The sequence below is a fragment of the Oryx dammah genome, unplaced genomic scaffold (assembly GCF_014754425.2).
Source record: "Oryx dammah isolate SB20612 unplaced genomic scaffold, SCBI_Odam_1.1 HiC_scaffold_19, whole genome shotgun sequence".
NCBI lineage: Eukaryota > Metazoa > Chordata > Mammalia > Artiodactyla > Bovidae > Oryx > Oryx dammah.
The window spans coordinates 77,694,025-77,815,876 of NW_024070203.1; the positions used below are offsets into that span (position 1 = coordinate 77,694,025).

At 44.0% G+C, this 121,852-nt stretch overlaps 4 protein-coding genes and 1 non-coding gene across 6 annotated transcripts; 3 read left to right on the top strand and 2 right to left on the bottom strand.

Annotated features, from left to right (window-relative positions):
- Positions 1–29,936: 29,936 nt before the first annotated feature.
- On the bottom strand, positions 29,937–58,358 carry POP1 (POP1 homolog, ribonuclease P/MRP subunit). Its single transcript, XM_040261006.1, has 15 exons — positions 58,220–58,358; positions 56,593–56,760; positions 55,216–55,391; positions 53,770–54,018; positions 50,265–50,352; positions 49,691–49,878; positions 48,732–48,988; positions 48,528–48,621; positions 45,741–45,852; positions 44,870–44,989; positions 39,975–40,090; positions 37,764–37,955; positions 36,308–36,462; positions 31,707–32,048; positions 29,937–30,742 (listed from the first exon to the last, which is right to left on the bottom strand). The coding sequence occupies exons 1-15, from the start codon at positions 58,356–58,358 to the stop codon at positions 30,094–30,096; spliced, it is 3,045 nt and encodes a 1,014-aa protein (XP_040116940.1). The 3' UTR covers positions 29,937–30,093.
- Positions 58,359–64,558: 6,200 nt separating this feature from the next.
- RIDA (reactive intermediate imine deaminase A homolog) lies at positions 64,559–73,454 on the top strand. The gene is made up of 6 exons (XM_040261007.1): positions 64,559–64,750; positions 67,364–67,469; positions 69,102–69,156; positions 70,383–70,451; positions 71,545–71,600; positions 72,799–73,454. Exons 1-6 carry the CDS (start codon positions 64,686–64,688, stop codon positions 72,859–72,861), a joined length of 414 nt encoding a protein of 137 aa, XP_040116941.1. The 5' UTR covers positions 64,559–64,685; the 3' UTR covers positions 72,862–73,454.
- An 8,228-nt stretch (positions 73,455–81,682) lies between these two features.
- On the bottom strand, positions 81,683–105,834 carry ERICH5 (glutamate rich 5). 2 transcript variants are annotated; one of them, XM_040261009.1, is made up of 2 exons: positions 105,777–105,834; positions 81,683–83,349 (listed from the first exon to the last, which is right to left on the bottom strand). In XM_040261009.1, the coding sequence occupies exons 1-2, from the start codon at positions 105,832–105,834 to the stop codon at positions 83,195–83,197; spliced, it is 213 nt and encodes a 70-aa protein (XP_040116943.1). In that variant the 3' UTR covers positions 81,683–83,194. The 2 variants fall into 2 exon arrangements, with proteins under 2 accessions (XP_040116943.1, XP_040116942.1); XM_040261008.1 differs by lacking the exon at positions 105,777–105,834 and adding an exon at positions 85,137–86,311.
- Positions 105,835–116,194: 10,360 nt separating this feature from the next.
- Positions 116,195–120,928, top strand: RPL30 (ribosomal protein L30). Its single transcript, XM_040261010.1, has 5 exons — positions 116,195–117,696; positions 117,804–117,855; positions 118,232–118,377; positions 119,958–120,088; positions 120,822–120,928. The coding sequence occupies exons 2-5, from the start codon at positions 117,835–117,837 to the stop codon at positions 120,869–120,871; spliced, it is 348 nt and encodes a 115-aa protein (XP_040116944.1). The 5' UTR covers positions 116,195–117,696; positions 117,804–117,834; the 3' UTR covers positions 120,872–120,928.
- LOC120879167 lies at positions 120,510–120,642 on the top strand. Its single transcript, XR_005724732.1, has one exon. It is a non-coding gene; the product is annotated as a small nucleolar RNA SNORA72 (small nucleolar RNA).
- Positions 120,929–121,852: the final 924 nt, after the last annotated feature.

Here is a 121,852-nt window from a genome sequence, read left to right on the forward strand (position 1 = left end):
CCGAGGCTCTGGGCTCTACTCCCGCTGTCCAGAGCACCTCACCTAAATCTGCTAAACACTGAATGCGAACAAGGAAATGAATCAGTTCAAGAAGTCTTGATCCAGGCCCTCGGAGCTTGACTTGTCTGCCTGGTGATAGACGCTAACCCAAATTACATGCCTCAGACAGCAAACCCGCATTAATGTACTCACACATAATTGATCACATGCTCCTTTCAGTGTAATGTGTTTAAAGTTATTAGAAACATAAAAACGAATTAGATATGAAGACCTGGGGAGCTTAGGTCAGAGAACAAACAGCCCCCATCTCTGGAGCCCTTACTGTGTGAGTCTTTGACTTCGGCCCTTCATTTACTCCTTATCCTCTCTCTCTCTCAGGGAGGTCGCTATCCCTAGTTTACAGATTAAAAGATCAGGGCAAGAGGCAGGGCAGGGGCAAGGTTAAGAGAAGAGAGACACCTGGGGCACAACGTGTAAGGAGGCTTATGGAAATCTCCCTCCCAGGATAGAGCGCCGACTCTGCACGCGCAGGCCTGCAGAGGAAGGCCCCCTTCAGCCGTGTGCCCCGGGGGCCTCTCTGTGTCCTGGCCCTGGCTAGAGGAAGTTAAACCACTTGACAAGAGCCATTCAGCTGGCAGGTGGCCCAGCTGGGATCTGAACCCAAGACAACTCTGCAACCCACACTCTTACCACTAGTACCAAAGTATCTAAATTGCATAGTAGAATGTCAAAGGGCCTTTGAGATTTTTGAATAAAGGGCTTTGGAACCCAAAAGTGAAAAGGGTCACTTATGGCCAGGCGACAGTCTTCAAGGGAACGGGGGACTGTGGTAGATTAAAGGATGCCCCACACCCTAAAGAGATATGTCCACCTCCTAACTCCTAGAACCTATGAATAGGACCTTATTTGGAAGAAGGGGCCTTTGCAGATGGAATTAAATTAATCTTGAGATGCTATCATTCTGGATTTCCTGGATAGTCCCTAAATCTAATGACATAGATCCTCATAAGAAACAGAAAAGACACAAACACACAGAAGAGAAGGCCCCTTGGAGACAGAGACAGAGAAATGTATAGAGCCTCCAAAAGCCTGAAGTGGTGAGGAATGGTTCTCCCCTGAAGCCTTTGGAGGGAGCACAGCCCTGCAGACACCTTGACTTCAGCTCAGGCCTCCGGAACTGCAAGAGAAGAAAGTTCTGTCATTTTAAGCCGCCAAATTCATGGCAGTTTGTCGCAGCAGCCATAGGAAGGGAACATAGGCATTGAACTAGCTTTTGAGGCACAGGCAGAAAGTGGACTTTACAAGAAGCCCTATAAAAGAAACTAACTCACGGCGAGCTTGGGAAACGTCTGGAACGTGGCTCATGTGAAGAGGAAGATGGCTCCACAGGACTCGAAAGGCAGCTAAGAGAGCCTCTGGTGGCCAGCTCTGACAGAGACCTGAGAATCTGGACTTGATTTGGGAGATACCCCATGGCATTAACCTTCATTCCGGGAGGTGTGGGCTGGACCTGTAGACGTCATTGATGTCTCTTCAGAAACTCACCTATCAGAATTTAAGGACATCTTCCCTGTATCTTTCTTAGTCACTTGTGAGCAATATCAGATGGTATAATTGTGGTACACCAGGTCTTATTCCCTTGTGGCTCAGCTGGTAAAGAATCCGCCTGCAATATGGGAGACCTGGGTTCAATCCCTGGGTTGGGAAGATCCCCTGGAGAAGGGAAAGGCTGCCCACTCCAGTATTCTTGCCTGGAGAATTCCATGGACTATATAGTCCATGGGGTTGCAAAGAGTTGGACATGACTGAGTGACTTTCACTGACTCACTCACTCACTCACTTAGGTCTTATGAGAAAAAACCAAGTGAAGCAGGGCTGTAGGCTGGACAGTGACCACTGAGAGGGCCTGGGGGCAAAGAAAGCTGTACCCAGAGGAGGGTGAACTGGGCCAACCAGAGCCAGGCACTCCAGAAGCTGAACTGGAAATCCTGGAGAGAGGTGAGGAGTCAGGAGTGGGAGCTGAAGCTGGAAGGCTTCCTAGAGTATTGCAGAAACCAACACAATACCATAAAGCAATTATCCTTCAATGAAAAATAAATACATTTTTAAAAAAAGAAAGACTTCCTCGAAAGATATAAAGGTAAAAAGACAGCTAAGGGCCATGAGCAAGCCATGCTTGTTAGCAAATTAAAATTATAGCAGAGAAGGGATCATCAGAGTAAAAGAGCTAAGAGCCAAATCTGTTAGCAGAGGAAGGGCAGTCAAGCGGGTCTGACAAGCGAATCAAAGACTTAGAGGCTGAGAGGCCGACCAGGAAAGAGCCAGGGCCCAGACCTGTGTCGGGAAGGCTCGGGTATGTGAGGCTCACCACCTGTGCTCATGGGCACGCTTACAACACTAGCCAAGCCCTTCACAGCTGGCTGCAGAGAACACGTGTGCCGGCCGCTCCCAGAGCCTGACTTCCCCAGGGCTCGTTGGGTTTCCTTCTGGACATGCATTGGATGCAGCTGCAGCACAGAAAGAGAAAAGGTGAGCCCACTGGAGAAACACTTCATTAAAAGCAAGAGGACATTCTTTCAAATATTCAAATGATAATGCCGACCTGTTCGCCAGGAGTCCATAGCAGGCAGGGTACAATCTTCAAACCGGAGGCGGAAGAAGGTGGGCCCAAGAAAACGACCAGGCTTGATGACATCTTCAGTTCAGTACAGTCGCTCAGTCGTGTCCGACTCTTTGTGACCCCATGAACCGCAGCATGCCAGGCCTCCCGATTCATCACCAACTCCTGGAGTTTGCTCAAAATCATGTCCATCACATCGGTGATGCCAAAAACCATCTCATCCTCTACCGTCCCCTTCTCCTCCTGCCTTCAATCTTTCCCAGCATCAGGGTCTTTTCCAATGAGTCAGTTCTTCACATCAGGTGGCCAAAGTATTGGAGTTTCAGCTTCAACATCAGTCCTTCCAATGAATATTCAGGACTGATTTCCTTTAGGATGGACTGGTTGGATCTCCTTGTAGTCCCAAGGACTCTCAAGAGTCTTCTCCATCATAACCTTGTTCTTTTTTCAAATGTGTAGTAATCCTGAAAGATGGTGACCAAAGGATGGCCAAGACATCTACTGAGTGTGAGAGGGGAAGATGGATGAAAAGAGATGCTGAGGGGAGACGTAGGTGGAGGCTTCTCAATGTAGAGAGAAGTCACACACACAGGAAAAAAGCTGAGGCGCTCGACCACAAAAGAGCCCTTTAACTATCTCATTCCCCGACTCTGTCACCAGGGCATGCGGATCTGAGTAGGTGGGCCTTAGGGCAAAACCGGCCAAGCATCACACACACCCCAGCCCACCCCAGCCCAGCCTCTGGCCGCATCCTTAGGCCAAGTTTGCGGCCTCCAAGAAGGCTTGGGTGTCCTTACAGAGCAGGCGGCCACGGGCATCCTTTCCCCACGGCGCCTCCCACCTCATCCCCCGCTCAGTTGACTGGTGTGGGACCAGGAGCGGAGCTGACCCCCCGTCAGCGGCTGACTGACGGGAAGCAGGCGGCTGCAGAGCACCAATGTCTGCCCCCCTCAGTCTCCCCTAAAGCAAGCCACCTGCTTCCCGCCCGCCCAGCCGGCCAAGGTCTCCCCACACAGGAGAGTTGGCTCCAAAACCACCGCGGAGGAAACACAGCCTTGGCGCTGCTTCCCCGTCTATTTGCTGTTCACTCAGGAGTCTGTGGAATGCAGACTCATTTTCCACTGAAAGGAGGGAAAGTAAAGACTGCCCCAAGTAAAACAGATTCCTGGTGTTTCCTGTTTACTCAGCACCGCTGCTCTGGGCCCCGGGCCAGGAGGCCCGCTAGGACCGATCGGCCGGCGCCCGCCTCAAGAAAGCCCTGGAAAGAGGCGAACTTTCCTGCCGCATTTCTATTCGCCTTCCTCTGGTGGCAGGTGGGTTCTTTTGGCGGGGGGTGGTGTGGGAGGGGTCTGCTGGCTGAAGTCCCAAACCTCCCGTCTCTCTCCCTGTTTAGAGGCATGCCGGTTGCTGGGACGAGATGCTAGGAGGGCATCGCCGACTCAGTGGAAACGCATTTGAGCAAACTCAGAGCTGGTGAAGGACAGGGGAGCCTGGCATGCTGCAGTCCACGGGGTCGCAACGAGCAGGACACGACTGAGCAACTGGACAACAACGAGCTGTTGGGTGTTTGCCTGCCTCTACACCCCATTTTCCTGTTTATAGAGCAGAGCTCGGGTTCCCTGGCCTGCTGGGCCTAGAAGGAAGATGTGGAAGGAAAAGCAGGTGACACATAAACGGATGGCAGAGAAAGTGAAAGTGTCAGTCGCTCAGTCGTGTCCGACTCTTTGCGACCCCATGACTGTAGCCCACCAGGCTTCTCTGTTCATGGGATTCTTCTGGTCCCTTCTCCAGGAGGTCTTCCCTTCTCCAAGGATCGAACCCAAGTCTCCTGATTTGCAGGTGGATTCTTTACTGTCTCAACCAGCAGGGATGCTAAAGGGATGGCAGAAAGAAGGGACTTGAGGCCTGCCACCACCAAGGCCTCATAGCTTCCTTCAGGAAAATGCTCCTGAGAGAGAGTGGAGTGGATGGCAAAGCCTCAGGTGACAAGATGGGAGAAGCTCTTCCAGACAGACTGAGCAGAAGCGCCCAGATGTCGGGTCTAACACATGTGCGACTTGAGTTTTTTCTGGAAACCACGGGGACGTCAAGTACGTGTGGGGAGAAGGTCTGACTGGCGAGGCGGCTGCCCCGGGTGGGCGGGGGTGACAGGTCTCTGCCGCAGACTGGTGTTTGGCCCCTAGACACAGCCCACATGCTGAACATGTTTTCTCAGTCCAAAAGCAACGGAACAACTCCACTTCCTTCATTTCTGCACCACCACAATAAAAATCATGGAAAAATATTTATGCCAGAGACGCTCTGCAAGCAGCACCTTGGCACTCCAACCTATCAACAGAAATTGCTGCGGGCAAACCCGAGCTTGTTAACCAACTTTCGTGAATGATTGAAACAGCAGAGCAGATTTATTTCATTTCCATAATTTAAAAATTGACAATTATACGTTTATCTTCCTAAAACCATCAGAATGAAAATCATCCGCTTCTGGAGAAGTGAATTGAAGTTACAAAAAGCTAAACCAACATGCTATCATCATAGGCTGAATTGTGTCCCCCTACTGCCCCACCAGGGATTCCCTGGTGGCTCAGATGGGAAAGAATCTACCTGCAATGCGTGAGACCTGAGTTCAATCCCTGAGTTGGGAAGATCCCCTGGAGGAGGGCATGGAAACCCACGCTAGTATTCTTGCCTGGAGAATCCCCATGGACAGAGGAGCCTGGCGGGCTACAGTCCATGGGGTGGCAAAGAGTTGGACAGGACTGAGCAACTAACACTAGTCACCCCTGGAAAATGCACTCAAGTCCTACACCCCACTATCTCAGAATGGAACTGTATTTAGAAGTAGGGTCTATTTTTTAATTTATTTGGCCATATTCGGTCTTAGATGTAGCATGAGGGATCTAGTTCCCTAACCAGGGATCGAAACCAGGTCCCCTGCATTGGGAGCACAGAGTCTTAATCCCTGGACCACCAGGGAAGTCCCAGAAATAGGGTCTTGACAGAGGCAGTCAAGTTAAAAATGAAGTCATTAGGGTGGGCCCTGATCTGATATAGACTTCCCTGGTGACCCAGATGGTAAAGTGTCTGCCTACAATGTGGGAGACCCAGGTTTGATTCCCTACCTGGGGAAGATCCCCTGGAGAAGGAAATGGCAACCCACTCCAATACTCTTGCCTGGAAAATCCCATGGACAGAGGAGCCTGGTGGGCTATAATCCATGGGGTCGCAAAGAGTCGGACACGACTGAGCGGCTAAACTTTCACGTTTCTTTCACTGATCTGATATGACCGGTGTTCTTAGAAGAACAGGGGATTTAGACACAAAGAGGGAAGACACACAGAGGAAGACTGTGAAGACACAGATGGGAGAAGATAGCCATCTACATGCCTAGGAGTGAAAGCCTGAAGCCACAAAGAGCTGGGAGAGACGCGAAGACAAGAGCCTTCCTCAGGGCCCTCAGAAGCAGCCAACTCTCCCCACGCCCTGACCTCAGACTCCTAGACCCCAGGACTGTGAGATGATACATTTCTGGTTGTATGCCCCGGGCCTGCGGTCCTTCATTACAGCAGCCCTGGTAAACCAACACGGGGACTTTCATCTCCTTCAGCTTCCAGCACATGCCCTGTGCCCTGTGACTGGAGAATCGACCATGGAGAGAAACTTGCTGGGGAGCAGACCCCTCCCACCCTTCCACTATGGAAGCTGAAAGGCAAGACCCCCTGTCCCCTACCTCTGGCAGTTGACACTTCCTCCAGAACGTTGGGTCTAAAGCAAGGGCCTGTTAAAAATGTCTTTTTTTTTGCCACCAGCAGGGGTGGCATCCAACGTCCAGTTGTGAAGGTGCCAGTGACGCTACCCAGCATTTGCCGGAGGCCTGACCTTGGCCACTTGGTTTCATTTGGATTCTGTCTTTTTCCCGTCCTGACCCTGCAGGCTTTCCACTGACCCTGGGAGCCCCCAGCAGATTAGTGCAAAGCCACCAAGAGCAAAGTGTGGGCACAACTCCTTGACTGGCATTTCAATTGTTGCCTGACCGCTGCCTACTGACATCTTGCTCTCAGTGTGTTCAAAGGCAAAGCCTTTGCCTTTCTCCTCTCCTGTTTTCTGCCAACTACCCATCTTAGTGGTACCCCTGTGCTCCCAACCCCTGGCTGGGCCTCAGGGCGGTCTCCAACTCCAACCTTGGCCGACAGCCAGCATCCCACCTTCCCCATCTCCCAGGCCCCCCAGCTGCAGACCGTTTCACGTCCTCCCGACCTCCCACCTGAAGTACCCCCCGCCTAAGCTTCCCTACTAGTCACCCTACTAGTCAGCCCGGCCCAGCTGTCTCCACTTTTTCTGCTGCCCTGCATGTCTGGTGCACACTGTGGGCTGGGGGAAGACCAAGATGAAGGATAGATGGAGAAGGCCTGATTCTGTCCCTACCTCTCCCACCTTCACGCTTTGCCTGGATGCCATACCTGCCCTCATCACCCTCCCAGCCCTACCCGGCCCTACTCCTGGTTGGAATCTATCCATCCTCCAAAGCCCATCCTGAACACTTGAAGACTTCCATGCTTTCATCAGCCAGATGTGTTCCTTCCCTCTCATCTACATTTTATTTTATTATTTTTTTTTTATTTTTGTGTGTGTGCAACTTGGATTGTTCCACTTTGAGTCACGATCATCTTTGTGCTCATCTGACTTCTGGTATTCAACGTCAGCTTTTTGTGGAATGCGGCTTGCCCTGGACTTGTCTCCAATGCCACCACCATCATCTCCCACTGGATGAGGGCCGCAGACTTGTAACTGGTCACGCAATGGTGGTGGTTTAGTTGCTAAGTCGTGTGCAAATCGTGTGACCCCATGGACTGCAGCCCACCAGGCTCCTCTGTCCATGGGATTTCCCAGACAAGGATACCGGAGTGGCTTGCCATTTCCTTCTCCAGGCGATCTTCCCCACCCAGGGATCGAACCCTCATCTCCTACATTACAGGTGGGTTCTTTACCAACTGAGCTACCAGGGAAGCCCATAAGAGAGCCCAAGTCAGATGACTGGATGTGGTCTGATGCCCCGAGGGCCCCTCCTACCTTCTTCTCTCATCTCCCTGGCCTCACAGCCTCCTCCCTGCTCCTCAGACACACCATGCACACTCTTGCCTCAGGGCCTTTGCACATGCTGCTGTTCTCTCTCTGCCAGGCTAGCTCCGGAAACTTCTCTAAGTCTTGCTCAAATGTTCCCTCCACAAGGAGGCCTCCTCTGACCACATGATTTCCATTGTAACCCACCCCACCTCCACCCAGCTCTCATAGTTCCCATTACCTCTTTCTCTTCATACCATGGCTCACCTCCTAAAACACTGTATAATATATGTGTTGATCACACTTCGTCTTCATTGCCTGCCTCTCCACCCCACCTGCCACGTCGTGAGTGCCTCGGGAACAGGATGTCTGTTATGCTCACCGATACACCCCATGTGCCTGGTATGTGGTAGATGCTGAATAAATATTTGTTTCATAAACGAATCTCTGTATTTTGCACACACAGAGCTATGACAGTCACTAGGATCCCAAACCGTGCTACCTTTTTTTTTTTTTTAAGCATAACTGCCTAGTTGCTTGGCTGCTCTTCCCTGCGCTGCCATGGAAACCAACAGCCCAGGGACAGGTTGCTTCTCATCAAGTCAGGCAACGTGTATCACCCCCGCAGAGAACCCACAGATGTGTGCCCATGCCCTCCACAACTGGGGGCTTGGCTGCTGTAGCCGGTCAGCTGGAGGCCCCCAGGATGGCCCCTGGGACCAGCACCCAACCCGCTCAGCGGGTGGCCTCGGATTTCCCCCGGGGGGTGGGGGGAAGCCCCATGCTGTGAGCAGTGGAGACTCCGGGGAGGACTCACCCCTGCCTAAAGTGTGCCCACGCAGACTACACATTCCAGATGTCCCCACTGCCTTGCCCGGGCATCGTTTGTCTCTATCCCCAATACCAGCAGGCATTTATGGAGCAGCTACTATGGATGAGGCACTTGATGTATATGTTACTTCCAAGCCTCACAGCTTTGCAAAGGACCTGTGATTCCTCTCCCATCACAAATGGCGGGACTGAAGCTCAGGGATTCTAACCAGCCTCGCCTTACTTAGGTCACAGAGCAAATCAGAGGTAGGTGGAATTGAATCCAGGCACCAAACTCTGCAGACTTTTCACACACCCAGCTGCTCCCACCTTCTCTGTCCTCTGCGCTCCATGGCCGCCTCGTCTCAGACCCTGTGCCTGCAGAAGGGGGCAGAGGGGGAGTGCTGGGGACCGAACGGTCGCCGAAACCCTGGCACCAGCACATCGCACACACACACTTGGTTCCACGTGGCCTAGGGAACACTGGATCACTGAGTGGTTCTGAAGTAGGCTGAGCTCTCTCTGGAGGTCTTGAAAAACTAACAACAAATAAAAGATAATGCCTTCTCTCTGGAATGACGTAGGTGTGGTCATGACTTTTAAAAGCAGAGATTAGTTGACCCTAATCATCCCGTTTAGCTTTATGACTATGATGAACCATTACTGGACAGGGGGACTCACTGCTTGAAACATTACTAAATCTGGTTTTAATAATGTAGCCAACCCAGGACCAAACCCTGACCCATTGCTCCAGTAAAGGTCCATGATCGCTGGAGAGAGCGCTGGGTCACAGAGGGTGGGGGCGGGGGAGCGGGGACAGGCTGTTTGTTCCCAAGGATGGGACTTGGTGAGTCATAAACCATCTCAGGGAGGGGTGGAAAGCTTGAAGATTTATCTCAGATGAGGGCCGAGGAATAAAGAAGAAAACAATGGCAACAAGACCAGAGCCACAAAGATAACAGCCCAGCCTGAAAATTGCTCAGCAAAGGGTTGTCATCAGGATCCGTGGATAATGTGCAAACCACAAACACACAAAGAGAACACCCAGTATGTGTAGGCTGATCTGACAAATCTGTCTCGGGCTATGTCAAAAGCGACCAAGCACCTATTCTGTGACTCCGAGATTAAACATTAAATTAAACGTTAAATTGAAGGTCCACCAGGTCCACTGGTAGGAGCTGAGAAACAAGAAGGACCTACAGGGAGAACAGGACCCAGGAGCCACCTTCCAGGAGCGACATAAGCTCATTTCTCAAGTAAGATGTTTAAAACTGAGTCGGCATTTGCAGCCCTGGCCTCCAGATTCCAAGCAGAAAATCCCATTGATCTCAGCCCTTTATTCCAAAACAGCTGTGGCCCATGATGAAAACGCTGAAGGACTCAGGAGGAAAGTCATCTGCTCTCTTGTGGTTTTTGCCCAAACCAGCCAGCCTGGGGCTGGGGTAGAAGGCTGACAGCAAGCAGAGCCAGCGTGCTGGTGGTGCTGAGTGCTGGGGCAGCCGCTGAGGAATGCTGGCGACACCCAGGCAGGGGGATCACAGAGCAACACCGAGGCTGTGAAGGGCAGGGCTGGCGGGGCAGCAACGTGGAGCACATGTGGCCATCGTGCGATTTTAAAATGCTTCCAGGCCACGTGGCAACAGCCTCGCTCCAAGAGTAGGCAGCTCAGTTCTAGAAAGGGTCTTCATGTCTGAAATCCTACCCTTTGAGTCCTGTCTGTGAAAGTGAAAGTCGCCCAGCTGTGTCTGACTCTTTGCGACCCCATGGACTATACAGTCTATGGAATTCTCCAGGCCAGAATACTGGAGTGGGTCACCTTTCCCTTACTCCAAGGGGATCTTCCCAACCCAGGGATTGAACCCAGGTCTCCTGCATTGCAGGCAGATTCTTTACCAGCTGAGCCACAATGGAAGCCCAGTCCTGTCTGTATTGGTTAGTTAATGCTGTGTAACAAATCACTCTAAAACTTAGGCAAACACCAGTAGGACTTCCTTGGTGGTGCAGAGGATAAGAATCAGCCTGCCAGTTCAGGGGACACACCTTCAATCCCTGGTCTGAGAAGATTCCACCTGCTGCTGAGCAACTAATCCTGTGCGTCACAACTGAACCCACACACCCTAGAGCCTGAGCTCTGCAGCAAGAGAAGCCACTGCAACAAGAAGCTCCAGCTCCACAACCAAGAGCAGCCCCACTCGCCACAGCTAGAGAGGGCCCGAGCACAGCACCGGAGACCTAGCATAGGGTGGCCAAAAAGTTAATTATTTATTAAAGAAATAAATACCAGTATCCATCAGTTATCTCTCATCATTTCTGTGCATCGGGAATCTAGGAGCAGCTTGGCTGGACAATTCTGTCTCAGAGTCTCTCATGAAGTTACAAGTGGGTTCCCATTAAGGCAGCAGCTACCTACAGGCTTGGCTGGGAACGGAGGATCCACTTCCAAAGTAGTTCACACACATGGCAAACTGGTGCTGGGCTGTTGGCCTAGGGCCTCTGTTCCTGCCGTGTGGGCCTCTCCACAGGACCACAGGAGTCTCCTCCTGGCACAGAGGCCGGCTTGCTCCAGAGCAAGCTATCCAAGGACCAGAGCAGAAGCTGCAATGCCTTTCTGACATAGCCTTGAAAGTCACCCGTCGTCATTTCCAGTCCTCACCCAGGCCAGCCCTGAGCCAGTGTAGAGGGGCTGGGGCTACACAAGGATACCTGAAGGCGAAGGTCATTGGGAGCTTTCTCGGAAGCCAGTGAGCACACTGCCTTCTGTGACATCAAGTCATCTCCCTGAGTTGAAGTAAATGGGCCTCTGGTTTCAAGACTGAGTTAGAATTGGAGCTGTGTAGCCCACAGGTCATTACTTAAATTTCCTCTGCCTCCGTTTTTCATCTGGAATGTGGGTCTAATGAAGCTGTCATGGGGATTCAAGGATTAGTTTAGGTAACTGTCTTTGTTGGCTTGGGCTGCCATCACAAAATATCATTGCTCAGGTGACTTAAACAACAAATACTTATTTCTCATAGTTGTAGAGGTGGGAAAGTCTGAGATCAGGATGTCAGTGAGGTGGGTTTTATTCTAAGGCTTCTCTTGGCATGTAGGTAGCATCATCCTGCTGGTGCTCTTTGTGTGAGCATGGAGAGAGAGTGTCAAGCAAGCTGTCTGGTGTCTCTCCTTGGAGGGGCACCAATCCCATCATAAGGGCCCCACCCTTGTGACCGCATCTAACCCTAATTAATGCCCAAAGGCCTCATCTCCAAATACTATCACATTTTGGGGGTTAAGGCTTCAACATACTAATGAGAGAGTTGAGGGCAGGAAAAACGCTTTCCGTCCACAGCAGTAACGTACACTGAGGGGTCCCTGAGAGCCAAGTGCTGATCCCTGACCCTCATGACCTCCCTCGACCCTCCTTAAAGCGCAGCTTCCTGGCTAACAGTCCTGCTCAGAAACTACCTGCCTGACATGCAGAGCAGGCCAGCCCGGATTTGCCATCACTTGCTCTACTTTATGGATAACGTGAAGTTGCTCAGTGTCTGACTCTCTGCGACCCCGTGGACTGTAGCCTACCAGGCTCCTCCGTCCACGGCATTTATGGATAAGGTAATTGAAATGAAAGAAGACAAGAAACTTGCCCGAGAGGTGAGCTGGATTCCTCGACTCCAGGGTCCATGCAGAGAGCCCTTGGTGTGACTCCCGGCACGAGGCAGAGAGACGCAGAACGGGACACCCAAGCGAAGTGCTGCCAACGCTGGGGACCACCGTTTCCTTCCCAGGCAGCCACGCAGCCGCTGTTGCAAGGGCACGGAGGGACACCCCCCAGGGACAAGCCCCTGTCTCTGAGCCACACCCACCCCTGCAAACTGTGGCGTCACCTTCTACCTTCCCTCGCTCCCATCAGTCGCAGCCCAATTGCAAGATAAAGCTTCTTCCACTGGTGCTGACGTGGGGACTTCAGGCCACCCAAGGAAGTCAGGGCTCTGGCACGTAGAGTAGCCTTGGCTGTGGCTCCAGCCTCCTCCCCACCTCCTACACAGCTCCAATTCTAATTCTGTGCACTTCCCGTCAGGGGTCGGCCGCTCGGGTGGTGCTGAGCGAGCTCCCGTGTGCCTGAGTCTGTGCTCCTTCCCGGCAGAGCTAAGTGGAACCTCATTCCAAGAGCTGGTGTGAAGACTCCCCAGATCACCCGGTTCCCCCAACACATCCACCACCACCTTCCCCAGGGGGTCTCCACCTTCCTCTTTGTCTACCAGTCACCGGAATCCGTGTGTTCTTTCTCTCACCAAACTGCAAGCTCCCTGCAGGCAGAATCCAAGAGAACATCATGTTCTGAGCATCCAGGGATGCACCAGGCTCCCCCGGCATTCGCTCCAGGAATGTTTATCAAACTGGATTGAGCTGTTGGAGTGAAATCCAAAGCTCTCAGGGAATCTCATTATCGCCTGAGCAGGGCCAGAAATGCCTGGGTGAAGGAAGATTTCTGTGTCCCAAACACTCACTCCAGGCCTCCCCGGAGAGTGGAAAGGAGAGATAAATCAACACTGTGGACTTAAAACCTTGGCTTTTAAAAATTTCCCCTTTAAGCCATGTTTATGGTTATAATCGGCTCCAAAATCTTAATTCCCACAAAGACATGTCACCTCCAGTCTCTATAATATCAAAATGTCATCGGGTAATCTACCCAAGTCACTCTTAACCTTGGCGTCAGCCATCAACACCCGCAGGGCGGGCACAGCCCAAAGCCACTGGGAGGGGGTGGTGTAGTCAGCCTGTCTTCCTGCCTCTGCTGTTTCTATATATACACGAAACAGTTATCAGAAATAAGACCACTGTCTCTGGTGCTCAAGCTAAATCTTGCAAAGATGATGTCCTTCTGCTCCCTCCTTAAGCCACGCAGGAAGGCTTGTCTCCAGAGCTCTGTTATCCTCAAAACACAGAGACCAGCCTCATCTTTCTGCATCCTCCTTGCTTTCATCCACTCATCTGCTGCACTGTAAATTTTCTCCCCAAATTCTTTTTCTTTTCCATCGTAAGTGTAACACTTTGCTAAATAATGGTGATGCGGGTTCCATCACTGGGTCGGGAAGATCCCCTGGAGAAGGTCATGGCAACCCACTCCGGGATTCTTGCCGGGAGAATCCCACGGGCAAGAGGAGAGCTACATTCCAGAGGGTGGCAAAGAGTCTGACATGACGGAAGCAACTGAGCCAGCAAATAATAGTGAGAAAGATGGCTTCTTTAAGAAATGCAGCCCTTTTGGTTTTCCAGCTTGCAGATTCTTTTAAGTCCTTTCTTTGGGGAATGCATGCTGTTCTGCAGGCTCTCTGTGTCTGTAGAGGTGCTCTGCCGGGACTTGAGTCACAGCACAATTCAGAGGTGTGTACATTCCTGTATGCGCATCTAAATGTGGGTACATGTGTAGTCCGGTCTGTGAGCACATACCCAGCTACACAGCGTGGTCTTGTAGCAGTTCAATAGCCTCACCAGATACACATGTGCTCCTCACATTTCTCAGCTCCCCTTGATGTATTTTGGGGTCATATGCTAGTTTTGACCAATGAATTGTGAAGAGGAGTGACTTCTGGGCCAAGGCAGCCCATGTGTCCATGTAGTGGAAGCTGTTACTAATCAAATGTTTGTATTCCCCTCCCCAACTCCTAGTTGAAGCCCTAATCCGGAGTGCGATGGTATTTGGAGGTGGGGCCTTTGGGAGGTGATTACGGTTAGATGAAGTCATGAGAATAGGGCCCCCATGATGGGGTTAGTGTTCTAAGAAGAGGAAGAGAGACTAGAGCATTCTCATTATATCTCTCTCTGCCATAGGAAGACACAAGCAAGAAGGTGGCCGTCTGCAAGTCAGCAGGAGTCCTCACCAGGAACCAAATCTCCTGGCACCTTGATCCTGGGCTTCCCATCCTCCAGAACTGAAAATATAAATGTTTATGGTAAAAGCCACTCAGTCTATGATATTTTGTTACAGCAGCCAGAGCAGCAGTCTTGGGGAGATATATTCTAGACGAAGTAGCTTTGAAGTTGAAGAAGGCTGTAGCTATGATGTGATATTTCTGGTGTGTTAGGCCTTGAGATTTCAGGGCTGACTTGTTGCAGCAAATAGAATCACTTCGTTTCTAAAATAATGCAGAAAAAAGCAAGTTCACAGGGTGTTATTAGGCCTGAACAGGTAGTCATTGTTAAAAAAAATCCTGCCTGCATTCTCTCTCGGGTAACTCAATCAAATTCAGCAAGTGCCTAGGAGCACATTCTACCTGCCTGGCGCTGCGTTGGGTGTAAGGAAGGCAAGCCCAGGGACCCAGCTCTCAGGGACATGTTAGTCCAGCAGCGCAGACCTGTGAACAGACATGCTCAGTCACTTCAGCCCTGCCCGACTCTGGGCGACCCCATGGATTGCAGTCTGCCAGGCTCCTCTGTCTGCTATCATATGGCAAATGTCCAATTATTGGAGGGTATGCAATACCCGGGAAACAGTGCTTAATTCTGGGGGATTCAGGAAAAATGACACCAAAAGGATAGCTGGGTAAAGATTTGAGGAAGAACCAGAGCTTGCCAGGAGAGAGGAGACAGAGGCCCGCCCCAGGTGAGATGGAGACTGACCAGGATGTGCTTAGACAGGAAGGCCATTGACGGGCCTCCAGAAGAGTCATCTAAGCCCAGGAAGCTCAGATTCCACTTCCTATGGGGAGAGGTCACTCCCAGTGAGCAGGCGGGGCTGGTGGGGGGTTCAGGACACATGAAGTTCTCATTCGTTCGTGGGAAAGAAAATTTAAGGCCATGAGAACTGTCCCATTTTCTTTGTGTTCGTATTGAAGGGACCAGTGGCATCTGCGTCTGCCTCCACAGGTAGATTGTGAGCTCCCAGGGGACGAGGACAGGCCTGGTTGCACATACCACTGGATCCCCAAAGCCCAGGGCCTGGTCTGCAGCCAGAGCTCTGCAAAGCCCGGTTGAATCCAAAGGAACTGCAGAGCTGAACAGAAAAATGGGATGCCCCTCAAGGGTCTGCTTTCCTGAATCTCTGTGCAGGGTGGTATTGGTGATGTCAGTTCAGTTCAGTCGCTCAGTCGTGTCTGACTCTTTGCGACCCCATGGACTACAGCACGCCAGGCCTCCATGTCCGTTGCCAACTCCTGGAGTTTACTCAAACTCATGTCCATTGAGTCGGTGATGCCATCCAACCATCTCATCCTCTGTCGTCCCCTTCTCCTCCTGCCCTCAATCTTTGCCAGCATCAGGGTCTTTTCCAATGAGTCAGTTCTTTGCATCAGGTGGCCAAAGTATTGGAATTTCAGCTCCAGCATCAGTGCTTCCAATGAATATTCAGGACTGATTTCCTTTAGGATGGACTGGTGGGATCTCCTTGCAGTCCAACGGACTCTCAAGAGGTGGTGTCAGGACTGAGCTAATAATGTTCCGGAGTCTGTGTCGGTCCACGGCGCCACCCTGCGGCCAGACCTGGGAACTGCATCATTTCGGACCACAGGCGCCCCCCCCTCTCTAATTGGTAGGGTCATCTTCATCCCACACGCCCCCTTCTCTCCCGCCCCAGTTTTGAGGGAAATAGGGTTTCTGAGTTGGTCATCCTCCAGCTCACCTCCTTCACCCTATGAAGTCTCTGAGAATGGACAGGCAGTGTTGACCTGGGTTATTTTGACCCTTGATACCTGAAGTCCCTGTTCACTAAGAGGTGGCTGTGACAACCCCGTTAAGGATGCCAACAGAAGTGGCTTTAATCCCAACTAGCTGTGTGACTTGGGGCACTGCCTCACCTCACCGAGCCTCAGCTTACCTCTCTATCAAATGCAGATTATACAGCTCATAGAACGGCTGGCTGCAAGGACTAAAGACCATATGCCATAAAAAGTGAGCTCAGGCTCTACGACGGGCACGGGCTAGACAAATATAAACACAAAGCACCGCATTTCTATTACTCCACCTCGCTTCGAGGTGGTGAGGTGGACGTTCGTATTTTCTCCATTTTGTTGACAGAAGCACTGAGGGTCCGATCACTTAGGCCGGGGATCCCCGGTCTCCTGGATCTAAGTCCCCTGATGGTCTGCAGGGGAGCTGATGTAATAATAATAGAAATAAAGTGCACAAAAAGTGCAATACACATGAATCATCCCGAAAACCACTCCCAACGCTGCCCTGGTGGGTGGAAAAATCGTCTTCCACGAAACCAGTCCTGGTGCCAAAAAAAGGTTGGGGACCGCTGGCCCAAGGGACCTGCCTGGGGCCTTTCTGGGAGGGAAGTCAGGACTTGAACCCAAGCCTTCTTGTTCTCCCAGCAGCATCCCAGGCTCCTCGAAAGAAGAGATGAGTAGGGCAGAGCTGCTGAAGACAAGTCAGGAGATGGCAGGAGAGGAAGAAAGCAGATAACTCAGAACTGGAGCACAGCGTGGCCCTGCTCCGTCTCCTTCTGGATGCTGCGGTCTGGCCAGAGGAAGTTTTCATTTCAAACCCGGTCCTGAGAAGCACCTGGCCATGTCAGGAGGCCTGGGCTCTGGTCTCGGCCGTTACCTAGCAGCTGTGACTGGGCCACGTTGCAAATTCCCTTCCTTGGCAAGATGAGCCGGGGGGTCGGCCAAGACGCCCCTCAGAGCCTCTCAGCCTGTCCTGAGGCCGCCGGCCCTGCACGTGTCCAGGATGGGGAGGGTCATCACCGATGGCCCTGAGACCTCGGGTGGAAGGAAGAAAGGACACAGCACTCGCCCCGGGGGGGGTGACAGATGGAAAGAATAACTCAAGTCACTCTCGTGAACAGGAGATTAACATTAATCCTCGCCGGGCCCGCAGCGCTGGGCCCGAGGAGGCCCACCCAAGCAGCCAGGGGAGCAGGAGCCTGTGAGGGAGGCGGGCGGGGGGAGCTGGGCCCAGCGACTCAGAGGCAAGATGAAAAGAATTAAATGCGCTGAGGCTTCGAAGACCCACACTGGGCCGAGTGGGAGGAGAAGCCAGCACTTGGAGACCCCCCCATCCCCTGGGTTCAGAAGACAATGCTATGCCGGGTACCCACTGCTTTGTGGGTAGAGGGGTGGCTGTGTGTTTTTTCCTTTTTTTTAATTGCTTTGCCTTTGGCTGGTGTTTCAAATACGAGCGGGCCAACTGGGAGACGTAATCACAGGCCTTTCATACATGCCTATCAATGGCAAGATGAATGGTCTGGGTGGTGCTCGAATCGTAAATAACGGTGGCGTACAGGGCAAAACGAAAGAGAGGAAAGCAAGTGAAATAAATCTATTGGGACTCTGGGGCCACCCTTCTTAGGAAAACATCAGGAGGAGAAAGGCTTGATTCTTGTGCCAGACCGAGGGCCAAAATTCTGAACACTCCTCACGTGGCACCAAAGAAGCAATTCTTTGACCTCAAATGGCTTCATCTGATCCACGTCTGATCCACGCTTGCATCTGACCCCGCCGGTGCCTGCCACAAAACAAACACAACCCTGATGGTCTAAATGAGTGCGGGATGGGGGTCTGCCCAGCCTGGAGTGTGGCTGTGAGTTAGCTGACCCAAATCTGTGTCTTTCCAGCAATGTACTGACCTTATCTAAGCCTCAGTTTCCTGATCTGTAAAATGGAGCCAGTATTAAGAGTGTGTGGAGATGGGCATAGCAAACCCACTCCAGTCTTCTTGCCTGGAGAATCCCATGGACAGAGGAGTGTCTGGCAGGCGACTGTCCTTGGGGTCACAATCGGCCACGGCTTGTGAATGGTGACTGGAATACTGCACACAGAATCTAGTGCACAGCCTGTTGGTGCCCCGATTTGTGGCTGCTAATGACTGAAGGAAATAACTGGAAACTGAAAATCCATCCCACATGCCATGCTGGTGGGATTAATTTTTTTCCCTCTGCAGGGAGACGCAGGCTGAGGAACCAGGGGTGACGGTGATGAGGGAGGCATCAGGCTAGGGTTGGGGGTTCCCTGGCCATCCCTCCTCCCCTCCCTCTTCTCTCCACTCCCCTTCAGGCTTGGGGAGGTGTCCCCTGATTCAGGCTGCGAACGTGGCAGACATGTAGCCCTTGCCACCCTCTCCTCCAGCCTCTGGGAGGGTGGGGTGGGCAGAGCACTCTCTGAAGATGCTGGCCCGGGAGAAACAAACCCGAGACCCCAACCCTCACTCACCCCAGGCTACAAGGCCAGCTCCCCATTAACAGCCACCCACTCCCCTGTCAGGGTACCCCACCCCCCAGTGTGCTCAGCTGAACAAATGGCAAGTTTTGGGGGGGGAGCCAGCCTCTGCCCTTAGGAAAAAAAAAAAAATTCCTACCTTCTCTCCTTTCTGTTCCAAAGGGTTAGCTCTGCCTGCCCCAGAGAGGCAGAAAACCATGAATGGCGCAGAAAGGAAAGGTAATGGGATGAGATATGCGGGCTTCGAATGAGATCCCGAGCTCCAGGAGGACCTTGGAAGGAAATCTTCCTTTGGGTTTGGCGTTTCCTGCTGCCTTGTAGCGTCTCAGCCTGGCTGAGGTACCCCGAGGCCTTCAACCTTCTCCTCCTCGGTGCCCAGAGGGCAGTCAGCTAATGCTGAGTCCCTCTCCACAGGGGGTGCCACCCAGATGCCCCCGCCAGGGTGCCCAGGGAGAGGGACTGCAGCTGCCTGTCAAAGGCCGCTCAGGTTTGCAAGGGCGTGATGTGGGTGGACAGGACCGACTCAGGGCATTCGAGACGAGCCCAAATGCAAACAGACACTCTGACTTCTCTCCGTAGCCGCTCCAGGCTCCATCTCTCAACAGCATCGCCGGGGAGTCAGGACTTGGCATCTCAGACACAGCATCCAGCACTTAACGCCTGGGGAGCTGGGGCAAAATGCCATCCCAGGCACCACTGGGGTGTCCCCAGGGGGAGCTTGCAGGGCCTGGCAAAGTACCTATGAAGGGACCTCTATTAGATGTTGGAAGAAAAATGAGTTCCTGACCAGAATATTCAGAAATTAGAAACCAGGCCTGTTGAAAACATACACACACAAACCAAAAAACCTTAGACCCCATTAATTCATAACACCCAAAAGAGTGATGTTCAAATATGTGATAAGTGAGTGGCGAAAACAGAATCCTGGAAGTGGAAAAGACCCAAAAGATGCCTGTTCTGGTGATTCCCAGACGTGATCCCACAAACTGCCTGTGTTGGAATCACAAAGGGAGCTTGGCAAAAATGACTGATTTTAGGATCACCGATGCTCAGAAATGTGTGCTTTTATCAAAGTGCCCAAATGCTTCTGATGACAACCAGGTTTAGAAACCACTTTGATCCTCCGCTCTTGCAACTTTCCTGTGGACACGAATCCCCTAGTGACCTTGTTCACACGCAGACTTGTTTCAGGAGGTCTGGGGTGTGGCCTGAAACCCTGCATTTCTAATGTTGATGCTGTTGGTCTTATGACCATGTTCTAAGTAGTAAGAGGTCTCTTTGCAACCTCCCCTCTATTAAAACTGGTGGAATACATCTGGGGGCTAGAACACAGGTTCTCCCGTCTTGGTACAGGAAGAATTCAGTGAGAGGCGGAGTGACAGGTAAGGAAAGAGTTTATTAGTATAGGAGAAGCCGGCAGGCAAGAGTTCCGCCCCGAGAACGTCGTGTGCTACAGCTTTGATTTTTATTTGTTGGCTGCCCTGGCTCTTTCTGCGGCACACGGGCTTCTCTAGTCGTAGGTCACAGGCTCAGTAGTTGTGGCATGAGGGCTTAGCCGCCCCTAGGCATGTGGAATCTTAGTTTCTTGATGGGAGAGCAAACCTGCGTCCCTGGTTGGAACCCATGTCCCCTGCATTGGAAGGCAGATTCTTAACAGCTGGACCACCAGGGCAGTCCTGGGCTGCAGTTTTATAATCAGAGGGAAATTGGGAGCAAGAAGAAGACCACCTTCCGCCTCATTCCTGTGTAGACATCACACTTCCATCATCAGTTCCTCCTCCATGTCGGATGGGGGAGTTTTCTTGTCCCCACAGGGTCAAAACGGGACTGTCATGATGCAACAGAAATGAGCTGAAAGGCAGTAACATATACTAAGACCTCAAATCATTTCAGGCCTCCATCAGAGCTCAGCTGGTAAAGAATCCACCTGCAATGCAGGAGACCCTGGTTCAATTCCTGGGTCGGGAAGATCCGCTGGAGAAGGGATAGGCTACCCACTCTGGTATTCTTGGGATTCCCTTGTGGCTCAGCTGGTAAAGAATCCGCCTGCAATGTGGGAGACCTGGGTTTGAAGATCCCCTGGAGAAGGGAAAGGCTACCCACTGCAGTATTCTGGCCTGGAGAAGTCCATGGACCGTATAGTCTGTGGGGTCACAAAGAGTTGGACATGACTGAGTGACTTTCACTTCAGTACAATGCACCTTTCCTTGTATTTTCTTTTTTGTGTGCACAGAGGAGCTTGTCGTAGGAATCCTGGGCTTCCTGATCTCGCTGGGCAGGACGAGGGTCTCATTTTACCATTGTTTTGTTGCTTTGGTGCCTGTTTCACGCTTCTGTTGCATGTTTTGTTGCTAAACAAGCCTGCTTGGTTTGGTTGCTAAGCAAGCCTGCTTCTTGAGTGATCATTCACTTACAGGGTCTCCCATATTTGGCCATCTACTTACCATTCCCTAGCGGGATGAACTATTTAACCACCTACTTTGGCCCTTTTCTCTGTCCCAGAAAAACTGAGCTCTAGGCATAGGGGGAGGCTGAGAGGGGAACCACTGAGTTAGGAGGGAAAAGATGAAGTGGATAGGGATGAAGCAGAGGGAGGCTGGAAGCCCGTTGGGCAAAAATGATGGGAGAGTGGCCCTTGAGCCAGCAGAACACCTCCGCTGGGAGATTTCTTACCAGACAACACTCTTGGGACTTGTTGCCTAATGATGGTTGCAGGCATACGATGGAGAATATTCAGAACCGTGCCAGGCAGGGCTCGAGAAAGGAGAAAGGCTCTTGCAGGAACACCTTTCCCAACGTCTGAGAGCTGGCAGGGCTGGACTGCAGCTGCCCCCACCTTGGCAAGATCAGCTTCACTTATTCCAGAAAGCTCATCCCGCACCCACACCTGCCCCCCCCAAACAAGTATGCGTGTGTGTGCACGCTCACACACACACACAACTGGGCTTCGCAAAAGTGGCAGCACAAGTGAGTCCCCTGTCCTGAGGATTCTACCTCTGGGCTCAGCTTCTGTTCAGTGCTGGTTGCAGCCCTGACTTCTTTGCACCTCTTCTGCCTCCAGGCTTCACGCTGGCCTTCCTGGAGGGCCCACAAACTCGGCCCTTCTAGCCCTTGTGCAAACCTGGAGGCACAAGTAAATGAAGACTCCCTGGGGCAGCCCTTGCCCAGGAGGAATGAGAGCTGGTAAAGAAAATGCCCTCTCCTCGGCCTCCCGTGGGCAGTGCAGAGCACCCTCACTGGGCCCCCCACCCCGTGTGACCAGCTGAATAATGCAAGCTTCTAATGGCTCTCACGCCTTCCCTGTCCCCCATCTCTGTGTTCCTGTTCCCTTAGGTCACTTCCTAAAATAAACTACCTGCATGGAAGCCATCCAGGCTATGCTTTTGAGGAAAACCACGCTCGCACATGCCTCCAGCAGTAGCAACTAAATCCTGCCGGGCAAGGGAGTAGAAGGCTGGAGGCTTCAGAGAGGGCCCAGAGTGACCCAGAACGTTGGAGGTGCTCCCTGAAGCCAGCACCCCTGCCTGAGGCTCATGCAGCTGTTCAGGGGTGTTCTGAGAACAAATTATGTCTTGTTCAAAAAATAAAGTCCTCTGTGAGATATGGTGAACAAGAGCAAAGAAGCTGAAAGAAACGAGGCTTGTTTAGCCTGGAGAAGAAAAAGCAAATCGCGGACTTCCTAAAAATTAAGGCCTGGCTTTCTTGGTGGCTCAGATGGTAAAGAATCTGCCTGCAATGTGTGAGACCCAGGTTCAATCCCCGGGTGGGGAGTATCCCCTGGAGAAGGAAATGGCTACCCACTCCAGTATTCTCGCCTAAAGAATTCCATGGACAGAGTAGCCTGGAGACCTACAGTCCATGGGATCACAAAGAGTTGGACATGACTGAGAGGCTAACATACATACTCCCAGTTTTTAGGTGACAGAAGCAAAGAGGAGGGAAGACAGGCTGAAATGGGGGCTTAGGGGGCAGTCCACCCATCAGCACGTGGTCAGTGGAGAAACGGCATCTCCGGGTGAAGTAATGAACTGCCCGTCATTGAAGGCATTCAGCTCATGGTGGGGGACAAACCTACTGGGGATAATATGGATGGGATTTATTCTTCAGATGAGAGCTTTTAAAGTTGTTTCTTCTCTGAGCTGTGTTGTGCTTAGTCGCTTAGTTGTGTCCCACTCTTTGTGACCTCAAGGACTACAGCCCACCACGCTCCTCTGTCCATGGAGATTCTCCAGGGAAGAATACTGGAGTGGGTAGCCTATCCCTTCTCCAGGGGATCTTCCCGGCCCAGGAACTGAACCGAGGTCTCCTGCATTGCAGGTGGATTCGTTACCAGCTGAGCCACAAGGGAAGCCCCGTTTCTTCTCTAGTCCCCTCTTTAAAAAGCACGAACTTTTCAAACTAGGATCTTGGGAATAGGGGGTCTACCCCAAATGAGGGGATACTAATTGATCTGTTACCTCATAAATTCCCCCAGTCTGACAACACACCACACACGCGAGCGCGCGTACACACAGACACACACAGAAACACAGACACACACACACGACTGAATTGTGTTTTAGTTCTGGGGTTTTCCCAGAGCAGACCTTTTTCTCCTGAGGTCTTGGCACCACCTAGTGGCTCATTCGTCCACTACAACATACATTGAAGATAAAATGTAGCTGAACCTTCTTTGATTCAGGCATCAATTCAATAAAAATATATTAAATACAAGATGTGGATGAGGGACTGTGCTAGAATCTGAGGTGCAACAGTTAGCGAAGAAGACGTGGGCTCTCTTCATGAGGCTCACAGCCTAATGGCATAGACAGCAAACGAGTAAACAGCAAAACGCATAGTTGTACATTATCACCAATGTACATCGGAATGTCATCGGAAAATAAATCCATTGCGTGATCGAAAATCACCCAGGCAGGAGGAGGCCTCCCTGAGAAACCTTCCGAGCTTGGCGGGATGGGGTGAGCGGGTTCGGGGTTCAAGGAGCGTGGGGGAGAGGTGAGAACATCCCAAGGAGACAGAGAGCAGCGCATGCCTGGTGGCATCGCCAGCTCGGCTCCTCAAGAATCCCACGGGTCAGTGTCTTCACTGCGAAGTGAGGCGGACGAAGCGGGGTGCGATGAGGCTGGGGAGAGAACCTAGGAGCGGGGTCCGTGTATAAACGCTTCCCTCCGCGTAAGCACACAGGTGCTTAGGGTGGGTTCTTCCAGAACAGTACCTGGTTGAATTTTAATTCTTAAAAAATTCCCTGGTGGTCCAGTTTGATCGCGGTTCGATCCCTGGTCGGGGACTTAAGATTTATGCTCCGAGTCAGCTAAGCCCCCTTGCCTCAACAAGAGAAGTCTGTGCACCTCATCGGAGACCCAGCACAGCCCCCAAAAATAAAAGAAAGGAAACGCCACCATGTGAACTTGGCCATTTGTTCCAGTGCAGCAGGACAGCTTCCAGGGCCATCAGGGACAGGTGCACACACCTCTCAAGACAGCCTACGACCATCTGCTCCAACCCCGCGTGACAAGCTGAGCAGCTTCTGAGTCCTGGGATAACTGCACTGAACCGCATATTAAAGTCTAGGGCACGGGTCTCAACCCTGGCTGCAAGTCACCTGGAGCTTCTGAGAATCCCAAAGTCAGACCACACCCCTGACTCGGGAAGTTGGCAGGCCTGCGGGTGGGTGCAGGCACCAAGGTTTCGAAAACCTCTGGGTGATTTCAATGCTCAGCCAAGGCTGAGGACAGCTGATCTGATCTCCCCAAGGAAAAAAAAAAAAGAAAGAAAGAAAAATGACTCCCAATTAATGATAGCGGAAGTCACTCAATTGTGTTCGACTCTTTGCAACTCTTAGCCTGCCAGGATCCTCTGTCCATAGATTTCTCCAGGCCAGAATACTGGAGTGGGTAGCTATTCCCTTCTCCAGGGTATCTTCCTGACCCAGGGATCAAACCCAGGTCTCCTGCATTGCAGGTGGATTCCTTACCAGCTGAGCCACCAGGAAAGCCCAAGAATACTGGAGTAGGTAGCCTATCCCTTCTCCAGGAGATCTTCCCAACCCAGGATTTGAACTGGGGTTTCCTGTACTGCAGGCAGATTCTTTACCAGCAGAGCTCCCAGGGAAGCCCCCCAAGCAGTGAAGGTTATATTGATACAAGCAAGCAGGCTGTTTTCTTCCTTGAAAGGAAGCCTCCTCCCCAGGCAGAAGCCCCCTCTCTGGGCCCCCAGCCCTCGCCAGTCTGCTGGGCTTCAGCTCCCATCTGGCTGTTTCACAGGCAGACAGACCTGTGAGCTGGGCCAGTTACAGGCAGGAGAGTTGTAAGGCTTGGTTAACTGAGCAAAGGCTGGTGTGTGCGAGGCGCAGAAACCTGAACTCCGGAGCGGTGGGAGTTTGTTGCGAAGTAAAGAGTTTTGGAGAAGGCAATGGCACTCCACTCTAGTACTCTTGCCTGGAAAATTCCACGGACGGAGGAGTCTGGTAGGCTGCAGTCCATGGGGTCGCGAAGAGTCGGACACGACTGAGCGACTTCCCTTTCACTTTTCACTTTCATGCATTGGGGAAGGAAATGGCAACCCACTCCAGTGTTCTTGCCTGGAGAATCCCAGGGATGGGGGAATCTGGCGGGCTTCAGTCTATGGGGTCGCACAGAGTTGGACACGACTGACGCAACTTAGCAGCAGCAGCAAGTTTTATTTGCACAGCAGCCAAGCAAGGGGGTGGAAGTCAAGCCTCAGACCCACTCCAACGCGGGCTCTGCCGTTAGGGCTATTTTCAAAGGGGAAGAACAAAGAGGCTAGGATTAGTCATTTCTTTCGATGTTTCTCAATTGCAGCCTCAGGGCTCAGGATGTTTCTGGTTTACATTCTCTAGCCAGGTGGCCCATGGCTAGGGGGCCTGTGAGCTCATCTTGACCGGGGGAGACACAGCTGGAGAGTTTGTATGTTAATGACATTATCCATTATGTTATCAACGCAGCAATTGTAGTCATAACAACCTCAGTCATCTGACCAGTTGCTTAGTGTTCAGGACTGAGGTCAGAAGGGTCAAGAAAGGGATTGAGGGGACTTCTCTGGTGGTCCAGCATTTAAGAATCCACCTTCCAATGCAGGGGACAACGGTTTGGTCCCTGGTCTGAGAAGATCCCACATTCCTATGCACTGAATGAAAGACCCAGTGTAGCCAAAAAAAAGAAAGAGAGATTGAAGTCAGAAGAGACAAGCAAGGGAACAAAGTCTAGAGAAAGGAGATTAATCACATGCTTGGTAAGGGAAGTGGGTTTTAGGTTGTCCATTTGCCACAGCCTGGTTACCCAGCCCACAGACCCGTTGCTTCCTCAAGGAGCAGAGGCTCCAGACTCCTGAAGCCAAAGGCTCAACCCAAGTCACATATCAAAATGGCCTGGGAGCTCGTAATGAAGGAGGAAACAGACAGAACAGGCTCCATCTTGAAAGCAGGACTCCATCTTGGGCCGGACTGTGGACTTTGAGCTATGTGCCCAGTATTTATGGAAAAGAAATACCAGCTGAAAAACCAGACCCCTCCCGCCCCCTCCCATGGAAGAGCCCCAGGGCTCGAACCTAGACTCTCCATCACCTAAAAGAATACACTGGTGATCTGTGTAACCAAAGAGAATAATAAATTCTACTATGCTTATTGGGTTATGACCACAGGCCTATTGATAATTGTCCACTGTTAACTACCTAGGCTTAAGGCATATGAATCACGGGTTTAAGGTATATGAATCACGAGTTAACTTTTATTGTATCTTTCTTTTCCTTTGTTCAGACTAGTTTCAGAGAAGTTGGGGAGGAGGGTTTGAACATGTACACTTAGGGTATATAAGGTTTTCACAAAACCTGGTCAGGGTCCTTGGCTAAGAGGAGACTCTGCCTTGGGCCCACTGATGTAATAAACTGCACTCCACTATCTGCATCGTCCTTCTGAGTGAGTTTGTTTCCCAGAACGCGTGGCTACAACAGTAAGAAACGCTGAGGCTTGGGCCCAACCCACAACTGCTTTCTAGGCTTGGTTTGGGTTATCAAGTGGTTCAGACATGCTGCAGGGAATCAAAGCCACTGTTGTCAAAGACGAGACAGAGCCCGGGTCTCCGCGTCCTGGGACCACCAGCTTCGCTGTGTGACTGGGGAGCTGCGGCTACACTGGGCAACCCCAGTGGCTGCCTTTGTTCCCTCCTATCACGGGCCAAGCAGTGCACCCTCGGCCTCAGACTGGCTGCCACAGGCTTCAGAAGGGGTAAGATGACTGTGGAGTCCATCTGGCCATCCGCTGCCCGCCTCACTTCCCACTGGCCGGGAAGAAAGAACTCAACTTGTGCACGTGGCAGCCAAGACAGCAACGTGACACTGAGGACACAATGGCCAGCTCCTATGAACTTCCAATAAAAGGATGAACTTCAGAGTTCACGATAATCAAGCCCCATAAGGAAAGGGCTTCTAATTGTGGCGCTGGAGAGGACTCTTGAGAGTCCCTTGGACAGCAAGATCCAACCAGTCCATCCTAAAGGAAATCAACCCTGAATATTCATTGGAAGGACTGATGCTGAAGCTCCAATACTTTGGCCACCTGATGTGAAGAACCCATTCATTGGAAAAGACCCTGATGCTGGGAAAGACTGAGGGCAGGAGGAGAAGGCCGCTATAAGGAGGATGAGATGGTTGGAGGGCATCACCGACTCAATGGACATGAGTTTGAGCAAACTCCAAGAGATGGTGAAGGACAGGGAAGCCTGGAGTGCTGTAGTCCATGGGGTCTCAAAGAGTCGAACACAACAAAGTAAGGAAATGGCAACATCCACTTAAGAGACACACACATTGCATAGGTTTTTATGTATTATGTGTTGCTGACAATACTTAAAGAAAAACTACGGACACACATCTCAAAGCTTAGAAGTGAACTTGCATGCTCAGTCACTCAGTCATGTCTAACTCTTTGTGACCCCATGAACTGCAGCACTCCAGGCTCTTTTGCCCATAGGACTTTTCAGGCAAGAATACTGGAGTGGGTTGCCATGCCCTCCTCCCAGGGATCTTTCCAACCCAGGGATCGAAGAGAGTCTCTTAGGCCTCCTGTATTGGGAGGCAGACTCTTTACCAGTGGTGTCACTGGGAAAGCCCGTACAGCATGTCCTTCCCTAAACTTATGTAGCCATGAAACATCTCCAGGCACCAGTGCTCCCAGGAGTATATTTTGGGAAACGCTAGTCTGTCCTCTCAGTGCATAGTTCTTTGCCACCAGCAAGCAGAGCAATTAATTGACCCTTGTGATGAGGGGAGGGCAGCAGCGCCCACAAGACGTGCTGTATAGAGTGAGACTCGGTGACACAGCTCGCTCAGAAGTGTCATCAAGCGAGTGAAGCCACAGAAGGAGTGGCTTAGAACCTAGAAAACAAATGAGGACTAGCTCAATAAATACGAATAACTGAGCATCAGGTGACATTTTAAAGTATTCTGCTTACAGCCACCACTAAGCTTTACTGTCTTTTTCAGTCTCATTTGGATGGGGCACAAATACATTCAGAGGCAAGGTGAGAGGGGAAAAAACAGATGTTTCAGCATCGGCTACAGTATCCACTCCTTAGAGAATCACAATGTACCTATCATGTGGAAGGTTCTAGAATTCCTTTAAAAAGAAGTGCTGAACTGTATTTAACCCAGAGTTTCCAAAATCACTCAGTCCTTGGACTCTTTTCCTTGGGTCATATATTTCATAGAGCATGTTTTGAGAAATGCTCCTCTATGGCTGTGAAACACTCTTTGCAAAAACAAAGAGCACAGAAACATTAAGTAACTTCTGGAAACATGTGCTGGTCAACAACACAGAGGATGAAGAGCCACGAAACCACAGACCCCACTCTAATTCCATCTCGACACTTTTGCCGTAAACCAAATCACCGAGCAGCAATACATTTCCCACGATGTCCCTCTTTACGGTGTGAAGTGGCAGGTCTGCTGATTACAGCACGGAAGTGAACGTGGCCCACGGAGGACCCACCAGTCAAGTACAGAGGCCAGACATTTCTAGTCTTTCCCTCTTTGAAAGTGAAAGTTGCTCAGTTGTGTCCCACTCTTGTGACTTCACGGACTGTAGCCCGTCAGGCTCCTCTGTCCGTGGGATTCTCCAGACAAGAATACTGGAGTGGGTTGTCGTGCCCTCCTCCAGGGGATCTTCCCAACCCAGGGATTGAACTCAGGTCTCCCACATTGCAGGTGGATTCTTTACCATGTGAGCTACCCAGCAAGCCCTCTTTTCCTCTTTGGTAACAATCAAATCATTAAACAACAGTCATCGTCACTTATCACATGACTACAAGATTTTTCAAATAGACTTGACAGCCCTTCAGTTCAGTTGCTCAGTCGTGTCCGACTCTTTGCGACCCCATGAATCGCAGCACGCCAGGCCTCCTTGTCCATCACCATCTCCAGGAGTTCACTCAGACTCATGTCCATCGAGTCAGTGATGCCATTCAGCCATCTCATCCTCTGTCGTCCCCTTCTCCTCCTGCCTCCAATCCTTCCCAGCATCAGAGTCTTTTCCCATGAGTCAACTCTTCGCATGAGGTGGCCAAAGTACTGGAGTTTCAGCCTCAGCATCAATCTTTCCAAAGAACACCCAGGACTGATCTCCTTTAGAATGGACTGGTTAGATCTCCTTGCAGTCCAAGGGACTCTCAAGAGTCTTCTCCAACACCCCAGTCCAAAAGCATCAATTCTTCAATGCTCAGCTTTCTTCAGTTCTCACATCCATACATGATCACTGGAAAAACCATAGCCTTGACTAGACAGACCTTTGTTGGCAAAGTAATGTCTCTGCTTTTGAATATGCTATCTAGGTTGGTCATAACTTTCCTTCCAAGGAGTAAGCATCTTTTAATTTCATGGTTGCATTCACCATCTGCAGTGATTTTGGAGTCCCAAAAATTAAGTCTGACACTGTTTCCACTGTTTCTCCATCTATTTCCCATGAAGTGGTGGGACCAGATGCCATGATCTATCTTAGTTTTCTGAATGTTGAGCCTTAAGCCAACTTTTTCACTCTCCTCTTTCACTTTCATCAAGAGGCTTTTTAGTTCCTCTTCACTTTCTGCCAAAAGGGTGGTGTCATATTTCCTGATTGAAAAAAAAAAAGGATGCAAGAAGACAACCAGAGTTTCTAATTATTTTCAGCCAGAATTACACAGGCCAAGAAAGCAAAATACAAACGCTTTTGGCTCTATATGCCAAATAATTTTAAAGTATCACAGGGAGGACGGGGAAAGATGAAAATCAAGGAGATTACTGGAATGATGTAAACATTTCATCTATTTGCATAAATACGTAAGTTTCTTTATTCTCGTTTCCAAGGAATTTCGCATGATGTCTTGAAACAGAAGGTGGGGCAGGGGGAGGGGAACAACTCTCTGGTTGGTTGTGAGACTTGGCAATCACAGTTCTTCTCTGTGCCATGATGCGAACCCACGTTCACACCTCAATCGTGATTCTCGCAAACCGATACTGCAGAGAGGCAGGCGGCCTCAGCAACACAAGGCCCCTGTCCAGCCCTGGCTGCCTGGACAGCATGTCCAGCAAGCCCATCAGGCTAACAAACCCCAGGGCTTCCCCACAGCCAATGGCCATGGAAAAATCTCCCTGTGTGACAAAGCCAAGGAGAACTCTGGAGCAGTGAGAAGTCACAACAGGGAGGGGGCCTGACCACAAGCCCGGGGTCAGGGGCTGGGGCCCGGCTGCAGGGCCATCCTCTGCCAGGCCCTCGGACACGGCACGCCCTCGGTTCAGCCTCTTCTCTAGCTTATTCTTCTTCTGCTCCCGGATCTGGCTCTTGAATGGGTCACTGTGCTTGGGCTCCTGGGGCCCATGGTACAGCCGATCGCGGCCGAGCTGCAGGAGATCCTCCTCGGCCGGGACACAGATCAGGGTGTGTGGGCCAGGGCTGCCCTTCCCCAGCATGGCCAGCCTGACCCACACCAGGGCCCTGGGGAAGCCGTCCAGCACGGCCAGGCAGGCCTCTCTGGTTAGTCCTTGCTGCCCTCTGCCGGCTCGCTGGGTCGCCTGACGGCCCCCAGGCCTGGGCCCGCACCAGGCTGACAGCTGCCTCAGTAATCTTCTACTCCTGCGTGAAGGGGGAGACAAGCTTTATGAAGATATTTTGTTCATGGAGAAAATAAGCAATCAGGAGACTGGGCATTGCTAGAGTTCATTTGCTTTTTTTTCTGTTTAATACTCAATGTGGGAAAAGGATCAAAGCTTCAATTTAAAAAAAATTAAACTACACATTTTTACATTTTTTTAACGATCCGTTTCAGGTGTCTACTATTTGAGACTGAAGGACTAAAGGTTTAAAGCTGAAGGCAGATAAAAATAAGATGGTGGGGTAGAATCTACTGCTTGTATTCACAGTGGGAGGGTTAAAAAGTAACTGATAATTTTGATGGAAAAAGAAAGCCTATGGAAGGGACATTTGTATGAAAAGTCAGAAGGAAAGATACGAAATTACAAGGTATTATACAGAAAAATAAGTATAAAGCAAAGGGATGGCACGCTTTTAAAATCAGAGCACAGAACAAAGGGTAAGTAATAAGCAGAATCCGATAGGCCACAGCAATACCGTGAGCACACATTCCACACAGTCCCCTCGGTGGTACAACAGTATCACAACAAATGAATGGATCACCTCGTCGGCCACAAACGCAGGTTACTCAAAACCAATGAGTAGAAATCTAATTCAGCAATTTAAAGAAAGCTTGCAGAGGTTCTTGATTCCTTAAGACTATAACCATGAGGGTACTGCTTTGTGAGCAAAGACTAAACAAAGTAGGTCATAAATGGCCTTGGTTTAGGTCTACTGAAGAGGTATTTTAAATCATTTCAGCTACATCATGTCCCAAATCAAGTGTGTATGACTTTAGGCTTTTCCCCGGGCCCTTAAGGATCCGCTGACTTTCTCTGCTAGAAGATCTGTAAATTCACTTGGCCTTTGTGTAAAGGCACCATGATAACTTCTACATCCTGTGGCCAGGGTCAGTATCAAAAAACAGACAATCCAAAAAAGGCATCAGGATGGCTTGTGCACTTACCTCAGAACACAAAGGGGGCTGCTGGTGGCACTCTGGCTGGCCACCTCCTCGGTCCCCATCCCAGCTGGACAATCTGTGTCCATGACTCCCTCGGGCTCACTGGAGTCACGCAAGGGTGTGCCCTGGTCATCAGACAGCTGAGCAGTCCTCCCAGGCTCGGGAACATGAGGCACCCCATCTCTGCTCGAGCCACTCTCCCCAACACTTGGAGAGGAAGCTGCAGGCGATTCCTCTGGAGCCTGGACTCTTGACTCCCAGTCTCGAGTTAACTGCTCCCAGGGACAGTAAAAAGGTGCCAGGGTGCCAAGCTTAACGTAGTTGGGCCGTTTTGCAGGAGGACGTCTAATGGGAATCAGAGAGGAAAACCAATTTTGAACAATTTAGGATGGACAATCAAAAGAACCATGGCCACTGAACTCCATCTCTATTTAAAAAACAAACCTGCAGGGACTTCCCTGGTGGTCCAGTGGTTAAGAAGCCACCTGCTGATGCAGGGCACACAGGTTCAGTCCCTGGTCCCGGAAGATTACCGAAGAGCACGCCGAGAGCCCATGCTCCAAAACAAGAGAGGCTACCACGATGAGAAGCCTGCACACCACAGCAAGCAGTAGCCCCTGCTCGCCACAACTGGAGAGAGCCCGGTGCACCCAAACTAAACTAATTAATCAATAAGACCCCAAAATAAATAAAATAATAAACATACAAAAAAGTTTTCAAACAAATATGATTTTTTTTTAAATGATAATAACCAATTCTCCTGGCTGAGCTTTTTTTTTATTGTTTGGTTTTTACTATACTACATAATGTACCCACAAAGTCACCCCATGGGCACCCCTCCATGGAGTACCCCTCCTGAAGGACTGCAGGTAAGGTGTGCTCCTGCAGCTGGGCAGTGACGCCCCTGCACTCTCAACAGGCTTTGAAGTTTCCAAGGTGCAAGATGGGGGATGGTGAAGTTTCTCTCACCCTTGACCTCTGGTGACCCCACTATCCTCCACAGAGTCACTGTCATCATCGGTTTCTCACATATCCTTCTACAGACATTCTTTGAACATACAAGCCGATAATGCACATATTTCTTTCTGTTTTTACCCATGTTGCACAAATAGTGGCACACAGATCCTGTGCTCTTTGCTTAACCTTATTCATTTAACAAAATATCTAGGAGATCACCTTATATTAGCACATCTAGACACCCTCACTCTTCTGCACGAGGCTCATGGCCTCAGTTATCTAGACAGACAGGGCACTATCTCCTGCAGGGCATTTTGCTTATTTTCAAGCTTTTGCTTCCACAAACGCTGCTGCCATGAGCAACCTTGAACATGTTGCACAAGGACAAGTATGTTCACAGGATCAAGTCCTGGGAGTGGAAGTGCTAAGGCAGCAAGTATTATTGGCACTTGCAATTTAGATGATTATCTCCAAACTGCCCTCCATATGAGTGACACCAGCTGACCTTTCCAGCAACAGGTAAGTGAGGGCAAACCTTCAGAAAGCCACAGACGAGTGGGAACCAGGGCCTGCTCTGGTACGTAACGACCCCAAGAGGTAGGGAGCGGCCTGGCTATGGGCCCTTCCGGACGGCGGGACTCTGTGAGAGCCTGCGTCTTCAGACTGACGGTCTCCTCGGGGACAGGCCCAGACCATCCTTCCTGACTTGGCTTCTTACTATGTGCTGCATTCTAAGATCCCAAATGCAAATGACCCTGTACTGGGGGTTCAGTGTGAGCCTATATCCTGGAGATGGAACCAAACGTGTTCTGGCCTCTGAGAGGGGCACCTGGTCAAAAACTCTCCCAGGGTACTGGCCTCACCCAAACACCTTTAAAAAGAGAGATGGACAATTTACAAAAAAGAGATAAAAAATGGTGAAAACACGAAAGGGGAGACAGAAGGCGAGCTGCAATTTCACTCATACCTGATGCTGATGGAACCCATGTTCACATCTTTGAAAGTTGACAACTTGGAGGTTCACATGCAGGGGGCTAACCGCATGTTTACTCTCCTACTTCATCAATGCCCACCACCATGCTCACATCTCTCTCCTGATAAGCCTAGATCCCACAGTTCAGCACCTGCCTGCTAAGTTGCTTCGGTCGTGTCTGACTCTTTGCAATCCCATGGACTGCAGCCCACCAGGCTCTGTCCAAAGGATTCTCCAGGTAAGAACACTAGAGTGGGTTGCCGTGCCCTCTCCATACCCTCAACTCCTTCCCCCCGGCAAAGCCCATCCTGATTACATGCAACCCTCCCCCTTCCCCAGTCCAGGACCAGACGGCAGAACATGGCTGCGGAAGAGCACACAACAGTCCTGAGGGGTCTCACTATCAACACAAAACTCAAGTGGGCTCTTACATCTCTTACAAATCCCCTAGGTTTCTCCTGGTGATTCCATCTTCCACTCTCCAAGAACACCGTTTATATCAATTCCTCGCTCCTTAAATCTCTGACAGCCTCTCTCCCCCTTATTCCTAGACGATATTTCCTTGCCTATTTTTCACTGAGAAGACAGGTACGGTTAGAAGATTACTACCCAACCTCTCCGCAGAGTCTAGCCTACCTAAATCTGTAGCATTTCAGAGTCAGCCTTCCAGCCTATTAAAATGAGAGCGCTGAGCCTGATCCTACGGAACGCCATCCCTTCCCCTGGTGCCCGGATGCCAGCCCTCTTCTCTGCTTGAGTGCTTTGCTCTTGCAAGTTAGCCTCCCTCACCTCTCCTGGATCCCCGCACCAGCCTGGAAACATGCACTTCCAAAGAGAGTAAGCTCCACAAGGGCAGCACTGACTTTGCCTGCCCTGACCGCTGCTGTAGCCACAGGGCCTAGAAAGGCTTTTGACACATGGCAGGTTCTAAATTAACACGTGTTAAATGAATAAATCAAACAAATATGTAGAGATGCATAGAGAAAGCTGTTCATAGAAGCAAAAAAGCAGAAAGAACATAAAGGGCCACTAATAAATCACAGAATAACCACACAGCACCAGCCAAACCTGGCCCACTGCCAGGGGCCAGGTATGACCCATGAGCTAGGAATGGATTTACACTCTTAAATGGCTGAGAAAAACACAAGAGATTAATATCCTACGGCACATGAAAATGATAAGAAATCCACAGAGTGAGGCTGGAACACTGCCAGGCCCACTCGTTTACACATCCTCTGTGGCGGCTTTTGCACCGTGCTGGCAGAGCTGAGCAGTTCCCATGGAGACCACAAGGCCCAGAAAGCCAGAAATAGCTATCATCTGGCCCCTAACAGAATAAGTTTGCCAACACTTGGTGTAGAGCCGTATTTATTGATGTGGGAAAATTTCCTATAATATACAGTTAAATGAAAAAAAGCAGGTTTCAAAATAGTATATGTCATATAATGCTTAAAAAAAAAAATTCCAACTTCCCTGGTGGTCCAGTGGCTACCATGCTCCCAATGCAGGGGGCCCAGGTTCAATCCCTGGTCAGGGAACTAGATCTCACACGCTGCAGCTAAAGTTCCTGCACGCTGCCACTAAGATCAAAGATCCTGCCTGCTGCAACTAAGACCTAATGCAGCCAAATAAACAAGTAATTTAAAAATTAATTAAAATTTTAAAAATTTATGCAGAGAAAAATCTGAAGCATGAGACATAAGCATTTCTGCCCATGACTATTTAACAAGCACGGAGAAGCCCCTGCATACTATGGGAGGCATAGGACGGCTGCCCTCAAACGGCCTGTGAGCCAGAATTCAGGAACCTCTTGCCGCTCACTCGCCCACTGATTCGTCCATCATTCAAACCACAGCTCAACTGTTCATCATTCAAACCTGGGAAGTCAGACAGGGCCTGTCTCTGTGGCTACAGCCATGCATAGGAGGCAACCGTGGAACTCAGAGTCAAGGAAACACAACATTCAATTATTCACCCATTCCTCGGTGAACAAACACAAGTATTCGGGCCCACTGTGCACTGGCTAGACACAGCAGACGCCACAACAAACTAGAGGGTTTCTGTGCTTCCAGGAGCCTACTGTCTCAGCAGGAAATACACGTGCCCAAGGTTTCCTTTCCAGAGCATAAAGGAAATGGAGCCTCTCACTGGCCACTCTTCCAATGGAAAAAGAAAAGAAAACAGTCTAGATGGATAGATAGCAAAATGTAAAAACAGTGCATATCTCTCTGGATAAAAAGAATACACTGATAAAAGGAATACACTAGTTTATGAAGTATTTTTATATGTTTCCATACTTTCTTTAAAACTTCATAAATATATACTCCATTTATAACCATTACAAAAAAAACCACACAATGTCCATTTTGAGAAGCAGGGCTCAGTAGTGGGAATCTGTTAACAAGCGCCTGGAATTCAGGTCCACAGTTCAGGAGTACACTATCGTCACTGAATCAAATAACCAAGAGAAGGGTTTGTAACCTGCATGGACTATAAAATCCAGCGATAGGGCCATCTCCTAACTAAATAATGTCTTCTTAAATTATGTCTGGGGAATGTTGACAAGTCTAGGAACTCCACATTATACAGTCAGGAGTCCCTGAAGCCAGGAAAAACATTGCTGGGCAATGTGTCTTCCCTTTAAGACAGGAAACTAGAGAAGCCAGTTTCTTACCTCTTGTACTTCTCAAGAAGATGTTTCGCTTGCTCTTCAGCAAAGAGAACCCCAGCAGGGCAGTCTGGGAAATCGTCTGGGACATTAGGTGACCTTTTATACTGAGAATGCACTAAGGTTTCTTTTAACCCTCCGACTCTTGCACCTCGATAGATCTAGAAGCAATGCCAGAAAGATTCTGTCATTATACCAACTTATAGGGAAACTGCTGAATTCTTTGTATGGGGAAAGTGGGAAACCTAAATACCCATCAAAAAGAGAATGGATAAATACACTGAGGAATTACTCTACAATGAGTTACCATACAATAGTAAAAATGAATGACTTAGAGCTTTATCAATCATCATGGAAAAAAAAAAATCTCAAATGTTGAGTGAACAGAGCAAGTAAAAACATGTCAAATTTAGCTATTTTTAATTTATTTTTTTATTAAAGGATAATTGCTTTATAGAATTTTGTTGTTTTCTGTCAAACCTCAACCTGAATCAGCCATAGGTATACATATATCCCCTCCCTTTTGAACCTGCCTCCCACCTCACTCCCCATCTCACCCCTCTAGGTTGATACAGAGCCCCTGTTTGAGTTTCTTAGCCATACAGCAAATTCCCGTTGGCTATCTATTTTACATATGGTAATGTAAGTTTCCATGTTACAAATTTAGCTACTTTAGTTTGGGATACATACACACAGAATTAATAAAACTATAAAAACATGCATGATAGCCACAACACCAATAGGGCCAGTGATTCCTTTGGAAGGAGAGAAGGAAATGGGATTGGAGAGGGATACAGAGTGCTTCTAATGACCCTTTTATGTCTTCTTTCTTAAGTTGGACGGTACCCAACTGTCACTTTCTGTATACTTGAAACAGCTCATAAGTTTAAAGTTATCTTTAAAAATAACCCCACTCCTAAATGATTAAATATCTTTTGCACTATGCATAAGGACTAAAATTAATTGCCTGCATGAATCTAACAGTCCTACATGTCCTTTATGTTCTCAAAGTAATTATTTAAAGTAACCAGGAAAACTCAAACACACGTTAGATTTTTAAGAAAATTTTTAGCTGCAGTTAATAAAGAAGAATATATGGATCCACACAAAAAACAACTGTATTATACACATCTATAAAAATTAAATACTTTGTTTTTAAACTATAACAAATTTCAAGTAAAAAAACACAAAAAACTTTGTTTGTTGTCACAACTATTCAAAAATCAGGCCACTTTTAAAACCTCAAAAGTTCACCAAATGTCAGCACAACTCTTACTAATGAACCTGGCTCCAGGGACTTTATGAAATTATCTCATATCCAAGATTAAAGCTCAAAGGGCAGAAAACTAGCACTCAATTTCTAGGCCCTGTATTAAGTCAGGAACATTTTCAGCACTTGGCACTCCCTAAGAATGTACCTCGAATGATGTAACTGTTAGTCAGTATCAAAAGAGTCACTTACAAATGGAATCCAGAACGCCATGCCCCAGCCCTTTGGGAGCAGGACATCCCAGCCGCTTCCCCAGCCTCGTTGGTCATCACCCGTCACTTTTCCTGGTTGTTGAATCAAAAGGATAGGAACTTTGGATTCATGGGGACCTAAAAAAAGTTGTGACCCAGGCACCAGCAATTCACTCCTCTTCCGGTTTAAATCCTGAAGTGAAAGAAAATAATTCAAGACAAACAACTCTAGTCTTCTGGGAGATCCTACTGGGTCTCCCTATAAGCAGCTTTAGAAAGTTAAACACTCTTTTAGGAAGAAAACATTCTCAATAAATAAATATGAGCCATTTTAAGTACAGAGGACTCCTCCCAGGATGGTTTTCCTCCATAGAAGTGCCTTGGTAGAAAATGCCACATTGTCTTAAATTTGGTGTAGAATATCCTAGATGATTCAACGTTCTAAAACAATATACATTCATTCTGCTCGTTTCTTATATCGGGATTACTCTTATATTTTAACACTCTTACATTTACTTTGGTTAAGATTGGTGGTCATGGAGTAAAGGAGGTATGAATAATTAACAACTTCTCAAGGGAAGCAAGTCGGATAATACTCCAGCTCTTTGAGAAAACTTCTCATCAGGTCTTAAAACAGAAGGTGCTACAAATTATCTGTCAGGTGGACTGGAGGGAGTGGGTAACAACATCCTTTCAGATTTTTCTTGCCAGCTGTCAAAGGAGATGAGGAGGTAGGAGAGGCCTGCCCCTCAACTGATAAGACTACACCAGAGACCACCTCCATCAGCTACAGAGTTTCACTCATGAACGCCCTTCATGCATGACCAAGTCTTGGGTCTCCTTTTTTTAACCTTTAGTGATTCCAAAGTATCTATGTCTATAGCCCCAGTGTTTCCTCCTGAGACAGATACCTGTCTCCTGGACATCTGCTCCCGGGACAGCCCAAGGCCTCTCAAACCCAGTTTACCTGAGACCGAGCTCATCTTCCCCACTGTTTCACTCTCTTCCTGAAGGACACACAGCTCTCACAGTTCATTCACTCATCCTTTCAAATATTTACTGTTCATTCATTTACTCGTTCATTCAATATTTCCTGAGCACTTGTGATACACCAGGCACTTTGCTAGCACTTGGGAAGACAGGAGCGACAAGTCAGACCTGGCTCTGGCTCTCTTTCAGCTGAGCTCTTAAATCCAAGCTAGACTGCTGGAAGCTAACCCACAAGGCTTCTCCTTTCTCACGTCCCATGTCACTGAGTCTTGGCAGTTTTACTTCCCAGGTGTATGTTCCAAACGCCAGCGCCTCCACACCAGCTGCACTGCCACACTTCAGGCTCCCACCGTGGCATCTGGACTATTTTAAGGATCTCTTTCAAGGCCATACAACCATGCGTCCTCTCTCCAGCTCCTCGGGCCGCCTTTTCCCATCCCTAGTCTCCCCAACACTGCCAGAGTGAAATCTAATCATGTCACGGCCGAGTTTAAAATCTTCAGTGGCCCCTACGTCTTCAGTCCAAATCCAAAGATGTCTCAAGGTCTTTTACCCTCATCCCCATTTTAATCTCTTCAGTTCCATCTCCTCCCACACCCTGAACTCCAAGATGCTGATCTGCTTAGAGATTCCTGAATAAGTCACCCTGGTTTTGGCCTGGGCCCTTGCCCTTCCTCTCAACTCGGACAATCCTTTCTCCATTGTAGCCTTGGCTCCTGGCCCCTGGCCCTAAGAAGTCTGGTTAATTCCGATCATCCACCTAAGAGTTAGCTCAAATACCTGCTCCTCCATCTGGGAAGCTTTCCCCAATTTCCCTAGTCCAGGCTCAGTACCCATTCTTTGGGCTTCCTTCATACTCTGTACTTCTTCAACCGTATCCTAGGCATTTGCCCCATCACTGAATACAATACCTGGTGCTGGCAGGAGCTCAATCATTTTGAGATTACAGACAGAGAACATATAAGGAGAAAAAAATAATGAATAAAAAACATATTTAAAGCATAGGATTATCATTTTCAAGAAAAAGTCTTTGTATTAATCTTTTCTAGAGATTATTCTTCTCTAAAACAGAAAAAAGAATCATTGTTTATATCACTAAGTAAAGGGATCAAAAGTCTAAAAATAAAAGGAAGTCTATGGGCATCTATAAAGTATGAAATAACTTTCATGGTTTCTAGAGTGATGAAGTTCAACCTGTTTTCATGACTTTACCATTAGTTACCTGATCCGAGATTTTATTCTCTGTGACACTCTTACAGATATCTTGGTTCCAGAGAAAGCTATGTGAACACTCCACGGGCACACCCTCCAGAAGCAGCTGTCTAACTTTCTCATTATCTAAGAGGGAAAAGAAACAGCCTTAAACCACATTCTTTAATTTAGGTCAGTAAGGGTCAAATTCTAAACGATGCTAGGGGACCTTCTGTTAGAGGGAAATATTCTACAGGCATTTACTTCTCTAGAGGAATTTATTTACTTGAATAGAAACTGTTATTCTTACAGTTGGTTTCATAATCTGTGAAACAGCACAGACTCCTAAACTTACTTGACATTTATTTTTAGTGTATAAGATGCAAATATCACATTAAATTGCCTCGAAATAACTGCCTGATTCCACGGGGAAGATAATCATATTCTAGGCATCACTGCAGAGGCAAAGAACCACTTCTTGACCATATGCTCTGATTGCACAAGTTACATTTTAACTACAGCCTTCAGGGCTCTTTATATCATCCCTGACCCAAAAGTCCTGAGCTAATACATACCATCCTTTTTTTCTGTCCTTTTATTTCAAGTCTCTAATGACCCTATTTTTATTGAACTGAGTGAATTCCCTTTCTGTAAAATGTATTGCTCTTATTCCTTTCAAATGAATATATTTTCTGTGAACTATGTTGTTTCACCCCCTTTAAACGAGCCACACCGGCCAAGAAGTACTCCTGCGGGGAAGGGGGGCGGGGATCATTTCAGTTATAAACATGTATATTGATAGAAGAGATACCCTATATGAAATTATTTAAACACCAGGGGGAAAAACATCTTTCAGATTTAATTTTGTTGGACTGAAGAATTAGAAGGAAAAAAAAGGAAAAAAAAAAAAAAAAACCCAGACAATTCATGAGTTTAGGCTAAGGTCCTAAAATGCCAACACAAAAGATCACTCAATAGAACATACCCACATGGGTCTGATGGCTGGGGGAAAAAAAAAAAAGTTGGAAGTGACTCTGCAGTTGTGATACAGTGAGACTGTGAGACTGGTGGTCAAGATGGTTCAGAAGACCCTGAACTCACTTCCTCACGTGGGCACAGCACAATTACAACTGTTTACAGAGCAACTACGTACAAGAACATCTTGAAGACTAGCAGAAAAGACTTCCTATGGCTAAAGAAAATAAGGAACTGGAGAGGAGAGGTAGAAACCTGGTATAGTCAAGCCACACACTCCCAAGGGTAGGCGGATGGGGTAGGCGACCCACAAAATCCAGGAGGAGAATCACAGTTGCAGAGTTTTCCCAAAGGGCCCAAGCTCCACATCAGGTTCCCTGGCCTGGGGGAGCTGTATGGAGAGGACGAGCTCGTAGAACAACTGGCTTTGAAGGCCAGCTGGGCTTGACTACAGGGCAGCTGGAGGACTTCAGGAAACACAGACCCCACTCTGAAAGGGTGCACACAAAATCTACATGCTCCAAGAACCAGAATCAAGGAAGTAGTCTGAAAAGAGGCAGACTACTTGCTGATTTTAAAGTTTACTTGCTGATTTTAAAGTTTCCCAGAAAGGCAGGAGGCAACTGGGAGTCCTCCTGTGGACACCGACCTTGCAAGGATGTGGAGAGAAGGGAATCCTCATACACTGTTGGTAGGAATGTCAACTGGTGCAGCCACTATGTAAAACGGAAGGGAGCTTCCTCAAAAAAACCCAAAATCAAGCTACCACACAATCCAGCAATTCTGTTTTGGGGTACGTTTTCAAAGAAAATAAAAACACTAAATTGAAAAGATATGTGCACCCCTATGCTTGCTGCATCATCATTTACAATAGCCAAGGTGTGGAAGCAACCTGAGGGTCCATCAGCAGATGAACAGCTAAAAGAAGATGCGGTGTATACAATGGAATTCTACTCAGCCATAAAAAAGAATGAAATTTTGCCATTTCCAACAACATGAATGGACCTGGAGGATATTGTCCTAAATGAAACAAGCTAGACAGAGAAAGTCAAATACCAGATGATATCACCAGTAGGCGGAATCTAAAAAACTAAGACAGAAACAGAGTCATAGATTCAGAGAACAAACTGGTGGTTGCCAGAGGGGAGAGCTGTGGAAGGATGAATGAAATAGTTGAGAGAGATTAAAAGACACGAACTTCCAGTTATAAAATAAACAAGTCATGGGGATGCAATGTACAGGACAGAGGATATAGCCAATGATACTGAAATAAATCCGCATGATGACAGATGGTAACTAGACTTATCTTGGTTATCATTTTGTAATGTTTTTTCAAGATAGACTTTAATTTTCTCTGAACTGATTTATATTAAGATCATACCACTCTAATGGCAGAAAGTGAAGAGGAACTAAAGAGCCTCTTGATGAGAGTGAAATAAGAGAGTGAAAAAGCTGGCTCGAAACTCAACATTCAACAAACTAAAGATCATGGCATCCAGTCCCATCACTTCATGGCAAATAGAAGGGGGAAAAAGTGAAAACAGTGACAGATTTTATTTTCTTGGGCTCCAGAATCACTGTGGATGGTGACTGCAGCCAGGAAGTTAAAAGATGCTTGCTCCTTGGAAAAAAAGCTATGACAAACCTAGACAGCATGTTCAAAAACAGAGACATCACTTTGCTGACAAAGGTTTGTATAGTCAAAGCTATGGTTTTTCCTATAGTTGTGTATGGATATGAGAGTTGAACCATAAAGAAGGCTGAGCACTGAAGAACTGATGCTTTTGAACTGTGGTGCTGGAGAAGACTCCTGAGAGTTCCCTAAACAGCAAGGAGATCCAACTAGTCAATCCTAAAGGAAATCAATGCTGAATATTCCTTGGAAGGACTTATGCTGAAGCTGAACCTCCAATACTTTGGCTACCTGATGCCAAGAGCCAACTCATTGGAAAAGACCCTGATGCTGGGAAAGATTGAGGGCAGGAGGAGAAGGGGGCGACAGAGGACGAGATAGTTGGAGGGCATCACTGACTCAATGGACATGAGTTTGAGCAAACTCTGGGAGATGGTGAAGGACAGGGAAGCCTGGAGTGCTGCAGTCCATGGGGTCTCAAAGAGTCGAACACAACTTAGCAAATCAACAATGAAAGCCTTCGAAGGAATTTAATACATAACTGCCTTTTCCCAAAACTGGTATAGACACTATGGAGAAGAGTATGAAGATTCCTTAAAAAACTAAAAATAGAGTGACCATACGATCTGGCAATCCCATTCCTGAGCGTATATCCAAAGAAAATCATAATTCAAACAGATACATGCACCCCAATGTTACTGCAGCACTATTTACAATACCTAAGACATGGAAGCAACCTAAATGTCCATCAACAGAGGAATGGATAAAGATGATTTGGTACATATATAAAGGGAATATTACTCAGCCATCAAAAAGAACAAAATAATGCCATTTACGACAACATGGATTGACCTAGGTACAGTCATACTAAGTGAAGTAAGACAGAAAAAGACAAATATTATATGATATAGCTTATATGTGGAATCTCAAAAAAAAAGGCCACAAAAGAACTTATCTACAAAACAGAAGTAGTTACAAATGTAGAAAATAAATTTATGGTTATGGGATTTGGGGGAAAGAAGGGGGGAATAAATTTGGAGACTGCAATTGTCATATCCACACTACTGTATATAAAATAGATAACTAATATGGAGCTACTGTATAGCAAAGGGTACTCTATGCAATACTCTGTAATGGCCTATATGAGAAAAGAATCTTAAAAACAATGGATATACATATATGTATGTGGCGTGCTGCAGTCCGTGGGGTCGCAAAGAGTCGGACACGATTGAATGACTTAACTGAACTGAATGTATATGAATAACAAATTCACTTTGCCGTACCTGAAACTTATATAACATTGTAAATCTATACCCCATAGGAATTTTTAAAAAATTGTTCCAAAAAAAGGATTCAAGGCAGCAAGACAAACTAAGTAGAGTTTAACTGTGGTTCTGAGATCATTCTGATAGTCAACAATTATCAGTGTAGTAGATGCTGTAACTTTTACGGTTGTACCCAACCATACTGCTATAAAACAAGAAAAGAAAGCCAACAATTCACTGATTAAAGTGTTAGACTCTCTAATTAACTAACTTACCTATATATCTTAAACTCCTCTTTCAGCTAATCCACCTTTCATGTTAAGGTTCTGGCAGAATATTGTACTGCCCCCTTAATAAGCTATCTACCTACTTGTGAAGGTTAAAAAAAAAATAAATCTCAAGTTGTTACTACACACACCAGCATCTTTTCTCCAAAAACTGATAGACTGATTTTAACTATTCTTCCAATTAATTGGGCTTAAATGACAATAAACACAGTGAGGCATTATCACAATTGTGCAGATCAGACTGAGATTTTAGCCAGCCCCCACCCACCCCCAACCACGTCACCCGGAAGAAACCCCCACAGGCCACGCTACTGAGTCTAAGCCGAGACCTCTTACCCTTCAGCACCTGGGATGGCCTTGCCAGGATTCGAACCTGGGTCATCTGTATGGTCAGACAGAGGCTCCCAAAGAGCACAAGGCCAGCTGCGGGTGCGGGACCCTTCCTCACAATTAAAATCCTGAAAAGCCAGGGATTTTCAAAGAAGCCCGTTTGCAGAGGCAGGTTTTTACTAGATATTGAAAATAGAGAACTCAGCGGGAAAAATGAACATGAGGATCAGGCTACACGTTTACAGCTAAAGATACTTCCTGATATACCATTTCCTTTTATCATGATCACCTTGAAAAGGTAGGCAGGTAAAAAGATGGCCTGAAATTTTCTACAGATAAAGTTACTGCAGAAGTTGTCACTGACGGAATTCTTCTACTGGGACTGACTAGTCAGAACAGTTGTTAAGGAAAACGAGGGTTGTCTCAGGAACTTTACCTTGCCATTTTTCTGGATTGGGCAAAACTTTGGACCTCTTTTGAGGCAGATTTACTCGTGGGTCACCAACTGTCAGTCCCAGAATAGTACCTGCTGGAATTTCTGCTGGTGATGTTATTCCTTTAGTAACAAAACAAGACGCAAACAGGAAATTATTCACAAATACATACATATTTTGCTTCCATTTTCAAATGTTTCTAATGATATTTTCATCTTGGGCTGATTTGGTAAAGACACACATTCCCTTTTATCTTCCCAATGATACTTTCAGAGAATAAATTAACATTCATAAAGAGTGAAGTTTCTTACCAAAAACAGTTAACATAACAGGTCATTTTACAACATGAACATGTATGTTCCTATCAATAACTACAGGAGCTTTACACACATGCAATCACATGTGGGTAAGTAAGATTTCAGTTTAGTAGCTGGTATATGCTTTTAACTATAGTAACCGAATACCAGTTATTCATTTAAAATACTAACATCTCATTCGTGCTTCTTGCTGTATTTTAACAGTTTCAAAGTAAAAAGCACCACTACATTGAGGTAGCTCAGCTGCAAGATGCTCTTTTAACCCAGTTCCCACGCCTCCCTTCTTCCCCAGTACAACCCAGTGTTCCCCTCTATGCATGCCTAGTGCTAAGTTACTTCAGTTGTGTCCGATTCTTTGTGACCCTATGGACTGTAGCCCGCCAGGCTCCTCTGTCCAGGGGATTCTCCAGGGAAGAATACTGCAATGGGTTGCCATGCCCTCCTCCAGGGGATCTTCCCGACCCAGGGATCGAACCCGCATCTCTCACGTCTCCTGCGCTGGCGGGCGGGTTCTTTACCACTAGCGCCACCTGGGAAGCCCCATTCCCCCGTATACCTCCCAACAATTCAAAAATGGCTTCTTGTCTGCGATGAAGGGAAACACTATCAGGATTCTTGCAGGTTTCAATCCACCAACGGTGAGGTGTCTTCTCTGTGTTCTCTCCCTCCTACAAAACAACAACTCCTGTTCACCAGACAAACAGTGGACCAGGCTTAATAATTTTGGTTAATACGTTTGTGCCAGTGGCCTCCTTCCTTTCATCCTCGTTTCTTAGAACGAGTGCTTTTGGAGAGGCACCAGGGAAACTGTCACAGCAGACTAACGACTCTTCTAATCAAAGACAAGGCAGCAGGACTATACTTCTCTAAAGATTTCATACACTAACAAGAATATCTGCGGTTTTCTGAGAGACTACCTAACTTACCACACGCCTGTGGTCTCTGGAGCACAGCACCAACACGAGAGACCTTGCTGCTTGCTCCTCTCCCAACACTACCAACCTCATCGCCAGACTAAGCAATAAAACTTTACCCGCTGGAGAAAAACCAAAACAAAACCCCTTTTGAAGAAATCTTCAGCAAAGGAAGACATTACTACTATAGTATTTTTAGAAATTTCAAGAAATACTGTATTTTACTTGCCTATTTTTCTGACCAGAACTAGGAACTGAGGTTTCAAATAGCACTTCGAGTACCATATGCATGCTCGGGAAGAGAACTTTACAGCTGCGGTTCATACCAAAGTGTGCTGAAGGGGGATGTTCCCCTACAGAGTCTAACCTATACTATCAATACATTGAGCCCTTTACCTCACAGAAACTCAGGTAGCACGTGGTTCAAAGTACAGACCCTGGAACCAAACTTGGCAGGTTCGAATCTTCGCTCTGCAAGTTACTAGCTAGCGTGGAGTGCCTAGTCAGCGCCAGGCACTGCCTAAGCCTGGGGCACAGAGTCAAAAAGAGGACTGCCCCGAGCCTGCCAGCATGAAGCTCAGAGTCTTGAGACACGGACATCACAAAGACATGCGAACAAATCTAGATGTAAAAACAGGAACGGCGCAAGATGGAAAGAAAACAACAGCAAGGATTTAACTGAACTTGGAGATCAGGCAAGAATTCTAGAGGAAAATGATATAGATGTTGAAACCTTTAGACTCAGCCAAGAAGAGGGGTAGAGACAGAAAATTCAGACAGTCTCAAAGGGACGTGAGATCTGACATATTCTAGAACCTGGAACCAACAGAAGAAGCCAGTGTGGCTGAAGCGCTGAACGTGAGAAGAGATAAGGCCAGACAGGCATGGAGGCACAAGACTACCAGTCAAATTAAGGGCTTTGGATTTTTTTTCTCACATACAGTGAGAAGCTATCCAAAAACTTTTAATCAGGAAGTAGCACGATGAGCATAAATTATTTAAATGGGACTACCCTGGTGGTCTAGTGGTTAAGAGTCCGCTTGCCAATGCAGGGGACATGGGTTCGATCTCTGGTCTGCGAAGATCCCACATGCCTTGGGGCAACTAAGCCTGTGCACCACAGCTATTGAAGCCTACGTGCTCGAGAGCCCGTGCTCTGCAACGAGAGAAGTCACTGCAATGACAAGCCTTTGCACTGCAACTAGAGAGCAGTCCCTGCTCACTGCAACTAGAGAAAAAGCCCACACAGTAATGAAGACCCAGTGCAGCCAAAAATAAAAAATTAATTAATTTAAAAAAAAAGAAAGAAAGAAAATTACACTTCACTTTCCTTTAAAAAAAAAAAATTGCTAAAATATCACTTTGCCTTCTGTGTGGAGAAAGGAGCAAAAAATGGGAACAATGAAAGAAAGTTGAGAAGCTGCTTCAGGACCCAGGCCAGAGACGACAGTGGTTGAGACCTGTGTGGAAACAGTGAAGAGAGAGAGGTCGCCTTTGGTTTTTAAAGTTCATCTGTCTTCCAACAGCTCAAACTCTGATGGGCTCTACCACCGTATCAGACATGTCCAATCTTCGAGAGGCATGGACATTGAGAGGCGTTGCTACAGGAAAACAGACCAAATCTGAACCCAAAGTGTTCACATGTGAGTCTGATTCCTCATCTACTCTCTACTCTCCAGACCTGCGCAATCAACATGGTGGTCACATGACACAGAGAGCTGTGAATTTACCTGTTAATCCCTAAAATAAGTGAAAGTACCAATTCACTTCCTCGGTCACATGAGCCACTCAGTAGCTACCTGGGGCTGGTGGCTCCCAAACTGGACAGCACAAAGAAACAGCATCCTTGCAGAAAGTTCTACTGAAGAGAGGTGCATTTGACACATTGCTCTCAACCTGCTAGAGACCATCCTGAAGAAGAGTCCCAGAGAATATGCATCACACAAAGACAAACAAAAAAGCCTGGCATATACTTTCAGGGATTTTAGGGGCAGCTCCCTGTTATCTACTTACCTATGGAGCAGAAGTTAAGACCCTTTACAAAATTCAGAAGCTGCAGGAGCAGTCTGTATTTAAATAAGAACCAATCAGTTTACTTGCTACATTCACTTAGATTTGCTATTCTAGGAAAAGTGAAAGATAAAAGTCTTTGATAATAAGCATAACTAGGCAAACAAACACGTATAAGCTATGGCCACAAATGCTGCCAAATTATATGTTGCTGCTGCTACTAAGTCACTTCAGTTGTGTCCGACTCTGTGCGACCCCACAGACGGCAGCCCACTAAGGCTCCTCTGTCCCTGGGATTCTCCAGGCAAGGATACTGGAGTGGGTTGCCATTGCCTTGTCCGAAATTATATGTTAGGTTTTGCAAGTTTGCTAAGGAGGGCCTGACCAGAATAAAGCAATGCAATCAGGTTTACTCTTACGGTGTGGACGGAAGCAGCTTTGAGCGCCTCGGTTAAGATGGAGTGAGAAAGAGGACCGATCAGCCGGAATCTGTTCATCTCCATAGTCAAATCACTGAAAGAAAAGAGAAGGGCTTTATACTGCATTTGTCTGTCTCACTGACAAAAACAAAGCACGGCTTCACTGAAAATGTTCAGTAGGTTCAGAGTAGGTTCAGCCCATACCGGATCACGATGCCTGTGGTTGGAGAGAGCCAAGAAAATGGCTGAAGTGGATCTCTAGTTCCATCACCGATGACTTTTTTAACTGGTTGAGCATTTTCCCCATCATCTTTCCGTTTTCTTTTCTTGCCGACTTTTTCTTCAGGCAGGTCAACCTGGCTTTTCTCTTGAGACGGTGTCAAAAGGGGATCTGGGGTCCGGACAGTTGCCTTGGTAGGTTCCATACACTGGCACACTGCTTTTATCTCCTCTAAGATATCCTAAGGACACAGTCAAACATTTCAAGCTCTGAATTTAAATACAAGTTTAAGTTGGCTTAGTTTATTTTTTCTACCTGTAAAAATTTATATTCTTATCTCACACAAATGAAGCTAAATTTAAAATCGTCAAAAAGCTTTTTTGATTCCTCTGAAAAGCTTTTTTGATTCCTCTGAGTAGTGCTTGACACACAGAACAAAAAAAAGAACTCCTAAATGTCCAAGATTCATGAAAACAACATGACTACTCTGACCAAATTTTTTTTTAAACTAGTCTAAAGATGAATTTGGAGAAAACTTACAATCTACTGTATAAAAGCAATGAGAGTGTTAATAGAAGGAAGCTAAGCTAAACGCAGTATTAAAAAATTGTCAGAATCACTCAAAGCAGATTCTCATCATCAGACTGGCTCCAACCAGCACATGAATACCGATGAACCAGTTAAGGATAATGGAAGCACTAGCCCAGTGCACCATTTCAAGTTATTTGTATAAGACTGGTTTCATCTCTACTCCTACTCAGGGCTTACCAAAAGTCAGGTCAAGATTATTGCTTCACTTATTAATACTAACATAACTATCCTCCCTATATTCCAATACCAAGCAGTCAAACTTTCTCACTATTTAAATTTCTGCAGCACTCATTTCTAACAGTAATCAAGAATACACTGACTGAGTGGTGAGAAATAATGTCAAGGACTATACCTGTTTAAGAGCTGGATGAAGCCAGATCCACAGCTGCCTGCTCTCAGAAGTGTCACCAGGGGTCCCCTGGGCCTTCCACACAAACGTCACAGGGCCCAGCATTTCTAGGGGATACTTGTTTGCCCGGTAAAGCATGACACTCCCTTGGCACTTTCCAGACAAACAGTGGACTGCGGCAAAAGTCAATCCTGATATAAACAAAAACAAAATTCCAAGATCATTTGGTGTCTATCTTCATAACAGATGAGGTTTTAGTTTTGGTCGTTGCTTAGATCAAACGCTGGCACATGATAAGTTCTCAATAAAAGTTTATTGAGAAAATGATTTAATGAATTTTGAGTTTCTTCCTATCTAGATTTACTGCATCAGAATAATGATTCCCTCACTTTATACTTAGTATGTTAGAAATGATTTAAAAGCTACCCCAAGCTTTCCTTACATGAATATACTCGTTAGGAATAAGAACTATCTCTGTAAAGCCTGTTTAAATGCCAAAATGCTTACAGCAGACACTTGTTCATGAAATGAATAAATATACAGACTTAAACAAGACTTAGCTTTGAAACAAGTTTACCTGTGTCTATGCTACACATTGAAGAAAGTGCTTTGAGTATTTCTTCCTCTTTGCCCTCCAACTCCAAACAACAGTAGTAGGATAAATCCTGTAAAAAGAGGGAGATACAATTAAATACTTGAATTTCTATTTAAAATATAAGTGGTAGTGTCTTACTTTTCAGAAAGGAGATATGTGTTTTATCCTATATTCACAGATAAGTTCCAAGTGGTATGTAAAAACTACTGCCTTTAAGGATTATCCCTCCCCAAAATCTACCTAAAGTGAAAAATCAAAGTAGAATAAGCAAGACTGTAATAAATTCAGCAAAATTATGTTAAGGATGCTCACTTTAGTTAGCTAATTTAGGGCTTTAGGAGTATTCAACACTCAGCCTAAAGACACATGAGGCAATTTATCCCACATTTCTCCCCTGCCCAGTCTCTCTCTTTTGTTTGTTTAATATTATTTAGTTGGCTGCTCTGGATCTTAGCAGTTGACATGAAGGATCTAGTTTCCTGACCAGGGATCAAACCCAGGCCCCCTGCACTGGGAGCATGGAGCCTTAGCCACTGGAGCACCAGGGAAGTCCCATCCCCTGCTCAGTATGAACCACGATATCCAACCTTGACTAAGCAATGTACAAGGAAAAATGTGAGTAATGAGAATAAAGCCTTATCAATTTAAACAGGATGAAGAGAGCTCAGACTGAGCTAATAAAATCAATTATGTTAAACACATAATAATGGTTAATAGTCACTGAAAGGTTATTGAGTGCCAGCATGGGGTTAACTCCTTACTGGACTGTCATTTAATCTTCCCAATACCTGATGATCAGACGCCAGCATTAACTTATTTATCAGGTGAGGACATTGAGACAGAGACTGCTACTTGAACAGTCATATTATCAGAAAGTGGAGAAGCTGGCAAGAGTCAGGCTCACTGACCCCCAGGCTAACCCCTCTGCCACAGGTCCTATAAGCAAATCCAGTACACATGGAACCTAAAATGCAAAGTACAGCAAAGGCTCCAACAAACTCATGTTCATCTGTGCTCACAGAAATCTTCCAGCAACAGTGATCCACTCCCAGCTGTCAGTGGCAGAGTGTGTACAACTGGCTGACAGCAGAGAATGATGGTTAAGAGCATGGAACTCTGGAGCCAGACTACCTGGGCTCAAATCCCAGCTTCACCACTCGTTAGTTGTAGGGCTGTGGGTAAACTGCCCAACTTTTCTGTACTTCAGCTTCCTCATTTGTAAAATGGAAATAACAGTAAACATTTACCCCATACTGTTGCTGTAAGGATTAAGTGAGTAAACATGTAAAGTACTAAAACAGACATTAAGTATTCAAAAATATTTATTACTAGCTATTATTTTTATTACTTAGGGCTGATGTAAAGAAAGTATGGGATAACCTCAGCAAAAATTCTGCCCCAAATGAGAAGTAACTATGTCTGCCTTAAAATCTGAGTGATGGTAGTGGAGAAAGCATGGGCCAGGGGAGTCGGCTTCCAAGAGTTAGGTAGGTCGCCAGCAACCTGTGTGGCCCTAGGCAAGTCACTTATCACTCCAAATCCCAGTTCTGCAATGTAAAATGAAGAATTTGACACTAATCCATGATTTCTGCTACTGAGTCTTCAAATCAAAGGCTCTTAAGAGGTCCCTGTGTTTTACTTATATCCATTAGGATGGCAATTATCAAAAAAAAACCCCAAAAACAGCAAACACCAGGTGTTGGTGAGGATGTACAGAAACTGCTGATGGGCATGTAAAATGGTAGAGCCTCTACGGAAAACAGTATGATGGTTCCTCAAAAAATTAAACCAGGAACTACCGCATGATCCAGCAGTTCCACTCCGGGGCATGTACCCAAAAGAACTGAGAGCAAAGAGCTGCAGGGATGTTTGTACACCATGTCCACAGCAGCTTTATTCACGACAGCCAAGAAGTGGAGACCACCCAAGAGTGGATCAGCGTCGATGGATGAATGGATGGATGATGAATGGATAAACACAACGTGGTATAAAATACAACGGAATATCATTCCGCCTTAAAAATGAGGGAAATGCTGACACATGATACAACATGGATGAACCTTGAAGACATCACGCTAAGGGAAATAAGCCAGTCTCAAAAATACAAGGATCGATGGATTCTACTTATGTGAGCCACCTAGAGGGGTCAAATTTATAAAGATGAAAAGTAGAATGGTATGGTAGCTGACAGAGACCGGGGTGAGACAGAGACCGGGGTGAGACAGTGTTTAATGGATGCAGGATTTCAGCTTGAGGAGATGAACAAGTCCTGGAAATGGATGGTAATGTCAGTCACACAACAATGTGAATATACTTAAGACCTAAGTAATAAGTACCACGGAAGTGCAGACTTAAAAATAAAATGGCAAATCTGACATTAGGTCTCTTTTACCACAGATTTTTTTCAGGTTCTTGTATTGATTATTCTGCTATATTGCTCTCAAGAGGTATCAGAGGATGCTAATACTAACAGGTTTCTAAAGTTGGTCAAGGCCATCCTGCCACTGAAAGGCCCTCTGCAAAGAACAGACTGCTAAGTGAAGTCGCTCAGTCCTGTCCGACTCTTTGCGACCCCATGGACTGGGGTCTTTTGCAACTACCAGGATCCTCAGTCCATGGGATTTTCCAGGCAATAATACTGGAGTGGCTTGCCATTTCCATCTCCAGGGGATCTTCCTGACCCAGGGATCGAACCCTGGTCTCCCGCATTGTAGGCAGACGCTCTTCCGTCTGAGCCACCAGGGAAGAGCACAGATTGCTAAACATGTACTGAAAAGGAGAGGAAGCGATTTCATGTGGAGTTGGGGGTACTGGGGCAGGCTGCTGGGGTGGAGGAGCTAGGACAGCCAAGACAGACAAAGACTATTATGCAGCTCTAAAATCAGCTCCAAAATCAACTGTCCTCTCAAAGACTTTAAAACACACTTCCCAGCAGAGACGGTTCTCAAATATCTATGGTGGCCAATGACTGCTAAATGAATCAGTGCTGAATCAACCTGGAGCACGACCAACAAGACCCCGGGGGCTCTGGTTTCTACTTGTTTCTCCAGAACTACTCTCACCCTAATGTTAGCCCTGCTCTCACTCTCTGTCTTTGTCACAGTGCGTTTATTTCAATCCTTTCCTATCTGGCTGCCTTCTGCCTTCCCCACTCTGGCAATTTCTTAGCCCTTAGAGCTCGGCTCAGACATCATTTGTGTGGCGAAGCACTCCTATTCCCGTTATGAATACTCATAGTATTGCACAGTTTTCCCTTACAACAAAACTGAATGTTAAGCTAATTATCTGACTGTCAGTCTCCCCCCAAAACTTTAGGCTGCTTCAACTCCAGCATCTAGCAAAACGGTTCTCGCCCAGTAATTATTTTTAAAATACATCATCTTAGATAGGGCTTTGGCCTACCATGAACTCTTCTAAAAGGGTGGGGAAGAGTCTGAATAGAAACAGAAGGGAGCGCGCTGAGCGGCCGCTGGCTCCGGAAGCCTACCTGGAGGAGGCAGCGGCTCGTCATGGCCCGGTAGCAGGCTCTGTGGCTCTTCACTGTTGGCCTCTCCCCCAGGCAGTAGCCCCACCTCTTGACCATGTGAAACCTCTTCGCGTGCCAGATGTGAGTTTCCAGCCATTTGTTCTTCTTTTGTCTCCGGTTAAACTCCAGTATGCGGTTTATGTGACATCGTCGAGCTTTATGGCACTTATTTTTTGAGTGTTCTTTTTTCTGATGAACTGCTTTCTCTGCCTATAGTTTCAAGAAGACAGGCAGATCCCTGTTTGTGACCATCTCAAAACAAAGTTAAGTGTTAGGAATTCAAAGAGCTAGTTTTAGGTGAAGTGAAATACCTTAGGACTCCATTAGTTTGTGCAATTTTTTAATTTGGTGATTTTTTCCAACGAAAGTAGAAGAGGTCACAGAAAGAATGAAGATTTTAGGAAAAGGCAAACCTAGGAAGGAAGCTCAGTTCTATCACTCACGAACTGGGCAAACTTTGGGGCCTGAGAAGATTAGAATATTTACAAAATGTTCAGCATAGTAAGTCAAACTGATGTGTGGCTATCAATATCAGACAGCAAGAAAGAATAAATCAAATGCTAGCTCTTCGTTGTTCTCTTTCTAGTTTTTTTAACCTCTAAGATCATAATTAAACCCAAAACTAAGGACCAAAAATATAAAAGTGGGAAAAACCTACACAATTCATATCACTTAAGCACTGAAAGACAAATGCTAAATGCTTTCATGAGGAAACAGACTTCTCATAAAATCTAGAAAGTACAAAATTCCTGTTTAGTTTTCACTCTTCCTCTCTTCTATAGCTAAGCTAAAGTTCTGTGGGAAAAACTCTTTTCCATTATTGTGTGGGCCTCTTAAGATTTTACCTTAATGGACTCTAACCCCACCACCAGCGTCATGCTAGTACCTAGAAGGCACTTGATAAAGAAATTCTGAATCAATTAATGAAGACATAAGGTGCTTGGACAATCATAGAATGACCAAACCAAGAATTTTGGTAAAGCCGAAAACAACAGGACTTGAACCAAAATTAAATCCAAGTTCAAGTTTTCAATTTTGAAAAAGACAAAAGGCAATCTTTTAACCTTCCATCTCTAGACTGGTCACATTCCAAAGTGCAGAGCTAAATTACTTATCTGGTAAGAAGGTCAAAATTTATTTTAAATCTGACTAGGGAACACCAACTGTTTAACATCATAAAGAGAGAGAGGTTTCAAATGCTATATTTAAAAGTAGCTATAGTATCCAGCAGCCTGCTAATTTGGGGGGTATGGGGTGAAAGGGGGAAAGATAATGATAAACCAAAAAATATGCAAAATGAGTATGCTGTTTCTTAGTTTTCATTTTAATAAATTCTATTAGACTAATACTTCTCAATTTCTTTAAAGAACCACTAACCTAAACATTTACATTAAGGGACTTTCATACCTCTTTCTGGGCAATCTCCCGTAACCGCCGAGGAAGGCGTTTGACATTGTGGCTCATGGCTCTTCGTCGCATGTGCCGTGGCAGAGTCTGGAAAACCAGCGAATTAGAAGATTTCTGGGTCACTGCTTTCAACATGGCACTGATTTCAGCAGCTCGGGCTTGAGCAAAAGTAGAAGCTGTCGAAGGAAATAAGAATGCCATTTAAAAACTCATCTTGAATCAATACTTTTCCTGGTAGATTTCAGAAAGATGTTTAAATACACGAGCTTACAATTCATCCACTACCCTAACCCCCTAATAGATTAACACCAATAGTAGTTATTTCTGTATTTCATGATTGGGAAACTGTCCTTCAACTTATATTTTTCAAGTTTTCTGCAAGGATTCAGTTCTACTTTCCTAATCAGAAAAAAAAGTTTGAAAAATAAGCTTAAAAGGTTTTCTTTTAAAACAGAGGGCTATATGCAATATAATCACAACCATTCTGAAGTATAATAATCCCATCAGAAAACAAAGAAAAAACAAAATCTTAGTTTTGATTCCAAGGGTTTTCTTCCTTAACAGTTTCTGCTTTTTTACAAATATATAACCATAATTATTTTTAGTTTCCTTTATTGAAAAATAGACTTTTTTTTCCTAAAGAATAAACAAAGTGCTGGAGACACTTAAGTGAATTCCTCCAGGAAGGAATAAAGACCATTAGAATACAGGGTTATGAGGTAGTGGGGGTGAGGGGGAACGAGGGGCATCAGGGAACGAGGCAACAAAGGGCCTGGAGACAGGAACGTACAGGCCTTGGCTGCCCTCAGACTGCGCTAAATTTGGTTTTATCTTTGGAGATGCGTGCTGAAGAGTATGGATGGCATTTTATATTTTTTAACAAGGAGGGGGTGGTGCCAACGACAACTTTAAGACAAAAAAGACAAATCAGGACCTCTAAGAAGATGGCGAGAGAGAAGGGGGTAGAGCACGCAGGCCCAGGCAGTGAGTCCAGGCTGCAGGTGAGACACACCTGAAGTGAAAGTCTCTCAGTCGTGTCCAACTCTGAGACCCCATGGACTACACAGTCCATAGAATTCTCCAGGCCAGAATACTGGAGAGGGTACCCTATCACTCCTCCAGGGGATCTTCCCAACCCACATCTCCAGCACTGTGGGCGGATTCTTTACCAGCTGAGCCACCAGGGAAGCCCAAGAATACTGGAGTGGGTAGCCTATCCCTTCTCCAACAGATCTTCCAGACCCAGGAATCAAACTGGGGTCTCCTGCATTGCAGGCAGATTCCTTACCAACTGAGCTACCAGAAGGCACTAGAAATCTGGCTGCAGGAGGAACAGCTCACAGTCCAATCATGCTTGGCGTCCGTACAAACACCTACCGGTTATATACTTGGGAATCTCCTGAGAAGTGCCCTCGGGACCTGCTTTCCATCCTCCCTTTTTTCTAAAAGTTACCCTGGAGGAAGGCTGCTCCTTTGCATCAGACTCGGGCAGCGGACGGTGAGTCGTTCTGGTCTGCCGCTGTCGGGAAGTTCCAGGATGAGACTCTAGTGTGTTTTCAAAAAGAAAACAAGAAGAAACAGGTCACTTTTATCAGAGATAAGGATGAGAGTGTTGGGTGACAAAACTGATGGGGATTTCAGTCCTGTAACCTCCCTGTAAGGTGGCGATTCCTGTCCTCCTCTGCAGGAGGAGGGCTCCCAGGTGGGGAGGTGAACTGACTTGCCCAAGGTCACACAGCTAGGAGGCGGCATGCTAGCTAACCATGTCCCAGTGACACACAGAAGAACCTTGGCTATAACAGATACAAGGGAAATATCCTCTACATAAATAGTGCAATGTGAATTTTACACCCAAGTTCCCTTAAATACTACAGTTCACTTGATTGTGCATATTTAGTCTTTCACCTCAATTCTCTGGTATACTCCAATAGATAGCCGCTATGCTAAGAAAGAAATAAAGGCAATTTCTATACATATGCCTGGGCATTCAAACCATTCTGACTTCAAGATATCATCAAATCCCTCTCTGTAAACACAGGGAAAGATCAATGAAGAATTTCACTGCATTCCTGCTTATTTCCATTGTGGTGACAATTATTAAGCCCCTATAATCATGAAACATGTTGCAAAGTCTGTCGTTGTGAGATATAAATGAGATATGTGTTAAGGCTTCTCACCCGGCCTATTGGGCATCAGTGTTGCATCTATTTTCTATTTCCTGTTGCTGACTAATAAACAGCTATCCCCTTCACATCACCTTATAAGATTTCTAAAATCAGTACAAAAGTTAAATGCAGACATGATAAAGACACCGTATTTCTTTTAAGAAACATATCAGTGTCATTTAATAAACGGTTAAGGTACAGATAAAATATATCAGCTCTAAAATACGTACAGCCAGTTTTCATTATTCCCAGCCGCTATGTTCTAGAAAGTCACAACCAACAGTGAATGAGTGAACACTGAGCCCTTGCTCCGAGAGAAAACATGTACGTGTCCACGCATGTATGTGTGTTACATGTATCTCAGAGATTACGGTCTTAAATCGTGAGAACAACTCAGCCTTTCCTTTCTTTTCGAAAGAGAAAATGAAGTTCAGGAGTGTTAAGTGACCTGCCTGGGGCCGCTGCACAATCGGCATTCAAACCCCTGTGACAGCTGGAGTTTCTTACACTACACGGCCCTGCCCCATCAGAATCCTTCCTCTGGTAAGAAGGTCAAACAGGACAGCACTGGGAACTCCACTGGAAATACCTGCATCAGGTCAATCAAAAATTTTCCCACCCTTGGCATGACCACCAAAGTGCCATGAGGATTAAGCTTGGGGTTACAAATTTAGCACCTAGGAGAATTTGCAACTACAAAGCTTGCAAATAATGAGGGTCAATTGCATCTATTTTTAATCTAGCTTCTCCATCATTTAGATGAGGATTACCAAAAGGAGCTGACAAAAGCAATCTGATCCATAGGGAAGTGTGTGTAGCGAGTACTATGTGTATCTTACCTTTTTGAGACTGGAAAGGTTTTCCACCTCCATTATGGTGCTTTACACCACTGTCAGCCACAAAGCCAGAGGATAAAGTCACATTGGTGGGCTGGTTTCTCATTTTCTTTGCATGTTTTCTTTCTTTTGCATTTGACATTTCTGGAAAGTAAGTAATAAATTTTGAAATAAATTTCAAAAATAAAAATAAATTTAATGAATAAATGTTCATGTGACTTAGAATTTGAATCTTCAACATTGTACATCTCCATTTATTATAGGTGGATTAATGATACCAAAATGTTATCATAGGGGACTTCCCTGGTGATCCAGTAGTTAAGACTTGGCCTTCCAGTGGAGGAGGCGCAGGTTTGATCCTGGTTGGGGAGCTAAGATGTCACATTGCCAAAAGACCAAAACATAAAACAGAAGCAACACTGTAACACATTCAATAAAGACTTTAAAAATGGTCCACATTTAAAAAAAAAAAAAAAACTTAAAAAAAAAGTTACTATGATACTGATCTACAGCAGGGATTTATAACCAGAGGGACTAGTATTAACACCAAAAATTCTTAATTCAACAGAAAAAAATAACTGTGTTGTACTGTCAAATAACCGAATCACGTACCAGGGTTGACACTGCATAAAGTTTGTTGGCAGGATGAAAAATGAAGATAAGATCCCTATGCCTTTGTAAAAAAAATTTAATTAGCTAAAACAGTTTATCAAAATTAAGTGAAACAAGAGCCACGTAAATCAATGAAAACCGAAATACACTATTCCAATGATACCCTCACCAAAAACTGAACACAAATTACTAACATTTTCATTTCTACTACTGAGATGAGGCCAGCCGTACCTTTAATTTAGAACTGCAAAAGATTTCAATTTAAAGTAAGAAGACAGAGGGACAAAAACTTAGTGGAGCTTGACTCCACAGTGGTTCTCAGCTCTCAAACTCAATGCCCCGTTTCTTTTACTGAAAAGCTTGAAACACCTAATTTCTACTTTTAAATGAAATTCATTAATTACATAACCCACTAGACACATAACTTTTATCAAAACAAGTCCTACAATATGTGCCCTCATTGTGATGCAGGGGAGAACTAAAAGTAATCAGTGAAGTGAAAGTCGCTCAGTCGTGTCCAACTCGTTGCGACCCCATGGATCATACAGTTAATGGAATTCTCCGGGTCAGAATACTGGAGTGGGTAGCCTTTCCCTTCTCTAGGGGATCTTCCCAACCCAGGGATCGAACCCAGGTCTCCACATTGCAGGCAGATTCTTTACCAGCTGAGCCACAAGGGAAGCCCAAAAGTAATTAAAATAATATTTATTTCCTATATTTAAGTATTTCACATAACTAGATGACATTATGAAATAGAGGTATGTTTAACTAAGGGGGATAATCACAGATACAGGCACCAACAGAGGCATGGGCGCGATCTGCAGAGCTGGAGCGGGGTCCCAGAAGCTCCCACACAGCAGTCATTAAACTTTCCTTGCTGACTGTAGGGAGGGAAGGGTCCTGCAGGAAGGAGACACTTGGAGGCTGGGAAGCTCAGTGCAGCCACAACCAAGCTGTTCTCCAAGCATTTAAATGTTTTAATACTAGCCTTTACTCATACCTATATATAGAATTACATGCCCGCAGCAGCTACAAAGGCAGAGATACAGGTGTATACTAGTACCTGTTAGACAGGGCAGTAATGCCACTGGTGACATGGTTCCCTAAATTCGTAAACACTCTTTGGAAAAGTACAAATTTTATTTTTAAAGTTCAATCTTGCCTTTTTATTGTATTCCTAGAAAATTCAGTGCATATTAAATCCATGCAGCCACTACTTTACGCAAAGCAGAGTCAGGTGTCATACACTGCAGGACGGCTAACATCCCTGATCCCCGTCTAGTAAATGGCAGCAGTGTTACCCCAATCACTATGCTGACCACCTGCACAAACTTTCAAAATTCACATCAGGATTTGCACCAAACCCGATGAGTACCATTGGGTTAAATTCACTTTCCAATTCAATACTTCATACAAAATCAAGAGTAATCTATGTGGCAGAGTGTTTAAGAGCCTTTACTTCAGAGTGAGAAAGACCTGGATTCAAATATCTTCCTTAACACTTTTTAGTCATATAATCTTAGGAAAATTATTTTCCCTCTTTGAGCTTCGGTCTCCCTTTCTATAAATGGGAATAATCTACAAATGGTTGTAAGGTAATGTACCCATCACAATGCATGGGGCTCTGCATAAACTAAGGGCTCAGTTAACGGTAACTCTTTCTCTTAAATAAAAAATGAAGTAACAGAAATGTATCTCATTTTACTTTCTCACTCCATTCTGTTTTCACTTACATGAAAAACAACTCCAAAATATTTTCCAAACTTAAAAATACATAGTAAGTAAACGGAGCTCTGCAGAACTTGTTGACTAGTGAAGGTCTTGATTCAGATCAGACTGTATTAAGAACCATTCAAAATTATCCTACAAAACAGTTTAGTCCACATGCTTGAATCAGAACTTACTCAGGAAAACACACCACTACCTGGGAGCCCTGGGCTGGGACACCAAATTTAGGAGCCACAAATCATATCTCTGAGCTTAGGTTCGAGAGTAGAAAATGAGCAGATTGAACTAGCAAGGATTTTCAAACAGTTCTGATGCCAGAAGAGAATGAATATAGAATACATCCTTATGAAGCCTGAGGATTTAGTTTAAAATAGCTTCCAGCAGGAATTTTAACTCTTACCTTTAACATTCATGTGAATTTTACATATATTCCTAACAGTCACAGTTTTTGTTCTCATAGCCACTTTAGTCAAAACTTCAATGAGCACTAAGTATGTGCCAGGCTTTATAAAAGTGTTTTCTCTCAAATATTCACATAAATTGGACATGTCATATTTTCCCATCCAGCATATTATCCCCTGGCTGATCAGATACAACCCTTGGTAGAACAGAATTTGGTTTGAAAACCAGGGAATTAAACAGATGATCTCTGACTTATTTTAACCTAAAAAACTGGTGACTCAGACTTAATAAAATCTGCCTAATGAATACAGGCATGCTGTTTCACAAGAAATATTAATATTTCGAGTTTACTTCAGTTCAGTTGCTCAGTCGTGTCCAACTCTTTGCGACCCCATGGACTATAGCATGCCAGGCTTCCTTGTCCATCACCAATTCCCAGAGCTTGCTCAAACTCATGTCCATCAAGTCAGTGATGCCATCCAACCATCTCATCCTCTGTCATCCCCTTCTCGAGACTTCAATCCCCAGCATCAGGGTCTTTTCCAATGTGTCAGTTCTTCACATCAGGTGGCCAAAGTATTAGAGTTTCAGCTTCAACATCAGTCCTTCCAATGAATATTCAGAACTGATTTCTTTTAGGATTGACTGGTTTGATCTCCTTGTAGTCCAAGGGACTCTCAAGAGTCTTCTCCAATACCACTCAAGTTTAATTATCTGTAATGCTTCAAGAGAGTGCCTATTTAAAAATCATATGATGAAGTGTTTTATAAATTAAATACACCTCCTAATTATCCAGTTTAATCAAATTTAACAAGCTTGGGGGTACCTATATGTGCTTAATAGCTTTGGGTTGTTTATATACCAAAGTAGCACAGGGGTGTGGCCTCTTTCCTTAAAGAATTACTCATCTTCAGCACCAATATTTATTGAGAACTTTGTCAGGCCCTATTCCCCGTGCCTTACTCACCTATTCTTACAATCCTGGGAGGGAAGTACTAGCACTACCCTCATTTCCTAAATGAAAAAACCGAAGCACAGAGAGGTGAAACTAAGCTGGTGATTGTGCGGGGATTCAAACCAGGCAGTTGGGCTCTATTCATCATTCTTAAAAACAATTAAGAGAATAAGATCACATATAGTAAAAGATGAAAGGGCTTCTCTGGTCGCTCAATGGTAAAGAATCCTCCCGCCAATGCAAGAGACCTGGGTTTGATCCCTGATCCAGGAAGATCCCACATGCCGAGGAGCAGCTAAGCCCCTGCACCACAATGCCTGGGCCTGTGCTGAGAGCCCGGGAGCTGCAGCTAGTGAGACCACGCGCCCTAGAGCCTGTGCTCTGCAACAAGAGAAGCGACTGCAGTAGGACGCCTGCGCACCGCAACTGAAGTAGCCGCTACTGCTGCAACGAGAGAAAAGCCCCAGCAGCAACTAACACACAACACAGGGGTCTAAGATGAACCAAAAAAAAAAAAAAATTTTTTTTTAAAGACTAAATTTTGCAGTACAGCACAATAAAAAACAGGATAAGGGAAAGAAAAAAGTGTGAATCTACAGGAAAAGTCAATGAGAACATAAGATTTCATTAGTCAGAACTGAGGGAAGAAAAGTATTCAAGAATCTGCTTCGTGACTTCAGGAATGAGGACTCTGGATAGCTAGAGTGGAAAGAGACAGCAGGAGAGGACAAAACTGAGTAGGCAAGGCTTGGAGGCAAAAACTCTAAACCAATGAAAAAGCTCTGAAGGTTCTCGAGTCAGAGTTGGAAAGCCAAAACCCCACAGTATGTAGAGGTGTATGAGGTGGAAAAAAGAGGATTCTCTTATGTTTCAGAAGCAGGGGAGGACAGGAATTTTTGCCAGTCTTTTTCACTGCCACATCTCCAGGACCTAGCAGAGTGTCTTGCACAAAGCAGGGGCTCAATATATATATCTGTTGAATATACATGTACATGCATAAAATAAGTGAAACATGCCTATAATGCATATTTTAACAGTAAAAAATATTTAGCCAAGTACCACTGCTTCTGATACTGCATGACTGAATATCTGCCAAGGGAACAGCTCTGGGGCCATTTGCTGCACTGAGATCAATAATCTCCTACTTGAAATCAGATGCCAATCACTAGGCTTCTGCAGAGACATCTTGTAAATCTCGAGGGGGTCTCCAGAGGAGGAAGCATGAGGGGGCAGGGAGGAGGTGAACAGTGCCAAGTCTCCTCAAGGTTCTCCGAATGACCCATCTTATTCCTTTAGAGAGTGCAAGCCCAGTCCTAGGAGAACCTCTGCCTGGTGGGGCAATGCAGAGAAATGACAGAGTGGGCTCAAGATCACAAGGGCTGAAGTGTAAACAGATAAAGTAGGGGGTCCCCAGAAAAACAACCAGGCAAGGCTTTCTTGGCATTAGAGAAGCCATTTCTTGCCTAAGCCATTTTGTGATCTAAGCCTGGCCACAAGGCTTGTCCCTGAACAGCATGGCTCAGTAATAATGATCTTAATGGACCTAAAAAAACGATCTTAAGATCCCCTGCAGCAGGAAATGGCAGCCCATGAAGGATTTTTGCCTAGGAAATGCCATGGACAAAGGAGCCTGGTAAGCTACAGTCCATGGGGTCTCAGAGAGAATCGGACACTGACTGAAAGGCACCTAAAAAACAACTATCATCAGGCAGGAGAAGTACCATTAATAAAAATCAGTTGTAAACTCCCATTTCTATTTCCGTGACCAAGATTAGCCTGAAGCATTTTCTCCAGCTGTTTTGCAGAATTTGAACCCCCTCGGGCACTCAATCATCAGATCAACTGGGATGCTGCTGCTGATCCCCTCCCCTCACCCCGTGGCTTCCACTAAAACTAGAACTCTGTTGACCTTTGCCACTAGTCTATGCTGAATTGCCTTCCGCTGGAGCCCCTTCATGAATATGCATGTATCCCTAGCTTAAAACCTGGAGAAGGAAATGGCAACCCACTCCAGTATGCTTGCCTGGAAAATCCCCACGGACGGAGGAGCCTGGCAGGCTACAGTCCAAGGGGTCGCAAAAGAGTCGGACACGACTCAAGCGACTTAACTTATTTTAGCTTAAAAGGTCCCGGATTTTCTGCTGGGGAGACACTGCTTTGGGAAAGATCCCCGGTATTCTACTCACTTGAAGCAAGTAATAAATCCTTCCTTCTTATCTTTGGCTTCATTGGTCTTTTTGTTTCGGTTTTGTTTTTTTGTTTTTTTCTTTTTTTGGCTTGACACCCACCAAGACGTGACCCCAGTTCTCTGGTAAAAGTAGGAGGTGCCAAGCGGAAAGAAGGGCCCCAGCACTGGCAGCAACGGAAGAAGAGCAGGTTATAGTTGGGTGTGAGGACAATCCAAGAGGAGCCCGGCCAATATTGGGCACTCGCAGGGGGCGGCCACACACTCTCTCCCACATTCGCGATCCCTGGAGGACGCCAGCCCCTCACGACCTACCTGCGAGACGCCCGGTGGGAAGAAACCAGGACTCCCCCGCCCCGAGTCCAGATGACAAGGTTCTGCCACAGTCACCGACGCGCCGGGAGCGGAAAGCGAACTGGAGCGCGCATGCGCCAGTGCGACCGCGGCCTCCACGTGGCCCGGAGTCGCACAGAGACTACAACTCCCAGAATGCTGAGCGAACCCCCGGCGATGCTTTAAAGCCGCGATTCTGGCCTCGGCTGGTCAGGCGACGAGCGAGAACGGTCAGCAAAGGAAAAGGGTTAGCCATGTCGTCTTTGGTCAGAAGGATAATCAGCACCGCGAAAGCCCCCGCGGCCATTGGTCCCTACAGGTACAGGAGGGCGGTGGGAGCCGAGAAGGACTCCAGGCGTCTGGGGTCGCGACCCCGGTGCGGGCACTCGGGGCGTGGTGGGTGGGGTTTTGGGCTTGGGCTGCTGCTGCTACTGCTAAGTCGCTTCAATCGTGTCCGACTCTGTGCGACCCCATAGATGGCAGCCGCTAGTCCGGGTCAGAGCTGCTGCGGGCTTCGGGGTTCACTGGGCAACCTACCTGGGAGTTCACTGTGCCCACTGGGACTGAACCATAGCAGGCAACGCACCGAGAGACTCGGTACCAATTGTGTTATAAAATTACCACTTGTATTTAAAGTTATAAAGGAGAAAAGACATGAGGGGAGACGTCATGAAATAAAAGAGGAAAGTTAGGAGCATGTTGAACGAAATACGGAAATAGGACAGAAATGAGAGTATCTTATTTTCTGAACAACTGTGAAATGGCGTAAAACAGATTTTACTTCTGAATTTAAAGTGAAGTTAAGGTTTCTTTATAAAAATTTTTTTAAACATTTAATGCCATTGAAATGTGTACTTTAAAATGGTTAAAATGGTAGATTTTAAGTTTGGAAACAATGGTGGGACTTTTTATCTAAGAGAGAATTAATTGCCTTTAAATACATGAACCGTGAACTTCCAGATGTTCAAGCTGGTTTTAGAAAATGCAGAGGAACCAGAGATCAAATTGCCAACATCTGCTGGATCATGGAAAAAGCGAGAGAGTTCCAGAAAAACATCTATTTCTGCTTTATTGACTATGCCAAAGCCTTTGACTGTGTGGATCATAATAAACTGTGGAAAATTCTGAAAGAAATGGCAATACCAGACCACCTGACCTGCCTCTTGAGAAACCTGTATGCAGGTCAGGAAGCAACAGTTAGAACTGGACATGGAACAACAGACTGGTTCCAAATAGGAAAAGGAGTACGTCAAGGCTGTATATTGTCACCCTGCTTATTTAACTTATATGCAGAGTACATCATGAGAAACGCTGGACTGGAAGAAGTACAGCTGAAATCAAGATTGCAGGGAGAAATATCAATAACCTCAGATATGCAGATGACACCACCCTTATGGCAGAAAGTGAATAGGAACTAAAGAGCCTCTTGATGAAAGTGAAAGAGGAGAGTGAAAAAGTTGGCTTAAAGCTCAACATTCAGGAAACTAAGATCATGGCACCTGTCCCATCACTTCATGGGAAATAGATGGGGAAACAGTGGAAACAGTGTCAGACTTTGTTTTTGGGGGCTCCAAAATCACTGCAGATGGTGATTGCAGCCATGAAATTAAAAGAGGCTTACTCCTTGGAAGAAAAGTTATGACCAACCTAGATAGCATATTCAAAAGCAGAGACATTACTTTGCCAGCAAAGGTCCATCTAGTCAAGGCTGTGGTTTTTCCAGTGGTCATGTATGGATGTGAGAGTTGAACTATAAAGAAAGCTGAGCACCGAAGTGAACTGTGGTGTTGGGGAAGACTCCTGAGAGTTCCTTGGACTGCAAGGAGATCAGTCCTGGGTGTTCATTGGAAGGACTGATGTTGAAGCTGAAACTCCAGTACTTGGCCACCTCATGCGAAGAGTTCACTCATTGGAAAAGACCCTGATGCTGGAAGGGGTTGGGGGCAGGAGGAGAAGGGGACGACAGAGGATGCGATGGCTGGATGGCATCACCAACTTGATGGACAAGAGTTTGAGTGAATTCCGGGAGTTGGTGCTGGACAGGGAGGCCTGGCGTGCTGCAGTTTGTGGGGTCGCAAAGAGTCGGACACGATTGAGCGACTGAACTGAACTGAAAGTTTCTGTGTTTGGCTCTCTTTCAGGTCTCAGTGTAGCTTATGCTCTTCCCTGTGATCTTGTTACTAATTCTGATATTTAGTTTCCTCACTACAAAAATGATTAGTTCGGAAAGTAAGCCGTGTATCCTTCTTGACCCTTCAGCAATGATTAACCTGTCTAGTTACTTATTTTCTTGAGTGCTTGGCAGTGCTTTCTTTTGGTTATGGGATCTTAGTTCCCTGACCAGGAATTGAACCCAGCCGCTGGAGTGAAAGTGCCAAGTCCTAACTACCGGACCCAGAGAATTCCCTGTTTAGTGTTTACGAAACTCCCAACTACTTTCCAAAGTGTGTGTGTACTGTTTTGCATACCCACCAACAAAGTATGAAGATTCCATTTTCTCCACATCCTCATCCTTACTTACCATCAGTCAGCCTTACTGTGTGTAATGGTTGGTAGGGTGCCTTTGGTTTGTATTACTCCTTCACACTGTGTGTCTTCTTTATTGAGGTGTCTGTTCAGATCATTTGCCCAATATTTTGCTGGGTTGTTTGTCTTTATTGAATTATATAAGAGTTCTTTATATATTCTGAATACACATCCATATATTCTGAATACAAATATTTGTGTTTCACAAATATTTTCTCCCAATTTGTGACTTGGGTTTCCATTTTCTTAAAGATGACTTTCAATAAGCAAAAGGTTTTAATTTCCATGGAGTCCGATTACAATTTTTTATTTTATGTTTTTACTTTTTGTATCTTAGCAAAGAAATCTCTTAGCATTGAGTTTTAAATTTTATGTTTTACATATGTTGGATTTCTGTTCTTTGCAGTCAGGCTGTGTTAGTCGACAGGACCATTTACATTTCAGGACAGCTAGGCCTGGACCCTGCAAGTGGACAGCTTGTGCCAGGAGGGGTGGCAGAAGAGGCTAAACAGGTGAGTCATTTTCCACATTTGACGTTCCCTTTTCTACTTCTTTTTCATCATATTGAGGAATATTAAGAATCCATTTGGCTGATTTATTTTATAGAGATTATCAGATAGATGCTTTTTAAGTTATTGGTTGACTTATTGATGTAAAACAGTTTTATGTCAATAGAAAGTTGGAAATGTGATGAATCATTTAACAACCTAAAAAAAAAAATTTTACTTGCCAAGGTGACTTTAAACCTGAATTATTGGGTATTAACTAAATTTACTGTGGTAATCATTTCATAATACATACATGTATTAAATCATCATGTTATTTACCTAAAACTAATGCAGTGTTATATCTCAAGTTATATTTCAGTGAAATGGGAAGGAAATTGAGAAAGCAATTGTGAATTGTGAAAACATCTTGCCAAGCAATTGTGAATTGTGAAAACATCTTGCCACTTCCACATGAGTCGGGAAATTTTTTTAGGGCCAATGACTGCAAAAATAATCCACCACCACAGAAGTAAAAATCATTGTTTGTTAGAAAGAGAGAAGTATCAAAGGTTACATGCAGTATGCAGTATGTTTTCTAAAAATATTAATAAGGATGGGGGTATAATTCTAATCCAATAAATAGAATTAAATTATCATTTAGTATACTCACTGAGTCATTTGTGATGTGCAAAGGTAGAAAATAACCTAAAATGTGCATCCTGAGGAAGTAGCTAAAGAAATCCTGCTAGATCTGTACAGCTAAATTAATATGGAAATATCTTCCAGATAAATTGTTATATAATAAAACCAAGATAAAGAACAGCTTGCACAATAAGCTACTGTGTGTGTGTCTGTCTCTGTCTCTGTCTTTCTGTTTGTTTCTGTCTAAGGATATATACATTTATGCTGGCATAGGCATTGGCTGTCTCTGGAAGGATATACAAGAAACTAGAAACAGTTTTCTAGTGGTTGCCTTTGATGAAGGAAACTCAGGAGGGAGAGTAAGGGTGAAAGGCATCTTTTCACTGTATATGTTTTTTGTAGCTTTTGAATTTTTTGCCATATCCATGTATAACCCGTTTAGAAGATTAAATTTTTTAAAATCATCAACTACTATAATGTGATCAGTCAAAGTGGAAGAGTGAATTGGAAAAACAATAAATTAAGGACAGAGTGAAAAACTAATGTTTTTTCAAAGGTTGAAGTGTCAAACATACACAAAATTTACTAATAATTGTTTTTTAAGAAAAAAGAAACAACCTCTTTAAAAATATTGCTTCAAAGAAAACAGGTTTTAATGCTTACTAGCTCATACTTTTCCTGAAAGTGATACAGAATTAGGAGTCCCAGTAGTTATTTCTGTTTTAGCTTAGTTGACATTGGCTGAGAATTTCACAATTCTAGCACTGAGGAATAGACTTCAGTCTTTCTCCTTACAAAAAGAGACATTCTCACTATATTTCAGAAAGATTCACTCCATCAAAGAAAGCCAGGAGGCAGTTTACTTATATAGAGGTGGCTTATGAAGAGTGAATTTCCTAGAAAAGGAAGATTTTTCTGCAACATAGGAAGTATTAGTAAAAGATGGTAAACTGAATTGAGTTAAATCTTCGATGTAACATTAGCGCCTAAGGGTTTTCTTGCCTTGGTTCACAGGCTCTTAAAAACATAGGTGAAATTCTGAAAGCAGCAGGCTGTGACTTCACGAATGGTGAGCAACTTGAAATTATTTCAGATTTCTATTTGATATTTCTTGGTAAAGAACACATGGCATCTAATAATATGTCCTGCCATATCTTTTGTTGTTTGAAGTTGGCTGAGTTTCAGTCCCATAGACACGATATCAATGAAAAATTAATCAGTAGTCGATCTAGAGCTATATACACAATATCAGTAAAAAATTAATCAGTAGTCAATCTAAGGGAAAAAATGGAACATTTTATTTGGCCCAACCTGAGGCTGATACCTGGCAGACAGTCTTTCAGAAAGCTCTGAGGACTGTTCTGAAGCGGTAAGGGGAGAGGCCAGCATATACATGACCTGGCACACATCTTGGCAGAAGGTTAGTGCTATTCGTGAGGAACAGATGGCTAAGTTAATGGTTTTAGGGCTAGGTATAGAAACATATGTAAAACTAGATTCGTAACATTTTCTCCTGAAAATATCCCTAGAGCACAAAGTGCCTTATCCTGATCTTCCTGAATTCCTTTCAGGATGTATTGTAGGTCAGCGACTACAGTGGCTAATGACTTTATTCTTATAAAACTGAATGCTCCCTTTTGATCTTAATTTCAATCAAAGTTTGGGAGGTGTTTCATGACCAGTTTGTCCCACAGGGCTAAAAGTGCTCATTGCCAGGTCAGGCGAGGACTTTGTTGATACGTCACTCAGTGTGCTAGTGGACTAAAGCTCTGTTAATAGTAGCCAGAAGCCAGGAAATGATTTTCCCTTGTTGCTGCTTCCCATATCTAGAGTACAACTATTCTAATCATCGATCTTGAAGAACTGTATTTTGGGTCAATAATTTCAAGTCATCTAGTTATTTTTATTGGAGACTCAGTCACATTTGATAATGCAAGAAACAATCTTGCAAAATAGAGCACAGGTGATATAGCTAGTGACGTGAATAAGCGCATAAGTAAGTTATGTTATGGTCTAGGGAGTTGCACGGCTAGCAGCAGCAAAAGAAGAACTGAACTTTATGGTTGAACGGGTATTTCTGTTGTTGAAGAGGTCTGGCTAATGCTCTATGAAGACACCCAGTGCACACTAGAGGGGAGGCAGGAGGACTAAATGGGCAGAGAAAAGAAATTTTATGTTAACATTTTTCTTGTCCTGCCTTAAAATGTGAATTTTATTTCATCACTACCATTTTTCTAAGTAATATTTTAGATCAGACCAAATAACAAACCTAATGACAATGTATGTATCCCCTAGTGGTGAAAGCAACTGTTTTGCTGGCTGACATAAATGACTTCAGTGCTGTCAATGATGTCTACAAACAATGTAAGTTATTTGGCTTTATTACTATTTTCCATTTTAAAGAGACGTGTATCTATTGGACTTCCCTGATGGCCCAGCGGTAAAGAACCTACCTTACAGTGCAGGGGATGTGGGTTCAATCCCTGGTCCCAGAAGATTCCACATCCTGAAGGGCAGCTAAGCCCATGCACTGCAACTAAGACCCAACATAGCCAAATAAATAAACATTTTAAAAAGATACATATTAATCTTAATATGTGTCCATTATAAATTAAGAAGGGCTTTCCTGGTGGCTCAGTGGTAAAGAATCCGTGTACAAATGCTGGAGAGGTGGGTTTGATCTCTGGGTCGGGAAGATCCTCTAGAGAAGGAGATGGCAACCCACTCCAGTATTCTTGCCTGGGAAATCCCATGGACAGAGGAGCCTGGTGACCTACAGTCCATGGGGTCACAACTTAGCAACTAAACAACAATACATTAAGAATGTTGGGCGAGGTTAAAGAAATGGTCATAGATCCTGTCCTAATAGCTGATTAGAAACACGAAGTGTGTCCCCATGAAAAAGATCCAAGATATTTCTATTGCATTCCCTAGAAAAACATATCACAACCAGACAAATCCTTTTTCCTTAAGCTTAATTTTATTACATCCTTCTTAGGTTTTCTGTACTCTCCTAAGCATTTTTCAACACATGACTACATTTATTATTGCTGTGATGAGGTCTAGCTATGATCTTTTCTGCTCTCTCAGAACCATTAACTGGTTAGTTAAAATTTCTGTGCCTTGGTTTCCTCATATCCTAAATGTGGATAACATCTTCTAAGGTAGGAATTTTTAATGAGTTAATACAGCATGTAAGCATGCATGTTAGATTCTGCAGAGTGTATATTTTCATTTCTTTCCCAGAAAGCTAAGATATTTTTAAGAATATTAAATATTATGAGACTCATAGCAAAGTATTTTGTCAAACAAATGTGAATATGAGCTTCTCTTTTCCAATGTTGGCTTGTATCTAAGAACTGACATAGATCTGAATCACTTACCAGATTCTTGATCCTGCAGTGTTGAATTACAACATAGTATCTGAAAAAACTAAAATGAAATTCTTTTAAATTAGATTTCCAGAGTAGTTTTCCGGCGAGAGCTGCTTACCAGGTTGCTGCTTTGCCCAAAGTAAGTACACATTTGTCTTAAAAATTAAGAAAATTGAAAATGAAGGCCATAAGCTTCCCTGGTGATCTAGTGGTAAGAGTCCACTGGCCAGTGCAGGGGACATGCGTTCAGTCGCTGGTCTGGGAAGATGCTGCATGCCACGGGGCAGGTATACCTGTGTGCCAAAACTACTGAGCCCGCGTGCCTAGATACTGTGCTCCACAAGAGAAACCACCGCCGTGAGAGGCCCACGCACCACAGCTAGAGAGCAGCCCATACTCATCACTGCTAGAGAAAAGCCCTTGCAGCAGTGAAGACCCACCACAGCTAAAAATAATAAATCTTTAAAAAAAAAAAATCAAGGCCACACATGAATGTGAATACAACACAATCATTTTACTTAAACTATGAGAAGTAAAACAGCCACCGTATTGTTTTACTGTTACTTAACGACTATAAATTGAGCCAGATCTGTGAGTTCTACAGTTAAAATTTTAATTTTCTATTGTATAATAAAATATCTAGGAAATGCCCTGGTGGTCCAGTGGTTGGGACTCTGCGCTTTCACTGCCAAGGGCCCAGGTTTGATCCTTGGTTGAGGAACTAAGATCCAACAAGCTGCATGGCGTGGCCAAAAACAACACTACGCTTTCCATTAGGAAAAATCATCTGAAAAACAGTGGCTCGTAGATTTCTTACCGTTCTTACTTTGGTTTTCTAATTGAACTAGAAGCACTTCCTGTGCCCTGTAGCAGCACAACATTTCTACCTATAAAGAAGCCATTCTCATGGACTTCTGGAAATTTTGCACCAAAGAAATTTAGCTTCTGTGAATGGTATTTTTGTCGTTTTGACTGTTACTTGGAATGATCAGTATCATCAAATTTATTAAGATACAGAATGAGATAAAAGGAGCTCTGAACTTGACATAAGACATGGGTTTGAACCTCTGCCATTTGGCTTTGTGTTCTGGGATGGGTTAAACAAGCTTTACAAGCTTCAGTGTATTGTCTGCACTGAGAACCCTGATAACAGAGCTGCTAGGGGAATCACATGAGCTAACATAAATGAACATGCTGGGCATGGTAGCCTAGCCTTTTCTTAGTGATTCTTGGTGAATCTGCTCCCTCCTTTCCTTCTTTGTAAAGTTTAATGTTAAAAATGCATATGTTTTCAGTAGACATTCTGGTGCTCTCTTAATCTGTTATTTTCCCAACAGGGAGGCCGTGTTGAGATCGAAGCAATAGCTGTGCAAGGACCTCTCACAACAGCATCACTCTAAGTGGGCCAAGTGTTATTTAGTCTGGAAATTTAATAGTATTTTTAAACTAATGGCTTAATCCTTGTTGGAAAGTGTAAGGTTGAAATATCTGGAAATATTATGGAAATACCATATAATAAGGGAAACAATATGAATTGAAGATTAATGATGAATCTAGTTACTAATATTACAAATTATACTTCTGTAACACTTGTATTACTGGATGTGGGAAAACAGACATGCCTTACTGAGTTAACTCAGAAGAATAAAAGTAGAAGGAAATAACATGTAGGAAAGATGAGCTACTATGCCTGAAAAGTAAGAAAAAGCACACCTAATTGAACTAAACCCTATTAATTTAATGATGGGAAGTATTTTATTATGTCAGATATGTGATTTTTGCTTGAATAAAACTAAAGCATTTAAATTTGAATGGCAGAGATAAAGGAGAAGAAACTGGACCAAATTTTATATAGATAATATTTTTCTAGTGGAAATAAAATAGCATGCAGATTTTCCTTGGTGTGATTCCATTCACTGATTTTTTTTAACAGTTTAATGTATGCATTAAACTACATTACCTAAATAAAAGTGAAGAAACTATGACGTTTAAACTCCCAACTATTTTTTTTCTCAGTTTACTTCTGACTTTACATTTTTACACTGTTGTAAAGGCTCTGTGTAACCATTTTATGTTTGTTCTTTGAAGTCTTTTCACATAGAAACTACTACATGAATACCTCCTTGTTGTAGAATAAATTCCAACACAGAATTTTATAGAGTTGAGAAGTTAAAAGTTCCCTTCACTCACTGTCTATTGCACTTATCCCCAAAGCCCACCACTGCTGAGGATTCTGAGTGAGTAACCAGCAGATAGTTTTATATCCATTACATACTTGATCATCTAGTTTGGTTTTGACTTATTTATATAAATGGAGCTTTACTGTATATATTATTCTACAGATTGCTTTCTTCTTGTCTTGAAGGTTTTCCATATAGATACATATTGATCTACCTCATTTTTAAAGCTGTTGCAGACTCTTCTTTTGTGTAGATATACCTTAGGTGATTTAACCGTTGCTCCAAACAATTCCATGTTAACAAAATTGTCATATCAGTGTGCTCTAACATTCTTACTTACACATGTAACATTTTACATATACATATTTGTTTCAAGTTGTTTTAGAAAGGTCTTGCTAATTTGTAAAGTTTGGTCACCAAAAGATAATGTTAGAAGCACTTCTGAAGAGCAGTTTTAAGACCACAGACTTTTGAGTAATTCCAGCAGGCTTCAAGGCCCAGATCTACCACTTATTATCTCTATGACCTTCAGCTAATTATTTAACCTCTTTTAAGTCTCAGTTTCCTGAAAGATAATAATTGCACCTTTTCAAAGGAATGTCATAAGCACTATTCAACATTAAGAAAAAAGAAAACTTAGAATCATGGCCTCTAGTCCCATCACTTCATGGCAAATAAAAGGGGGAAAAGTGGAAACCATGACAGATTTTATTTCCTTGGGCTCCAAAATCACTGTGGACAGTGACTGCAGCCAGGAAATTAAGACACTTGCTCCTTGGAAGGAAAGCCATGACAAATCTAGACAGCATATTAAAAAGCAGAGACATCACTTTGCTGACAAAGGTTTGTATAGTCAAAGCTATGGTTTTTCCAGTAGTCATGTACAGATGTGAGAGTTGGACCATAAAGAACGCTGAGCCTGAAGAATTGATGCTTTAGAACTGTGGTGCTGGAGAAGACTAGAGATAAAACCAATCAATCCTAAAAGAAATCAACCACTAATAGTCATTGAAAGGACTGATAATGAAGCTGAAACTCCAATACTTTGGCTACCTCATGCAAAGAGCCAACTCTGAGAAAGACCCTGATGCTAGGAAAGACAAGGCAGGAGGAGAAGGGGACGACAGAGGATGAGATTGTTAGATGACATCAGTGGCTCAATAGACATGAGTTTGTGCAAACTCTGGGAAATAGTAGGGTCAGAGAAGCTTGGCATGCTGCAGTCCATGGGGTCGCAAAGAGTCGGACATGACTGAGCAACTGAACAACCACCACCGGTATTCTTGCCTAGGACAGAGGAGCTTGGTGGGCTACAGTCTGTGAGGTCCCAAGAGTCAGACACGACTTAGCAACAACTACAATGAGATCATCATATGATTTTTCTCACTTAGTTTGCTAATAATGGTAAAATATACCCATAGTAATGAGTTTTTTATAGTATAGAACCAACTCTCATCCCTAGATAAATTCACCTTGGTCAACATACATATTTATAACATATTTCATACACTCAAAGTCAAGATGAGGTATTTTGTTTACGATCTTTACAGTTACGTTCATCCTTGAAACTGGCTTTCTTCTTTTACATAAGTTCATTGTTGTAAGTATCCTTGAAAGTGTGATGGAGTTTACCTATAAAACTTGGAGCTTGATATTTTCTTTGGGAAAAAATTTTAAACTACTGATTCAATTTCTTTAATGGTAATGGGAACATTCAGATTTTGGTCATTTACCTTGTTATAGAATTTGCACACTTCATCTAAATTTCACCTTTTAATCTCTTGCATCTGTATTCAATGCCTTCTTTTCATCTAATATAGTTTATTTTTGCTATTTTTTAATCAGCCTTGTCCAGAAGTTTATCCATTTTATTAATCTATTTAAAGAATCATTTTTTGTTTATTCTTTTATCTTTAGCATTAATTTCTGCTCTTGTATTTAATGTTTCCTCCAAGTTATGTATAAGACACTTCTTTCTGCTTTTAATATTAAGACTCTTTTATTTGTATGTGACAGAAACCCAACTGGTATAAAAAGGGAAAAAAGAGGAATTAATAGGATCATATAACAGAAATCCAGAAGAGTACAGCTGACTTTAGGTATGTGTGTTCCAAAAACCTCCTGGCTCCATCTGTCTCAAGGGGAAGATGCTGCAGACTCAGTGTAGAGACCACCAAGGTAACAACCCCAGGAGAAAGGCAGGCAGGAGAGTCTGAGAAGCTTCTGATTGGTCCAGCCCAAGGATAAGGACCCATTCCTAAATCAATCACCTGTAGGCAGGAAATCAAATAAAACTGACCAATAAGGGTCCAAGGGGCATTCTTATAGATAAGTCATGACTTCAGATTCTAACTCTGCAATGAGAAAACTGGAAATAAAATGCTGGTATCCAAGTTGATTGATTTGTTAGTGGCTTGGATTTTGAGTGTCCGTCCCACACTTTAAGGAAAATTATGATTGTGTTCAATATGAAAAGGAACACATTGCATGTTAGCCTTTCAAACATACAAACACAGCAGTCTCTTTGAAGTGTGTTATTAAATGATCACAAGATGTCTAAAGAGTCACCCATATTTCCCTGTGTTATACTCTTTACCTTTGATGAAGTGTGTGATTTAAAAAATATTTTTCTCAAGGACACAAGTCAAAAGTAATATGTTTCTATAACAAAAATTCACATAGAGAAGCTTTCCAACACTTTATTTTTAATAACATTCAATCAAAATTATAAATACTGAACCAGCAGTACAAAATAATTTTATAAAAATTTTGGCTATATTTTACCTATAGCAAGTTATACTTAGTTCTGAGGAAATTACCATGATTATGTAAGAATAAAGAGCATTTATTAATAAATAGCATCAACAAGTATTCAGAATGTGAAATTTGTACTAAGTCCTATAAGGCACTTTCCCTGCTCCAAAGGGCTTAACAATCTTTTTGCTAACATTTGGTCAACAGTTAGAACGCATTAAAAAATAACTTCAAATAAAAACTTTAGTTTCAGTGCTTCTTTCTAAGATGTCAGTTCTCATAAATTGTAGTTAGCTAAGTGCTAACTAATATGCTTGGGCATAATCGCTCTATGACACTAATCAATATTTACTAATACAGCAAAGTATTATTGGAACAATCTCTGTAACCTACTATCTTCAATAGATTCCAATGAGGAAAATTCAGAAGTGCTATGCTCTGCAGTTCAATGGACATAAAGTTCTATTAATAGTTGTGCTTTGGCTATCTTGCTATTGCAACACAAAAAAATAATCCCTCAGATACATCATGATTTTTGACTGAACTATGTGTCGGAGAAGAAATGGCACCCCACTCCAGTACTCTTGCCTGGAAAATCCCATGGACAGAGGAAGGAGCCTGGTAGGCTGCAGTCCATGGGGTCGCTAAGAGTCGGACATGACTGAGTGACTTCACTTTCACTTTTCACTTTCATGCATTGGAGAAGGAAATGGCAACCCACTCCAGTGTTCTTGCCTGGAGAATCCCAGGGATGGGGGAGCCTGGTGGGCTGCCGTCTCTAGGGTCGCACAGAGTCGGACACGACTGAAGTGACTTAGCAGCAGCAGCAACATGTAATATTTAGATTTTCTCTTTTTAGAGTTTATATTTTCTGAAGTTTCTAATATGAGCATGTATCCATTTTTTTACTAAGGAAAAAATTTTAATGATAAAGGAATTCTTTCTTGCAGTTATTAGTAAGCAGTCACTGTGTCACAAATACTTAGATAAAAGCAGTGTTTTTACCCCTCCAAAAAAAAAACTTAACAAAGCTCTGATATCCAGAAAACTTGAAGCAAATCCATAGTGATCCATTAAATAACTATGGTTGAAAATAAACTTTTAGTTAGTCCCCACACTGAACTCCCATGAGTTCACCTTTGAACCTTATGACTTCCTGGTGAGGTGCTGGGCTGAAACACCCTCCCAGCCCAAAGCCCCTGTACAACTGGACAGCTGCAGTTGACAGCCTCTTTTGTCACTGAAGAATTTTACGTATTTGGAATCAGGATCACGTATATTGATTCAATATAATATGCATTATTTTTTCATAAATTTATATGATAGTATGAATTATTATATCTTGCTAGTCACTTCTATTTTGTTAAGAAAAATTTGAGAACTACATTTTGGGTTTCCCTGGTGGCTCAGTGGTAAAGAAACTGCCTGCAATGCAGGTGTGGGTTTGACCCCCAGGTGGGGAAGATCCCCTGGAGAACGAAGTGGCAATGCATTCCAGTATTCTTTTTTTTATTCATTAAATTTTATTTATTTATTTTTGGCTGCAGTGGGTCTCATTGCTGTGCTTGAACTTTCTCTAATTGCAACAAGTCGGGGCTACTCTCTAGCTTCAGCGCTCGGGCTTCTCACTGCAGTGGTTTCCCTTGTTGCAGAACACGGGCTTTACAGGGCAGGCTCCGTAGTTGTGACGTACACAGGCTTAGTGGCTCTGCCACACTGGAATCTTCCCAGACCAGGGGTGAACCAGTGTCCCCTGCATTGGCAGGCAGATTCCCAATCACTGGACCACCAGGGAAGTCCCCCAACTCCAGCATCCTTGCCTGAAAAATCCCATGGACAGAGGAGCCTGGAGGGCTCCAGTCCATGGGGTTGCCAAAGAGTTGGACACAACTTAGCAACTAAATAACAACAATCTATATTTTACAAGTAAAAAATTTAAAAGATTAGGAGGCCAACCACCTGAGATGAGATTAAGGGAGTGCAAGCCCTGCACACACCAGAATCTTGTCACAGACCCTGGCTTTGAACATTGTTATAAAACCTCTCATCAAATCCTCCCTGGTGGAGGAAATGGAGGCAGGAGGCTATCTGTTTCCTCCTATGCCTGGCAAAGTAATAAAACTATTCTTTTTACTTCACCCCCTCCTTGGGGAAAAAGAAAAAAATGAGATTTCAAACCAAAATTATGGTCCCTAATTGGTTTCTCAGAACTCTTTTTCTGGAAACCGGTGAGGCAGGCAGCTCTCTGTCCTAGTAATGGATAGAGTTGTGTGTTTATTCACATCAGTTGCACACTATTAAACTGAAAGGATGATTTAGACGAACATAATACACACTGGCCCCACTTTGACCTTCAACAGTTATTAAAGCCTGGCTTTGATGTTTGCAGACTTCTTTCAGTAGGTGCAGAAATAATGATATGGTTGTTAGCTTGCAGTATCTCAGCTATTGCCCAATACATTTGCTGGGTGGTGTTTCTGAAGTAAAGCTGAAGGTCTCCAATTTGACTTCATGTGGGTTACTACTGCCAGGGAATTCCTTAACTTTTGCTGGAAGTAACAAGAACTGAAAAGAGAAATTCTGTATCTGTCAACGGCTCTCTGAGAATATACTGATTCTGTTCCTGCAGTTAAAACCTTGAGATTACAGCCAGTCTCACTCCTTAACTTTATAAGCTCTGGGGACAAGAAGAGCTGACAAAGTTTTAGATGAAATGACAATTTGTGAGCAAAGGCTTTCAACTTTTCAGACACAGCCCTGCCTTGCTATTAGAGGATCACTCTCCTTTTACCCAACAGAGGCACATAGGCTACATGAAAAGGCTTTATGATGTTCACAATGTTGACATTTGTGAAACAATTCAGAATTGGGTCACCAAATTAGCTTTATAATAATGAGATGCTTGTAATGTTAGATGCTCTGACCATCTATTGTATTTGCCAAAAGAACACAGATTATTTGACCATGACCATCCAACACTCTTTGATTACTTCAATGTGAAAAAAAAATTTTTTTTTTCCTTTAAAAGCCATTCTTAACTCAAGGCCAAGTGTGGAATAAAGCATCTGTTTAAAATGATGTGTGAAGAAAATGAAAAACAAAACAAAAAGAATGATGTGCAGGAATTCCCTGGAAGTCCAGTGGTTAGGACTCTGTGCTTTAACTGCCAAGGGCCCAGGTTCGATCCCTAGTCAGAGATCTAAGATACCACAAGCAATTCTGCGTGGCCAAAAAATTAAAAAATAAATGATGTGGGTGTTTTGATTGCTCAAGGCTATTAGCTGTGCTAAGACTCTTAGTCCAAAGTTTGAATGGAAAAAGCAGTGAGGTCACAGGTTGGTCACACACTCCTGTGGGTCCCCCAGGAGATGATGCAGAGCACCTCTAACCAAGAGTCTGGAGTCTGGATTGGGGAATTCCTAGATTGGCAACTGGCACCCCCTGTCAGTAAAGGCCAACGTTCTCTCCCTAATGGGGATCAGTTCAGTTCAGTTGCTCAGTCGTGTCCAACTCTTTCCGACCCCATGGACTGCAGCACACCAGGCTTCCTGGTCTAACACCAACTCCTGGAGCTTGCTCAACCTCATGTCCATCCAGTCAGTGATGCCATCCGGCCATCTCATCCTGGGTCGTCCCCTTCTCCTCCTGCCTTCAATCTTTCCCAGCATCAGGGTCTTTTCCAGTGAGTCAGTTCTTCGCATCAGGTTGCCAAAGTACTGGAGCTTCAGCTTCAGCATCAATCCTTCCAATGAATATTCAGGGTTGATTTCCTTTAGGATTGACTGGTTTGATCTCTTTGCAGTCTAAATGGGGATGCCAACTGGCAAATCATTTGTTCACCATTTCCTTCCCATTTACATATAGAAAATTCTGCAATCATCTAAACAGAACACAAACTGGACTACAAAGTGGCTATACAGCATCCTGGAATTAGAAAATTCAGTCCTGGGGACTTCCTGGTTAAGCTTTACCTTTCAATGCAGGGGGTGTGGGTTCAATCCCTGGTCAGGGAAGTAAGACCCTACATGCCTTTCAGCCAAAAAACCAAAACATAAAACAGAAGCAATGTTGTAACAAATTCAATAAAAACTTAAAAAACAGCAAGAAAATCCAGCCCTGATGGTAGTTTTTCTATTAATTCATTTAAAATAGCTCAAGTCTTAATCCAGCTTCTGCATTTTGAATCTGGAAGCAAAATTAATAAACTTCTCTCAAAGTCTGGGAACTAAGAATCAGAGTGTATTTTGCTATGATATATCAGTTTTAGGCAAAAGAAAAAAAAACTTTAGCATAGGAAGGGATGGTTTTGTGGTTTTATATGCACTTTTTCACAATATAAGGGCTAAATAAATTATCATTTACATTATAAAATGTGGATGTGTACACATACACTTCTGTTTTAGCATATCCTTATAGCCTGGCATATACATTACCTTCTTATGGAAGAATCAAAAGCAAGAAGCTTTATTATCTTTTCACAGAAGGACTAAAGGACATGGGGGAAACAACTTTTCATACCTTTTTGTATTATTTGACTTTTACTACAGGCAATTATTACTTTAGTTTTGTTTTAAAAAATTAATTAGCAGATTATTTAGATGGAATATTTTACTTTTGGAATATTCAAATATTATAGAACATTTCAAATTTCTTTCTAGGTTTTAAATTTTAAATGTATTAATATTATCTAAAAGAATAAGAACAATTTCTAAAAAATGTCTTAATAACCACATTAAAGGCCAAAAACAAAAGTATAGAAAGTATCAGAAATTTATACAAATTTCTAAATTTTTCTGAGAATAAATTATTTTAGTTATTATGGAAAAAATGGGATTAATAAATAATTTGAAAACTCCTACTTTACAACTCTATAATAATGCTTTTGAGAAAGACTTCTTCAAAGAATGAGTTCTGAATAGATCTCCTTAACATATGCTAGAGATTAAAAACAAAATCCACACAATGAAGAACCGACCTTTATGCCTATTAAGTAATTGAATCCTACTATTTCAGTACTTGATTCAAAGTACAATCACTTTCTAAGGTGATCATTCATATTTTACACTAAGCTCTGACATTTTCTACTTACTAAATGCCTATACAAAGATATCTTTAGGTCAGGAAAAATACCTTTGGATGACAAAATGTAGCCTAAGAGATGTTATATCAGTTCTGAGTTATATAACTTTCTGACCCCAAATTATTGCTAGTTTTGGAACTACACCAAATATATAGTGTTACTAAGCTTGACCGGCTTTGGAATGAAAACATTAGAATCACACAAATCCATATTTTAAATATTTTTTTTAATGTTAAGTATAAATGGGAACCCTTGGTACTTGTTATTCACTTATTGATTTAACAAATATTTATCAAGCACCTATCATTTTCATGAAAGCACCCATCTTTTCCATTAAAAGAGTAAAATGCATGAATTCAAAGACACATAAAATAGTCCTCAATAAAATCACAATCCAGCTTCTTTATCTTGCAGACAGGATGAGGTCATCTACTCAAGTAACTCCCCTTGTTACCTACCTCAATTCATCTCTTTAAAGTCAGGAACATAAAAACATTAAAATCAGAGTAAAGATAATTCTCCCCTCTATTCTTTGTTCTTAAAATTAATTATTATCATCTTCATAGTTTAATACAGAAGCTAAAGTAAAAGAGTCTAGTTAATTCATCTAAGAAGTTATCTTTATATATTTACAAATAAGATAAAGATACTAAATGTGTCCAGAATATAATTCTATCCTGATATTCATAAGCACAAGGCACTCACTGGTGAAAAAGATTGCTATCATTATTCTTATTCACATATAATCACAGATAATAATTTACCAAAATCCCTTGGCAACTTTGGAGGAATTCTTGAAAGGTGACTTTCTATATCATTTTAACATTAATGAAATATTGTAAATGGTTTTTAAATCTTTATTTTTTAGCTCTTTCCCACCTCTAAAGCCTAATATTAAATCAAAGTAATCTCAAAAAAAAAAAAAAATCCCAAGGAATAGACTCCACATAGTCAACAAATCTAGTTTTTAATTCTTGCTGTTTGTTGCCTCTGAAATATATTTAAACATCAATTTAAAATACCTTTAATGTCAGTTAAAGGAATAACACCAATTGAAACACCTCACATACATATAAAATTACTAGATAATTCAAAATGGCACATTAAAAATGTGTAGCCTTTCATTGTGAAAAATGCCTAATTTTATAACAGCACCAGAGTCTGTATTCCTTTTATGAGAATTTTGTTACCATTTTTCATACACCATGATCATTAAGGATACTTGGTAGTAGATAGGTAAGAAGATAATTAAATGACACACTTTCCCAGGTACCTACTAGCTTTAAATTCTATGATAGGAAAGAAATACTAGATATAAGTTGCCCCATTGTTGTTGATCATTCTTATTCCATCCTAATTCTGTATGATTTCATTATCATGAGCTGCCTAAAATTTTTTACTTAACTCCTTTCTCCAGTCACCTATACTTAAAGGTGTATGTTTTCTTTTAGGGTCTCACTGTTCTACACTGAATGGACCCATTACCACAATGAAGAAAATGCCCTCACACTCTTAAATGAACATATACTCTAGTCAGTACCGGCTCTGGCTACTGTAGTTCTGAATTCTAAGTAGCTAAGAAAACCATTTATAGCTTTGCAGTTCTATGGAACAATGTAATGAAGAACATAATAACCACATTTTCCTGGTATAAAGCATGTCGATGTTGAAAGATACCAGCTGTAACCACAACTTCACTGCAGTTTTCTGTCTTCTCTGTTATAACATGCTGTGTCCCTTCACCCTTCCATCCACACCTATCTGTGTGGCTGCTGAAAGATCCATGGCTTCTCCTGTTTCTTCTTCTTTTGTTTCAGCTGCTTCACCGACTTTCTCACTCTCCATCTCTGTTTCAACCGTTTCTCCTGTCTCACCTGGAAAATTAACCAAAGGGGATATTAAGAGATACTTATTTAGCATTAACAACCAAGTGCCTCATACCTGGTTTCCAACAGGGGCAGCTCTTGCTCTTTAAGTCTAAATAGTAGGTTTCTCTAGGAATGTCAAGAAAGGCAAACGCCCTGGGTCTCTGAGATCCTCAGAGGGCCGATGTCACTTACCATTTCTGAGTCTTGGCACTCTCATATAAGAATTACCCAGAAAGTGATGGCAGAACATATTACAAATAGAAAGTTCAAAATGTGGTCTAGGGGTGTCCAGAAACTTGTCTTGTTTGGTCATTCTGGTGTTTAAAGAGAACAATCATCAAACTTTTAAAGAGCTGAAACATTTAAAAGTCCAGGTATTGCAAATATAAACGTTTCCCTAAGAAGTCAGTTCGGGCAACACTGGCCCCTATGTTTTGAATGGAGCCAAGAAGCAGCGGCCTCTTTTGATAGGATTGTGCTCCTGTTCACCAAGGTCCCTGGGGCTCCCCACAACATTACATGTGCCCCTCAATTCACCCACTGCCGTCATCCTAGGCCCCAAAGGCTTGAGTGTGCCAAGCCTGTATAACAAATATACGCTTTTACTTGCTTCTGCATTCTGATTTCCAGAGCACTTTTATACACCTTCGTTAAAGCACTTACCTCAACAGATTGTGGTATTTTGTTTAAATTCTGCCTTCTCCCCACTAGACTGTGAGACCCTTGAGGACAGGGACTATTCCTTACTCCTGCACTGGGCACCAAGCAAATGATTAGACACTCAAAAACTGCTGCATTAACGAGTGAAAAAAATAAGAAATAGACTGACTAATGTTTCACTTAATTCTACTGTAAGATGAAGTTACAATTTAGCAAAATGTAAATCCTGCCCCAGAAGAATTTTTTAATTGTAACTCCAATAAAGAACAGTATAGATTCCATTTTCTTTATACAGGTCATGTACATGTTTTAAAAATACCATTTGCTAAGACATAGTACATTTCTCTAGTCTTCTCATAAAAAGAGAAGGAGGACAAGGGGAGATTGACAGTAATTTCTAAAGATAAGATTGCAAAGATGAAAATGATACTCTAAGAGGCATTATTTGTGTGTTCTTTCATTAAAAAGTCAGTTCCTGGGCTTCCCTAGTGGTTCAGTGGTTAGGAGTCCCCCTTGCAATACAGGGAACACTGGTTTGATCCCCGATCTAGGAAGATACCACATGCCATGGAGCAACTAAGCCCATGGGCCATAGCACTGAAGCCAACTCACCTAGAGTCTGTGCTCCACAAGGGAAGCCACTACAGTGAGAGAAGCCTGTGCACTGCAAGTATAGAGAGTAGCCTCCACTTGGCCGCAACTAGAGAAAGCCCACACACAACAAAGACCCAGCACAACCAAAAATAAATAAATTAAATTATATATTTTAAAAAAGTCAGTTCCTCCACTGACCATCTTTACTTTGGATCCTCATACCATACATGGAGCCTGATGAAGAGTGAACTTGGAAAATTTCAGAAATTTTAACATTCCTTCAGTATCCCATTTCATTTAACAATGAAACTAGGTTAAAAATCTAGATACTTTTCTAAACACTATGCTTTAGAAAACTTTTGCTGGAAAGCCAAGTGCCTGTTGTTCAAGTCTGGAAGCCTTTTTAGTTTGGGTCACGGGAACTTCAACCACTGAGAGACTCCGGGGTGGGGGAGCTGTGTGTCAGCCTCCCCCACGCCCCAGAGATGATCTCTTACGGAGCACATCTAAACAACCTGATCTGACAGCATGACTTTTACCTTCAATGTGTTGGTCCTCTTCGTTAGTGTGAATTTTCCTGGCCATTTCCACCAGATGTTCCATGCTTTCAACTGTTCTTTCAGGTTGGAGCTTCAGCATGTTCCCAGGACCTTCGGCAGTTTTATGGAGTGAATCAGCCTTTACAGCTGTCTCCACAGACGGACTTGCGTCCAACACTTCCGGTCCGCCATGCTCTCTGGGAATCGTCTCTGCAAGCTGGGGTGGCTCATCTTTCCCCAGCGTTTCCTGAGGTTGCTTCTCTTCCTCGGCTCCCACAGACTGACTTCCGTCTGACACTTCCGGTCCGCCATGCTCTCTGGGAATCGTCTCTCGAAGCTGAGGCTGCTCATCTTTCCCCAGCGTCTCCTGACGTTGCTTTTTCCCCTCAGCTCCCACAGACTGACTTCCGTCCGACACTTCCAGAGATGCATTCTCTTTGGGAACTGTTTCTACATGTTGGGACTGCTCATCTTCTCCAACTGTTTCTTGAAGGTGCTGCGTCTCAGCTGTTTCCACAGGCTGACTGCCTTCCAACATCTCCGGAGATTCTGTCTCCTTGGGAACTGTCTCTGGGAGTTGGGACCATTCACCCTTTCCCCCAGCTTCTTGAGATCCTGGCTCTCTGGCTGCTTCCAGAGGAACTCTCTCAGCTGTTCCTAGAGGCGTCATCTCTCCGGCAGCTTGTGGATCCTCAGTACCTTCCACTGCTCCAGGAGAGTCCCTCTCTCCCGCTGTTATCAAAGGCTGATTCTCGGCTTCCGCTCCTAAAGCTTCAGTCTCAGCACTTCCTTTCAAAGGCGGAGCCTCTGTCACTGCTTCCGCATCCTCCTCCTTTCCTTCTGCTCCTGGAGCACCATCTTTGCCACCTGGCTGAGGTGGCTCAGACCCCTTCAGTCCCTGCAGAGGCTGAGTTTCCTCTGTGGTTCCTGGTGGGTCTGCAGCCTCCTTTGCCAGAGGCTGTTCAGGGAGGGACTGAACACCATTAGCCGTGGACACGGCTGAGATCTTGAGCTTGTCTAATGGAGGAACGCTTTCCTTTGGTACTTTGCCACACAGAGTAGATTCTCTTCCCAGTGCATGTGGTTTTGGCTGGACAAAGCAGGACTCACTTTCTTCTGTGGCTGAAAAATAGATATTTGAAGTTACTTTTTATTATTCATTTGAAAATAAAAATACAAATTATTATTCAGTTTCTATCCTGAGAACGGAGAAGGCAATGGCACCGCACTCCAGTACTCCTGCCTGGACAATCCCACGGATGGAGGAGCTTGGTAGGCTGCAGTCCATGGGGTCGCAAAGAGTCAGACATGACTGAGCGACTTCACTTTCACTTTTCACTTTCACGAATTGGAGAAGGAAATGGTAACCCACTCCAGTGTTCTTGCCTGGAGAATCCCAGGGACGGGGGAGCCTGGTGGGCTGCTGTCTATTGGGTAGCACAAAGTCGGACATGACTGAAGCGACTTAGCAGCAGCAGCATCCTGAGAAAGTGTATTGCTATGAAGAAGCAGGTTTAACAGTTCAAGAAAGTCTCGGGTAGAATCGAATACAGAGAGGCTATACCATGCCCTTAACACACCACAAGTCAAGTCTCTAGTGTTTTCAGCTCAAATACCTTGTCTTAAACATGAAATCCTTCAAAATCACATTCTTTTCCCCTGTTTGTTCCTTGTGCACCTGCTCGTGGCTCCTGTTCCATATTCTAATTTAGTATATTTTGTTTCCTCACGCTCTTTCCTCTGTCCTGCCCTTTCTCTTCCTTAGGCTGAGTAGATTTCACAGATTTCACAGCCTAAGTAGTGGCCCTTGGGCTGCTAGAGAGGTCTTATCTTCCCCTTAAAGCAGAAGGACCATCCAAGACAGAATATTAAAAAGCAGAGACGTTACTTTGCCAACAAAGGTCTGTCTAGTCAAAGCTATGGTTTTTCTAGCAGTCATGTATGGATGTGAGAGTTGGACTATAAAGAAAGCTGAGAGCTGAAGAATTGATGCTTTTGAACCATGGTGTTGGAGAAGATTCTTAAGAGTCCCTTGGACTGCAAGGAGATCCAACCAGTCAATCCTAAAGGAAATCATACCTGAATACCCATTGGAAGGACTCATGCTGAAGCTGAAACTCCCAATACTTTGGCTACCTGATGTGAAGAACCGACTCATTGGAAAAGACCCTGATGCTGGGAAAGATTGAAGGCGGGAGGAGAAAGGAACGACAGAGGATGAGATGGTTGGATGGCGTCACCGACGCAATGGACATGAGTTTGAGTAGGCTCCAGGAGTTGGTGATGGACAGGGAAGCCTGGTGTGCTGCAGTCCATGGGGTCGCAAAGAGTCAGACACGACTGAGCAACTGAACTGAACTGAACTGAAAGCAGAATGGCCCTCAGTGAATGGAAAAGGCCCCATGCCAGAGAAGCTCTACTATATAAAGACTGAGATGTCTGCGAGAGAAAGTAGCAAGCACGGTTCATTTGGGGGGAGGGGCAACTGGGAGACAGCTCAAGAGAGAGCTGGGTAGAATGCATTCCCCGCCCCCCCCCCCCCCCCCGCCTGCATTTCTGGCTCTTCCTCCAGTTGTGTAACCTTGGGAACTTGGTTCCGAGTAATCATGTCTGTAAAATGGCAGTGAATCTGTTTCTCCCACCTGTGTCATAGTTGCATGAGGCATCATATGACATTAAACAATGAAGGCAGAAATGTTCTCTGAACAGTCTAAGAAAGCAGCATGGCAACATGCTTACACCCTTTGACCCAGTGATCTTGCTTCTGGAAATTCATCCTAAAAACAAAAATATCAGTAATATGCTTTGGGGAAAGTGTATCAGCCCAGTATTCTTTTGAATAGCAAAACTGGGGAAACAATTTAAAAGTCTAATAATTTAGGAGAAAGATCAATAATCCATTAGGTAGAATATTATTGTACCATGAAAAAGGGTGATTATGCTGACCATATGCTAAAATAAGATAATGATTATATAATAAGCTAAAAATCAGCACTTCTAGTTGGATTATCAGGTAAAATAATGCACAGAAAATGGGTACTACCACAAGGTCTGATTTGCAATTAAATGTTCAATAAGTTAGCTATCAATTTTATATATAGTACAATTACAACAGTGTTGATCATTGGAAGGGAGAAACAAGAAAAATAGAAAGGGAGATATTTGAAGAAAATAGCCAGCATGTTAAAATAGGCCTCTAGATGATATATTTCTTCTTCCTTTTTCCCCCAAAAATATTTTTTCTTCTTTTCTTTCCTAGGTTACCCCTGACCTAAGTTATACAGGTACATAGTTTAAAGAGTTATCTGCTTATCTAATGTAAGTTAAGATATACAACTAAACAACTCAGGTCTCCTCTCCCATTTCCCCTTCTCTAGGGTTAAATATTTTCATTCTTTTAATTGTTTTTGGAGGGATTTCCTCCCTATATTTCTAAGAGAATTGCTACTTCTTTGTTTTTTAGTTTGGCTATTTCAATTAATTCCCACTATGAAAAACATTTTTTCCCCTTGCCTCCATCACCCTTCACCCTCTCTCATTACATTTCAATTCAGAAATTGCACATTAGTATTGATTTAAAATAGTAATCATATTGTAATATAGATTATATCAATATTCAGTTATATGTACATATAATAAATATGTCTGCAATGGAGAATTGAGCCAGGTAGTCAGCTATTTGATTTTTTGTTTTTCCCTGAGTTAGTAACTGACATGGTTCTTTTCTTCCTTAGTTTATGTATTCTCATGAGTTCAACTCACTGCCAATTGTTTCTCTTTTTAATACATTTACTCACATCAAACAGTCTCCCAGCCTATCCCTGAGAATGTGTGTGGATCTCCCCATGGAGAGGGATTAGACATGAAGCTGGAAAAGCACAGTCTAGGGAGGATTTTGTGAGGCACGAGGCACAGGCTGTGGGCCTGGGGGTCCATGGGACAAAGCTGGGAGGAGGGCTATCCTTCACTTCCCCTGCTCTGGCCTCATCATGCATGGAGCCTTCAAATTAACAGCACAGAAGGCAACTTAACAAAAGTGATTTCTCAGGTCTATAAAGAAATTCGTTATGATGAGACAATTCATTTAGATGCCACACAAAGGATGTTTCGGTGATGGTTGCCTTAGGGAACTGACAAGGAAATGTACTATTATACTAATCACAAATGTCTTCCAAATTATATTTTCTGGGAAAACAGTTATTACAGTGATCAGCACTGTCAGTTAAATGAGTCAAACGACTTTCAGCCAGCAGTGCCAGCTGTGAGTGCACTCTAATGTCATCATTTTTCTAGAGCAGAAAGCTGTGGGGAAAATAATGTGTTGACACACCCAAATCATAGCCACCCAACTTCATGTTTTGAAACATATATTGTGCTATCAGGATTGTTGTTGTTCAGTCGCTAAGTCATGTGATTCTTTGTGACACCATGGACTGCAGCACAGGAGGCTTCTCTGTCCCTCACTATCTCCCAGAGTTTACCCAAATTCATGTCCATTGAACAGCACCGAACAGCCGACCCACTGGAAAAGATCCCAATGTGGGGAAAGATTGAAGGCAAAAGGAGAAGAGGGAGGCAGAGGATGGGATGGTTGGAGGGCATCACTGATTCAGTGGACATGAACTTGGGCTATCAGGATAAGTCAAGGTTTTTTTTTTTTCCTCAAAAAACCAAATGCTTTGTGAAAATTTATTTATCCACAAATGGTGTCTTAAGTGTCCAAGGGACCTATCAATTTCTTCCATAATTAGAACATTTATGCCCATGGTCACAGTATGAATTTTCATTCTTATGTACCTTTCCTAATCTTACTGGCAGACCTGAAGTAGGAAAATGTCCTTGACATATAATATTCTTATATAGCAACCTGAAAATAGTCAACCGAGCTGAGAAATATTACAAAAGAAGTCACTGTCTCTAATACTTTGGGGGCTTGCCCCCAAAAGCTAAAACATTTTCAAAGTGATCACTGAAAACTAGAGAAAATGCTGAAAGTATAGCGATACACTCATTTGGTGATTCCTGTTGATTAACTGCACCCTGAATTTCGAAATAAATGTATTTTGGAGGTAATGATCTCTCACTAATCATTCAATAATTTTTTTTTCCTAAGTGATAGAAGAGAACAAGCTGCTCTAAAGGGAGGACAGATACCTTATGACCCTGAAAATGACACCTCTTAATGTACTGGGTCTGAATCCTGGTTCTTCCACTTACTAGCTTTGCTCAGCCTCTTTGTGCCTCAGTTTCATCAGCTGTAGAGTGGGAAGAGGGGCAGCTGAACTGTTGTGCGGATTACACGAGTTAACACCTGGAAAGTGGCCAGCACAGTGACTGGTGCCCCCTGAGCATCAGTCAAGTCAGCCATCGTGAGCGTCACACTTCACGTGACAGCCCCAGCACGGAAGAGGTCCTGGTGGACACAAAGAAAGGGAAGGTCATTACATTCATCCCAATCCTACTACTTTTCTTTGAGCCTCTTCAGAAAGGACAGAAGATCAGAGCAGATAAGTGAAAGGGTTGGAAAACAAATGCTTGTTTCAAACCAACTCTCAGAGAACGCCACAAAAAAGACAATGGTGACCACCGCGCTCCCTTTCTTATCCTTAGGAAGGTTTTTATCCCCAGCTGCTGACGACAGACATGTTTTGGATCTAATCATCCTCCTTCCTCTTCAGCTGAAGACGGGGGTTCCAGACTGTTCTGCTGTTGAGTGTGATCCTCACCCATCGTTTACTTAACCATGCAATTCAGACTCTCCAGACCTCAGTTTCCTTATGTGATCTTTGCCTTTCAGGATTGTCAGGATAATTGATAATTCTGAGGGGTTATATGTGTCATTACCCAATGTGGTATGAAACATGAGAAGGTACTCAGTAAACAAGGGATGAAGCAAATGGTTCTGCAGGTTTCTCACTGCATGGGGGTGTCCTGCTGAAGGGGCAAGGGAGGCCTGAACCCCAGCCGTGTGCACTGGCAAGGGTGCAGACCTCAGGGGTGGGAAGGTCAGCTTTCTCTAATTTTATAAAGGTCCTCTGTGGGCTACTGATGGCCCTGTCAATCAATTAAAGATAATTCTGCAACAGAAAGAATGAACTGCAACATTAAAGAGCTCGGATAAACAATCCTCTAAACACTATAAAGCTGTCACTGTTGACCTATAAAATTCTGTTGTTACCATGGTAAGTTTTAAATCAGATTGTTGACAGATAATGGAGTAGTATTCGTGTCAGCCATGATTTGACTGGACTTGACTGGTATCAATAAAAGCCAATGTTAGCTTGTATATAAATGTGTCTGTGCTTAGTTGCTCAGTTGTGTCCGACTCTTTGAGACCCCATGGACTATACAGTCCACGGAATTCTCCAAGTCAGAATACTGGAGTGGGTAGCCTTTCCCTTCTCCAGGGGATCTTCCTTACCCAGGGGTCGAACCCAGGTCTCCCGCATTGCAGGCAGATTCTTTACCAGCTGAGCCAAAAGGGAAGCCCAAGAATACTGGAGTGTGTAGCCTGTCCCTTCTCCAGCAGATCTTCCCCACCCAGGAATTGAATCGGGGTCTCCTGCATTGCAAGTGGATTCTTTACCAACTGAGCTGTATAAATAAATATGCTTCATTCTGTTTGCTGGCTTTGATTTCATTTATTGAAGTGCCTACTATATGCCAGCTCTGGGCTAAGCACAAGGGTTACAGCAGTTAACAAGGAAGACCTGGTCTTTGTCATCCTAGACTTCCCTGTCTGCAGGGAAATTCAAATAATATCCATTCCCTTATTAAACACAACTTGGTACCTAGGCACAATCTCTTATGTAAGGATCTCCATGCTCCATCCACATGGTTTTGTGACTGAGCGACTTCACTTTGACTTTTCACTTTCATGCATTGGAGAAGGAAATGGCAACCCACTCCAGTAATCTTGCCTGGAGAATCCCGGGGACAGGGGAGCCTGGCTGGTTTCTGTCTATGGGGTCGCACAGAGTCGGACACGACTGAAGCAACTTAGCAGCAGCAATATACCTCCTGTAGCTAGAAGGTTCTACATCTTTTGTTCACAAACAGGAGACATTCTATGTCTAATCTGTATTATTACATAATAAATATTGTGGACAGATGCATTGTTTCCACATCCAAAGTTGTTTAAGGATATGTCTGTTTTCTGAACTCTACATTTTATCAAACCATACACTGCTCTGGGCATAATTCTTTGGTGCTCATTATCTCTCTTGATTCTGTTGTAAGCTGATCCATGCACAAATTCGTTGTGACAGCTGAACTAATAGAACCCTTGTTGCAAGCACCGTTGTGATAGGCACACAAAGAAATTAAATACTAGGCAGCATTACAGAAGGGATTAGAACAAGAGCTAACATACCTGAAATTCACATTATGGTGGAAGCTTTTCTACTCTGTTCATTACTCTAATCAAAAATGAAGTTTCTACCCAGCAAGGAGAAAAACTTGAGGTCAATATTTCCTATTCCGTGGCTAGAACATATCAACCATCCCAAAGATCTCACTGGATGGTCTGCTGAGTTTTCTAGAGAATTAGTGAACAGCAGGATCCTCATGTTTTCCCTTGCTGCCACCATTTCTAGGTTCTGGTAGCTTCTGAGTTTTGGGAACCAGGGACGCAGCATGAATCCACTCTAAAGGAAGAGTCCAACTCGTCTTTTCGTGTTTTTTTCTTTGCTTTCTCCTCAATTCCATCCCATCATTTTTCCATCCATCCGACAAATTCTTGTGGAGCTAAGAGTGGGGCTATACTCCATGTTTCTGCCCTTTTCCCTCATCAAAGTATGTAAAGATACTGACCCTGTGTGCCATGGCACAAATGCTAATCCCCAAGGGTGTGTTCTATCAGTCAATAGATATTTAAAAAGGCATTCATTTGGGGACTTCCCTGGTGGTCCGGTGGCTGACTCAGAGCTCCCACTGCAGGGGGCCTAGGTTCCACCCCTGGTCAGGGAACTAGATCCCACATGCCACAACTTAGAGTTTACATGCAGAAACTAAAGATCCCACATGCGGTAACTAAAGATCCTGCATGCGGCAATGAAGATTGCAGATCCCGTGGGCCACAACTAAGATCCAGCACAGACAATACATAAATAAATAAAAATTTTTTTAAAACGCACTCATTTTGAAGAGTTACATCCCATGTAACTGGAGTATGAAACCATTAGCCAAAAAAACCCTACAGAGGCCAAATAAAAGTCAGACAAACCACTCTTCGTTTTTTAGTAGTACTACCTGAATTGATGTATCTAAAACTAGTTTTGACATCACGAGGTAAATGCGTTGAAGTCTGAAGGTAAATCTAATTTTGAAATTTAAGTACAGAGAAACAAAACATGCAGTTGGAAAGATATTACTGGAATATTTGATAAGTACACATGGAGATGGGGTGAGGGGCTTCCACCTAGGGGAGAGGCTGACATTTAAGAGCTGCAGAGCCAGTCCTCAAGCCATGACGAATAGTCACCTCCTTCAGGTACGACTTTCCAGTTTCATTGTCTTTGGTTTCCTCTAGACTCCTATAAGATGAACTCATATTTCAAAAAAGTGTTGCATTAAACATCACATTAAAAATATCAACAGTAGTTGCACTTAAAAAGGCAAGTTTCATTGATCTACGGTCATTACTGGCACATGGGGACCCAATGTTTGGGCAGAAATGCAGTCTAAAAAATCAAAGACGTCTCACTGAACAAGGAAGAAGAGAGACAAAGTGAAGATTATCTCTCTGATATTCACACACCGTGACCCTTCACCAAGCTAAGTGGGTCACACCCATGATGCTTCACTAGGAACCAGAGTGGCTAACATTTACTGAGGCACGGTGCCTACAGCTTTACAGGGATCAACTCATTCAACCTTCCCAACAATTCCACAGAGTAAGTCATTATTATCTCCATTATACAGCAGAGGAAATATGACACTGAGAGACTAAGAACCTTTATCTAGGAAGAGCACCCAGTTAGAGGCGGCAGAGTCTCACATGTGAGCCCAAGGAAGTGGGATTCTACCTTGAAGATTTACGTGCTTTCAGGCAAACCGTGGCCCCAGAACCTGTACCATCAGTGTTTCATGGGAGGCTCTGGGGTTTTGTTTCAGTGCTGATTCACAAGCCCAACCCCAGATCCACTGGCATTGCTGCCCAGCTTCAGACATCGGACTCACGCTAGCACGTCATAGGCAGCACAGAAGATGAGGTAAGTAAACTAATTCAACAGGGAAGCAAGGGTCAGAGCTGGTCTAAGAGAGCTCCACACCAGGGAGCAAGACTTCTCTCAAGCTTCCTCACACCACAGAGCTGGGCGGGTTTGCTAAGCCTCCATCTCAGCTAGGTCAGGACAAAGAGGTCTTCTAATTTCCCATCTGAAATGAAGGTTTACACTTGCTGTGCCTTGCCCTCCAAGGGCAGTGACCAAGAGGCTCCAGTGATGCTCACAGTGGTGGCTGTACTCCCAGCTCAGCCGCTGAGTCCATGTCTGACTCCATCAGGGTGTCAACCTGTGATGTACAAAGGCATCAGCGGCCAAGAGCAGGGGTCTGCGCTCGAGAAGGAAGTATTCAGTTAGTGAGTCCATGGCTGGGATGGAAACTTAAATTTTGCCACAGAGCAGTCAATTACCTCAGACATCTGGACCTCGAGTCTTGGTGGTTAGCACACCCTGAGAGTGTCCAGTTCTAGAAGAGCAATGGGCAGACCAAGCAGGACTGTGAGCCTAGGCTTTTCAGCTGACTACTGTTACTCGTCTCTTGGGCTAGGGATCCACACGTAATTCAGATGACTTTGCTGCCATGGTCAGTACTGATCCTATTAAGGGAACTGAGGGGCCTTGTTTTCCAGAATGAAAAGTCACTTGTAACAAAGCAGAAGTCTTCCTCTCCCCAGCCTAGGCACTTCGAGGCCAGCACTGGGCTTCTGGCCCAGACGCTTGAAACCTAAATTGAATGAACTTCTCCTTTTAAGCAGAGCATTGAAAAGGCTTGGACCCAGGAAGAAGCAGGTTGAAACAAGAATCATAGAAACAATTAAACTGGAAGATTTCAATAAGACTAGAGTATAAAACAAACATCTACTCTCCACCTCTTCAAGGCTCAGAGTCCCCAAAAAGAGTATCAGAGAAATTTAGGAGGCAGTAGTTAGTCATGTTGAGAACACATACCCCTGGTATGATGTGATGAGAAGGGTCCTATACCTCTGCTCTTTCCCTCCCCCAAACCCATAATCCCAGTTTTTCACAAGAAAAACATCAGACAAGTATCAACTGAGGGACAGTCTACAAAGTAGCTGACCAGACCTCCTCAAAATTGTCAAGGTCATCAAAACACCTGAGACAATGTCACAGTCAAGAGGAGTGTGAGGAGACATGACCGTGACAACCAAAAGCAACGCAGGCGATGGAACCCAGAACAGAAATAGGACACGCGAGAAGGACTAAGGAAATCTAAAAGCATGCGTGCGTGCTCGTTCACTCAGTCATGTCCGACTCTCTGTGACACACTGACTGTAGCCCGCCAGGCTCCTGTGTCCATGGGATTTCCCAGGCAAGAATACTGGAGTGGGTAGCCATTCCCTTCTCCAGGGATCTTCTCGACCCAAGGACTGAACTCGGGTCTCCTGCATTGCAGGCGGATTCGTTACTGTCTGAACCTCCCGGAAAGCCCAAATAAAGTGTAGACTTTGGTTAATAATAATGTATCAAGCTTGGTTCATTGTTTGTGACAAAGCCACCTACTAATATAAGATGGGACTAAGAGGGTGAAGTAGATGTGGGACTTTCTATACTATCTTCATAATTTTCCTGTAAATCTAAAACTATTCTAAAATCATCTATTTTTTTTAAATTGTAGTAACAAAACACAAAAGCAAGTAAAATAAGTTCTAGGAGCCTTAGAAAAACTGTTTCATAAAACTTTAGCCATCTGGATAACCATTTTTATGATTTTTGAATATTTTGGTACCATTAATGCTATTACCAACAGTATTTGTGACACTTTCCTTTAACAAATTTACCAGAAAGGAAAAAAAATTCAGGAACTCAAAACATTTAGAGATCTAGAACTTGATCTTGAGGGGGAAAAAAAATCAAATTGTTATCTAGGAAAAGCAATAAAGAAAAATTGAGATTTACTAAAATTGATATCAATGAGAGATCATCTTTATTAAGGACTTATTAGATGATATTCCAAGCCAGGGGTCAGAATTTTTTTTCTATAAAGGGACAGAGAGCAAATATTTTCAGCTTTGCCAGGCATGGGGTCATTATTTGCATGTGTGTATGCTAAGTCACTTCAGTTGTGTCCGACTCTTTGAGACCCTATGGACTGTAGCCCAGCAGGCTCCTCTGTCCATGGGATTCTCCAGGCAAGAATATTGGAGTGGGTTGCCATGCCCTCTTCCAGGGGATATTCTCCTAGCAGGGATCAAACCCAAGTCTTAGCAGCTCCTGCATTGCAGGCAGATTCTTTACCACTGAGCCACAAGGGTCATTATTGCAACTACTCAACTCTATCATCTGTTATCACAGTGAGAAAGCAGTCTTAGACGATATGTAAATGAATGGGCATGTCTGTGTTCCAAAAAAACTTTATTTACCAAAAAAAAAGGTCATGGAGGAACTTCCCTCTTGGTCCAGTGGCTAAGACTCTGCACTCCCAATGTAGGGGGCCTAGGTTTGGTCCCTGTTCTGGGGACTAGATCCCACATGCTGCAACTAAGACCTGGTGTAGCTTAATAAATTTTTAAACATTGGTATTAAAATAAGAACAGGTAGTGGGTGAGTTTGGCCAACAGGCCACTTTGCCAACCCCCTGCTACAGCAATACTTAGACTACATTCCAGGTACATTATACATATTAACTCATTTATTCCTCAGAACAAATGAGGAAATAGGAACTAACTGTTAATCTCATTTTACAGATGACATCACTGAGGCATAAAGAGGTTGAGTGGCCCAGTGTCATACAACTAATAAATGACCCTCTGATATCCTGAACCAGATTTGAACCCAGTCTCACTTCAGACCCACGTTATAAATTGGAACTCTATACTGTCTCTTAGCATGCTGAAATTTTCTCTCTCGCGTGTGCCCTCCACTCTAAACCTCTTTCACACACATACACACTAAGTCACTCAGTCGTGTCCGACTCTGCGACCCCATGGGTATAGTCCATGGAATTCTCTAGGCCAGAATACTGGAGTGGGTAGCCTTTCCCATCTTGAGGGGATCTTCCCAACCTGGGGATCGAACCCAGGTCTCCTGCATTGCAGGTGGATTCTTTGCCAGCTGAGCCACAAGGGAAGCCCAAGAATTCTGGAGTGGGTAGCCTATCCCTTCTCCAGGGGATCTTCCCCACCTAGGAATCAAATCGGCTATCAGGAAAGCCCCCAAAGGTGATCACAGCCTCTCATAACTATCTAGTCTGTAGGGGCTACTCCAAGGCAAACAAAGGAAAAGGAAATTAGCCAAAAGAAATTATGTGGTTCCTATCAGTTTTAGGGAAATGAAAAAGGTTAGAATAGGTAGAGGGGAAAACGTTCCTTATCATTACCGATGACAGTGAGAAGGAAGCGAGGAGAGCAACTGGGGAGGACATTGCAACAGAGGTCCTCACTGGGACAGTGAAGGCAGGAGCTCTCTCTCGGGAAGAAAAACTACTGGTGAAATTGACAGAGCAGTTGAATGCCTAGCCCAGGGCTTCCCATCTCTGATGGCACAGCACACACGGAATATGGTATTTATGCCACACACAGAGCAGTAGACGAAGCTATGCTGAGAGGGTTCGGGCCATCTGGACCCTGCCCCGCGGCTCGAGAGGCCGGGAGGAAGGCTGGCACGCTGGATCCCATGCTCACAGGCTGGGAAGCACTCACACACACAACACAGGGGACAAAGATGTATTTCAATCACCAAAGACAGACCAGAGCAGCATTAGCCAGGCAAGGCTGAGAAGGCAGACGAAGCAAGGTGGTCTGCGAAGAGTGGAACTCTCTCATCCTGCAGGGCCCTTTGCAACTACGTTTGAAAGAAATGCTGCTTGTTGGGGAGAGCAGAAAGGGCTTTTTCACTGAGTATGAAGACAAATACATTACAGGTTTGTAAAAGTATGTCCTTGAAATGAGTGTCCTGGTGAAGGGAGCAGAAAATTAATTGATAGACAAAAATAAATAAATACTTGATTTGATGGTACATCCTTATGCCTGTAAGGGAAGGAAGCAGATAGCCTTTCTTTCAGTGGACACAGGCAGGTCTATCACTGATCTCCCAGGGGCCTGGCACGGGGGCACCTGGAACAGCCACAACGGAGCTGGCCGAGGCAGAGAGCTCTGGTCATAGAAGAGGCTGTTGAGCAGTCTCTTGACCGGGAGTCACCTTAGCCTACGAAGTCAAGTTCATTTTGTACTTATCTGTCTTAGTTGATGATAACTGGTGCTATCCTGATATCCACTCTGAATTATACTGGCATGGCCATAGAGTAAATAATATGTAAATGAAATTTGACTTCTGGTGACCTGGAAAGTAGATAGATAGGGCAGACGTGTCATGATGCTTCTTACATCTTTTTATATCTTGACTTTCCTACTTAATCCTCATTTGGACATATCTCTTATCTAAATAGTCATGTATAGATGTGTTAGTTGGACCATAAAGAAAGCTGCCAAAGAATTGATGATTTTGAATTGTGGTGTTGGAGAAGACTCTTGAGAGTCCCTTGGACTGCAAGGAGATCCAACCAGTCCATCCTAAAGGAGATCAGTCCTGAATATTCATTGGAAGGACTGATGCTGAAGCTGAAACTCCAATACTTTGGCCACCTGATGTGAAGAACTGACTCATTTGAAAAGATCCTGATGCTGGGAAAGATTGAAGGTGGGAGGAGAAAGGGGATGACAGAGGATGAGATGGTTGGATGGCATCACTGACTCAATGGACATGAGTTTGAGTAAACTCCGGGAGTTGGTAATAGACAGGAAGGCCTGGTGTGCTGCAGTCCATGGGGTCGCAAAGTGTCGGACACAACTGAGCGACTGAACTGAATTTATCTAAACAGACATAATACAATCTGATGGTCTCAAAGCAAGTAAAATCATACAGATTTGAAAGTCAAGAAGTATTTGGTATGAATAAAGAGCATGTTATCAGGCCTCAGGCGGGGTCTTTGTCTTATTTGAAAAACCAGGCTGGAGGAGGGGCTGCAAGGACAGTCGAGTGTGACATCTAAGAAAAGAGGGTCATCCCTCCCGGGTTGTCAGCATGCAGTCAGCACCTCACCAGAGCCTGGCCCAGTTACCCCGAGGACCCCAGAGCCCCCTGGGCCCTTCCATGGGGAAGAAAATGGTGTCAGCTAAACCTGACCCCATGGCACTGACTGCCCTTTTCTCTATCTCCCATGAGCCCCCTTGTTTCTGAGCATGCTAGCATTGCCTGGCTTATTTCACCCACTTTCATGAAGTGTAATGCCCATGGCATTTTAGCTATTTAAAATGATGTGAGGTTTTTTGATTTGGGTTTTGGGGGGGCTTCCCTCCCAATCTTCATCCTTAAAGGACACAGCTCTGGCACCCCAGAATATACACAAAAGAATCAAGCCTAGGGCCAGAGGGCAATTCCCAAGGAAGGGTTTAAGGAATGTGAACAACAGTAACAGCTCCAGGGAAGTAAGGAAGCTTCTGAAGTCTCATGGTACTTTCCTGACATTAACACTCAATTGGAGAGTTACATTCAGATATTTAGCTTTAAAAAAAAAAACAAAATCATTACCTGGGCTACCTACATTTATATACACTGGGATTCAAATCCTGACCAAGTTCAATGTTTTATTTATCAGTTTTGGTGAGCCTTTCAAGTACTAAGTTTTTATTTTAAACTTGTTGTAAAACATTAACACAAAAGTGAAAGTGTACAGGTGAGCTGGGAGGTGTGGCAACGTTGCAGAAGCATGATTTCAGAGAACACAAGAAAGCTTTGTTTTGCTGTGTTGGTCTTTTTCTGCATGACCTAGGAGTCCCTTCACAACCCGACCCTGTCTTCTTAAGTCCAGCTGGACCAATGTTACCTTCCAGTCTTTGCTATTCTGCAGGGCCTGATGCCTACCCTCCCTCTGCTTTTCTCAGAAGCACTCTCATCTCCCTGAATCCCCATCTCTGTCAGTCGATCCATTCACCCAGCCACCCCCTCGATGTGGACTGCACGTCTTCTATGTTGACGACTACACGATGAGTTCTAGCAGAACCAGGCCTGGACCCAGACGGGACTGGAGTTTGTGAAAAGAACAAGATCCATCATTCACTAGCTCTGAGACCTTGGGCAAGTTACTTATCCTCTCTAGGCTGCAATTTTCTAGCTGAATTCAGTGAAACTAAGGTTCTTATGAGGATTACATGAGAATACAGACTCAAGTATCTGGAACCAAGTGGGTGCTCCTACCTCGTCTCCTGATTTCTGCTCCATGCCCATGTTTTGATGCAACTGTACTAAACATCAAAAGACTTCAATTTTAGAAAAAGATGTGTTGGTGATGAGAGTGTCATTTGGTACAACCCTTATGAAGGCATTTAGGTAGTTAGCTCTCACAATTATAAATGTGCATGCCCTTTGACATAGTAATGCCACTTTTTGGGAAATAGCCTTATAGTTACGCTTGTGCACTTTCATAATGATGTATGTGTAAAGGAATTCACTGCGGCCTCATTTGCTGGAAACAAATCAAATGTCCCTCACTGGGGGTTTGGTTAAATAAATTACACAGTGGATTCTTAACCAAGGGTAAAAAAAAAGAGAAAGAAGTTCTCTATATTATAGAGAGATTATAGAAAGAGCTCCATATTTTTAGGTGAAAGAAATTAAGTGAAGAATAAGAATAAAAATAATAATTTTATGAATAAAGATGGGAGAGGGAAATAATATTTGAAATGTATAAAGAAACTTTGGATGAATATATTTTAAAAAAGCCTAATAAAAATTTTTATTCATAGATGTGATTTTACTGAGCAGATGGTGAGGCTGGGGTGGGAGGTGGACTTTTCACTGTGTGCGTTTTTTAAATGTTTTCAGTTTTATGACTATTCCATTACAATTAGCTGTATGTAATCAGGCCCACCCAAAGACTTACCAAGCATGCCATGTCAAGCTCTAGAGGCAACACAAAGACATACAAGACTCAGTCCAGAGACTCTGTACTTGAACCAAAGAAATCCCATTTATATAATAGTCGTATGCAAGAAAAGCCTCTAACACTTACTTTAACATTAATGATTTTCGTTCTTCAATTACAAAGGAGAAGTATTCAGGACTGAACTATCACTGTGTGAAAATACTGGTTGATAACTAAAGGTATTTCTGCTACACAAAGGTCAGTTCACAGAACTGTGAAATTCAAGCCTCATCCTATTTATTATCTAGGCAGTGGACTCCAAGCAGCTAGTGAGAGTTCAGATAAGAACAAACACACGATTACAGCTGTCCGTGGAAATGTACACATGAACCTAGCAATGAATTCGTCAATAATTACCATCTATTTACTCTGTCCACATTGGTGTTTTGGAGAAGGAAATGGCAACCCACTCCAGTGTTCTTGTCTGGAGAATCCCAGGGGCGGGGGAGCCTGGTGGGCTGCCGTCTATGGCATCGCACAGAGTCGGACACGACTGAAGCGACTTGGCAGCAGCAGAAGCAGCATTGGTGTTTAAGCTATAAAACCTCTGGAAGAAGTCTGCAAGAAATGGGTGGCATTTTTATCAGGAAAGAGTGGGGACAGTAATTACACTGAGAAGCAGAGGGCTAGCAGCATGGGGAGGAAGGTTCGATGCCAAAGGCCTGGAAACTTTTGAGTTCCATTAACGCCTATGAAGTCATCAAAATCTTTGTGTTCAGATTCATAAGCTCCCGAGGCACTGAAGAGAACAAAAATTGTTCTAATATGTAGAACATGCTTCCATGAACACAAGAAATTCCAAACTCAATCTGTCTAGTTGTCCTTTTGGAAAGAAAGGCCTCTTTCCTCACCCATTTCAGGGCATTCAGTAAAAATCTGTGTGATGACTACCACATAAGTAGTAGTAGTGTTCTGCACTTTGAGTAGCCGTGGGTAATTATTTACATCAGAGCCAGTCTCCACACTGCCCCTCCAACCCCATCCCCTCCCCTTCAACCCTCTCTTTTCCTAGGGAGTCATCTTTGGGGGTGATGAAAAGCAGCTCAGGGGGATTTGTTATCTCATGCATCACAGCAAACATCTCCATGTGATCAACAGAATGGGTTATTCCTATTTAGCCTAATAGCTACCTAACCAGCAGCAACTATCTGATTCATTGGAGCCCAGAAAATAAGTGCCTCCATATTTTAGTGTTATAGAATTATTGAGCTGTAAGTGATCTCAGAGGTAATCTAGTCCAACCCATTATTTTATGATTCTTCTGCTTCCAGGTTAATACTACCTTATATATAATAGTTCTTAAACCAGTTACAGAAAATTGTTAAGCAGAACTATCCAAACACAGATACAGTCTGTAGCCGATTTGATATGTTTTAGCTTTAACTCCAGAGAAGGCAATGGCACCCCACTCCAGTACTCTTGCCTGGAAAATCCCATGGATGGAGGAGCCTGGTGGGCTGCAGTCCATGGGGTCTCAAAGAGTTGGACACGACTGAGCGACTTCACTTTCACTTTTCACTTGGATGCATTGGAGAAGGAAATGGCAACCCACTCCAGTGTTCTTGCCTGGAGAATCCCGGGGTGGGGGGGGGAGCCTGGTGGGCTGCCATCTATGGCATCGCACAGAGTCGGATACGACTGAAGCGACTTGGCGGCGGCAGCAGCAGCTTTAACTCATGGTAGCTTCCCTGATGGCTCAGACAATAAAGAATGTGCTGCAACGTAGGAGACCCAGGTTCAGTCCCTGGGTTAGGAAGATCCCCTTGGAGAAGAGAATGGCAACCCACTCCAGTATTCTTGCGGGGTGAATTTCATGGACAGAGGAGCCTGGTGGGCTACAGTCCATGGGGTCACAAAGAGTTGGACATGACTGAGAAACTAACACACCCACACAGCTGTAACTCATGATATTGTGAATTTTAAAAGAATCTCTTATGATATGAAGATTATCTGTATCTCTATGGGAGGTCACTGGAAACTTCTCTATATCAATGTAGCTGCTGAAAATACCTCTAAAGCTACATGCCCTCCAAATATTCCTAGTTTAAACTTAGAAGCAAATATAACTTCATATTTCACTGATTCTTATTTAGGGATAAATAAATATTTTACTCATGCTAGTATACTAGGTGAATATTATATTTATTACATATTTCATTTAAGGATTATAATAAACTCTATTATAATATTAAATTTACATAGTAGATACTCGATTATACTTTCGTGTGTTTCTTTTCTTGGTGAAGGACCATACACCTAATGGGGATCCAGAATAATGTAAGACAAAAAGAGGTTTAAATCAAGTTGTCACAAACAGATTTAAGGAGGAAAAGAACAGATAAGAAGTCAAATTATGGAATCAGAGTACTTGAGTTCAAAGCTCAGCTCTAACTCTCAAGGAGCCCCAGAAGCTGGGCAAATTACTCTTTTCTGTAAAGTGGGAACAATCATAAAATTTGGTTAAAGCATTGTTATAAGAATTAAACATAATCATTCAACAATCATGTGCTAAGCATTGTTAAGCACTGGGGGTACAGTGAGTAAATGCATGTGCCAGACATTTAATAATCTTGGACTATTTAAATCTAAAAGCACATACGCACAGGCTTTGGGTTGTATACAGAATTTAAAGAAGTTTTGAGCTACAGAAACAGGAATGAATTATTTATGGGGCCTCCAAGTCCATGGGGTTGAAAAGTTGATGAACATACAATAGTATCCAATTACAAGGAAATACTGTCTGAGGATCAAATGCAAAATACAACTGTTGATTGATTCAATATGTGCATCAAGCAATTTATTAATTAATTTTCTATGCACAGAAGCTGGTTGTCAGTTGTTTTAACATTTCTTTCAGAACAACATCCGTGAAAACTTAGAATTGCAATGAAAGTATGAATAAAAAAATGAAACAGTGTGACTCATGTGGATAGTTATTTATATTGGCGATAAAATGTTTATTAAAACAAGGTTATTCATTATTTTCTAAGAGGATTAAAAAACCCTTCCAGCCACTGAACATTTTGCCCCTCCCCAAGAGTAACATTCTCTACAAGTTTTTGTCAGTTAAAAAAAATCTACGATGATGATTTAGTGCTCTGCTTTTTAAATTCCTAGGATATCTGGGGGCGTGGCTGGGGGATAAGAGAAACCAAAGTATATCTTCCTGAAGCATCAGTTTTTCATACTGAAACCAACAAGGACTGATCATGGAATGGAATGCAAAAAAACAGAATCCATCTGATTTCATAAAACATCAAAGAAATTATTCCCTGCTCTGGCCTCCAGAGAGCAGGTTTTGGGGACAGAAGTGTTCATCATTTTTAGGAGAAAGGTTAGCAAGCCCTGTACATTAGAAATTGATTTTTTCCATCTCCATATTGTTGTCAGTTCACCAAGGGTTTGGAATCACTTTTATACAGGGCTTTAAATATTTGGCCTACTTCCACATTTCTATTGCTTTCTGTTGTCTATGAAATTAAAAATATATTATCACACACCACAAAAATGACTGTAACAATGCCTATTTCTGACTAGACACAGTGTCTGAACTTTGAAAGAGCATTCTTGAAAAGCCTGAGCGCTCCCTACTACAAAATCAGAAAGACATATTATTGGACTAACACAAGGTGCTAAAAGAAAACTTGTGAAAAGGAATGAACCAGAGTGTAGAATTTCTCATAAAGTTAGCTTTGAAGAAGACTGTAAGTTAACTTGAAGGAATGTGCTTAACCTTCAGAGCTTTGTTCAAAGCAACAGCCATTCAAAATCTAAGACGTGAAGCTGCTATAAAACCCAGCCATTCTCTGGTTCATTCCTGTTTCATTCTTTTCACAGCACTTATCACTGTCAGAAACTATGGCAATCACCTGTTCAACTTGTTTGATGTCCGTCTTCCTCCCCACCCCCATCCCAGTCCCCGGGAGTAGGGTCTTTGCATGTTCAGCACCTAGCCAAGCACCTGGCTGTTGTATAGAGACAGTCAGAAACGTGTGGTGCATTTTTACGTAAGTTTCAGTGAGGACCACTTTTCATCACACTCGTATTCATCGAGAAATACTTAATCCAAGGATGGTGGACAGTGCATCTGACCTCAGGAACCTGTGCGCTGAGTATATGCCCATGTACACAGTAATCTGAAATCTTGTACACTGAAGGACAGGAAATTCTGCTTCTGTTTAACAGAGCGCGGTGGCTGACCGCGTTAGGGACTTAAGACCAACTCCCCGCGCTGCCACGGGCATCAGGGTCTCCCCACACCTGGGCTCCCTCCCGCGTGGGGCATCGTGGGCGGCGGAGCGCACGCATCCTGGGCCACGGCAGCGCCGCTCCGGGTCTCACTCGCATCCTTAGGGAGGAGCCGCCCCCTGCTCGGCGGGGTGGGCACGAGTCACACCGGTCGGACCCCGGGGCAGCGAACCCACCCAAGCCCCAGGGCGGGGGCGGGTCGGCGGTGGGGCCAGGTCCCCTGCTCACCGTTGCGAAGCCTGTTGCCGTCGCCGGCCTTGTTGAGGGCGCTGCTGGAGCAGCCCATCGCGGGCAGGAGGGCGCCCGGAGGGCGAGCGCGGCGACCGGGCGGGCTGGGAACCCTGAGCCGGGATCCCGCGCGAAACGCTCACGCGGCACAAATTCCTTCAACTCCGAGCGGCTGGCTCCCGCGCTGCAGAGCGCAAGCGCACAGCGGAGCGCTGGGTGGGGGCGCGGAGCGCTGGGTGGGGGCGCGCACCTGGAGAGGGAGGCGAGCCGCTCGTGGGGAGAAGGTGCCAGGGAGGGGACAGCGGGGACGCAGAAGAGGACAGAGACAAAAAAGGAGCCAGGTAGGGCGAAGGTGGAGAAGGTGGTAAAGGCGGAGAGGAAAGTCGCCTCGGAAGCAGGGATAAAGATGCGGAGTTTGGGGAGAGGGGGCGAAGGGCTGGGGAGGGCTCCTGTCTGTCATCCCTAAATAGGGATGGGGAAGGGAGGAGGCGATGGTGGCCAGTGGCTATTGATTGGTGACTGGATTTGTGATGACAGGCTTCTTACATAACTTCAGGACTGTTACCACGGGGAAGTTTAACGTTGAGAAGATACTATTTAATCCACTCCTTATTCAACTGTGGTCAAGTGTCCAACCCAGGACTTCGTTGTTCAGTCGCTCAGTCCTGTCGGACTCTGCGACCCCATGGACTGCGGCATGCCGGGTTTCTCTGTCCCCTGTCCTTCACTACACCTTGCATTTAGTTTGCTTTAACGAACTAAAGCAAACTAGTTTCTCAGTCTTTGTCTTTCGTGACCTTGATTTTTTTTTTTTCCAGAAAATAAGCCATTTATTTTGTAGGTGTCTCAGTTCCAGTTTGTCTGATGTTTCCTCATGATTGTTTTCGGTTTATGCAGTTTGGCTGGAATACTGTTGTCTGTAGATTCGTATCAACAGGCCCATAATATCAATTTGCCCTATTGGTGATGTTACCTTTGATCAGTTAGTTAAGGTAGTGTCTGCCAGGTTTCTCCACTGAAATGTTACTATTTTACACTTAGTACCACCTGACCTGCCTCTTGAGAAACCTGTATGCAGGTCAGGAAGCAACAGTTAGAACTGGACATGGAACAACAGACTGGTTCCAAATAGGAAAAGGAGTGCATCAAGGCTGTATATTGTCACCTTGCTTATTTAACTTATATGCAGAGTACATCATGAGAAACGCTGGACTGAAGGAAGCACAAGCTGGAATCAAGATTGCTGGGAGAAATATCAATAACCTCAGATATGCAGATGACACCACCCTTATGGCAGAAAGTGAAGAACTAAAGAGCCTCTTGATGAAAGTGAAAGAGGAGAGTGAAAAAGTTGGCTTAAAGCTCAACATTCAGAAAATGAAGATCATGGCATCTGGTCCCATCACCTTATGGCAAATAGATGGGGAAACAGTGGAAACAGTGGCTGACTTTATTTTTCTGGGCTCCAAAATCACTGCAGATGGTGATTGCAGCCATGAAATTAAAAGACGCTTCCTCCTTGGAAGGAAAGTTATGACCAACCTAGACAGCATATTAAAAAGCAGAGACATTACTTTGCCAACAGAGGTCTGTCTAGTCAAGGCTATGGTTTTTCCCGTGGTCATGTATGGATGTGAGAGTTGGACTAGAAAGAAAGCTGAGTGCCAAAGAATTGATGCTTTTGAACTGTGGTGTTGGAGAAGGCTCTTGAGAGTCCCTTGGACTGCAAGGAGATCCAACCAGTCCATCCTAGAGATCAGTCCTGGGTGTTCATTGGAAGGACTGATGTTGAAGCTGAAACTCTAATACTTTGGCCATCTGATGCAAAGAGCTGACTCATTTGAAAAGGCCCTGATGCTGGGAAAGATTGAAGGCAGGAGGAGAAGGGGACGACAGAGGATGAGATGGTTGGATAGCATCATGACTCAATGGACATGGGTTTGGGTGGACTCCGGGAGTTGATGATGGACAGGGAGGCCTGGCGTGCTGCAGTTCATGGGGTCGCAAAGAGTCGGACACAACTGAGCAAATGAACTGAAATGAACTGAATATATGGGAAGAGAGTTTAACACTAAGTATCCTTTATCTCATCAAACTTTTATCTGCTACTTTTAGCATGCATTAATAGTCTTGCTTGGATCAGTTACAACTATGATTATTAAATGGTGATTTTTGTAATTTCCTAATTTCTCATTATGCTACTCTAAGGAAGCACTTTCCCTTTCCCTCCACTTATTATTCATTTATAGCAATAAATAAATAAATATTTATTTTTACATTATTCAGTGAGCTATGTTACCATCTATGTTGATTTGCTACGGCTGCCTTAACAAAGTACCAGATTGTGTGCCTTAAACAACAGAAATCTGTTTCCTCCCAGTTCTGAGGCTGGAAGTCTGAAATAAAGGCATCAGCAGGGTTGATTTCTTCTGAAGGCCTGTGTCCTTGGCTGGTCGATGGCAGTACCTTCACATGGTCTTCCTGCCATTTGTTTCTGTGTCCCAATAACCTTATAAAGACACCAGTCATATTGAATTGACATCATTTTACCGTACTTACCTCTTTAAAGACAGTAGCTCCAAATATTGCCACATTACAAGGTATAGGAGGGTAGAGCTTAAACATATGAACTGGGGGGAGGCCATGATTCGGCCCATAGCATCATCTTTACTTATTTGATGCTCAAATTGCCTGAAATGTGTCGTTTTTCCCTATATGGGTCATAGGATACATAGCCATGGTCTTTAGCGTATGTTTAGAGGTTTTTCCCTCCTCCCTCCCTTCATTCCCATCCTCCCTTCTCCTCCCTCTCCTGGTCCCTCTCTCTTTTCTCTTTCTCCATCTTCATCTCTGTCTCCCTTCTGCAGTGCAAGCCTCATTGACATCTTGACCACCTAACAATCAGCTCACAAATCCCTTCAAGGGAAGAAGAGACTGGGTATCTATGAGGAAATACATTTGACAACATTACAAATATAGATTGTGATTCTTCTCCTTCCTTCTGTCTGGGGTTACTGTGCCCCAAGGAAAAAGAAGTATTTTGAAAATGGCTAATGCTTTGGCTGGATTCCAAGTCAAAAACTTGGAAAGAACATAACTATAGGATTGGTACCAGGAAGTTTAGCAGAGAGGAATGTGGAATAGGCCTAGATTTAGGAAATATTTGTGTGCTATATAATGTTATCAGGCCCTGTACTAGATTGGGCTGCCATAACAAAATACCATAAACTGGGTGGTTTAAAAAAATACTTATTTCTCACATTTCTGGAACCTTGGAAGTCTAAGACCAAGATGCTGGCCCATTCGATTTCTTTCCACCTTGTGCATTGCAGCCTTCTCACTGTGTGTTCATAAGAGGGGTTAGGGGATAGATCTTCCTCTTCTCATTAAGTTAGATCAGATTAGGGTCCCAACCTTATGACCCCATTTAACCTTAATTAACTCCTGAAAACCCTAACTCCAGATTGAGTCACAGTGGGGGTTAGGTTGAAATAAGACTTTGGCGTAGGGGTACAAGTCAGGTCACAGCTCACTTCAGATGATTCTTCCCACTTCAGATGATTCTTTTTGTTTTTTTTTTTAGTCACATTTAATTTTATTTAGATAATGAAAAATTTCAAAACTCCACTGTCACAAAAAGAGGTGCAAGAGACTTCCCTGCTGGTCCAGTAGTTAAGACTCCAAACTTACACTGCAGGGGGTATGAGTTCAGTCCCTGGTCAGGGAACTAACATCTCATATGCCCTGCAGCCAAAGAAATAAAAAAAAAAGAGAGAGAGAGATGCAATAATTCACAGATTAAACATAAACACATAACTTGAATATTAATGCTTTCATGCTAAACCAGGGTTTCAGTTCAGTTCAGTCGCTCAGTTGTGTTCGACTCTGCCACCCCATGGACCGAAGCACGCCAGGCCTCCCTGTCCATCACCAACTCCCAGAGTTTACCTAAACTCATGTCCATTGAGTCGGTGATGCCATCCAACCATCTCATCCTCTGTCGTCCCCTTCTCCTCCTGCCTTCAATCTTTCCCAGCATCAGGGGCTTTTCAAATGAGTCAGCTCTTCGCATTAGGTGCCCAAAGTATTGGAGTAATCAGGGCTTACTGAGCCTATTAAGTATTTTTTTAGGAGTAGACTTGGGTATCCTACTTTTCCTCAGAGATAATTTGTTAGTCAAGCCATTTCCTTCAGAGGAAGCATTTTATAATCAAGTGAACAATAATCTGAGCCACCAAGTGCCTTGTGTATGTTAGGAAGTCTTTCTCATGGGCCATCCCCATGCCTGCTCAGTGGGCTCAGGGATAAAATGACAGGGATAGAAACCATGTTTGGGCTCAGACCACTTACCATGGTTTACCTGACTGAGTGCCTAATTCAGCAGCAGCAAGAGTGACCAACTGTAAGCCTCTGAAATGCTATGCTTCCTGTTTAAGATCTTCTTCATGGAAGAGTGACTGGACCTCTTTGGGGACAGTGGAGAATCATTATTGTAATAGATACTGGATTAGGTTTGCATTTCCTGCTCATCGTGCCTCTAACAGCATCATCAATTTAGGGACATCACACATCCATCAAGACATAATTTAGTATCATATCTTATCAAAAACTCACTTTACCACGAGACAAGTAAGGTAATAGGTTAATTTCTATGTGATTTACTGGTCTTTCAGTATATCTCATCATCCAGAAGAAGGCAAACCTGTAGAATGATGGGATGGCACTCGGTTATAGTCAAAATAAAGGACTTTTGAAGGGGTGCTTTCCTGTGGTTTGCTCTGAATTAATGACTAATAAATAGTGTGGCTTCCTCATAACCAGTATTCCTAGATGGGGTCTTGTTCATTTGGTAAACTACAAAACATATTTCTGCTTAACTGAGCTAACTTGTTTTTATTACTTACAAATAAGTATCTAGTCTGAGATACAATGCCTACTACCTTCCCTCTCACAGACCACACTCATTCTTATTCCTTTAGTCTTTTCTTGATAATACTGAATCATAACTGATACTGTGATGTTAAAGGTGTTATATCTTGGAGGTATAGTTCATGAATCTTCTTACCTTCAAGGACTCCTTTTACCATTTTTCCTAGACATACTCATGTTTTGATGTTGTCACAAAATTGCATTTGTTGTCTTTTTCTCCATTAAGTAATCAGTGACATTTTCTGATCAGCCTGACGTGGTGTTACAGAATTAAGTTAAGTTCTAGTTAAAAGCAAAACAACAACAAAAAAATTGATGTCTTAGCCTATACATTACAGCTTTATTAAGGATAACAGTACATGGCAGACTTTTCTTTTTTAAATCTAAGAAAAAAATTATTTTTTTTGGCTGAGCAATTCAGCACTTGGGATCTTAGTCCCCTAACTAGGGATCTTAGTTCTCCAGCAATGGAATCACGGAATTTTAACCACTGGACACCACCCCCCCAACTCCAGGGAGGTCCCAAATAGCAGACTTTTCAAATTATTAAAAATAAAATGTAAAGTGTCATTCTTTTGTGAACATTTTAGACAGGAATTCCATTTCTACTAAAATTTCAACAACTGACTCTAAGAAATACAAAGTAAGCCTTTATAGACACCAATCTACTTTCCAAAAGTGTCACTCCTCCACAGTAAAATAGTGAATAAAGTGCTCTGACTTCTTTGTATCCAAGAATACAAAAAACATATGCTCTTTGAGAAATGGACAAGTGATTTTTAAGAAAATAGGAGAAAGTGTTTCTCTGGTCTATTTTTAATCCAGTGCAATCTGGAGTATTCCCAGTATGCATGGGAATGGGTATAGAAGAAATTATTTTGGATTCTTCATTATTGTGGAGGCAGAAATGGTAGAGAGGAATATGTAAGGATTCATTCCTTCTTGTCCCCTGTAGGTTCAGAATTCATGTATCAGTGTATATGTGTTTAGTTAGTTGAAAGGCCATCAACATTCACAGAGTTTACAGGGTCTTTTCCCTTGGATTCACTGTCCCTCCCTCTCCCTGCTATATTTCTGAGAATTTTTAACACCTACGGTGACTGAAGAATATGAAGGTTGAGTTAGACAAGTAGAATTCCAAGTAACTAACCAGCTCCTTCCTAATCTGGACAATGAATAAGTAATAGTTGATGGTAATGAACATGATAGGTTTAACTGCTTCACAATAAGGGGATGGGCCAGTGTACTGAACCAGTGAATATCAGATGAACTTGTTAGTATTTGCTCTAACAGGGAATGCAGGCTGTCACTTTTCATTCTCACACCAAGTGAAAACCAGAAGCACAATAACGCAGGTGCCTGGAGAATTGTCAGAAACTTGGAGCAGCGATTTTGGTGAACGAGAACTAGAGAGCCTGTCTTGTCACATTGACCTGTTGGTATTCCTTCTAAATCACTCTGAAATGCTTCAGACTAGCATCCAGGAACAATAAAATAAAGTCTGCATGGCAAAGTCCTTTACTTTTTTTAAATTTATTTTTATTTATTGATTTTTGGCTGTACCAGGTCTTCGTTGCTTTTTCTCATGGGTTTTCTCTAGTTGCTATGTGAGGGCTCCTCACTGCAGTGACTTCTCTTGTGGAGTTATGGAGCACAGGCTGTAGGCATGCTGGCTTCAGTAGTTGTGAACACATGGGCTTAGTTGCTCCGAAGCATGTGGAATCTTCCCAGTCCAGAGATCGAACCCGTGTTCCCTACGTTGGCAAGTAGATTTCTGTCCACTGTCCCTGCCACCAGGGAAGTCCACAAAGTCCGTTCTTGAAACATACACATTCCTCGACTTTTGGGTATGAAGATTTTCAAACTCACAAATGGTTGAATAGTTTGATGAATACCTGTATACCTCAAACCCATTTCCTGCAGTGCAAGGCAGATCTTAACCACTGGACCACCAGGGAAGCCCTCATTCCTTTTTCTTAGTCAGCCATATTTCAGTTGAACACATGGTTTCTTTGGCAATGCAATGGAGCTATTAAACTTCTGACCAGTGAGCTTCAGTGACCACTGTCAAAACTCTTTGCAATGCATGCATTGCATGCATTAGAGAAGTGAAAATCAAAACTACAATGAGATATCACCTCACACCAGTCAGAACAGCCAGCAGCAAAAAGTCTACAAACAATAAATGTTGGAGAGGGTGTGGAGAAAAGGGAATGCTCTTGCCCTGTTGGTAGGAATGTAAATTGATACAGCCACTATGGAAGGCGGTTCGGAGATTTCTTAAAAACTAGGAATAAAACTACCATATGACCCAGCAATCCCACTCTTAGGCATATACACTGAGGAAACCAAAATTGAAAAAGACACATGCATCCCATTATTCACTGCAGCACTATTTACAATAGCTAGAACATGGAAGCAACCTGGATGTCCACTGACAGATGAATAAAGAAGTTGTGGTACATATACACAATGGAATATTATTCAAGCATAAAAGCCATAAAAGGAAAGCCTTTGAGTCAGTTCTAATGATGTGGATGAACGTAGAACCTATTATACAGAGTGAGGTAATTCAGATAAAGATAAATATCGTATTCTAATGCATATATACAGAATCTAGAAAAATGGTACTGAAGAATTTATTTACAGGGCAGCACTAGAAACAGAACTAGAAACTAGACTTATGGACATGGGGAGAGGGGAGGAGGGGGTGAGATGTATGAAAAGAGTAACATAGAAATTTGCACTGCTGCTGCTGCTAAGTCGCTTCAGTCATGTCAGACTCTGTGCGACCCCATAGACAGCAGCCCACCAGGCTCCGCCGTCCCTGGGATTCTCCAGGCAAGAACACTGGAGGGGGTTGCCATTTCCTTTTCCAATGCATCAAAGTGAAAAGTGAAAGTGAAGTCGCTCAGTCATGTCCGACTCTTCGAAACCCCATGGACTGCAGCCTACCAGGCTCCTCCATCCAGGGGATTTTCCAGGCAAGAGTACTGGAGTGGGATGCCATTGTCTTCTCTGAGAAACTTTCATTACCATATGTAAAATAGGGAATTTGCTGTATGGCTCAGCCTCAAACAGGGGCTCTGTATCAACCTACAGGGGCGGGATGGAGCAGGAGATGGGAGGGAGGTTCAAAAAGGAGGGGATATGTGAATACCTATGGCTGATTCATGTTGAGGTTTGACAGAAAACAACAAAATTCTGTAAAGCAATTATCCTTCAATTAAAATAAATAAAAACACATGCACGTGTGCTAAGTTGCTTCAGTTGTGTCTGACTCTTTGCGACGCTATGGACTGTAGCCCACCAGGCTCCTGTGGATTATCATGCTTCTCCAGGGGATCTTCCCAACCCAGGGATGGAACCCGAGTCTCATACATCTACCTGCACTGGCAGGCGGGTTCTTTACCACTAGTGCCACCTGGGAAGCCCATCTCTATAGTAATCTGAAATTATAACCCTGAATATTTAAATGTCATTTTTCCAAAATGAGATGTGATGTAAGTGTAAAAGATACATTGTATTTTTACTTCTTGGTATGAAGATTTTCAAACTCACAAAAAGTTGAATAGTATAATGAATACTCATTTATCTTCCACTTTAAATTCAACAATTATTGACTCTTTGCTGCATTTGGGCTCTCATGTGGCTCAGCTGGTAAAGAATCTGCCTGCAATGCAGGAGACCTGGGTTTGATCCCTGGGTTGGGAAGATCCCCTGGAGAAGGGAAAGGCTACCCACACCAGTATTCTGGCCTGGAGAATTCCATAGACTGTATAGTCCATGGGGTCACAGAGTCAGACACGACTGGGTGATTTTCACTTGCTGCATTTACTCCATCTATTTATCTACATTTATTTTAGGATTTTATTTACATTTATTCAGCAATTTGAAAGTTGCAGGGACTTCCCTGGTGGTCCAGCGGTTAAGACTCTGGGCTTCCACTGCAGGGGGCACCATAAAATACTTCAACATTTATCTCTTTAGAAAAGGGATAACTTAAAGTAGCTATTTTAAATAAAAGTAATAGTAATCTTCCAACACAGGGGTCAACAAACTATGGCATGCAGGCCAAATCCTGACTTTGTAAAGAAGGATTTATTGGAACACAGCCATGCTCATCCGTTTACATACTGTGTCTAACTGCTCTTGTGCTGCATCAGCAGAGTTGAGTAGTTGTCATGGAGACCATACAGCCCAGGTCTAAAATCTTTATTATTATTTGGCTCTCTACAGAAAAAGCTTGCCGACTCCAGCGCTAATAAATACAAGTGTGGAAATAGTTATGAAATCTTCACAAGCCGAAGGATTTGACTGTCATTCTTGCATGGCAAGTGTTTCTTCCACAAGTGTTCGGATTTTGCAATGCAATGAATGACTTTGGGTGTGTGTGAGTGGTTGTGGTGGGGAGGTTGAGGAGACAGGAGTGGGACTGAGGAAGAAAGCTAACATCCACTGTACATGGCCCTGTGTTAGGCGATTCATACACCGTTACATTTACTGTGATCCTCACAATACCACGAGGTAGAGATTATCATTCTAGCTTTTTGATAAGGAAACTGAAGCTTAGAAGTTAGACAGTTTGACCCAAGTCTTGCAGGTATTAAATAGAAGCAGCAAGAACCTAAACCTATCTCCAAAGAGATATAACAAGATCAGTTAGGATTCTGTAGGTAAAATTCTCAAACATTTTGTGGTCATGACTCATATATATCAGTGTATGAATGAATGAGTGCTTTAGACATACCTGGCTTCCAGTACAAAACCATGGTAAGATCCCTGTGAGAAAGCAACTAAGACCTTCCTTTAAAATATCGTGAGGACATTACACACAAAAAAAGTATTGTTAGGACATATATTAAGGACCAGAAACTTGGTATGATAAAATGAAAAGCATCAGAAAAGTCACCTCAAGTGTTTTAATCATCTACTTTCTAAAATGGGGGTAATAAATATGCTGATTACTTTGAGGAAAAGTAGATATTAAAAAACATTCAAAGTACAGAGCTTGTTATAAAAGTGTAAGGCATCATTAGAGTCTCTATCTAAGCATGCACTCCTCAAAACCAACTAGGCTATTTCATTCTTACTTCTCAAATTTCAGTATTCTTAAGAACCATGAAGGGACTTCCTTGGTGGCCCAGTGGTTAAGAATCCACCTTGTAGTGCAGGGGATGCACGTTTGATCCCTGGTAGGGGAACTAAGATCCCACATGCCACAGATCAACTAACCCTGAGCCACAGCTAGAGTCCAGGCACCCCAATGAAAGATACCACGTGCCACAACTAAGACCCAATGCAGCCAAATAAATACATAAAACAAAAACAATCAAAGAGGTTGCTCATTAAGCTCAGATTTCCAGGCCCCACATCCAAGGATTTCTTCACACACCTGGGAATCAAAGCGACTCTGAATCTGGTGATCTGGAAGCCATACTTTGAAAATTACTGCTTTAAGAAGTAAGTGAAGTTTCATAAAATTTATTTAAATCAACCACTATTTTATTTAAAATGAGCTCTTTACATAACAATGAATGCTTAAATAATTCAAACAATGCTGAGACATATAAAGTACAATTAAATGTTCTTTTTTCACCACCTACTCTGCTCATCTCTCATCCAAAGATATTTCAATGATTAACTTTCCAGACTTGAATTTTTCTTTTTTTTGGCTCTTCAGCATGTGGACTTAGTCCTCTGACTAGGGATGAAACCCGTGTCCCTGCAGTGGAAGCATCGAGTCCTAACTACTGGACCACCAGGGAATTCCCAAGACTTGGATTTTCTTTTAAGATTATTTTATTTATTTTGTTGTCCTAGACTGTGTCTTCTTTTCCTTGTGCAGGCTCTCTAGTTGTGGTGCCTGGGCTTAGTTGCCCTGTGGCAGGTGGGATCCCAGTTTTCCCAACCAGGGATCCAACCAGTGTCCCCTGCACTGCAGGGTGGATTCTTAACCACTGGACTACCAGGGAGGTCCCAAGACATGACTTTTCTGCACATGCAAACACATATATTTGTTAAGAATAATGAACATCTGATGTTTACATTTTTGTTTTGCTATTTAAACTAATGCTGAAACAAATAGCTCTATTCTCAAGTCTTTGGGCACGAGTGACTGCCTGTTTAGGACAGACTCCTAAAAGTTGACACATGATGACAGCTTACTTATTTGTCTGATTTTTACCTTTTTTTTTTTTTTTTTCGCTTGCATGTGTGGTGGTGAGACTTTCTGTGTCTAATATTCTGAGTGATTCGTCACTGGACTTTTTTTTTTTTAATCAATATCCAACATTCACAACAAAAAGATTTTTAGTTAGACTTGTTCTACCGCTGTCTCCGAAAATTCGGCTTACACGCTACAGAAGAGGTGAGTTCAAGGGAGCCAGCGGCAGAGGGCAGTCCCAGGAGCTCAGGCGCACCTGGGTCCTCCCCGCGTCTCCTAAAAGCCGGGGCTTCGGGCAGAGGTGCGCTCTGTGGCACTGAGGCCGAGGTCCAGACGCCGCCACTTCTCAGTGCCCCTTCCCCTTCACTCTCAGTCGGCTTCTCTAACTCCCATCCTGCTCCACTTTCCTGAGTTCCGCAGCGCTCCGCTTCAGAGCAGTAAGGGGAGACTTCAGACCACTCGGCTGCAAAACCTGGTAGCTCCAGCGGTTAAAAAAAAAAAAAAAATCTGCCTGTAATGCAGATTTGGGTTCGACTTCTGAGTCAGAAGATCCCCTGCAGAAGGAAATGGCAACCCACGCCAGTATTCTTGCTTGGAGAATCCTCATGGACAGAGCCTGACGGGCTACAGTCGCAAAAAGCCGAACACGACTGAGCAGCCAGAGTAACCAGCACCCGCCCGCCTCTTCGTGTCCCGCCCCTTCCGCTGGACATTTGCTTCCGCTTCCGGTCTCGGCGTGACGGCGCCCCGCCCCGCCGTGAAGAGCTTGGCATTGTGGGAATTGTTTCCTTTCTTGCTCCCCGGCCATCTTGGCGGCTGCTCTTGGTGAGTGTGCTCCTCCGGGCCGAGGTTTTGGCAGCGCGCGGTGCCCAGGGAGTTGCCGGTTTGGAATTTCAGATCGTAAACTTCCTGTCCTGTCCTCTGTGTTCTAGGTTGGGGGCGTCCCGCATCTAAGGCAGGAAGATGGTGGCCGCAAAGAAGACGGTGAGTGAAGCAGGCCAGGGCCGGAAGCCTATTTCACGTGGAGAGATAAGTCTTGGCCGGGGCGGGCAGTTTTGAGCTCTCTGGGCGGACAGCGTTCCCGTTGGCCTTGGAGGCTTCCAGAAAGAATCCGAGAGACCTTCTCAGTGCTTTGGAACCCTCTATTTCGGAGGTTTATTAAGGGGCTCTGGTTCCAGGAAACTGAATCCACTGGTTTTTTTTTGGCCGAGGCTTGCGAGATCTTAGGGATGGAACCCGTGCTCCCTGCTTGGAAGCGGGGGGACAACCACTGGACTTACCAGGGAAGTCCTTCCCTGGATCCAGTTTTGAGTGGTTACAAACAAGGCCTTCAAATTCGTATTAAATGTTTGCTTTGTAGAAAAAGTCACTGGAGTCGATCAACTCTAGGCTCCAGCTGGTTATGAAAAGTGGAAAGTACGTGCTGGGGTACAAACAGACTCTGAAAATGATCAGACAAGGCAAAGCGAAACTGGTCATCCTCGCCAACAACTGCCCAGCCTTGAGGTAATTGAAAGAACCTGCGGGTGTGTGTCTTCCACTGTAAGTTCGTCTTGAGCGAATATCCAGGAGTGTGAGCTTGCAACCTGGGTAGCATGAACTGGATGTCAGGTAGAATTTGTATTACAGGGACACATTTGCAGGATAATTTAAGGGTTTCTGTTGTGTTTGGCTCTTGATTTTTCTCCCCTTCATAGTCTCTCCTATGTGGTTCTCCTTGGGAGAAATGTGAGACAGAAATCAAAGAAGGGCAAAGTTTGAGGGTAGTGCAGAAAGGTAAGTGGCTTTTCCTTATGTCCTGCCTTTTTTTGCTTGTTCTTTCTACTTTGAGGTGTTTTAAAGGGACTTCATTTTATGAATTACTTGTAGTATAGAGAAGCTAAGATAGAAGAGTTCAGGCTGGCCTGTGGATCTGCACCCTCCCAGTTCACCCAGTTTTTGCCTGATTCACTGTTTTGAAACTGATCTTATGAGGTGTACATAAGTTCAAGTTGGACCATGCAGAGTATCAGCCATATTTTCAGTCCTGTGCTTGTTGATTTTGTACGGTAATGCATAACCTTACAGCATTTCATACTGGGTGTCTGTACCGAATGGGCAAAGCCTGGAGAGCTCTCTTGCATGTTGTCCCAAAACTTTGGTCTTATTTCAAACAGTTCACACTTACCTATTAGAGCGGTGCCTTTCAGCATGAATGTACATACAGTCTCAAGTAATTTGGTTTAAATGCAAGTTCAGATTTAATGGATCTGGATTGGGGCCTGATGCATTTTTAACAAGCTTCTTGATGGCTCTCTACCTACTTGGTGGTCACAAAAAATGTTAATTGGGCAAGTGCAAGGCTATGGCATGCCTGTTATTGTATTGCATTTAGCTTTTCTTCACTTCATAGTTGCTCTTTGTTTTTAATACAAATTGAAGGTTTGTGGCAACCTTGCACTGTATAAGTCTGTAGGTGCCGACTTTTTCTTTGTTGTTATAATTTTTGATCTTTGATGTTACTGCTACAATTCCCTGAAGGTTCAGGTGATGGTGGGGTTTTTTTTTTGCAATAAAATATTTTAATTTATGTGTGTACATTGGTTTTTTTTTTTTTTTTTTAGACATAATGCTGTTGAACACTTAAGAGGCTACATATAGGTTAAGCAACTTTTATATGCACTTGGAAATTAACAAATTCCTGTGGCTAGCTTTATTGCAATATTTGATTTATTGCAATGGTCTGGAAGGAATCTGCAGTAGCTGAGGTATACCTGTTCTATTACTCTCCATCTAGGACTCAGAGCACCAGAGGGTGATAGAAATGGCTTAGACATTGTCGTGGGAATTCTGTAAAGTGTCTGGCAGGTAGTAAATGCTAAGCAAACGGTGATTTTATTCTGTACCCTCTTTTTCCATGAGCACAAATATATACTGTAGAGGATCCAAAGGATGGTTGGTGTTGGATAATGAATATGATATTTTTAAGAATAATAAATGGCTTACTGTTTGAAGGCCGTACAACATTGGAACTAATGAGAGAAGTAACATTTAATCTGTGTCAGTTGGTATGGTATTTATTTGCCTTTTTTTTTTTATTCCCAAAGGAAATCTGAAATAGAGTATTACGCCATGTTGGCCAAAACTGGTGTCCATCACTACAGTGGCAATAATATTGAACTGGGCACAGCATGTGGGAAATACTACAGAGTATGCACACTGGCTATCATTGATCCAGGTATGCTTTTTCAGTCATTAAATAAGTCTTTTTTCTTTATGATGTAATACAGGGATTTCTTCCTATACACATGTCTTTGGTTCCTAAGTTCAGTTACTGAGAATTTGCATATAGCAAGGGATACCCTGCAGGCTTGTGTCATGGAGAGTTAGTAGTGAATGTCAATACATAATTATCTTATAAATGAAATTCTTTTTACTTTGAGATCATGAGTTTAATTTCATACCGCACCTAAGAAATTACATCTTAGGGCGTTGGTAAAAGGTGAAATTATAAAGGGGGAGAATAATCAGGTGAAACAGTAGAAGAAAGCAGTCCTTACTGGCTGCCTGAGAATATGGATAAAATGAGGTTGAGGGGGAAAAGGGGCCTACAAATACACGTCATGTTTTGAACTTAAGAATTTCTGATCATGAAGCTACTGCGAATATTCTCGCTGTTCTGATTTTTTTAATAATCAGGGCAGGCTAAACATTCGCTATATTAAGACCATGCATGTGTCCCCAGACCTAGTTCTTTGCCTAGGTCTGGTTTTATAAATGCTGGTGATACACCAAGTCTGATTTACATGACACATCTTGTGTGGGAAATGTCTGTGCCTCTAGGTATCTGATCAACCTTGAGAAATGGTAGCACAGCTAGTGTGATAACTTTTGAAGATAACCATTGCTAGTTTGATGATTACCAGTTGCCACTAAATAAGTTGTAAAAATTACTGTGTTTTATTTTTTAGGTGATTCTGATATTATTAGAAGCATGCCAGAACAGACTGGTGAAAAGTAAATCATGTACAGTTTTTCTTTAATAAAACTGGCCAGAGCTTGTTTTAAAAACACTGTATTCATTGCAGTTATTTATTTATTTTTATTTCTTCTTGTCCCAGTATACTTGCCTGAAGCTAGATTAGTGAGGATGGGGCATCAAGATACAGTGGCAAAACCTGTGGGTTAAGAGCCCAATATCCCAGTTTCACTTTCCCTGTTTTTGTAAAGGGAGTGCACTGAATTCCTTTCCAGTACTTGATTTTTAAAACTTAGTTTTCATAATTTCAGTCCCAGGATATTGCTGTCATTTTTTAAAATGTTTACTTGGCTGCATTGGGTCTTAGTGGCGGTTAGGCACACAGACTTAATTGCGGCGTGTCAAATCTTAGTTCCACGACCAGGGATCAAACCTGTGTCCCTTGCATTGCCAGGCAAATTCCTCACCACTGGATCACTAGAGAAGCCTCTGGTATTGTTGTCATTTTGTTGAGTATGTCAGAGGCAACAAGGGTCAATACCCAGAATCTAACCAGCACTGCAGTTTTACAGTCCACCTTAAATCCACTGAATCTGAGTAGCAAAGAGGATTAAGTGGAATTATGTTCCTTCCACCTCCAGATTTTCACAGGGTGAGAGAAGTTCTATTGAACTTTAATGAAGCAAGGTCTTACTTAAGGGTTTGTAGTAGTACAGTTCAGTTCAGTCACTCAGTCGTATCTGACTCTTTGCGACCCCATGGACTACAGCACGCCAGGCTTCCCTGTCAATCACCAACTCCCGGAGCTTACTCAAACTCATGTCCATCTTATCCTCTGTCGTCCCCTTCTACCTTCAATCTTTCCCAGCATCAGGGTCTTTTCCAATGAGTCAGTTCTTTACATCAGGTATTAGAGTTTCAGCATCAGTCCTTCCAATGAATATTTAGGCCTGACTTCCTTTAGGATTGACTGGTTTGATCTCCTTGCAGTCCAAGGGACTCTCAAGAGTCTTCTCCAGCACC

Bases quoted from the DNA above. Each gene is read 5' to 3' on its own strand.
- POP1 (XM_040261006.1), bottom strand. From the start codon at position 58,358: ATGTCAAATGCAAAAGAAAGAAAACATGCAAAGAAAATGAGAAACCAG. The intron at 54,019-55,215 runs GTATGAAAGTCC...TTGAAACTATAG, and splicing joins GGGAGATTGCCCAGAAAGAG to GCAGAGAAAGCAGTTCATCA. The intron at 37,956-39,974 runs GTAACTAATGGT...CTTTCACTTCAG, and splicing joins AGAATAAAATCTCGGATCAG to GATTTAAACCGGAAGAGGAG.
- RIDA (XM_040261007.1), top strand. From the start codon at position 64,686: ATGTCGTCTTTGGTCAGAAGGATAATCAGCACCGCGAAAGCCCCCGCG. The intron at 64,751-67,363 runs GTACAGGAGGGC...TGTTCTTTGCAG, and splicing joins GCGGCCATTGGTCCCTACAG to TCAGGCTGTGTTAGTCGACA. The intron at 70,452-71,544 runs GTAAGTTATTTG...CTTTTAAATTAG, and splicing joins CAATGATGTCTACAAACAAT to ATTTCCAGAGTAGTTTTCCG.
- ERICH5 (XM_040261008.1), bottom strand. From the start codon at position 85,806: ATGACGCCTCTAGGAACAGCTGAGAGAGTTCCTCTGGAAGCAGCCAGA. The intron at 83,350-85,136 runs GTAAAAGTCATG...TTAATTTTCCAG, and splicing joins AGAGGACCAACACATTGAAG to GTGAGACAGGAGAAACGGTT.
- RPL30 (XM_040261010.1), top strand. From the start codon at position 117,835: ATGGTGGCCGCAAAGAAGACG. The intron at 117,856-118,231 runs GTGAGTGAAGCA...TTTGCTTTGTAG, and splicing joins TGGTGGCCGCAAAGAAGACG to AAAAAGTCACTGGAGTCGAT. The intron at 118,378-119,957 runs GTAATTGAAAGA...TTATTCCCAAAG, and splicing joins AACAACTGCCCAGCCTTGAG to GAAATCTGAAATAGAGTATT.